This window comes from Diadema antillarum, unplaced genomic scaffold (assembly GCF_040938485.1).
Source record: "Diadema antillarum isolate AM-2024a unplaced genomic scaffold, OU_Dant_1.0 seq00000728_RagTag, whole genome shotgun sequence".
Classification (NCBI taxonomy): Eukaryota; Metazoa; Echinodermata; class Echinoidea; order Diadematoida; family Diadematidae; genus Diadema; species Diadema antillarum.
Window position 1 is genome coordinate 426,585 of NW_027271630.1, and position 143,985 is coordinate 570,569.

Genomic DNA, 143,985 nt, shown 5'->3' on the forward strand with positions numbered 1-143,985 from the left:
TATACGGGAACCAAAATGACAAGCTGTGTGCAAGACGCCATATGAAATGCTCAACAAAGATTCCCGCACGATCTTCTAGGGACTCCATTTCTTGCCAATGTTTTTTCCGTATACAGAAAGTGGGAATGTATAGCCAAACGAACATCGATAACAGCAAATGACGTCAGGGGATCTATATAATTTTGCACATCAAATACATTCAAAGAACGTTGACTTTTCTGTCAAAAATGTTTTTTCATTACTACGTACGTGCTGTTGATGGTATCATTAATGTTATTGTAATCATTATCACTCCATCATGGCTATTATCGTTTTCCTCGTCAACGGTATCTATATCATTACATTTTCCCCTCTGATATTTATCATGACTTTTTAACCCACATACAATAGTGGAAATTTTCATTTACAAAAGAAAAAGAAAACTTGCCGTAAAGATTAACAAGAATAATAAGCCATTACAATATGCGATTTTATGCATTTCTCTGCAGTCACATTCTGTAGCATCGGGATTGTTAACCGAACGAAAACACACAAGTTTATGCTAACATAAACTCAACGGAAAATGCATTTTCAGCCAGACAGGACATGTAGAGAGAGAGAGAGAGAGAGAGAGAGAGAGAGAGAGAGAGAGAGAGCGAGAGAAGGGGGGGGGGGGAGAACGTCAATTATTATCATGAGAAGCATTGGGGGGGGGGGGGAGGTAAGAATGACGTTGCATTCTATGAGAATGGTTACCATCATACAAGGTTAATGGCCACAGGTGGGTCATCACATCTTACCTAAAATGGGTGTAGTATAATGTAAGAGTCTGGCAATGGATAATTAGACCAGTGAGTTTAATGTTTGTTAATGATAAGGATAAGACTTGTCCAACCGCCGTCTGATAATCCGGAAAATGCGCCACTTGTTGTAAATCCACTGTAACTTCCGGCAGCGCCAAGGAGCTTAAAGGGCGACTTCGAGCCTGATAGCAAATTTATGAGTATGCTTGTTACATGAAGATAACAGCATCTTTAATAGCTACATGAAGCGGAGAAAGGGTGAATGATAGGATCAAGATAACCAAATTCTTTCTCGATTTTCTTTTATGTTTTGAAAATGGGTAAAATATACGAATTTTATCATTTATGATGATAATGATTAACTAATAAGTTATTTCATTTCTTATCATACACTTTGAAAATCCGGGAGTAAAATTTCTGATCTAAGTACTTTGTAGGTTCTTATTGTTCAAATGTTGCGTAGAGGTTTACAACTCTCATCAGTCAAATACAAAGATGTAATCATTGCAACTATATTCATCGGTGTTTTGTTCTTTTTTAAATATGTGTGTGTGTAAATTCTCGTCAGTTTGGGTCAGCAATCTGCTTAACTAACATATCATTAATTACAGAGTTCTGGTTGGAAAAGATTGGTGTCATACTACATGGTCGGCTTTTCTAAATGGATTTAAGATTCGTTACATAAGTCCCCCATAAACCTCTCATTACAGAAAAATCACCTACACGAGAAAACAACAAGCAAACCTATACTATATATCGTCAGCACCTCATCACATACACTTAGCACTCTGGAGCTCAATATTCACCAAGACGAGACTGTGCTAGAAATGATTCCTAGCTACTTAATTCGTCTCTTCAATTTCTTCCTCGTTTCAGTCATACACAGCTATTAAAACAATTATGATAGGCCTAACATCCGAGCACACACTGTCGATACAAACTTTAAGGCTTTTTATAAATCATGTATGGAGTATTGCACAGGAAATATTGTACTTCGGAGTGAATGCAGAACTGACATTCGCTAATAGAAAACTGATAATGGAATGTTGTCTCACGATACATACCTTCCTATACTCAATTCATACTGTGTGAAAAGGTGGAACACAACCAACACCACATTAAAGGCCTCATTAATTTCTCTCTACATATCTGCTATGAATAACCTAAGTTCTTTTTCTTTTGCATTTCAATTTTTAAATTACAATCATAAAATGCAAATGCAAATGCAAAACTGTTAGCTTATGAAGTTTCGGAGCGGGGTTGGAAAGGGAAGAAGAAATAACACAGACAAATTGAGAGAGATGCTGGAGCTGGTAAACTCTCCACTAAACCTTTAAACCTTTAAACGGATACACTTAAGCGCCCGTCTGGATTCAGAACCACTGCTATCCATCACATCCGATCACACCGCCTACGCGTATACGGTGCACTTCGACCTTCTATAGTCTGATTCCGGGGGAACTAATGGTAACTGCGGCAGCTGACGGTCTATTTGGTCTGCTCGTCACCGGCGCCTTATACCAATGTCATCATCATTACTCTGTAATCAGTACACTGTAATCAGTACAAAATGTCAAGTTCGTTTCCCCTCGTGACTTTTCCGTAATGTCTTTTAACCGACAGCTGGAGAAATTGTTTGCATGACTTAAATAAAAACAAACAGCTGAGATAAAGATCATCGGAACAGTACTCTGATAAACCAGATTGCCAATGAGGCAGAGAAAAAACAATTATTTGAATATATTAATGACAAAACAAAATAACGACCAACCACACGAAAAGTAAACCAAAATCAGTGGGGATTGTAGACATTGTGGGCAATTTGACTTTGTGTCTTCTATTCTGTTATGTTATCACAGTTCAGCTGTTGTCCCCCCCCCCCACCTTTTTTTATATAAAGGCTCGGAAGGATAATTAATATCAATATTGCTTGTTACATTTGAAGTTATGGAACAAGTAAGAATATCGCTTTTTTATTAGTGTTTGCCAATACATTTCTCTTGATAATATCATGAGAATACACAAGCCATTATTTTGCTATCTGGATGTAACCACTCGATTCACTGCCGAAAATTTTGTCATCGCCCGTAAGCGCTATCCACCTTCACTTTACTACACACGTGGAACAAGCGGTGACAAATACGATGATTTAGGCATTCACATTAAAATGTTCCTGGATATCTATGCTTTGTTTTTTGCTTTTATGACACAAAATTGTCCAAATATCCAACCAAAAAATGCGCCCCGATCGTTAAATCGACATTCTAAAAAGGTGAAAGCATACTATATAGTGTACCAGAAAAAGGGATACATTTGTGGCGATAATGATTACTGGCCATTTCATATATTTCCAGTTCCTTTTGATTTTCCTTTGTTTTCAGAGGCATACCGTTAATCTACTGACAATCTCTAATGACAAGTCATTGCACTAAGCAACCAAGTGAATGACCCTCAATGACAAATGGACAAAAAGAAGAACTAGTAGATACATCCATGCAAAGTCATGCACTGGGACATCAAGGCGCCTTTGATAAACCCAAATAAGACGACTTACATGTTGACCTAATTATTGTCTTTCGTGGCACAAGTTCCGTGGTAGATAAAGAACATCTCAACTTCAAGTATTAACGATATCGTGAAACATGATTAATCATTTTGTCTAAATGATATTATATTTCCTCCGTCAGCTGTGAAGCGCATTGATGTTAATATGTAGGCACCTATACATCTTTGTTGATATCTTTATCTTAGCCTTAATGTTGTCCTTCACGAAGAGAGAGAAACAAATTGCACGCAAAAGGTGCATAGAGAATTTGTATATACATGTACAAAGCATACTCTTCGGAGTTAATCAAATTCCGGGTATGTCACCACCCCCCCCCCCCCCCCCCCCCCGTCAAGCGGAAATATAGCAAAGATTTCAGACCTTATTACTGATTGTGATCACAATGATCATATAATTACGGCAAACATTGTTTATTAGTGGTTACAACCGAAAGATGACCATGGGAAGCTCTGAGCGTAATTATGCTATAAACTCACCGGTACACTAAGGGAAAATCTGTGTTGAAGGAGAAAGAAACATCGCTCTTATCGTTAGATAGGATATAAAACCGCGAGACAAGGAAATGACTACAGAATTGATGATCAAACTCCTTTTCCGTTCATACAATCAATGAAATTACAGAACACAGGGGGAGGGTGGGAACTGCCAGATTTTACGCAAAATAATAGATTCTCAGAGACGAAGTGTTGATACAGATGTGATGAACACATGTACTTCATGGTCAACTATAGTGTCACACATGCACACGCAAACTTCAGAGATGCGTTCAAATATTTCAGTGGTACCAGCACGCGTCCCTGTACTCCAAAAGCCTAGGGTGGTGCAGCACCCCTCCATTTCCGGCTCCCAGGGCCTGATTCGATAGACGTCGTAAACACACGATCTGTTTCCCGCATGTGGTGAATAGCTCAAAGGCAGTATTTCCTGCTAGGTGTGGTATATGCTGCACCATTACCAAGTTTTGTAATCCACTAATTAGCATCTGTTTTCTATTCTCTGCAATGCGCATTTAATATATGTTCATAGTATAAGCTTTCATCTCTTCCACATTTCATTCTGATTGGTCATTTCTTTCATCTTTCTCACAAAACGGGGTCTAAAGACATGATTTGAACTATTAAACAAGACAGTAAAAAAAAAATAGAAATGTCACGACGGCGTGTATAGTATGCCTCCGCCATAATGCATGGTTCTCCCAATAGGTCTACAGAATGTCTTGACAATGTGTGACGACAGTTTCACATAATATAATTGGCAACAATGAAAATGACACGTTTTTCTGAAATGTGCTGCGTGTTATTCTCCTTGAACAAGGTTTCATTAATAGATGTAAGACTAAATTGTTTAAGAGAACTGGTATTCCGGGAGTTGAGCACTTTCACTTGAATTGACCTCTGAACCTTGCTCCTTGACCCCACGACGACCCACAATTCTTCGAACAACCACTCATTGATTAACACCTATTTCATGGCAATACTTTGAGATAATGTTAAAATAGGCCTAAGGGGAAAATTCTGACATTTGAACATTTGCGCTTGACCTCAACCCCACGGCCAAAATCAAAAATCTTTCCCTACAGAATCACTGTGCAGCAATACATGGTCTGCCATCTGTCCTCTGCAGCGGGACCTTCGGGTGGTAAAAGTCCCCGCCCACCCCCCCCCCCCCCCCCCCAACTCGTCCAACTCGATGTAACACATTACAATCTCGAGCTTGCCGCACTGAAAATTATGGCGGAATTTTTAATCAAATAACTCCATAAAGACTATTTGTTTGGCAATATACCGAGATGATTCAGATGATTCCTACAATTATATTCCTATTGCACATCCCTAGGTCAGGTTATGGCTAGAAATCACATTTCGTCTACCCGAGATTTTGCCCCCCCCCCCCCCGAAAAAAATAAATATATGAAGTGTTGCCGGATTATGTGAGTGTTTTCGGGTTGTCCGTCCGTCCGTAATCAATTTTGTGGATAGCGTAACTAGAAGACCGTTTGACGATCCAAATGAAACCTGGTATGTATGTTTGAGTGGACAAATTTGTGTCTACCACATTTTGTGTGCACACGCTGAAGGTCAAAGGTCAAAGGACAAAGTAAAATTATCAAAATTTCACTATTTCCCCATATCTATGCAATGCCTGAAGATATTTTCTTGACACTTGGTGTATACATGTAGGCATACATGTATTACCTGATAAGGATTCTCTATCATAGGGAAAGGTTTGTGCCATGGGTCAAAGGTCAAATGAAAATGCTAAATTTCACTCAATGTTTCATCATGAAACTTTAGCACATATACTTGTACTGCCTGGCAGTGATTTCCCTGGGACCATTTGGGGTCATGGGGTCAACGGTCAGGGGATTAAAGGGATGGTAAATGTAAATGGCAGAGGTAAGGATTCAGCTTATAACAATTCGCAAGATATTTAGAAAATACTCTCTACAATTCTTACAGGGAATTGAAAGTTTATTTGATGAAAATCGTGAGATATCAAAAAAGGAAGGAAGACAAATTAGATCCGAATAGAAGTTGTAGCCTGTCGCATTTTGTTAGGATCTTTTTCTTTTTTTTTTGTGTGGATATCTCAGCCACTTCAAGATCAATTTTCATTAAATAAACTGTGAATTCCTCATGTTCTTTCGCACTTTGTAAGAGGTAGACCCCTATCTCATTATCTCACAAGCACACACACACAAACACACACACACACACACACACACACACACACACACACACACAAAGTTGGAAACCTGCAGCCCTGTCTAAACCAAAACTGTACCACCCCTTTAAATGCTTAACTTCTGAAATTTCACTTTTCCACACCTGGGAGATAACTCATTGCTTTACGTAAAGCTAAATAACAAGGGTCAAAGTCCAAGTCAAAATCTTCAAATCCTCGAATAATTGCTCTCTTTAAACAATATCGCCATATAGTAAACACTCGACACATTTATGACAAACATTACTATCATTTAATTTTTTTTCACCACTCGTGTGAAACTATAGTCACATATTGTCAAGACGTACTACAGACCTACAGGGAGCGCCATGCATTACGGTGGAGGCGTAACAGTTGCAATAGCGACATTTCGAATTTTTCTTAAATGGTATGAACAATACATGTATTTGCATAAAGACACAATTGGACATGCGACCAAGCTTTATACACGTCTTGCACCACGTCTCTATCATGTGGATCAGGGAGACGTTTCATGGCGTATCTAAAGGGCTCTGTTCGGCAAAAATGCATCCATGAATTTTCTCTAGACCATTAATGCGTAGGGGAGAGTGGGGCGAGTTGGGACGCGGGTCAAGTGGAACACGTTTCTGAATCAAAAACTATTCAACCAATCAGCGATTGGCTTATATCTACAATAAGCCCCTAGCAACCATACATCATACTAAGAAAGCCATGCAGTTCGGCAAATTCTAAGTATGTATAAATTGCAATTGAAAATTTTCCCCAAAATATGATATATATATATATTTTAAATCAGGTTGATTAACCTGTTGTCTTTGTACATGTATTCATGATTTCAATGGCACAATTGAAGCTGGTGGTGAGCCTTATTAATATGCAACTAATATCACTTGTTTTTGACAAATGCCTGCATGGTTACTGAGCAGTCTTACATATTTATGTATATGCCATGTGAGGGACAGTTGGGACAACGTGTCCCATACATTATGTCCCTCATAATAGCATTACATGTTAAAAAGTTGAGATTTTCAAACATGTTGTTCAAACTTGTTTTGTTGAAATAAAGATCATTTTAAAGCATGTTTGACTGTTTTCATTACCAATGTTTCATTACGCCTTCCAACTTTGACATTTCCGACATTTCTATAGGATGTCACACTTTACCAACACCGTCCCACTTCTCCCTTGCCGTTGTCCCACTTTACCCACGGGTGGGTCAACTTCTCCCCCCAAATAAGTTTTTTTTTTCTTTTCATTAACTGCAGAAAATTGAGAACAGTGCCACCCCCAGTTTATAGCTCTTTATGTAACCTACCATATGAACCTTCATGCAAGCCCGAAAGGAAATGTAATCCCCTCTTCTATAAAAAGATAGAAGAAGAAAATCGGCGAACTTGAAATAATGTCCCACTTCTCCCCGCTCCCCCCTGAATGCTTATATGTGGATACACTCTAAATCAAGATCCCTATACATGAAGTGTTCCTTTCCAAAAAAGGTACAAATTTCATTTTCGATGGTAAGGAGAACTAGAAATGTTACCATGGCGACTGGTATGCATCCGCCATAATGGTTCTCCTATAGTACAATATAATGTCTTGACATTGTGTGATGCCAGTTTCACATAAATGGCAAAATATTTAAGATTACATGTTTGTCACAAATGTGTTGAATGTGTACTTTCCTTGAACTAGGTTTAATCGGATTAATAACAATATTGTCTATGAGTGCATGCATTTGAGGATTTTTACTTGATTTTTTAATCGTTTATAAGTCTATGCATTGAGAGATTTTCAAGTTATGGAAAAAAGTGTAATTTCAGTATCAAATAGTAAAACATTAGCATTTCAATCTGGCCTTTGACCGTATAACCCTAAAATTCCCAAGAGAATCACTGTCGGGTAGAAGAAGCATAAATATGTACTACGTTTCATGATGATACCTTGAGTCACTGTTGAGATATAGAGGAAGAACTGATATTTAGCACTTTCACTTGACCTTTGACCATTTGGCAAGAAACTTACAAGAAAATCTCTGTTGGGTAATACATGTATACATTAAGTTTCAAGAAAAATCTGACAGGCATTGCATAAATATGAGGGGAAAAGTTAAATTTTGAGGAGTTGACCTTGACCTTTGATCCACGACCCCAAAATTCCCTAGATAATAACTGCCAGTCAGTACATGCATACATATTAAGTTCCATAAAGATACCTTGAACCATTTGTGAGATATAAAGAAAAAAGTGAAATTTAAACAATTTCAGTAGACCTTTGACCTTTGACCACATGACCCGAAATTCTATTTGGAGATTTGACCTTTGTCCTTGAGCACGTGCATCCAAAAGTTGATAGGCCAAACTTCACCCACTCATACATATACATGCCAAGTTTCATTAGGACACCTCCATGAGTCTTTTTTTTTAGTAACGCTTTTCACAAAATTGATTACGGACCGAGGGATGGACAACCTGAAAACATAATGCCTCCGGCGACACTTCGTGGCGGAGGCGGAGGCATTAAACATGGATTTTAATTTCACATCTGTCTGCGCCTCCTCATGTAATAAACTCATGTCCCATAATAGCATCCCAAAAAAGGGACAGAGAGAGGGTGACTCGGTTTGATTGATTTTTTTTTCTTTTTTTTTCGTAGATTTAGCACCTTGTGGAAGAAAAACTTTTGCAAAGTGATGTACAACATGTAAATGCTGGTTTAGTGACTAGTTTCTGTGATTTAGTGCATTTTTCTTGGATGATTTGATAATGATATTACATGTATGAATTTACACATTTCTTCCAATTCTCCAAAGAATTTGTGTGCTAAGCAATGAAACATTTCAGTCAATAGTCAAGTACTAGTAATACGTGTATGTGGGTCATCTGGAAAGTTAAACAAGCAGGAAAGCAAGTCAGTTCGGCCTTACTCTGGGGTCAAAGTCAGGTTAACCATACAAGCTTCTGATTGCATCCTTCTTGATTTAGCACCTTTTGGAACAAAACTCAATTTTCATAGCCTGATATTCATATGTATATACATGTATATATATATGTATATATATATATATATAGAGAGAGAGAGAGTGAGTGCGAGAAGGGGTCCCGACCATGTATAGCACCAGTATAGCTCCTTCATTATTTATTCAGTGCGAGAAGAAGAGCATTCGTGGACGTAGCAAGTGATCAACGTATGTGTTTATTGCCGAGCTTGGAAGTTTGGTCTTGTTACGACCTTCATCAGGGCTAGACATGAAATAATACATTTTTTTTTTGTTCACAACCCCTGCCTGTGACCTTTGACCTTGTGGTGACCATCAACTCCAAAAGGTACACCTACCATCCAGGTTTGGTCACAAATAGACTTACGGATCAAAAGTTATGGTCCATAATCAAAATGCACCCTAAAAACTCAACATTGGGCCCTAAAAGTTCATTGACCTCGGTCTGTGACCTTTAACCTTGTGGTGACCATTAACCCCCCCAAGGTACATCTACCATCCAAGTTTGGTCACAAATAGACTTACGGATCAAAAGTTATGGTCCATAATCAAAACACGCCCTAAAAACTTAATATTGGGCCCTAAAAGTTCATTGACCCTGCCTGTGACCTTTGACCTTGTGGTGACCATCAACTCCCCGAGGGACATCTACCACCCAAGTTTAGTCACAAACGGACTTATGGATCAAAAGTTATGGTTCATAATCAAAACTCACCCTAAAAACTCAACATTGGGCCCTAAAAGTTCATTGACCTCGGTCTGTGACTTTTGACCTTGTGGTGACCATCAACTCCCCAAGGTACATCTACCATCCAAGTTTGGTCACAAATGGACTTACGGATCAAAAGTTATGGTCCATAATCAAAACGCGCCCTAAAAACTTAACATTGGGCCCTAAAAGTTCATTGACCCCTGCCTGTGACCTTTTACCCTGTGGTGACCATCAATTCCCGGAGGGACATCTACCACCCAAGTTTAGTCACAAACGGACTTATGGATCAAAAGTTATGACCCATAATCAAAGCATGCCCTTCAAACTTAACATTGCCCTAAAAACTTAACATTCGGTCCTAAAAGTTCATTGACCCTGGTCTGTGACCTTTTACCTTGTGGTGACCATTAACTCCCCAAGGTACATCTACCATCCAAGTTTGGTCACAAATAGACTTACACAATTGTATACACGATTGTAATGAGGGTATACAACAAAAACGCCAATTTGATATATATATAATATGCTGCCTCATGCTGCATTATTGTTTGATATGATTACATTCTTATGAAATGTATTTAATAATATGAAATTAATAATGTATACTATTACAGCATCCTGTTATATAACTATGGATTCATTGATGACATAGCCATTATGGACTCACGTTAGTTACACTTTGTATATCTATATTGTTACAAGTGCAGCCATACGAGTGGGTCATTTTTGTATCATTTCACGTCCAGTCCTGATGAAGGTCTTAACAAGACCACAAGCTCGGCAATAAACACATACGTTGATCACTAGCTACGTCCACGAATGCTCTTCTCTCGCACTATAAGAATCTCGATGGATGTGCAGTCAAACCTGCCTATCAAAGCGGCCACCTGTATATAGCGGCCACAGAAAATTCCCCTTCGGAGAGAACCCCTGTTAAAGACCCTATTAGCAGCCATCTGTCTAACGCGGCCACAAATTTTGTTTCCCATGGTAGATTTTAACCTGTCTATACCGGCCGCAGACCCATATGGAGTCATAGCCGAGCTGATAATTCAGCATGCTTTTCTGCTTTGTCACTGTGGCAGTCATTCATGGGCATCGTTCAGTGATCGCCACCACTACAGTACATACAGCTTCACCATTCACACAGTCATAATGATGCACTAGTGTAAAGCTTTCTTCACTACTGTACAATTGCTACTGTCCAACAACTTGATAAACATCGGCATTGTTCAATGCATGAAACACATGTGTGCATACGTATACACATACGTATACATACATGACAGTGCGTTCATCATCCCTGACGAAGGGGGATGACCCCGAAAATTATGATTTTTAATTAAAATCAAGATTGGCATTCCTCTGTTGTGACATTATATATACAATGTATAGTGCGAGAGAGTAACGTTCGCCTCAGTCTAATTTCTTTCAGTATATTATATACTTTCATAAAGTATATAATCTATATATATATATATATATATATAATTCACGTATTGGCTCCAATTTAACAAAGAATAAACCGGTAATGCAATATTTCGCCAATATAGAGTTTATTGAGCAACTCAAATTTTCGGTGGCTTCGATCCACCTTCTTCAGGAGTCTTGACGCGGAATGTCAATGTCAAAACATAAATTGAACATTAAGAGCGCGCACTCATATACACAGAATTGGTTGCTATGAGAGTGCGTACCCTTTACAATGATGTTGCCATGTAGACGCAATGTAGTCAAGGCACCCCACGCATAAGGAGGAGGACATTGACAAGTACTGTCTAATGTGTGCAAAATGCCCTCACGCTGTCTATATTGGTGAGACCAGCACCAAATTCCGGATGCGCTTTAATAATCATTATTCGTCCATCCTGAAAAATCGGAACGACCTCCCTCACGCTGTCTATATTGGTGAGACCAGCACCAAATTCCGGATGCGCTTTAATAATCATTATTCGTCCATTCTGAAAAATCGGAACGACCTCCCCGTTGCCAAACACTTCAACCTCCCCGGCCACTCACTGACGGATGTCAGAGTGTGCATTTTCGGAGGAGGTTACACATCAGCAGAGGAAAGAAAACTCACCGAGTTACGAGTAATCGTAAAGAGTAAGAGCTTTCAAGGTGAAGGGTTGAACAGGGATTTATCCATTTTAAATGGTTACTCATTCTTCCGTTAAAGAGAAGAATATGTCATGTCGAGGATTATAAGATAATTAATTGATAACTGTTTCACTACCACTGGTGTTTAGAGAAATTAGTGGGTTATTCTGTCTGACATGTCTGAGATTATGATGAATTAAAGCGAATATTATGATTTCATGTCTCCATCTTAATAATCAATTTACTCTTACTTTGTATTATTTTCTATAGATGGATTCACACTGTCATCCTAATACTCATTTGTATGATACAATCAATTTCACACTTGTATGTTCAAATCTGTTTAGATTTCAGTGAGACACTGAACTGTTTCTTAACAGGAATTACTATATCGACTTCTTCCTACCGATGATTATTGTATTCTGAGTCATTTAATTGTTTGAGCGCTATTCAACCTATTTTTGTAACTTATGATTACATGTGTCGATATCACAACATGAAACAATTTAATTGCTGGAGCGCTCTTTAACTTATTTTTGTAACCTATGGTACGTTGATGAGTACATAGTATGTCGCTATCATAACTTGTGTTAATACAAAGTAATTGAACACCATTGTTACGTAATAAGCTTGTCAATGTCCTCCTCCTTATGCGTGGGGTGCCTTGACTACATTGCATCTACATGGCAACATCATTGTAAAGGGTACACACTCTCATAGCAACCAATTCTGTGTATATGAGTGCGCGCTCTTAATGTTCAATTTATGTTTTGACATTGACATTCCGCGTCAAGACTCCTGAAGAAGGTGGATGGAAGCCACCGAAAATTTGAGTTGCTCAATAAACTCTATATTGGCGAAATATTGCATTACCGGTTTATTCTTCGCTATACATATATATATATATATATATATATATATATATATGTTGATAAGGTAGTCCACGTGTTGGCAAGATAAAAAGATAAGTAACAAAGCTGCAACAAAGTTCATGCTGTAAACCGTTGGTGAATACAGCATGAACTTTGTTGCAGCTTTGTTACTTATATATATATATATATATATATATATATATATATATATATATATATATATATAAAGGCATTTAACATTCCATGCCCAAGACCTGGGTTTGATTCCTGGTGAAGACCAATTTTTCAACCTGTGTTTTTTCAAAAAAAAAAAAGGAGGAACATAAAATGGGATAACAATTCTAAGCTATGCACCATCTTCTCCTTTACCATATCTCATTATTTATTTATTTAGAGAGAGAGAGAGAGAGAAAGAGAGAGAGAGAGAGATCTGGGGTTGACAAGACCTTGTATTTCAATACACAAAAGACACCTCCTTACTCAGTTTGGAATACTAAGAATACCGATTGAAATTTCACAACAGAGCAATTGTCAATGCAATCCAAACTGCTTCCATTGCACTTGACAATGTAGCAAAATTGAAAGTTTTTTTCACTCTTCTAATAATTTGTTGTTGTTGGTTTTTTGGTTTTTTTTTTTTTGGGGGGGGGGGGGGGGTGGGGGAGGGAATGAGGTCTTGTCACTAGAGGGACAACATAAAATCTATTTCAAGTTACTAGTATCCTTTAATTCCATAATTGTCATTGGTATATGTGACAATAACTGTATTTTATGGTTGCAGGGCTAATACAAATAACAAACACACAAATGGAAAAAAAAACAGACACGAATCACACTGACCATTTTCTTTTTTGGCTTTTTTTTTTCAATTTATTCTAAGCCCATGAAAGCCATCTGAGAAGTGAATAGTACATTTTTGTATGTTAACACCAAAAAAGTAGAAAACACCCACACATTGTCTACAGTCACTGCCAAAATAACCTCTCTTTTTTTGCATTCACATTTGAACAATTCATACATTCTCACTGAATACTGCTGTTTTACTTTTCACAAGAACTTCTTGGTATTAAAAAAAAATACAAATGTATCAACAGAAAGAACTGAGCTAATTCCTTGCACTTAATCGCAGCATTAATTTTCATTATGAAATCATTTTCTGACCAAATTGATGTCATCTTCTCTTAATACTTTCAAGAGCTACAAACCTTGAACTTCACATGCTACAGATACAGTGATGTGTGTTAATCATAGTACACGTAACTCCAAGATACACATTAAAAAAACAAACATGTATGTCATGAATGAGAGAAAATTTACAAGATCCAACTTAATGGATCTAAAATAACGGGTATCTGAACTACATGGATGCCCTAAAATCAAATGTTCTTTTTTTGTTTTTCAGTGACACACTCTCACACACACATACAAGATTAAATTACATATTGTGTTAAAAAAGTGAAAAAGTTAAAAGCTTGGAAGTTTGTGCAAGTCTCCTATGCAAAGCACAGCCTAAAAACTGAGACATCATATCACTGCAATGGTTCACTGATATCTGAACCTTTCCCTCTTTGTGGCATGTAAATACATGAGTGTCTATGTCACCAAGGTACATAGGCACCTGAACACACTCTGGAAAGTGCCACATCATGTAACAGCAGCAAATTAAAACCACACTCTTCACCAAGACATGCTCATCTGCTTTTCTATATCACAAGACCTTCTGTCAATTCCTTTTACACATGTAAAACTTGAAATAAAATTATGCAGTGTTTTCACAGAACAAGTACAAAAAGTTGGTAAAGACACAAATTGTGCAAATGACATTTTTTTTTTCTTTTGTGTGTGTGTGAAGATAACTAAAATTTAAACACATGGACAGGGCTGTATTCATAACCATCCCCAGAATCACGGAGGGTGCTGGGAGCATAGGGAGATATTTATATGTTACATGTACCTCAGAAAGCGACAGATAATAATTATGAAATAAGAATAGCTCTGATATTCACTCATGATAATGTGTGGAGACATCAAAGACACAAACATTTCATCCTATCATACATTTTAAAAAGGATTACGAAACAACCAACTATTTTACAACCTTAACCAATCATATTTGCTCTTCAGAATTTGATTCTACTTGGATTTGAATTAACATAAATAATGTTAGAATTCCTGAGAAATTACTGTTAATACCTCAACAAACAATCCTCTAAAATATGTGCCTTTGGAGAAAGGGTGAGGACAAGAGTTTTGAAGTATTTTTTTTAACCATACATCCCTCCATTTTCAACAGGTCAGCAGACAGACTTGACTAAAAGAGAGCAGATTCACAGAAATGTTGATGGTGGTATGCTTTATGCCAACCTTGCAAATGAGTTTTGTGAGAGAATATCATATTTAATGAGAGTAAAAAACTTCTGCTCAGTTTTGAACTTTTTTTCCAGTTTTTTTTTTTTCTTATTTTTTTTTATCCCGTCGACAACTTCATCTTTGATGTCCGATTGTACTAGTCTGCATCTGCCTTTCATGCAATTGGACATCTGAAGCTGGCATCTGAAATGGCCAACTTGACGAAAGCACTGAGTTTGACCACCAGGACATTCTGGTCAAGGATGATTTTCTTCCTCCGAGGATCTACGTCCAGGAACGTATTGGGGCCATTCGCAAAGATGACGTAGCGTTGCTCTGTACCAGATAAATAGTGTAAGAGATTTATTTATCACCTGTTTAAAACCATACCCAAATCTGGGTATCAAAAAAGTGGACTTGCAATGAATGCTTACAACTTACAGTCTGCAGTTATGAAGTATGTAATAAGCATTGAGATAACGCAGGATAAAGATAATGCCATAAATAGGTCGTCATAAGATTCACTGAGTCTATTTAAAAATAGTATATATTTAGAAAACTCCGGGCGCAAAAGAAAGTGGTATAGTTTGCTCACCTTCATCTACAGAATTAAAATACAGTATAGACATAATACCTCAGCGTCATCCCAAAATACAAAAATCAAAACAGAACTAAATGAAACATAATCTGTTTCCATTCACCTTTGTGACTGACTTTCAGTATGTGTGTATCTAAAAAAAAAAATTATCTTTGTTTGAATCATAATATGCCATCCATTAAAGAAAGACAGATAGAAAAAAAAGAGTTTGAAATGTTGACAAATAGTTCGGACTCACCTGTTTCAAAGAAAGGGGTACATTGGTCCGCCATCTCAAATTTGGTGATGTCTCTGGATTGAGCGTGTGGATTTTCATTGTACTTGAGGTCATTCAAAACTCTTGCTCGTCCATCAGGTCTTACCTTCACAAGGAAGACTGCAATGTAAATGAGAGAGATGATGGGAAAAATATAGTAGGTTGACATATATCAATTAAAACTGGTGACTGAAACGAAAGAATAATGAAAAATGACAGCTGGTCCTGAGGACTTTGTTATAACAGAAGTTGACAGTATGGTAACTGTTTCTAGTTGATAACATTTGCATCATTACATTGTACATTGTACAGTATATAGCACCGTCATATGTTGTATCTAGATGGAAAAAGAGGCATCACAATTGTTAGGAAAACATTTTAAATACCATACAAAAAATATCACTGAAGGTGATTAATACCCCCGCCCCGTGACGACAGTCTTACCCAAGGAATGATCTTTCCTTGATCTTCTGCCATTGAAATGCCGTAACCATGGCAATGCAGCTTCCGACACGTCCGAAAAATATGTCTTGCACATCTTCCCACCAAGACTATTGTGTGTGCCACATTTCATAAGCTTTTGTCAAAAACTGAGGGAGTAGTTCAATCCACAAGATCTTTCCTTGATCTTCCGCCATTAATATGCCGTTACCATGGCAACGCAGCTTCCGACATGTCCAAAAATATGTCTTGCACATCTTCCCACCAAGACCAATGTGTGTGCCACATTTCATGAGCTTCAGTCGAATACAGAGGAAGTAGTTCAATCCGCAAGATCTTTCCTTGATCTTCTGCCATTTATATGCCGTTACCATGGCAACGCAGCTTCCGACACGTCCGAAAAATATGTCTTCCACATCTTCCCACCAAGATCAAGGTGTGTGCCACATTTCATAAGCTTTGGTCAAAAAACTGAGGAAGTAGTTAAATCCGCAAGATCTTTCCTTGATCTTCTGCCATTAATATGCCGTTACCATGGCAGCGTACTTTCGGGTACTGTCAAAAAATGCGTCTTGCACATCTACAACCAAAGGCACACATCTGTACCAAGTTTCATGGAAATTGGGCAAAAACTGAGGAAGTAGTTTGCAACACAAAATGTTCCATCATTTTGGCTCATAATATGTGAGCTGTTACCATGGCAACATACTTTTTGTCACTGTCAAGAAATGTGTCATGCTGACCTATATCCTAAGACAAACATTCAATATGAATTCCATGAGAATTGGAAGAACACTGATGAAGCAGTTTTGCCATGAAGCATTTTGCCCTATATTTTACCAATAACATGCCGTTACCATGGCAACGCACTTTTTGCCACTGCGGAAATATGTGTCTTGCACATTAACATATTCAGATGAACATCTGTACCTAATTTCATAAAAATTGATCAAAAACTGTGGGAGGAGTTCGCGACGCAAGATTTGTACCCATTTTTGCCCATAATATGCCGTTACCATGGCAACGTACTTTTGGGTACTCTCAAAAAATATGTCTTGCACATCTACAACCCAAGGCACACATCTGTGCCAAGTTTTATGGGAATCGGTTGAAAACTGAGGAAGTAGTTCGCGACGCAAGATTTGCAACGGACCGACCGCCCGACCGACCGCCCGACCGTCCGCTGATTCCTATATACCCCCTTCAAACTTCGTTTGGCGGGGGTATAATTAAGAAAGAACGGATCCACTAGTGCCCTCTTTGGTAGAATGTGGGCACTCATTCATGACCACCCATACACTCAAGCACTCAAAGACACTAAGGTGAGCATTGCATGCTGAACTCACTGTGATCTGATCCGCACACTTTCTTCTCCATGTCCCCTGGTATAGCCTCAGAATAGATTGGGCATGCTGTGGTCATGGGGAAACAGAAGAAAAACACATAAACACGAAGACTTGTCATATGTTTTAAACAACAACAAAAGCAATCAACACCTATATACAGTAAGACAGTTACACCTGAACAAATACTTATATGGGATCTATTGCCCTATGGCAAAAAAAAAAAAAAAATAGTGATTATATTAGCTGAAGGCTACATGAGATTGCTACCTCAGAAAATAAAACATAACATACTTCCAGTGACTAGGCAACATCTCTCACTGATTTGAGAAGTCTGACCGCCATTTTGAACTACGTGTATTCTAATCTACGGGCAGTTTGCAACTTTTAATAATATTCACGCTACATCTTCTTGCATGCACATTCACATTCATTGATGTCTTTTCACTTACTGATCCATATTTTTGTTACTTCACACCCTGCATGAATATGATAATGAGTTGATGAACCCACAACCATGTATTTCTATTGACTGCTACATGTCAGTGTAATCGAGAATAACCAAGAACTCACAACCATATATTTCCAATGACTGTTACATGTTAATAATAACCCTCCCCTTCAAAAAATAAAAGCAAAGCAAAGCAAAAGAAAAGAAAAGAAAAGAAAACAAACAGAGGATTTAAAGTTAGATGCAGGATATATGTCTGTCCCTGTATTGGGATTGTGAGATTTGACTTACGACTGAGAGTGCACATCTGCTCCATGACTGAGGGGAGGCAGACAGATCCCCCACAGCCAGAGTTTTCACAGCACATCTCCCCTGAAGCACAGTCCTCATTGGTAGAGCAAGCTGCCCCACAGGTCTCTGCTGCTTCAGTAGCAGCAGGGCACACGGGTACAGAGACACCGCTTGCCGGCAGGGGAGTTGGCTTGGGTGGGAAGAGGTCAGGATAAGGCTGGGCTAAAGCATTGGAAAGAAAATGAAAAGCAATAACAGCAAAAGCAACAAAACAAGGCAAGTGCCAAATTGTGTTTCGCCCATTCGCGTATAAGAAATTAATGTTAATCTAATTCCCGGAAATTCATTGACCCACCTATGACCTTTGACCTGGTGGTGACCTTCAACTCCCCAAGGGACATTTACCATCCAAGTTTGGTCCCAAATGGACAAAGGGATAAAAAGTTAAGAGCCATAATCGAAATGCGCCGTAAAAACATTGGGCCCTAAAACTTTGTTGACCCCTGTCTGTGACCTTTGAACTTGTGGTGATCACCCACTCCCCAAGGGAAATCTACCATCCAAGTTTAGTCACAAACGGACCTATGGATCAAAAGTTATGACCCATAACAGAAACGTGCCATAAAAACTTAACATTGGGTTCTAAAAGTTCGTTGACCCCTGCTTGTGACTTTTGACCTTGTGGTGACCATCTACTCCCCAAGGAACATCAACCATCCAAGTTTAGTCACAAATGGAGTTATGGATCAAAAGTTATGACCCATAATAGAAACGCACCATAAAAACTTAACATTGGGCCCTAAAGTTCATTGACCCCTGCCTGTGAGCTTTGACCTTGAGGTGACCTTCATATATGGTAAAATGTGAAACTTTGTATGACCCCTCTTCCCTCGAAGTTTGATTGCAATTGAAGCCCAGAGTAAAGAGTTATTGAAGTTTTTGTAGCGTTACGGACAGAGGACGGACGGACGGATGGACGACAGACGGACAGACGCCGCAGGAGATCCCTTTAATCTCCCCTCACCTCCGGTGGGCTCGACACAAAATAAGGATAAAAATGACAATATATTTTTGATTGCTGAAGGTCAATTAAAACTATTTTTTGGCAAAATAAAACCCAAAAGCATCCCATGTTTGTATTAGGATGCTTATTCTTGCGGTCGGCTACATGTCACTTCCGGTTGACTGGAGTGAAAACAAACAGCTTGCAAGCGCTAAGCCTGCATAATGCGCATACTGCATGCTGTGCATGTGCGACGCGTATGATTTATGTGCAACTCTACGCAGACATGGGGACTGTTTTTCATTATTCATTTTGTCATTTGTGCCATCATTCATGAGATACATGCATCATGTCTTGCCAGCAATATTCTAATAAACTGGATCCTGTCGATCGATCGGTCCCGGTATTTTGCCAAGTTGAAGGCAGTCGGACTGGACCTGTGCCCGTATGAAATCGCGGCAGGACTCTGGATCAACGACCCGACAAAATGGCCAGATGTGCAGTAGAACCTCTTTGAGTAGGCCCTACCCCGATATCTACGCTTACTTAGTACCTCATAGAAATTCAGGTAGGTCTACAGGCCTAACGTTAGTACTGTAGTAGGCTTAGGGTAGGGCCTAATTTAGGGTAGGCCTAGGGACTAATCCTGCCGCCCGCACAGCTACAGTAATACAGCTTGCGCTAGCGCTATGCTCGCGGGGCGCCCCGGCAGAAAACACGTACAGCATTACCACTCCAGGCTCACGCGACTGTTTGTTTTCACTCCACCGCTATCTATGACCCCGTGACACGCAAAATACCCGGATGTCCGACCATGAGAATACATGAAAATACTGCACTTTACAATTAAACTTTACATTACAAATATAATAATGAAACAAAAGATAATGATTTTGCAGTACATATTACTTATGTTAAGCAAAGACTGCAGTGTGGCCTATTGCATCTCAACACCTCATTTTCCATAGAATTTATTCAACATAGTGAAATACCTTTATCAGGAAACTTTGAAAATAGATCAGGATTTTGGGAGATGAACTAAAGAGTTTAGGGCTTCAGCTTGAACTTTTTAAAAAAACAAATATACTACTAGTGATGTACATACTTAAAATGGATGAAGTGAGGATGACATACCCTGACACAGCTCCCATTCACATGTATATAACTCTCAACTTCCTTTTCCTCTTTTGACATGATGTCAAGAGTAGGTCATACCCTTTGCAGCACATTATCACAGTTATGAAAGGAAAAAGGGGTTACACTTGTTAAATCACTGACCAAAATTCTACTTAACTAATAAACAAGAGATTCAGGTCATATCTCATCCCTGCAGTGTGATAAGATACTTACGAACTGGGAAATCTGGGTAGTGGCAAACATGGCCGCATGAATTAGGGCAGCACTTGCGCTCTCCTGGACAGTCGTAATCACTGCTGCACTCTTCGACACAGGTCGAAGCTGAATCCTCCAATTGGAATGGACACCTGCCAATCTTTGGAGGACACTGGAACACTGTCATGTGGGAGGTAAGACAAAGGAGAAATAGAACCATAAGATTTTTTTTTTTTTGTAGGTCATGTACAGAACTTCATTGAAAAACAGAATTGAGAAATATACTGCTATGTAAATTAAAGTACAAGCTGTTTCTTTTCTAACCATAGACAACATTTTTAAAAGAGTGAGGTAATATGCATAGCTGGACATAGTCATTCTAGGATTAGTACGTAAATGATCAACATGAAATTGATTAGGTAAATACAATCATATTCATGCTACTAACAAAGCTGCTGAAAATGACACAAAAGATATCATACTGAAAGAAACAACGGAACAGTCACAGGCAAATCCCTGGACAACACAAAGCAATGTGCTTTGATACCATGGCAAAGTCACTGTGAGTGACAAGATACGGGCTCGTTTCATTGAGACATGCAATTTTCCCTACTACACAGATAGATAGCAACTGTGCTTCATGTGATGCATTTGGTTTGGGTTTTGCCTTGGGTTCTATATTTCGGTGCTGTGGCTTTTTCATCAGCAATCTTCAATTATTAACTACAGCATGTGGCAATGTGAAGAAATAAGAAAAAAAAAGAAGAAGATTTCTCTGAGCTGAAAAGTATTCTTGCAGATAAAATTCTATACAATGGAAATATAATTTGTACTGCCGCAAAAACAAACAAACAAACAAACAAACAAACAAAACCCAAGGAAAATTCTCAGAAATAAATTCATCAAAAGATCAGGATCTTTCATGAGAAAATGGTACAAAATGTACAGTATTTTATGTACCATTGTGAACTGAAAGTGATAGTGACTAGGTTTAAAGGAAATATTGTGTAACAGTGCAGTATGGTCTTCTGACGTAAGTGATTTATGCTACATCTGTATGTGTGTTAGCAAGGATTGCAGCAAACCTTCAGAACATGGATGCATACACATTTTGTAGTATTGTTCCACAAAATCAGGGCAATTTTAAGGCTTTTTAACTGCAAGGAATGCATGAGGCAACGGGTAAGCTAAGTCACAAATTCAAAAGATCGGGATGGTGTACATGTGTATGAAACCTGATAGTGTTCATGAACCATTGCCATCAGTAAACGCTCAAAATACAATGGGTAAACAAAGGATGAAATTCATAACTTTTCTTTTCAATTCTATCATAGGTTTACAGCTTTTTTCCCTGGTACATATTTTATCGTAATACATGTATAACCAGAGACTCACAGGATGGGTCATTATGTACAACCAGAGACTCACAAGGGTAATCAAAGTGGATCAAAATGACAACTTTTCCCTTTAACACAATTCTATCACAGGTTTGTACCTTTTCCCCTTGCACATATTTTATCGCACTACATGTACAACCAGTGACCCACATCTAACACATTTCCCTGAATGCCTCATTACAAAAGTTTCCTTTTGACTATACCATCTCAGCATATCAACCTCACGGATGGTTGCACAGTCATGCTGTAAAACAGATTAAGACTTCATAGCAAGAGTGAGACTAGGATTTGACTTTCTTGTACACTGCATTCCCAGGGGTGACACAATTGTATGCCAACTCTCAAAAGGAAAACACCTTGCACTATCCAGAAAATTTGGGCTTTCTTAATATCAGATCAGCAAAAATTTTGCCCTTAAAGGTTTAGTCTATATTAGAAGTTCACCCAGTTCAACTGTGTTACTACTACTAGATTAAATATCACACTATCCTCATGAATTTGCCACTCAGTCCTTTTACCAGTTTGGAGCTGGTGCTGTTTGGAAAAATAACAGTTATCCCTTTAATAGTAAATTTTTACCACTGATAATGATTAGTTTGATAAGAGTCTGCTAGTGCGAGAGTTTAATCACAGACATCATGTTTCCATAACTGATAAGTGTCACCACAACCGTGTCATCTGGAGATGGCTAATATCAACCTTTAATGGGTCAATAGGAAGTCCACCTGCGAGGGCAGCATTCAAAGTCTTATTTATCAACGGATGTGGCCCACCTTCTCACTGCAGCCACCCGCTTCCCACTCCAATCCCAGTTTCTATTCCCACCCACACTTCTTTCAAGAGTTCAGAAATGAGGGCCAGCACACAAACACACACACACATTACTCTAAAGCAAGTGAAAAGAGGTAGAATCATTATGAAACACAGGTGTCACTAAAAGGTCGAGCCTTTGCCTGTTTTCTGGCCCACTGATGAGAGTACATTGAAGAGATGTTACAAAGTGTGCAAACACTTCACATTACTGAATGTGGAGGTGATTTCAGATATCACAAGTTAAGACTCAATGGTGCAAACTCCAGTTGGGGTGGCATTAATAACGTCTTGGTTCTTTGCTTTGAGAACAATGGACAGTTGAAAGCTGATAACTTTGTCACACTTTAAATCGGTCAGATGTACAAGTACAATACACAAGAAAGGAGTGAGATCTAAATTGTAGTATTATGCACACAGTACATAACTTGTAGACATGGCTAACACATGAAGCAGTACTAATGAAATAGTAAGACACACAGCATCATTAATAATGTTAGTCTTACATCATCAGCCCAAGAAAAAATATACAAGAAACAAAACTGGGACAAGAACAACTATAAGTTGACCTAATCAAAATACCAGCTGTGCGCGCTCCCTGGTCCAGGCACGTGCCCTGCCAGATTCACCTTTATCTTTCCTTTGTCTATTTCTGAGAGCACCGGTACATGTATCTACTACAGGTTTGGCTTTGCTGATCACTTTGCTCGTCAATAATAATAATAATAATAATAACAATAATAATAATAATAAAAATCAGTAAGCATACAATATTCGCTCTTGTTTGACGTGGGATTTGCTGTGGTATGTTGGATAAGACTCCGGACTCCTAAACAAGAGGTCTTAGGTTTACATCCAGATGAAACAATTAATTTTTTCTTCTTCTTTTTTTACCACAAGTGTATCTCAGCAAATTCTGTCTCACACCATAAAACATATTTATAACAAGCCCTGGGTCTGGGATTTTCTTTCAATGCTCTCATCAAGTTTTTTAACCCTATCCCCCCCAAAAAAAAAAAAAAAACAAAACAAAACAAACAAAACAAAAAACACCAACAACACCAAAACACATGCGCACACACACACACACACACACATTCATTAACCTATTGAGGACAGACTGATTTTGCGATAACACACATTTTAAATAGACCTTTCCCGAGTATTCTTGGGACTCGTCTTCAGCAGGTTAAATGACATTAAATGTGCATTTTTGCATTTCCACTCCTCCCTGAACAAAGGAAAAGGGATTCTAAAACTGGTGAAATTACGCATAATTCCACAACCAAAAGCAATAAACAAGGTACATTCTTCAGTCTACATCATGTACCAATTACCAACATGTGTACTTAATTTTTTCCTCCTTTTTTTGCCTCTGGAATCACAAACTCCTCTTCTGCAAAATGTACTGACTGATGTTTACGTTCTTATTTCTCCATCACCAACAGACATTAAAACACACAAAAGTAAAGATCTGGGATATAACTTAGGATGAGAGAGGAGCTGTAAAAGAGAATCTCTCCAAGGGGAAAATGAAACACACATATACATGAATACATGGGAAAAAATGGGATGTCCTCTACAGACTGCTAGCTTCAATAGGGCACAACTCTAAACAGTGGAAGTTGGAATGTTGGCAGATAATCTACTATTTTTTTCCTGAAAGCTCTATTTATTTGATTTGTCATTGTCTTGGTCTGTTTCCTTCCCCTCTCGTGGCTGAGCAGTTGAGTTCTTTCAGCCCTCTTTGCAACCATGTTACGTTTCCTTTTCTGCCAAATACTTTAGGGGAGGGTCTCTTGTGCGGGGGGAGTGCCACTACAGATGCTACTAATATTTGACTGGCCTAGTTCTATCTAGCAAAAAGTACATATGAGTACAATGTACATTGCAAATAGCTGCTCCTGTGCTCTAGTCTCATCTCAACACCCAACATACACAGTAAAGTGAAATGGATGCAAGCATTATTTTTACCATATTGCCAAATAAAGCTCCTGTCTGGTATGCCCAACAACCCTTCACAGAAAAATATTAGTTGATTGACGACAGAAATTTCTGACTGCCAATTCCTTTCTGTCACGACATAAATTTTCATGAGGCAGTGGGGAACAGAAGAGAACATAAGGTAGTTTCAGAAGTGTTGTAAAGTTTTAAAAAAATACATCAAAGTCTGAGTAAAGGATAAACAACAACAACAACAAAAATGCCTCTAGCAACTTTAGGATGTACCCACAAAACTAGAGCACTTGCATGGGGGACCTGTTCGAGCACATGTATCCTTGAACCCATCCCCCATATCCCATCTGGATGACTTTTGGTTTTTTTTTGGTCAAAATGTTGCACAATATGGCAACTATCACAGGTTACAATAAAATCTGATGAGAAATGAGGCTGGTATAGCACATACAAAAAATATGGCATGTCACCCTATAAAAGTAAGAACAATGAGAACGCTGTCAATAAAAACCTTTGCTGTACAAACAATGACTCCCATTAAACCTCCATAGCAAGTTTGACTAAAATCTGACAATACATGTGGTTGATAGAGCACAAACAGTTGTACAAGAAATGTGACATGGCATCCAAGTCAGTGTGGGCACCATCACCACAAGCTGTAGTGTCCTACAGGTACAGGCATTTGTACGAATAACCACCTGTACACCGCCTTAGAAAGTCTGATAAAATCCGACGAGATAAGAAGCTGGAATAGCACATACAAGAAATATGATGTGGCATCCTTTAAATACATGCATCAACACCTAGCTTGCTGTCCTGAAGCCTTTGTAACACATGTGTGACCACTGAAATGGATTAGTGGTGTAACTCCAGACTGACATAATTTGTGAGAAGGAATATAACCAGATTGTCACTAAACCCAAATGAGACAGCTTTACATAACCCTTATCAAATATCTCTGTCACTTTCCTTCTGTCAAAGCAAATGTTTCCCTGTCATTAATTATTCAATGAGGTTTAAGAGTGCAAGGAGCAAGGTCATGCTTTGAATAATAGCAGTTAAGGTGAGTTAGTAAACTCTTCACACAATGTAGTGTGACCATGGAACAGTTCTTATAATAGCTTAGCTTATCTCACAAGGACTTCAGTGCCTGGACCGAAGACAATTACATCAAAGCACAATAATCCCCCCCCCCCCCCCCCATCAGAGTCTTCAACAAATATGAGCAGTGGAGTAGGAATGTAACGAACTGCGGCCAGTAGCCACACTTGTCTGGATACTATCATCTTCCCTAGGTGATTGACCACTACATTCTGACAAAAGTATTTATACTTCTATGAAGTTAACTGTATTTCTGTCCTAACAAAAATAAAAATTACTTTTAGACTGGATTTTCAAAGTAAAGGTACAGCTGAAAATGACTTGTAATAAAAAAAAAGATAAATGAATAAATTATTAAATTTTTAGTCTGGGTGCCAAGTAAGATTCTGGGCCTAACCTTGTTTTACAGTCCATCTGATGTTTTTTAAATGGTTTTGTCCTATTTTCAGGATGCTGAATCCAAATAAAGATGATACAACACTTGCATGTTTGAGGGTTTTGAGATATTCACAATGGCCGCCATAATGACTGCCAATTCCTATATATTTCCTCATAAATGGTGTAAACTTAGACACAATAATAAATTTTCACCGCATTTCAAGTGTGCTGAATCCGAATGAGGATGATGTAACTTTTGCATTCGTGAGCATTCTAGATATTACAGATGGCTGCCAAAAATTTACATTTTTGTGTATTTCCTTTTAGATGATGAAAAGTTGTAAAGATTTGAAGGTCAAGGATGCTGAATCAGAATATGGATATGGCAACTCTTGTATCCCTGAGGGTTTTGAGATATCCAAAATGGCTACCAAAAATTGAAAAGTACCAAAAGTTGAAAAAAATGTATTTCTGTATAAATTGTACAAAGTTCAGGAAAACTTGATGGGCTTACCCTATTTCGAGGGTGTTGAATCCAAATCTGGTTGATGCAGCTCTTACTGTATATCAGTCAGGATATTGTCATATCCAAGATGGTTGCCAAAAATTGATATTCCAATTTAAGCATTTTCTTACACAAAATGTAAATGGTAAAACAATCAATACAAAAATGATGGTGTTAGCTTTCCTTTGAGGGTGCTAAATCCAAATCTGGTTGATGCAACTCTTGAATCCTTGAGGTTTCTGAGATATTCAAGGTTTATTTACATTCATTTTGGCTGCCATCTTGAATACATGTATCTCAATGATGAAAGACTTGCATCAACCAGATTGGGATTCAGCACCCTTGAAATACAGTGGAGGGTAAAATCATCAAATTATTTCCAATTCATTCACATTTTACAAGGAAATACCTATTTCAAAATTCAAATTTTTGGTGGCCATTTTGAATATCTCAAAAACCTCTAAAGATGAAAGAGTTGCTTCCTCCAGATTTGGATTCAGCACCCCAAAATAGGTTAGAACATCAATTTTTTCAAAGTTTTTACCATTGCAAAGGAAATATACAGAATGTAAATTTCTGGTAACAATCTTGAATATATGTATCTTACTATCCTCAAGAATGCAAAAGTTGCATCCTCCAGATTTTTATTCAGCACACTCAAAATACAGTGAAACTTCATTTTTGTGTCCAATTTTCAACCATTTTATGAGGAAATAAAGGAATTTCAGATTTGGGCGACCACTTTGGTAATATCTTGTGATCCTAGAAAAAAAAAATGGCTCATTGTTCTGTCTACAGATAAACAAATAATGGCACAGGGCAAACCAGTCTTATCATTGAGCTTCTGTCACCTTGAGGTGCCATTTGGTTGAAATTCAGTGTGTACAGGTACAATTGTAGGTGGAGACTCCCCTAGACCACTTTGAGGACTGTGGGAGGAAAAATGGATCACTTACCATTTGCAGGGGCAAAAGAAGTTTGTTTTGTCTTGTTTTTTATTTTTTTTTAGATTGATGTTGGAAGTATGGTATTACGATACAATATTTATGGAAATGAAGAGGGTTTGTAGGAAGTTATTTTTTTCTTTTCTTTTTTCCTTCAGGCTGACTGAAAAAGGGAAATCCAAAATCATGTAAAAGTTATGCATGTAATATATTCAGAGGGATACCTTTATCTGGAGTAAGAGACAGACCTTTTCAGCTGCCTTTTAATAACTAGATCTAGACAAGATTTGAAGGGTTTGCAAGATTGGGGTTCTGCATTGATACAAACATTAAATATTCCTGTTGTCAGTTCAGAGGTTTCACAAAACTGAACTATTCTTTGATCAATATAGCCATATAAGCAACAGATCAGTTTATTCACATACCGGTACCTCTACTAGTAATGGGGTAATATACACCAGGGCTTTTAAGAATGGCCACTATCACTTATTTGGCCTAGCAATGAGCATGATGAGCGTATTCGTGTAAAATGTTTGCAGCAATGTCATGTAAAAATACAGCCTATTTTGACAACAATTTGACTTCAAGCATGTCTCCTTCCCTCACCTCAAATTCCATTCTAATGAGCAAAAATCACACCCCCGCCCCCAAAATATATATGATTATATAAACTATATATATATGATTCGGCACGCCGTACACCAGGGTACCGTTGTAACCCGGGGTACCGCGTTGTATAGCGCCATCTCATGCCCATTATTTATAATGTGTATCCGAATTCAGATACGCCGATTCTGAATTCGGATACGGCAAAGTCGTCGCAATGATCTAGCACCATAGGTGTTTTTCGAAGTACACTTGCATGCATTAATTGATGCATAATCACAAATAAGAAAACATTTTTGTGCATGATAATACTAAAATATTTTGACACATTTTTTGGTAAGCCAGGGTACAGCGCTGAAAAAAAAAATTAATTCAACAAAATGGTGAATTTCATTTGGTACCCCAAGGTACCAAATATTGCATCATATATATGAATTAGCATATCCATCATGGAACCCTGTCAAATTTTGGCAAAACTTTCAACTCTCTGATATTCATAAGCTCTAACAGCATCATTTGCTATACACAAGCACACAACAAAAAATCCATCATAATGTTTATTCCACAGCACAATTCAGGTTTATAGAGAGAGAGAATTCATAAGTCAACAGACACTCTCACCTGCCTTACACATACACTGTGAAACACCTTAATCATTCTAGTCATCCTGGGAGGAAGTAGTCTTCACTATCAAACCTGATGTTGAATGTTTCTTGAAATAACACAAAAATGTCCTCACAAAAATACCCAAAGTAAAGAAAATTACTGTGAAATAAGCAGAATACATTCTTTCTCTTTCAAAACAAACACCCTCTCTCAGACTGCACTGATAGTGACATAGTTGCAAAATGCTCCATGATAAATTAATTCAAAAAATGACAAGAAAAAAATTTATAGCACCCATCAAAAATGTTTCTAAGCACTTGACAATAAAGCAATGATCATTGAAAAATAACAAAAGAAATACAACATAAAAATTAATCACAAGTTGAAAGTACCCATGAAATTACATAACCAGTGGTATCATTCTTCAAATACAGCTGTAGGTGTCTTGGAGGCTTTTTGAAAGCCTATGGGGGTGGATTCTTGAATATGAGTAGGGAGATTGTTCCAGAGAAGGGGGCATTAACAAGAAGAGTATGATCATCACATGGGTTGAGGGTACAGGGACCACTTGAAAGCTGTGCTCCATGATGATGATTTGAGATTCAAGCATAAATTAAGATAAACATAGCGAACAACAAAGAAAGGCCAAAACAAGCAAACAAGAACTAACCTTCTGCTGCAAGTACTGCATTGGTCACTTGGGTGGCACTGATTTCTACTGCATTTTGACAAAACAAAAAGAAGTGGGATGACTCATCTTTCAGAAAATCAGGCAGTGTTAATCATTTTGTTTGATAGACTTAAACAAATTGTTACAACTTTCTGATTCAAAGTGACAAAAAATTATAAGTAAATTTATGATAAAGTACAATGTATATTAGAAGACATCCATAATTTGTCCACAAAGATTACTTAGAAACCACATATTACTACAAATTGTACATGTAATATTTTGTGGAGAGTTATAAAGATAAATAAATAAAGCCCTCAACTCGCTACCAACAAATTTACTCCAATGGTTGTACACAGACAAGACATCTTTATGGCACCAGCTCAAATGAGAAAAACTTTCTGTTTTCAAACAAAGAAATACAAAACTTCTTTATTAAACCATGTGTTTAATCTACTCTATGATGTTTCCTTTCTGTTTAGTACAACAGCAATTTGCCAATATTGCTCTTAGCAGTATTCAAAAACATGACTGATTTTAGAATGATGTGTGCCATTATGCTATCATCTCAATATTACATTCAACATCCCCCCAAGTAATTCTTATAAAGGATAGATATTTCATACCAACATGTTAAGAAAGAAAAATTGAAAGATAGACAGACTAAGATGGATAGGAGAGATAAGAAAAAAGAAGATTGAAGAAGAAGAGATAATGGGAGAGAGTATCTGACACAGAAAGAACAGGGCATGGAATACGAGAGAGAAGGAAGAACTCACGGTTTGGACAATCCTCAACGGAGACACAGACATCAGAGTCTTGGTCAAGGAGGATAGTGCCCTCTGGACAGAAGCAGCCTGGCTGACACATGGCAATGCACAAGAGATCAGGTGGCGAGTTGCACGTCAGTTCGCATGATGGACCACAAGCCTGGAACTCTTTGCCTCCTGTGCAGTCTCCTGAGTGGTGTAAACAAACAGAAAAAAGGGTACTGGTTACAAATCTGCACACGTCTTGCGTGGTTCTCATCTCAATAAGACTCAGGTTTTTGTCTAGTTGTGAGGCTATCAAATAATCAAATCTGTCACAACAAAAATATATACGGTGATAGTTGCTACTTGACACACGTCTGTCAAGAATAACTCTGGATAGGTAAGAGATACTCTGGGTAGAAGATACACTACAGGAAATTTTGGGAAAATTTTCATTGCATCTACCAAAAAACAAAAATAAAAACAAAACTACATTCGTGTAGAAGTATCACTGAAGGTGATTAATACCTCCGCTCCCGCAGCTCACATTCCTATGAAAAACAATTGAACCTGGGTTTGATAAAAGGTCACATACATGTACATTGTATGTGAGTGTGTGTGTCTGTCTGTGTGCATATAATGTGTAGTACCTTGTGAGTACCTGGTGGGTTTGACTGCTTCACAATTGTGGAAGTAGTTCACTCCATTAGATTTAAAGAAAATACACAGTTACCACATCAGTTAAAAACACAGAGTGTCTTGCATATCTGTTAGTTATGGATAGAATGTGTTGGCAGAACATCCAATTTCAGCTAACTTTGACAATCCTTTATTGTTGTTGCTATGGTGATCTATATCCTTTTTTTTTTGTCCAATTCATTGTAGAGCTAGCATGGTTTGGCAAGCTTAAGTACTTTGGAGCCTCTTTTATTAGTAAAACATTTCCAGAGTGTGTCAATTTCCCCTAATTTTCATGTAGGTTTATTTTTGAGAGTCCATTTCATTTGCTTTATACAGCTGTACATCATTTTAAAGCTTACAGTCTTATATTCCAGAATCTGCCTTTCACTAAAAATTTGTGTCTGGTGACTTTTTGTTCATTTGTGATAAAGGGCCACATTCTATTCAAATGGTACCCTCCAAATGAAAGGAAATTGCTGCAGTATCATACAAAAAGAAGACATAACTGTCACAGCATTTACAAAAAGAAGACCAAAACGTCAAAACAGACTCTACATGGTCCAAACCCCACGGAGATCTACTAATAAACAAACTTGGAAGCACACTCACTAATGTACATATATTGTATTTACTCTGAGCACTTCTGATTCTACATAAGATTTATTCTTTTTTAACCAAAATTCATTATTTTGGGGCTCTTATATCCATTTCTGCAAATACGTATTCTGTCATCATGTTTGGAGACAAAAGTGATCATGAGCTTTCAAAAACAAGATGACAATAAAAACATCAATCAACCTACTCACAGCACTATTCTACTTAAATCACTTCTGGTCCATGGGTTGAAGATTTGTAAAGATTCCTTAAAAACTGTGGGAGAGGGCATAGAACCCATTACAGCAAATTTGAGCCAAATTTGATGAAAATCTGTCATGGACTTTCAAAAAGAAGCAGAAAATGTAGAAGTTCAGGACAACAAAATAATACATTTTGCACAACGGATGCAGAACATTGAACTATATCAACAGCTCACTTCAGTGTTTAGCTCAGGTGAACTAAATTGGTGCATATACCAGTGGACAAAATAAATCGACACCTACACATGTGTACAGCAAAAACAAGACAAGCAAAAAAATGAGATATTATTTTGTTGATGCTGTTACTTTCATCAAAACATCAGTAAGCTAACTATGAACAAAACAGAAGAAACAAGGAAAGAAGATGAAGTGTTCTTGAATGATACCTTCGATGTTTGGACAGTCCTGCAACATGACGCACTCATCTCCATTCTTCACCAGGCCTGGAGGACAGAAGCATCCTGACACACACTGTGATGTACAAATCTGTGGGTCTGGGTCCTCACAGGTGGCTTCACACGATGTCCCACAAAGATGGAACTCCTGGCCCGCTGGACACTCCGCTGTTGGAAGAGAAATAGAACAGACAAAATTTTCCTAATTCTTTCTGCCCAAAAGAAGGTGTTCAAACTTATCATGACATAGTGATATGGATCTTAAAAGGACTGTACAGTATTGGTTGAGGTGAGGATTCAGCTTGTTACGTTTTGTGAGATATCTAGTTTCTGCTAAGGCAAGGTGCACAGCGCAGCTGGAAGTTTATGACAGAACAAAAGGCTTCTACAATGTATATTGGGAAATCAGGCGACTTTCAGCACGCAAACATATGGGTGGAAACCACTGATCGCTGTGGTAGAATAAGATCAGTGATGGAAATAAGCTGCATGCTTGGCGGAGGTCTGCACTCTTACAGCGCTTCTCTGGTTTGATCAAGCATTAGTAGAATTATCCCTCGGTAGAATTATCTTTCTTGTGTAAGTTTTGAGCAGTCCAAAACATACTTGGCTTCACCTGATGTGTTTCCAACTATGCTATAGTTACTATCAGAAAGTAAATATGTTACAAATTCCTTTTTCATTTGAAGCAGAAAAAAAAAGTATCAAGATTTGTTAGTCATTTCCAGAAATGAACAACTGATGAAACTTTTGAATAACTTTTAAAAATCAAAATGAGCTACAGTGAAAGAAAGTCAATTTTTTCCTTGATTGTGAAAGACTCCTCATCTGGTTCCCATTATAATATATTCCCTGTTAAAACATATGTTCAACCACATCTCTCATATCTATTTTCCTTTTTGTACAACAATTTGGCAATATTCTTAATAGTTTTCAATAATCATGAATGGTTCTGAAATTAAAACACTTCCATCAAGTAATGCTGTCAAACTCAAGTCTGACATCCTCCCACACAAAAAAGAAACTGGAGAAAAACTTTTGCTTTCATCAGTATCATCATAATCACTCTCCTCATTACTGTCAAACATAAGTACAGTAGGTCTGTATGCAGTTACCCAGTCTGTACTAAAGCATGCAAAAGAAAAAAACTTACGAGTGGAGCATTCATCCTGCGGGACACATTTATCCCCATCGAGATAAAGGTCGTCTGGGCAGCCACACCCTTCCTCACATCCACCACAGGTCTGGGAGATCTGGTTACACACCCGACAGACTGGTCGGCAGTTGTAAGGGACTAGTGGGCTGTTGCTTCCACAGGCTGCATCCAATATGAACCATACACAAGGCAGTCTGAATGACACTTACTCCAAGTTGCTACTTCTTCAAATTCATTACCTCTTGATTGGGGGTGTCATAACAGATCACATATCAGATATATCAAAACAATATTTGATTAAATATGACAAAAGTAACTTGCAATGAGACCACAGAGATACATGGCCATTTAATCCACCATATGACACAACATAGAAGACAGGGTCCTATGGATCATTTGATGTCAAGTCAGCTTAGTCAATCAAATGAATGCAAATTTCAAAAGATCTCTGTCATGATGGACATGTGATGAGCAAAGTTGGAGAGAAAGTGCCATGTTTTCCTATGATGGAAATTTAGGACAAATCTTTGATAATTTTCTGTCAAATTACCAATACCATATAATAATAATAATAATAACAATAATTGACAGTGCTTATATAGCGCATAACACATAGTGATAATGTCCCTATGCGCTCAAAAAAATGAAAAGATTGTAACAAGAACATATAATTCCAATTACAGTGATGGTACCGAGCTTCATTTTGCTTACACTGTAAACAAATGCGTTTTCAAGGCAGACTTGAATCTATTTATATCAGTGATTTGTCTCAATTTCTGAGGTAAATTATTCCATAAGACAGGGGCATTACATGCAAATGTTCGTTTTCCGCAAAATTAGGTTCTTCTGTTTGGAATAACAAACAAATCTTTACTTTTTGATCGTAGATTTCTTTCTGGTGTGTAGAATTGAAGTAGCTCCCTTAGATAATGTGGAGCAAACATATAGAAACATTCAAATGCTAATAACAGTATCTTATACTGAATCCGATTTTTCACTGGAAGCCAGTGTAAGCTTCTTAAAACTGGTGAAATTTGTTCATGTTTCTTGATTTTGGATACCACTCGTGCAGCAGAGTTTTGTATTGATTGTAATCTGCGTATATGTTTGCCCGGTAATCCATAAAGTAAACCATTAGAAAAGTCAAGGTGGCACATGACAAAAGCATGAACTAGTTGTTCTGCGATGTGTTTGTCAATGAACTCGCGAATTTTTCCAATTTTATAAAGTGCGAATGAAGCAGAGCGACATTTTTGCGACACAAAATTTTCCATGAGTAATTTATCATCCAATATCACACCCAAATTTCTGCAAGTGTGTGCTGCATGGATTGTAGTACCGTCAAAATCAAGAGACTGTATATATTATTGTTCTGGCATGATTTCACACAAGTAGTTACAGAAACTTAAACTTAATTGAAAAACTAGAAGGGAACCACACTTAATATTCAATCATCATGAAATGCAAGTTAAATACTTGAGAGAAAGGAACTGCTAGTGACGTTTTCACTGTACTACGGCATTTGGTGATTTATTGATTGGTTTGGGCATATGAGTGCGTTTGAGCAAAATGTGCGAAATTGGCAAGCCGTCAAATGAGACGGATGTGAAAACGTGTCACATAGAGAGTTAAAAAACTGACTATATATCTTCCTAAATTATCAAGAAAATTAGAAATGTCGCTATGGCAACTGGTATGCCTCCGCCATAATGCATGATACTCCTAATAGGTCTAGATAGTACATGTGGACAATGTGTGATTACATTTTAACAAAATTGGCAAAATATTAAAATGACAAGTTTGTCACAAATGCGTTGAATGTTCACCTTCCTTGACCTGTAGGTTTAATTGGATGAATAGGAGAGCATGTATTTGGGATTTAAAAACTTTAACTTGACTTTGACCCATTCATACGTTTATGCATTGAGTAATTTTCAAGGTATGGAGAAAAAGTGCAATTTCTGTATTGAATAGTAAATTGTTACCATTTTCATCTGGCCTTTCATCTTAAAATTCATAAGATAATCACTGTCAGGCAGAACATGCATAAATATGTAGTACGTTTCAAGATAACTTGAGCCATTTCCGAGATATGGAGGAAAAACTTAGTTCCGCACTTTCACTTGATCTTTGACCTTTTGACCTTTGAGGCAAAAACAAAAGAGAAAAAAAATTCCAGAAAATCTCTATTATGTTATACATGCATACACCAAGTGCAAAAAAAAAAAATCCTGCTGGCATTGCATAAACGTGACGAAAATAGTAAAATTTTGAAGTGTTGCCCTTGACCTTTGACCCCATGAACCCTAAATTCTCTACATAATCACTGCCTGTCAGTACATGTATATATACTATGTTCCATGAAGATACCTCGAACAATTTCCAAGGTACAGAGAAAAAAGGTGAAGTTTTAATATTTTCACTTGACCTTTTGACCTTTGACCTCATGACCCAAACTTTCACCAGAGAATCTCAATTGGGTAATACATGTATACACTAAGTTTCAAGAAAATATCTTCAGGCATTGCATAGATATGGTGGAAATAGTGGAATTTTATGTATTCAACCTTGACCTTTGACCTTGAGCATGTGCACCCAAAAGTTGATAGGCACAACTTCACCCCCTAATACACATACATGCCAAGTTTCATTAGGATACCTCAAAAGGTTTTGATAGTTACCATGTGCACAAAACTCATTACAGACGGACGGAAGGACGGACGGACGGACAACCCGAAAACATAATGCCTCCGGCACCACTTCGTGGCGGAGGCATAATAAAACAAGAAAGACAGATAATGAGATAGACAGACAAAAATATATGTAAACTAGAGAGGGGCCGTCAAAGGCGGCAGACCCACACCTTGTACAAAGTCGGGGTAAACATACTGTGCATTCGGTCATCTACCAGAATTCGGTCACTTAATTGCCAGTGTCCTTTATCACCAGCCAGTGCGTTCTACCAAAGATCGTACACTGAAGTGTACGATCTTTGGTTCTACAGTCACATCACACGCAAATCACATCATTTCACATACGGTAACACTCATTCACCACAGGAAAGTCCTTTAGTCTCCTCCAAAAATCCATCGAAAATCCCAAATTCCACCGTCAAAAGTGCAGATTCGGAACTTTTCCAAGCGCGCGCGAATTAAGTCCAGTTTTAAGAGTATTGTCTACGCGACGGGTCGCCGAAAAAACGCTAAAAATCGAGAAATACGCCGTTTTCTTGCGGGATATTTTGCTTATAGCAAGCCGAGAGTGTGTTGATATCAAAGGTCGTATATGAGTGTACGATCTTTGATGGTATCCACAAAAGCGCAAAAGAAAAACAAAATTTACGTACCCCCTAGGCAATTACCCCTATGATTAGTGTCTACGGGAATTATTCAATGCAAGGGTTAAATGCAAATGTCTACTGCACCAGTATTCGGCCACCAACGAGCGCCGCAACGTCCCCGATGTTATTTTGCACCAACAGGGTAGAGCGCGATGCATTTTCAGTGGCCTTGCACACGCATTGACATTGAGCGCGCATATTGTGCAGTGTGACTGCGACCAAGCAAATGCTCCTCCAACGAAAAAAACAATCAATTTTAATTTAAAAAATCATCAAAATACGGGCCAGTTTGTGACGACGGAGAACGAACTTTCATAAATCCAGAAGGACATAGTCCTTCAAATAGGCCTAAACGTAAATTTCGGAATTCTTACGAACATTTGAGCAGCGAAGTCCGATCGTTTGGGAGTTTATGTTTTCGTATGGTAGCGGAAAATCGCAAAGTGAGAAACGGGAAATTTTCGGAGTGGTCACTATACCATGGGGTCAAAACTTAAAGGTCGCACAGAATTTGCAATGGTCAACCGATCTAATCGATTCTTTCCTGTCATTATCCAGACATCCCCTGAACATTTCGTGCAAATCCGTTTACCCGTTCTCTTGTTATCTTGTACACAAACAAACAAACAAACAAACAAACAAACACACAAACAAACAAACAAAAACAAACAAACAAACAAACAAACAAACAAACAAACAAACAAACATACGGAACCCTTTACATAACCCCCTGCCGATTTTCATCGGCGTGGGTAATAAATAAATAGATAGATAGACAGACAGAACGACAGGTATGAAAAGAAAGCTGTGGTGGAAGAGAGAAAGTTTGACAAAGATAGCACAAGAGAAAGAAAGAAAGAAAGAAAGAAAGAAAGAAAGAAAAAGAGATGGAGGAACTCACGGTTTGGACAATCCTCAACGGGGACACAGACATCAGAGTCTTGGTCAAGGAGGATAGTGCCCTCTGGACAGAAGCAGCCTGGCTGACACATTGCAATACACAAGAGATCAACTGGCGAGCTGCACGTCTGTTCACATGCTGGACCACAAGCCTGGAACTCTTTGCCTCCTGTGCAGTTTGCTGGAGTGACATGGACCAAAAAAAAAAGCATTTGTAACAAATCTGCACAAGTCTTGTGCAGTTCTCATGATTCTGATATGACTTGCGTTCTAAACCTGCAAAAAGAAATAAATTGGTATGAGTGAATAAGGACAGGTGGTGGATGCATCACAGCAAATTGTTGGAAAATGTTCATCAAATCAATGTCCAAACTTACATTAAAGTAAACCAAAACCCAAAGAGGAATGTGGATTGAGTGAATGTAGCAACATTAATAGAAAACATCAGTGAAAGTTTGAGAAAAATCGTACAATGGATGCAAAAGTTATGCATTTCTAAAGTTTCAGTGTTGGAACCAATGGATGAGGAGACTACTAGAGGTTATAGTGTCATGTGTGGACAAAAATATGAAGAAGATAGAAAGGCGGTTCCACAAAAATTCACTTTTTCATAAAAATTATATATTCCATCAATTTGATACTGACATATGTTGAAAGTGACATATATTGAGGGTAGAAATTATGCCTCCTGCTTTCTGTACGCAGTTCTTCCAAGTGCTCTATCAAGATGCTACAAAAGTTATTTTTTAGTGGAATTTCCTTTGTAATTCCTTTATATTGTTGTCCACACAAGACATTATAACCTCTAGTAGTCTCCTCATCCAGCAGTTCCAACACCAAACCTTCAAAAATTCGTTACTTTTGCATCGATTCTCCAATTTTCCTCAAACTTTTGCTGATGTGTTCTATTAATGTTGTTGCTTTCACTCAATCCACAATTCTCTTTGGGTTTGGTTTCCTGCAAGGGATCACATTCAAGTTTTACAAGGATGAGATGTATATGTAATTGATTAAAAAGTTTGTTTGTTTATGACATGAAGTAATGGACTATAATCTGACATCCTCAAACTAAAGAAATGAAAAAGCAAGAAGTCAGCTTTTAGTTTGCTGTTGCTTTTATTTTCACAAAAAACATCTGTAACGTAAATACATTTGTATGAAGAAGACAGAAAAAAGAATCAACGGCAATAGAGACAAGAGTTCTTGAATGATACCTTCTTGGACGTTTGGACAGTCCTCCAACATGATGCATTCATCTCCATTCTTGACCTGGCCTTCTTCACAGAAGCATCCTGATATACACTGGAATGTACAAAACTGGGGATCTGGGTTCTCACATGAAGGTTCACAAGCAGTACCACACTCCATGTACCTCTGGCCTGCTGGGCAGTCAACTGTCGGGAGAGAGAAGTACACTCAAAATATGACAATTGACCCTGAACTAATGGTAAATTTTTCAACGTAGGAAAACTGTCCACTGATTCCACAATTTACTTCTGAGATGTGGGGGAGGCTTGGTGCAGGCATTATTTTCTGCTACAGGGAGCCTCTACGGAAACTCTTGCAGATATGGCCACATATCTTGCTGAATGGGTTGTTGCTTCAGATTTGATTTTTACAATCAAATCTCTAAAAAAAAAAAAATTTCTATAACCCTAACTTACCGGGGGGGGGGGGGGCATAATGGCCCCCCCTCGACAAATTCCGCGACCATTCCGCCGCGCACATTTTTTTGACCGCGCCACTCGCTGACTTTTTACTTTCAAGTCTCGCGCAACTTTTGAGACCAAATTTGTCGCGAACGGGCATACCGTTCTGAAGCCACGCCCCTTCAAAAAAATTTTCGTCCACCCCAAAATTGCTCAAAAACGTGATTTTGTGTACAAAGTCAATACAAATTGTATATTTTCAATTAATTCATATAAAGATTCATATTTTTAATTTTAATGGCTGAAATAAATTTATTTTAGTATAATCATGCTTCTAAAGATGTGTATGACAACTTCTGCTAAAAAAAACAACAAAAACAAATGTTCGAAAAAACAAAGAAATACATTTTAAAAATGATAAAACAATAAAAAACACAAGAAATTAATTTTGATACTGAATCTTTTTCTTACGTACAAATGTTCGGAATGTCACTAGGAATATTTACACAACAAAAATCAGCATTCCATAAGCTTTAATAAGCCAATCACAGACGAAAATGAGGTTTTTTTGCATATATTTGCATAATGAATTAATATAAAATAAAAAATGGAAATTTTTTGAAAATCTAATGCAAAATTTTGCGGCGATCGCGCGATCAACGGGCCGAGATCTGAAGGGGGGCCATAATGCCCCCCCCCCCCCCCCCCAGGAATTCAAGCTTGCTAAATAGCGCAGGTAAGTTAGGTTTAAGTAGGCCCTTACAAACTCTTGGCATCCTGTTCACTGATCTTGACCACTGGCATTACTAACTGACTTTTAAAAAACTTTTTCCGTACACAGGAAACATGGCATATAGTATGCTATTTCTCTCTCGTATATGTACATGTACCACACAAAAGAATAAAGAGATTTAACCCTAAAAAGACGAGGGGGTGGGGGGGGGGGGCTTTTTGGGCCTCCTCAACATTTTTCACGATAAATCTGTAACATAAAAATCTTGCGCTGCGATGTTTCATGACTTTTTCCTCTGAAGTCTTGCGCAACTTTTGAGACAAAAATTTGTGACGCCCGGGTACGCAGATTTGAAGTTATGCGATACTTCGTAAGTGCATGTCAGACCCGAAATTGCTAAAAAATGTGATTTCTAGTACAAATCCAAGAATGTAAATTTTGTTTCTAGCAAAAATACATAAATGTATCATTATTTTACTTACTGATTAAAATCAATTACTTTCATGTTGTTTATGGGTCAGAATATTGCCATGGATGATTTCAATAAAAAATCAATAAAAAATGCAAAAACAAAGAAATATATAAGACGTTTTTAAAACAATAAAATACATAAGGAAAAATTTTTGATCCCCTTTTTTTTTATGTACATGGTGTACATTCAATAAGAATCCTAAAAAAAGTACCTAGCCCCCCAAATTAGCAGTTTTAGACCTTTATTTACAGATTTACAGCCATTTTTTATCTTATGCATAATTAGCATAATCAATTTATTAGAAATAAATTTTAATAATTGTCGAAGCATGCCAATTTTCCTTGCAATCATGCAGTCAACGGCCAAGATGTTGGGGGGGGGGGGGACCGAATTAGCCCCTCCTGTCTCCCTAGGTATCAAAATAGCCCATAAACAAACATAAACAAAGTGCACTGATTTCTTACGAGGGCAATTGGACGTCCCCTCCTAGACGTCCCTTCAATTTCGATTCCAGTCTCACTGTCCACACACCAACAGTATCCTGTACCTCCCATGGCACTGGATCGGGGCATACTTGCCCTCCTCTGTACACTCGGGCACAAACTCTCCAATCAGAATACCATCTGCTTTCACTTCTTCCAGCAGGACTGGACAAGGCTTGATGGCTACAGGTGTAGCTGAAATTGATCCAATTAAAAATCAAATATCATAAACTATCAAGAAAGAACAGACAGATTGAAAAACACATACATGTACAAGCTGTAGAAGGATACAAAGTGATGAGTACACTGAATAAATGAGAAAATAAATACACAAAAGAAGAAACAATGCAACAGTGAGAATTCTGCATGTGACAGATTTGTCACAAATGTGCTGAATGTTCACTTTCCTTGAACTAGGTTTAATTGGATGAATGGCTAAATGGTCTAGGAGTGCATGTATTCTGGGGATTCAAGGATTTTTACTTGACTTTTGACCCTTTCATAAGTTTATGCATTGAGTAATTCTTAAGAAATGGAGAAAAGTGTAATTTCAGTATTCAATGGTAAAACATCAGCATTTAAACCTGGTCTTTGACCCTTGACCTTATGACCCTAAAGTTCCCAAGAGAATCACTGTCAGGTAGAACATGCATGTTGTATGTACCTAGTTTCATGATGATACCTTGAATTCATTTCGAGATGTGGAGGAAGAAGTGAAATTTAGCACTTTCACTTGACCTCTGACCTTTTGAACTTTAACCAATTGGCAAGAAACCTTCCCACAGAATCTCTATTGGGTAATATATGCACATATTATATATATCAAGTTTAGAGAAAAAATACTGCAGGCATTGACTAGATGTAAGGGAAGTTGTGACATTTAGAGGAGTTGACCTTGACTTTCGACCCCTGCCCTTTTACCCGTGGCCCCCAAATTCCCTAGGTAATCACTTGCCAGTCAGAACATGCATACCATACTAAGTTTCGAGAAGAAATTGTGAAATGTAAATATTTTCACTTGACCCTTTGATTTCCTGACCCGAAACTCTCTCTGGAGAATCTTTACCTTGGGCATACACTGTGTTTCAAGAAATTACTATCGGGGCACTTGCATGGATATGGGGGAAATAGTGAAATTTTGAGCTTTTGACCTTGACCTTTGACCTTGACATGTGCATCTGACAGTCCATTGGCACAACTTTGCCCACTCATACATATACATGCCAAGTTTCATTAGGATACAGTACCTCAAACAATTTTGTAGTTATGCTGTCCACAAAATTGATTACAGATTGAAGGACATACGGATGTACGGACGGACCAACCCCCAAAATATAACGCCTCTGGCACTCCTTTGTGGAAGAGCATAAAACCCAATTGTAAACTAAATACATTTAGAATGAAGAAGACAGAATAAACAATCCACGGCACATAGCGAACATGACGAGTCTTGAATGCCTCACCCTTCAAGGACGTTTGGACAGTCCTCAAACATGATGCATTCATCTCCATTCTTAACCATGCCTTCTTCACAGAAGCATCCTGATATACACTGGAATGTACAAAACTGGGGATCTGGGTTCTCACAGCCGAAGGTTCACAAGCAGTACCACACTCCATGTACCTCTGGCCTGCCGGGCAGTCGACTGTCGGGAGAGAGAAGTACACTCAAAATATGACAATTGACCCTGAAGCTAATGGTGGATTTCTCTCATGCATCGCAAGTCAAGATAAGACTGGAAATGTCACTATGGCGACTGGTATGCCTCCGCCATAATGCATGGTTCTCATTACACATTGTAGGTCGATGTGTGGTCAATGGGTGGTGAGTTTCACATAATCGGTAAAATAGTAAAATGACAGGTTTGTCACAAATGTGTTGAATATTCACTTTCCTTGAACTAGGTTTAATTGGATGAATGGCTATATTGTTAAGAGTGCAGGTATTTGGGGATTTGAGGATTTATACTTGACTTTTGAACCTTTTATAAGTTTGTGCATTGAGTAGTTTTCAAGGTATGGAGGAGTATAATTTCAGTTTTAAATAGTATTTTTTTTTTTGTTTTTAACCCAGCCTTTGACCCTTGACGTCTGACCCCATGACCCTGAAATGCCCAAGAGGATCACTGTCAGGTAGAACTACCATAAATATGTACTAAGTTTCATGATGATGCCTTGAGCCACCTTTCGAGATATGGAGGAAGAAGTCAAAGTTAGCACTTTCTCTTGACCTTCGACATTTTGGCTAGAAACTTCTCAGAGAATTTCTACTGAGTAATACATGTATATAGGTATAAAGTTTCAAGAAACAATTTGGCAGGTCTTGCAGTAAATATGAGGAAATAGTGAAAATCTTGAGGAGTTGACTTTGACCCCCTGACCCTTGACCTATAACCCCCCAAATTCCCTAGACCAATCACTGCCAGTCAGGACATGCATATGAACTACGTTCCCTGAATATACCTTGAACCATTTGCACAAATATGGAGGAAAAGGGTGAAATCTTTAACATTTTCACTTGAACTTTGACCTCATGACCTGAGACTTTCTCTGGATAATCTTTATTTGGTAGTACAGGCAGGGTGATACGGTGCAATTAACTCACCATAAGCATTACACCTTGAAGCCCTCATATGCATAAAGTAGACAGCTTGTGTACGCAAACCACACAGGGAAGTGTTGCTGGACAATCGCAATATTGGTTACCGCTCAAAAGCCATCAAATGATTAAATCTATACAGCAAATTGAAGAAGAAACTATTCTCTAACTTGCAATGTTACTTATTTTGGGTTTCGTTGAGGATAAACCTATGCAAATAATGTCAAAACTTAGCTTCCAAAACAGAAAATTTAGTCACAAAACAAGTGTTATTTCTTCACATTTTCTTTCATTGCTCCAAAATAAAACTTTGGTATATGACTTATGGTAGTATATCAATACTGTCTTTCAAATATCTTTTCGGTATCATTTGGCGCACGGATATGTCCACAAAAAAATTGAGATCACTGTCACTTGTGACCCACATAAAATCCATAGCGTAAGCAGTACGCAGTCCGATGTATCGGTTTTCGTGCTGCATGAAACAGTAGAAGCACATTGCAGGGTTCCTCTCTTGCCCACTCACCACCCTGTGAACCGAAAACCGAAACCTGTCGCATTGCGCCGAACCTGACACTGCTGATTGGCTAAGCATGCACTGACCCAATAGAGAACGCATATGCAGGAGGATGATCTAGTTGTGCATGTGCAGTATTTTCTCTTAAATTTGGTTGTCTTTTTGCTCTTATTTTCACCTAACTACTAATTGCTCCAACATGAAACTTCGCAGGTAGTGAGTCTCAGGTATACAGACTAGCAATATGTTAATCAAATGCATATTCATGCAGGAACAGACTTATGTTCAGAAAATCTCATAACCCTTTCCCACGGTCGACTCAAACAGAAAAACACACATACGGTATCTTGAAAGATACATCAGCACTTTCGCCCAAAAATCCTATGAAGGATGATGTATCCATGTGTGTGAAGTTTCAAGGAATTTGGTGGTAAAATAAGGGAGACACTAGGAGGTGAACTTTCAAGATTTTTTTTGTCCTTCCCTCCGCACAATACTTAATGACAGTTACGAATTCAAAAGCTTTGGCCTCTTATCAGTGAGTTAATTGCACCATATCGCCGGGGCTGTATACACTAAGTTTCACAAAAATACCTGCAGGCATTGCATAGGAAAGAGGGATAGAGTAAAATATTGTGCATTTGACCTTGACCTTTGACCTTGAGTTTGTGCGCCCAAAAAATGATAGGTACAACTTTGCCCACTCATACATATACATGCCAGGTTTCATTAGGATGCTCAAACAGTATTTTAGTTAAGCTGTCCACGAAAGTGATTACAGATGGAAAGACGGATGGACGGACAGACAACTTGAAAACAAAATGCCTCCAGCGATACTTCGTGGCAGAGGTATAAAAACTGTCAACTGATTTAACAATTTACTTCTGAGATGTGAGGAAGGATTGGTGCAAGCATTATTTTCTGCTACAGAAAGGCTCTACACAAACTCTTGCAGATGTGGTCACATATCTTGCTGAATGGGTTGTTGCTTCAGATTTTTACACCAACTCAGTTTTTGTTATTATTTCCTTTAGGTAGGCCCTTATACTTTCTTGGCAACCTGTTCACTGATCTTGACCACTGGCATTACTGACTGACTGACCTTTTTAAAAAAAATACTTTTTCTGTACACAGGAAACATTGCATACAATACGTGTATGCCATTTCTCTCTTGTATATGTACGTGTATCACACGAAAGCATACAGAGATTTACCACAAAGTTCAATAAATTGAATATTTCTTGAGGGAAAAGGTCAACATGAAATGATTCCTTACGAGGGCAGATTGGTCGTCCCCTACTAGACGTCCCTTCAATCTCGATTCCAGTCTCAATGTCCACACACCAACAGTATCCTGTACTCCCATGGCACTGGATCGGGGCATACTTGCCCTCCTCTGTACACTCGGGCACAAACTCTCCAATCAGAATACCATCTGCTTTCACTTCTTCCAGCAGGACTGGACAAGGCTTGATGGCTACAGGTGTAGCTGAAATTGATCAATTAACAATCAAATATCATAAGTGATCAAGAAAAAACAGATAGATTAAGAAAAAAAAACACATACATGTAGATGGATAGACAAAGAGTTGAATAAATGAATAAATGAGAAAATAAGTACACCAATGAAGAAAACAAGAGACCCGCGGGTCACGCGCTCACCCGAGTATCGCAATTTCCTCTTCCATGCATTCTTGCACACTTTTACCTGAGAACAGGTCTGCATATGGATCCCCCCCTCCCCCCCTCTCAACTCGGGGGGGGGGGGGGGGGGGGGGCAGCCCTGGATCTGCAATTAACAAACTTGGAACTAAAGTCATCAATGTACAAACTCATGATATTAACTTTGCTTTATCATTTCTGGTTCTAGAGCAGAAGATTTTAAATATTCCTTAATGTGGGGGGAGGGGTGGGCCCCCTAGGGGCCCCCCAAGAGGGACATGGTGCCCATTTGAAGGAATTGAGATTCTATCCCGCTAGGGATGCTACCTGCTAAGTTTGGTCAAAATTCATCATGAGGTTTTCAAGAAGAAGATGAACATGTACAATTCAGGCTCCATTACAACTGTAGGACTTCTTCCCATCCCTCTCCTGGATCCCCAAGGGGGGGGGGGGGGGGGGGCACCCCTGATTCCGCCATGAACAAACTTGAAACTATGTGTGTCATCAATGTACTAACTCATAGTATCATCCAAGCCCTATCACTTCTGGTTCTAGAGAAGATTTTTAAAGGTTCCTTAATTTTAGGGGGTTTGGGCCCCCTGGGGACGCCCCAGGTAGGCCATGGTGCCCATTTGAACAAATTGAGATCCTGTCCCCCTAGGGATGCTAACTACCAAGTTTGGTGAAAATCAGACATGGCGATCTCAAAGTGAAGATGAAAATGTACAATTTAGGCCCCATTAGAACCCCTCCCCACCCCCCTCCCCTGGGTCCCAAGGGGGGCACCCCTGATTCCCCCATGAACAAACTTGAAACTACAGTCTTCAATGTACTTACTCATAGTATCATTTAAGCCCTATCACTTCTGGTTCTAGAGAAGAAGATTTTTAAAGATTCCTTAATTTTAGGGTGTTTGGGTCCCCCTGGGCCCCCCCCCCCCCCAGGTGGGCCATGGTGCCCATTTGAACAAATTGAGATCCTATCCCCCTAGGGATGCTACCTGCCAAGTTTGGTGAAAATCGGTTATGGGGTTCTCAAGAAGAAGATGAAAATGTAAAAAGTTTACGCACGACGGACAACGCACGACGGACGACGCACGACGGACGCCGGACGAAGAGCGATCGCAATAGCTCACTTGAGCCCTTGGCTCAGGTGAGCTAAAAAGCAACTTAAATAGCGAGAATTCATTCAAGACAACAATGACAAATTACACCTTTACCAAATTTGAGTGTCACACGTTGGAACAATGAATATCACATGTAGGAACAATGAATGTCTCACTGAATGGATATCAACTGTCAATAAAAACGCTCAAATAAATAGGCTAGCCTGTACGAATGCATGTTTGTGCTTATGGTTTCTTCTGACATTTTATAGTCCATAACCTGCAACATGGCCACCTCTCTGATAACTTGCACACTTCTACAAAGGCCAACCCACACAGTCCATTTATTCTCTATTCATATTGAGCACATACAGTAGCTGGCTGCAACAAACCATGTCTTGAATACAAAGAGAGAAAAATGAACTGTGTGGGTTGTTCTTGTGGGAGTGACCAAGTTTTCTCAAACAGTTTTCTACAAGGGTAGAAGAAACCCTAAACACAAACTTGCAGTCATGCAGGGTGGCCTGTTAAGTTTACCACAAATTTTGACAGATCTCATCCATTCAGTGAGACATTCATTGTTTCTTCACAATAACACTTAAACTTGGAAAAAGTACAATTTGTCATTGTTATCTTTAAGGTTCATGTGCTCAGTCGTGCATGACATATGTCAACATAATCAGGAATCAATGGAACGAGGAAGAGTTCCCTTCCCTTACCACCAACATTGGGCTCTCCATAGCTGACAATTATGAAATAGTACAACATTGTAGCTCTCCAAAGTTGGACTATCCTTTTTTTTTTCTTGTCTTTTTCTTTTTGATATGCACTGTTTTTGCATATGCTGTAATGGTGAAATGATCCATTCACACATCTACTGAGGATCACAAAGATAACATTGATAAAAATACAAAGAAGGATGATAGAAGAGGTCATAGCTCACGTGGAGGGGGAGGACATTCATCCAAGCTGGCCACACAGTCTCCTGAGCCAGGTAATCTAACCATACCATCGGGACAGAAGCATCCTTGAACACACATGGCAACACAGGCCTCAGGCTTTGGTTCCCAGCAGGTTGGCTCACAATTAGTCCCACAGGTTTTGTAGACCAGATCACCCAGACATTCAGCCGGCAGTGTATAGGTCGGTGGGTCAATTAGCACTATTCCTGGATCTTCAATAGCTAGGATCAGGTTTAGATGAAGAACAGATAACATAGATTAGTGAACCTCATTTCACAGTTTAGTTCTCATCTTGAAGTAAAATAAAACAAGCAAAACAAACCGAGTGCTTGGGCAATCTGAAAATGTCTTTGTGTGATCTGAGCCAACTTGAGTAATGTTCAGTTTTCAGGGACAAAAACAGGCAAAATACTTCATGATTAGTCATCCATACAGGTAGTTCCACCTATAGCACTGTACTCTGTATTTTGTTAGGTCAAAACATCTTGATATGCTAAGATCTCATGTATCTACTTGTATACAAAACTAAAAAATGCATGAAGACAGGCTTGGTATTGATACTTAATCCCCCCCCCCCCCCAAACAACAAAGACAAAATGAATATCATAAAAAAAAACTTACGAATGCATTTCTTCACACCATCAGCAAACTTCTTTCCCTCTGGACACTGGTTGAGAACTACAGCATGGATAGATAGCATTACAACAATTATACATAACACTTTCATCACGGTGCACGATTAACTAGAAATGTCGCTATGGCGACTGGCATGCCTCCGCCATAATGCATGATTCTCCTAATAGGTCTATAGTACAAGTGGACAATGTGTGATTACATTTTCACAAAATTGGCAAAATATTAAAATGACAAGTTTGTCACAGATGTGTTGAATGTTGACCTTCCTTGACCTAGTTTTGATTGGATGAATAGGAGAGCATGTATATGCGGATTTAAGGACTTTAACTTGACTTCGACCAATTCATTTAAAGTTTATGCATTAAGTAATTTTCAAGGTAGGGAGAAAGAGTGCAATTTCTGTATTGAATACTAAATTGTTATCATTTTCATCTGGCCTTTGACCCTAAGATTCATAAGATAATCACTGTCAGGCAGAACATGCATAACAGTAGTAAGTTTCAAGATAACTTGAGCCACTTCCGAGATATGGAGGAAAAAGCTAGTTCAGCACTTTCACTTGATCTTTGACCTTTTGATCTTTGAGGAAAAAAAAAGAAAAAAAAAAACCTTTCCAGAGAATCTCTATTAGGATATACTGTACATGCATACACCAAGTGTGAAAAAAAAAAATCCTGCTGGCATTGCATAAATATGAGGGAAATAATTAAATTTTGAAGTGTTGCCTTTGATCTTTGACCCCTGACCTTTGACCCTATCAACCCTAAATTCTCTAGATAATCACTGCCAGTCAGTACATGTACACTGTATATATACTATGTTCCATGAAGATACCTTGAACAATTTCCAAGGTACGGAGAAAAAAGTGAAGTTTTCATATCTTTACTTGACCTTTTGACCTTTGACCTCATGACCCCAAATTTTCACTAGAGAATCTAAGTTGGGTAATACATGTATACACTAAGTTTCAAGAAAATATCTTCAGGCATTGCATAGATATGGTGGAAATATTGACATTTTACATATTTGACCTTGACCTTTTGACCTTTGACCTTGAACATGTGCACCCAAAAGTTGATAGGCACAACTTCACTCCCTAATACACATACATGCCAAGTTTCATGAGGATACCTCTTAAGGTATTTCAGTTATGCTGTCCACAAAATTTATTACAGACGGACGGAAGAACGGACGGACAACCTGAAAACATAATGGCTCCGGCACCACTTCGTGGGGGAGGCATAAAAAACAAGAGACCTGCGGGTCTAGCGCTCGCCTGAGTATCGCAAGTTCACCTTTCACGCAGTCACTAATCTAAATTATTCACAGCTCTACCAAAATTTGACCAGGCATTCTCAAGTAGAAGATGAAAATGTACAATAGGGGCCCAATTTTTTTAAGATTCCTCATTTGGGGGGATTGGGGCCCCCTGGGGCCCTCTGATTGGGGCATGGTGCCCATTTCTATAAATCGAGATCCTGACCCCTAGGGATGCTACCTGCCAAGTTTGACGAAAATACACCATGAGGTTTTCGGGAAGAAGATGAAAATGTACAATTCAGGCCCCCATTTGGACCTTCCCAACCAACCAACCCCCCCCCCCCCCCCCCCCGCCCCAAGAGGGGCACCCCTGGATCTCCTATGAACAAACTTGAAACTAGGTACTCACTCATAGTATTATCTTAGCTCTATAACTTTTGATTCGAGTGAAGATTTTTAAAGATTCCTTCAGTTTGGGGGTTTGGGCCCCCCTGGGGGCCCCCTGGGTGGGACATGGTGCCCATTTTAAGAAATTGAGATCATAACCCCCTAGGGATGCTACCTGCCAAGTTTGATGAAAATGGGTCAAGGGGTTCTCAAGAAGAAGATGAAAATGTACAATTTAGGCCCAATTAGAACCCCTCCCCACCCCCCTCCCCTGGGTCCCAAGGGGGGCACCCCTGATTCTGCCATGAACAAACTTGAAACTACAGTCATCAATGTACTAACTCATAGTATTAACTTAGCTCTATCACTTCTGGTTCTAGAGAAGAAGATTTTTACAGATTCCTTAATTTTTGGGGGTTTGGGCCCCCTGGGTGGGGCATGGTGCCCATTTTAAGAAATTGAGTTCCTAACCCCCTAGGGATGCTACCTGCCAAGTTTGATGAAAATCGGTCATGGAGTTCTCAAGAAGAAGATGAAAATGTACAATTTAGGCCCAATTAGAACCCCTCCCCACCCCCCTCCCCTGGGTCCCAAGGGGGGCACCCCTGATTCTGCCATGAACAAACTTGAAACTACAGTCATCAATGTACTAACTCATAGTATTAACTTAGCTCTATCACTTCTGGTTCTAGAGAAGAAGATTTTTCACAGATTCCTTAATTTTGGGGCATTTGGCCCCCCTGGGGGCCCCCTGGGTGGGACATGGTGCCCATTTTAACAAATTGAATTTCTAACCCCCTAGGGATGTGTACCTGCCAAGTTTGGTGAAAATGGGTCAAGGAGTTCTCAAGAAGAAGATGAAAATGTACAATTTAGGCCCAATTAGAACCCCTCCCCACCCCCCTCCCCTGGGTCCCAAGGGGGGCACCCCTGATTCTGCCATGAACAAACTTGAAACTACAGTCATCAATGTACTAACTCATAGTATTAACTTAGCTCTATCACTTCTGGTTCTAGAGAAGAAGATTTTTACAGATTCCTTAATTTTGGGGGGTTTGGGCCCCCTGGGGGCCCCCTGGGTGGGGCATGGTGCCCATTTTAAGAAATTGAGTTCCTAACCCCCTAGGGATGCTACCTGCCAAGTTTGATGAAAATCGGTCATGGAGTTCTCAAGAAGAAGATGAAAATGTACAATTTAGGCCCCATTAGAACCCCTCCCCATCCCCCTCCCCTGGGTCCCAAGGGGGGCACCCCTGATTCTGCCATGAACAAACTTGAAACTACAGTCATCAATGTACTAGCTCATAGTATTAACTTAGCTCTATCACTTCTGGTTCTAGAGAAGAAGATTTTTTACAGATTCCTTAATTTTGGGGGGTTTGGGCCCCCTGGGGGCCCCCTGGGTGGTGCATGATGCCCATTTTAACAAATTGAGTTCCTAACCCCCTAGGGATGTTACCTGCCAAGTATGATGAAAAACGGTCTTGGGGTTTTCAAGAAGAAGATGAAAATGTAAAAAGTTACGCATGACGCACGACGGACGAGGGACGACGCACAACGGACGCCGCACGAAGGGCGATTGCAATAGCTCACTTGAGCCTTTGGCTCAGGTGAGCTAAAAATAGGAATCTGGCATTTCTGGAATTTTACAAATTTATATGTATGTCATATGTAGGGCCCTATGTCACTAAAGCCCCCATTTCACTGACATCTGAGGCTCATCTGATCCACAAAATGCGACACTTTTGCCTTTCCCGTGAGTTTTGATGAAATCTTTATCGGACAAGCTCCAGAAACTTGCAAAAAGACTCACCAAGGGTAATACCAATACCAATACCAGAAGAGCACCATTACCAAGGTTCAAGGTTAACTAGTTCAATGACTTTTAATTTTGGAAACTAAACACGCTGTCATAGGATGTAGGCTGGACACGCCCGACAGATGCACAATGCAAGTCTAAAACACAATGGTTTGATCCCACACATATCCAACACTAACTGGCATGCGCTGGCGAACTAAGCTCTGAGTGTACAACTCTAGGACCTTCATCATACGATCTTACCTCACTGAATCATGCCTGATATGTTTCACACTGACCTGACAGTCAACCAGTGCAAGTTGTATCATCAGACTGGTATTCTATACCCCTTGCAAGTGGCCAGAAGCAAAAGCTGTGTTTCCAACGATTGACAGATGAGTAAAAAATTTTCAGGGGTATAGGCTACAATCAATGTGCCTAAATGACAATTATCTCAGCCCCCAATTATACCGTAACAGACTGAAGGTACATGTACGATAGATGATAATGACAGAAAGCCATCACATTGAAAGTTTATCAAGTCATTCCCTCTTGCCATATGAAAACTCTTGAATACATTCTATACTATGATCCAAGTATATATCCCTAAACAATTTGTATGTCTGTGAGCAATGAACTTGCCTCTATGCTGCACATTGTAATGATATTGACAAACATTGTTCTTTATACCTTGTTTTCTTTGCTCTCTTCTGACAAACTTTAAAAAAATTGCCTTCAACACCTTTTACAGGCATGGAGACATGACAGACTGGGTAACATACACTATGACAACAAACACAAACTTAGACAAATTCAAAAATGTGCTGTGTGGAAAGCTGTTTGCTGATCAAAAACAATGATCCTCATGGACAAGGTGATACTAAGGGTTGCCAAGCATGTAGCATTACAACAGCAGCTGGCACTCTTGAGTGATTGCTTTCTTTTGTGGTGATCTTCTCTGGTTGTCTTGGTGGTTGAGGGGTCATGGGTAAACCTATGAACCCCCTCCCTCACGTTGACATTTCCCGCCATGATTCCGTAATGCGCAAAGATTTTGCCGCGCCATTTCATGCCTGTTTTCATTGTAAGTCTCCTGCATATTTTGAGACCAAATTTGTGACATTCAGGAACACCATTTTAAAGTTATGTAATGTTCTACATGTATGCATGTCAACCCAAAACACCTCAACAACTTTCGCAAAAGCAATAACAAATTTAAGGTTAAAAAAAAGAATCAAATACACCGTGTACATAAGAAATTATCAAAACAATAAAAAACAACAACAAATTTATTTTGAATGTGCTATTTTTATGCCAAAAATATTTTGATCCGTCTTGAGGAATTCTGACACAAATATTTAGCAATCCTTCAGTCTTTTGAATGGAGTCAGGAGGCAAACATCTGATTTCATGCATAAATTTCCATAATTAATTTACTAAAACTAGAAAATCAATACTTCTCTATTGTATGACCACATACATGTAATCTTGTAGTTGACATTGGGCTCTATGTTCTGGTAAAATTTTGCAGTGATGACACCATCAGTGGCCAAGATCTGAAGGGGGGGAGGGGAGGGGGTCAAAATGACATCCCGACATCCCCATATTTACCACCTTTGGTGAATGACTCATCTTCAACTTTACATGATTCAATGTAGCATACTCACGTGAGGGGTCCACAGGGATTGGAGGACCAGTCTTAAAGGCTGTGACCAATGGGAAAACAATAAAAACATGGACAGTTTAAAAACAATTTTTGTCGTGTTAAGTATCTGACACTAAATGATATCAATGACATTTTTTTTTTCTCCAAAATGAGGATATGTTTGACAGTAAAAACGGCGTGTTGGAAAGAACATCAGAATGGATGCACATCACACAAATTCCAGAAGCTTATACCAAGGTTAATATCAGTTCATTTTCATTTCAACAAATGAAATATAAGTACATGATTTTGCACTTCACAGAACCTGCCAACACAGTACATGTATCTATCATTCAATTGCAATTTCGCACAAGCATCAGGGATGAATGTTTCTGCCTCATGGCTTGAATCTGTCACGTCTGCTTGTGTAATTTTGGAAGATAACAAAATCATCAAGAAAAATTGATCAGATTGTAAATCTTGTTTTTCCAAAGTAACATGAAGTAGGCAAAAACAAGCTATAGAACACACATACACAGTTACATAAATGAAAGATATTACTCATGATTACTGCTAGGTTTGAATTTTCTTAACCTAACAGTACAGAGTAAGAAGAACTGAATATTCAAAATCAAGTGATCAAATCCATATTGGTCACAGAAGAATTCATATTTACAAATTCAGCGACGGCAAAATTTTGAAAAGAATTATCAACATATATCTGTGGCTGCACACAGTTATACCTCCTCTCTGTTGGGGGATACTACCTGGTGTAAATTGCAAAGGCAGTCCACAAGGGAAGCACTGCTTACTGTATCTCAGAAAAAAAAATCAGTTGAATTCCAGGGGGTTACACTTACATGTACAGTCTGGCTCCTCTCCTTGCACCTCTGTGCCCTGGATGACGATACCAGTACGGGGATCGGCACACCAGCATTGGTTGACACTGGTGTGGCATTGTACAACAGAATACAATCCGTCTGGGGTACACTGGGGCACAAATTGGTTATCGTTCCCTTCTGACAATTTCTTCTCCCGTTCGTGCTGACATGGTCTTGCATCTGAGTCATTAGGGAGAATAGTGTGTGAAAGCAAGAAAAAAACTTGATGGGCATTTCCACTTGAGATGAATACATCTATGGTTGTACTGGTTGCAACTTACGCAATAAAACATCAATACATACCATACTGACATATTCTACTTGTGAAATTAAACATTTACAGTAGTACATTTCTTCCAAGCAATACTTAATTTTTGAAACTATTGGAACATTGCAGAGATTCACCCACACTTTTTCCCATACAGATTCAAGTCCAAGTCCAATGATTCACTTGTGTGTGGTATAAATCAGACATCATAACATTGAGAATGAAAGGAAAGCACAGCCTAAGAAGTCTAAAGGGCCAAATAACTAAAATTGTGCAAAATATCACATGTTACAAAAGAAGCAAGGACAAGTTGCATGGGGCTGTCTCATAAGCTTGCCTCCTTTTTACTCAGCCTTGCCTGGGCCAATCAACATTGCGTGTCAATAGAGCCATCAAGTCCCTCAAAACTCAATGCTGTCATTTGGTGCTGCCTCTTAAAAGTCTTATGAATATAGGCCTACAATTATTTATCATTTGTAGATGAAACAAAAACCTAACTTTAGTGCTTCACAATAGCTGTAAGATGGGAGTGAAGGACAGAAGCAACCAATGTAAAAATGTTAATATTCAAATCAATGTTGAGTGTTTTAAATATACAAAATGTGAAGAATAATTATAACAAAATTGTTTGTAGAATAAACTGGCTACAGTTATGGCTAAATATCTAATATTTCTTCAATACAGGAAATACATTTAAGTTCACATTTGTCAAGTGAACAGCACAGGGATGAGATGACAATTTCTGCAGCCAAATTGCCCCAGGACTTGCCGAGGTCAAGGAAAAACTTGTTCTCACAGTCAAGAATTTGAAGGTGTTCCCCTTATCACTTACCGTTACCACACTCGTTGGGTTGCACACATGTGTCGCTACCCTCTGCAGATAGAATGGTGTCCCCATCACACACACACTGTGGGACACACATCTTGATACATGGCCGTTGCTCAGGGTAGTCACAGCTGAGTGGGCAGGCCGTCCCGCACGGCTCAGGGTGCTGACCCGGTGGGCATAATAGCCCTGTGCATTGGGGTTGCAACAGATCAAGTCACCAAAGACTGAAATCATTTATGAATTTAAATCAAGCTGCCAACATTCAAATATCAAAATAAGGGATGTTCCAGTGTGCAATCAGGGAGATACTTGTGCATCTCCGGCATTTCAGAGGGCTAAAATAGTGTCCCAAGTCAGAGAGCCTGTATATTCTCCTGTCAGGACATCAAGAAATACTGAAATATAATTCAATAGGAAGCATCTTGTCGAATAAGGGAAATGTAGTAACAGCTCTGACAAGGAAACACTAAATACATTTTCTAGCAAAACATTAACAAACGCTCTTGTTCAATTTCCAAAATAGTCTCCATACATAACTACAGTATAAGAAATAAAATTAATATTGCCCATGCATCTGCTGTCCAGGTAAAACATGCACTCCCTGTGTGTATCCATTGTAAGTATATCTCCCATGTTGGCTAAAGTCTCTTCATGTATGACTGTGCACACTAAGATTAATCACAGGAAATGATAGTTAGTAATATTTCCTTTGTACATAAACATTATCTTTTTGTTCATTTTTAAAGGTGTCAGAAATACATGCATCCTTTAATGCAGTCTCAGCCATATATGAACACATACCATTGTTACCACCTTCTTCAGCATCACATTCATTTGGGGCCACACATCGGTCACTGCGGTCAGCAGCCAGGATTTTGCCATCGGTACAAAAGCACCCAGAAACACACTGCCGTGTGCATGGTCTTTGCTTCGGCTGGTCACAACTCAATGGACAGGCTGTGCCACAGGAGTCATATTCCATGCCCTCTGGACAACGGCTCTCCAGAGGACCCGGTGGTCCTGGGTATGAAAAAAACAACAACAATAAAAACAAGAAAACAAAGAAATAAGCCATACACTAGCTAGCATATTATTGGATCATCTTGGAAGTTCCAGCTTCTTGTGCACTGCTATAAACAACATGTATATCTGAATAGCAATAAAATGTCTGATGTACTTCAATAGTCTGCATTATAGTGACAATGCAGTACAATGAGGATTCAACACTAAGCTTATCAACATTTCCCATCCTTCCAGGATCTCAAAAGTTACAATCTATGCCATCCACCTGGATATAACACAGATCTCAATGCTTCGTTTTCAGTCTATATGGATAGCTTCGTACATTGGGGAAAGCCATAGTCAGGCATTTCGGTTGCCATGCTCACAATATTTCAGCATTTAAATGTGTTAGTTCATCAGCTTTGCTCTATAAAAGGAGGAGTCTAGTCTATTATCCCATATCAAAGATTGCCAATACAGACTGTACATCGTGTAATGCTAACATCTGAAAGATCGATATCAAGTTTCTCTACCTTCTACACTGTATCTCCAAGAGATGATACGACTGTACAAACATGACATAGACTTTATATGACACCTAGATAGATGCTTGTCATTTGATTGGTTGTTTGCCATTGATCATTCATCCCTTTTTTGCTATTACGTCATCACTTGTGCAATTGTGGCTTCATTTACTGTGCAATCTTGGATCCATATGATTTGCTCAATTGCGCGCAAGCCGAGACCTCCGCACACTACGCATGTACACGTAAAACGCTTGTATTTGCAGTGTGTATGCGACAGCACGCTAGCATAAAAGCACTCAGTGAGCACACTCTCCATCTAGATGCTGCACACTCTCTCGTTTGTGAATTCATAAAACATCACATGACAAGGATCTATTTTAGGTGTTATATACTCAAAACGTTAAATAAATGTTTTTTATTCAGGCAATGGACAGAATATTTCACTCGGAGAAAGAGGAAATTATTGGTCAATTCAACAGGGCTGCGCCGCATTGAATGGATCATTTGATCTTTCACCTCATGAAATATTCTGTCCATTGCACTCATAAACATTTATTTGTATAATAGTTCTGAATAAAATGCAAACTCGGATGAAGCTTACCAGGGATGATTGATGGGGTGCAGTGGTAGCCACAGCTGCTGACACAGCACTTCTCTGTGTCCGAGCACTGTCCATCATGGGTACACAATTGGTTTTCACAGAAGCCTGCAGCCTCTACAGATGGACATTGTCCAGCATGGATGGGAGGTGGTGGAGGTGGTGGCTCTGGAGTTAAAAGGAAAGAGAGGTGCCACAAAATTCCTCAGAGCTCAGCCTTGACTGAGGTTTGTAAGACTGCCCCTTTAAATATCATGCACCATGGCTTGGAGGGTTTACATGTTGACAACACACTCCCCTGTATGGTAGACAATGAACTTAGTGCAGAATGATGTAAAGGGTCTTGAAAAGTGAAAAAGTGAAAAATACATTGTAGGTATAAATCTGGGCACAACTCTCATGTCATAAGACTAAATGGTGTAACACTCAGATGAAGAGAGTCACTGCAGGTCTGTAGCCAACATGCAATAGTCATGCCTGAAGAGTAGAGGGATGGAATGCTTGGGGTGTGCTCCCCACCCTCCTCCTGAGAGGTACTGACCCTTATGTATAGCCGGTGTGCAGTGATACCCACAGATACTCCCACAACACTTCTCAGTGAGGGCGCATTCGCTGTCATGGCTGCAGAAGGGGCTCAGGCAGTGCCCCACTGCAGACGCTGTGGGACACTCACCGACATGGAATGGAGGATTTACTGGGAAGAGGGGAAGGTCTGAATGACAGGTGCAGGGGGAAGAAAATGTACATGGTAGCTGAAGGTGAGGTACAGACTACATGATGCGTCTTGGTCCCTTTAGAAATTATAGTGGATTAACAACTTACATCTGGATTCTTCTTTTGTTTGTTTGTTTTTCTAGAACTATATTTGACAGTCCTGATGAGGTTTGCTGAGAATCTTTCTTCAGGAGACTTGTTACAAGAACTCACAAGAATTTTCTTTCCCTCTCTTTTTTACGAACCCACTTACAAAAAAACATATGTACAAATGTATGTACAGTAACCTCTCAAACTGAATTTACACAGCTCATTTTGCCACACACCGAGTACCACAAATTCTATATAAAGTACTTGTTGTCATGGGCCCTGTTTCATAAAACTTGTCATCAGTGATAACTGCCACATTTCTATGACAAATTTGCTCTATAAAGCCAATCAGATGTAAGGATTTCAGTAGCTTGTCACATCTATGACACTGATGACAAGTTTTACGAAACGGGCCCCAGATGAGTGTTTGGAAAAACAACAACATAATAATAATAATAATGGAATTTTTACAGCGCATATAGCAAATGAATGTTCCCTATGTGCTTTACAAAAATAATAATAATGGAAACATGAATCAAAGTCTGTTAACCTATTGAGGACAAACTGATTCTGCTATTACATGCTATTCCCAGACACCCGCCTGAGTATATTTGAGACTACAGCTATAATCTTCAATGGGTTAGAAGGACTAACCCATTGAAAACAAAAAAACAAAACATATAAACAAGCAAACAAACAAACAAACAAACAAACAAACAAACAAAACGATAGAGATTTGATCTCTGGGAGATGACATGTTACCAGTTAAACCCAGAACAAACAAATTATGCCAGAACATCACAAAGTAAAACAAAAAAGAAGCATTTTCAAGTGAACTCGAAAATGTTTTGTTTCTGGACCCTTTCTTGTAGAGTTATGAAGTTAATTTTCCTAAAATTAAGTATTGATACTAAATATTAGGGTACAAAAATTTTATGGTCTACAAGAAAAAGCCCAGAAACAAATTTACAAGTTCACTTGAAAATGCAGCCATTTTTATATACTGTTGATAGGAGAATTCAAAATTAGCAGAATTCGAATTGTGTATGAAAGTGAACAAAAGATCTCATATGAAAAAAACAAACAAACATTGCAGCTACGTAGGTGTAGCAGTAGCCATGATATTTCAACATTAGCATGAATGCAATGTTGTAATGAGTATGCCGAGTCTCAGCTTATTCTGAAAACCCCTTTATAATGTTTTCATCATGGTGATAAAAATATCTCCTTTTTGTTTCATGGACAATACAGAATGACCCAGTTCACTTAACCCTAAAGGGCCCGGGCTTTTTTGGCTATGCTCAGACCGGGGGGAGGAATGGATTCACGCCAAATATTTCGCGAGGTTTTTATCTTCGCAAATTTATCGCGAGTCAGGTGCTGTTCGCGAAACCAAAGTCACGCGAAAATATTAACTCTGATCCCGATGTGGATGTGATGTACGCATGTACATTTCTCCATTCAGTACAGGACTCCGCGATCGCGAATTTAACCACTCGCGAAATATATGGCGTATTCAGTACATGCACCAATCTTCTGATTACTGGACGGCATCATGTCCACTAGACGAGAATCGCCAGACAGCCACTGCTGGTTCTTATCCCTTATAGTAGCATGGTAGTGCATATTTTTTTTTCCCCCGAATTATTCTTGCTTTGCATTGTTTCTCTCTCAGAAAGCGCGGTCAGACTGGCAAAAGATCGCAAAGTTTAAGATCGCGATCTTTAAAACCCAACGTTTTGCCAGTGTGACCGGAAACTTCCCGCAAAACTTCCAACTCCAACAAGGGATATTTCCCTCACGCCCGGCACACTTCTTGTTCTGTTTGCGGGCGGTGTCTCTGAAGCGCGAGGCCATTGCCATGTACAGATGTGCATTGTTACGTCACAATCACTAAAGGCGTCTTCCTTGTGCACACGTACCAATGACCTAAACTAACTTCTCGATCTTTTGCCAGACTGACCACGCCTAAACAGATAGAGCACCATTCCACTCACCTGTCAGGACTGCAGTGGAGCAGCGCAAGCCACAGGAACTCACACAACACTTCTGGTCTGCAGGACAGTCCATGTCTGCCATGCACAGTGTTCCATCACAGTTTGCTGGGCCATCCTTTGGGCAGGTACCAAAGTGATTTTTGGGTGGAATAACCATTGGAGGCTCTGAGACGAAGGAGTGAAAAAGGGAGGGTGGGATAAAGGTCACACCTGCAATTTGTACACTGTACATTTCCTTTACCTGTTGAGGATGGACTGATTTTGCTACAACATGCATTTCCCATAGACACCTGCCGAGTATAATCCGGACTCGTCTTAAATGGGTTACTGAAATTATGCTATTAAAAAGTAAAATACCAAATAAATAGAGCAACAACATCTGTTTCATCAGTTTCAGATATACTTGTAGATGATATTGGAAGTATATGTCTATCATTGCCAATTCCCCTACAAATGCAGGGTCCCAAGGTTATATATGCAGGCAAGCATTAAATTTCAGTATACCCAACTGTGCCTGTGTGAAGTGTGTACATACAATAATGTATATGTATGCATGAACTAATGTTAATGTGCATTTTGGAATGGGTAGCAGAAATCCTGCAATCTCATTGGTCGAGAGTTGTGTGTTGATTTTTACCGGCAGCATGCTACCTCACAGGGGACAGCCACTGTAAGCATATTATTGCCCACTTGTCGCAAGAGTTCGCCCACTAACGCAAGTCCTCCTGCACTTAGTAATAGACGCCTCCTGGCTAAAAAAACATGCATCCTATCATCACTGGATATGCAATTTTGAAGGAATAAATGCATGGTTTTTGTTTATGGCAAGCTAAAGAAATTTACCCAATAAATTCACCATTGGGTAACATATTCAAGAAATAAATTTCTGGCAAGAAAATTGTCCCCTATTCTAGATAATAGATGACGAGCATGTCTTTTCGTGCATCAGTAGGAATAGTGTGCATGCAGTAACTGTGAAATTGAGCCTAAACACACTAGGCATCTCTTTCTAAGTTGAGATTTCCATAGTTACCTTATGCACACAATTCTGACTGACACTATAAGACCTGTGTGTCAAATTTGCCTAATGTTAGTGATGAATACCTATTTGAAGATCAGTGGAGGGCAGTTGCCAGGTGAAGTCAGTCATACACTTGTATTGTACATGTGTAGATCATGCAGAAATGTATATTACACACTCTGGCCACAGTGGAAGTTGAATCTACAACTTGTATAATTTTCACGTATATTGATGAAGCATATGCCTTCTTCTGTGTACATCCATCCATACATAATACATATGACACAACTTGAACAATTTCCCTCTAGAGGTTACTCATTGTGTCTCTGCAGGTCAATATTTGAAATTTGAATAATTAAATCTAATTTTCATGGCCATTAGAATCTCTCAAAGGGTTAAAGAGGTCTCAATATGGCATGCAGAAATGCAAGGAAGACAGTGGACTTACGAATTTGGAGGGCAGGCATACAGTATTTACTCCCAGAGTCACAGCCTGAGCAGCATTTCTGATCTCCAGCACAGTCAGAGTCACTCCTGCAGGCAACGCCCCCACATTGTGGTCCTGCACCCATCTGTGAAGGGCACATACCAACGTGAGGCTCCCCAGTACCCTCACCAGGTCCAAGAGGATCTGACCATGCATTGGCAGGGTATACAGAAACAGATAGCATGATAACACATGAATATAGGAATAGCCTGTCAAAACTAGAACATTAAGTCAATTTTTCCAAACTCTCTTTGTGAGACCATTGAAGGACAAAAAATGAAGTGCCAAATCTTTAGAAGACAGCATAAATGGTCCAACAGGAAAACATAATCAGTACTGGACATATACATGTACAAAGTAAGAAGCAACAACTCCAATCAATATCTAGAGTTGTTATCTGCTGAATAAACTTCACTTGTCTCAGAAGCTAAAGGAGTTACATGAAATCTTCTTCTTTCCTAGAGCATAGTTTAAATATGTCTTTGAATGAAAAAAAAAAAAGATACTTGGGCCACTCTACATATAAGAAAGTAATGACTTCAGTTAAATCTAAACACACTAACAGTATCAACATGATTAATGGCTTAACATGTCAAAACAACATCTCTCAGGATTATTTCTTCAGAAAACAACCACAGATAAAAATTGACTAAAATTATGTTTTTCAATGTCTACTAGAAAAATTATCTGTGCTACTTCTTTTCATTTGTTTTGCTCTTTTTTTTTTTCTTTTTTTTTTTTTTTGGGGGGGGGGGGGGGGGGGGGGGGTCACTTCCAGACATTTTGAAGATGCAAAATGAGAGACTAAGAGTGAATTCTTTTTCTTCCTTTTCTTTTTAACCCTTTCCGTGACCTGGTGACCTGCATATTAAGTCTGTTGGCACTGTAGAACTCAATATGGAACGTGTTAAATGTGAGTGTGTGTGTGTGTGTGTGTATGTGTGTGTTTCTCTCTCTCTTTCTCTCTCTTAGCACAGCTCTACTCACCTGTTGGGATGGGTGGAATAATTGGAGGCTCTGAGACAAAGGAATGAAAAAGGGAAGATGGGAGAAAGGTTACCTCTATTCCAACATAAAAAGATATATTTTCTTGATGAATTAATGCTCAGAAATCAAATTACACTCAGAATCAACATCTGTTTCACATTTTTAGTCAGGGTTGATTGGGAATTAAACACAAACATGTATAGGATCTTCATATGTCTATTCTTGGCAATTCCTCTAGAAATTCAAGGTCTCAAGGTTACACACACAGGCAAGCATCAAATTTCTGTCTGCCTCACTGTGCATCGTCATATTTGATGAAAACCTAATTGACGAATAGTCAAGGGCTCATACAGCTGTATACAGTACATTGTATAATGTAGACATGTGCTTTGTATGATTGAATGAAAACACAGTGATGACTGATAGAACTAACAAGTGAAGATCAGACTTGGGATTGCACTACCTGGAAACTTTGCCATAGGTAATAAATGGACGTCTGGTATAAGAAAGTGGACAAACGTGGTGTATACCCAATTTTTGTTCATGTTCATGCCTGACATACAATGTACAGCCTGTATGTGCAGTAAATGCCACACTTGTCCTGTGTATTCACAACACGAACAATCTTCTTTTCAAAATTAGTAATTGAATGATTAGTCTTGAATAATGAATGGTTAAATTTGACTTCCATGGTCACTAGAATATCTCTCAAAGGGTTACGGAGGCCTCGGATCAATATGGCATGCATACATGCAAGGAAGACAGTGGACTTACGAATTTGGAGGGCAGGCATACAATATTTACTCCCAGAGTCACAGCCTGAGCAGCATTTCTGATTTCCAGCACAGTCAGAGTCACTCCTGCAGGCAAAGCCCCCACATTGTGGTCCTGCACCCATCTGTGAAGGGCACATACCAACGTGAGGCTCCCCAGTACCCTCACCAGGTCCAAGAGGATCTGACCATGCATTGGCAGAGTATACAGAAACAGATAGCATGAAAACACATGAATATAGGAATAGCCTGTCAAAACTAGAACATTAAGTCAATTTTTCCAAACTCTCTTTGTGAGACCATTGAAGGACAAAAAATGAAGTACCAAATCTTTAGAAGCCAGCATAAATGGTCCAACAGGAAAACATAATCAGTACTGGACAAATACATGTAAGAAGCAACAACTCCAATCAATATCTAGAGTTGTTATTTCCTGAATAAACTTCACTTGTCTCGGAAGGAAAGAAGTTACATGAAATCTTTAATTTCCTAGAGCATGGTTGAAATATGTCTTTTAATGAACTAGAAATGTCGCTATGGTGACTGGTATACCTCCACCATAATGCATGGTTCTCCTAATAGGTCTATAGTACATTTTGTGTTGAATGTTCACTTTATTTGAGCTAGGTTTAATTAGATGAATGGCTATAATGTCTAAGAGTCCAGGCATTTGGGGATATATGATACTTTTGACCCTTTTCTAAATTTAAGGAAGAAGTGAAATTGAGCACTTTCACTTGACCTTTGAACTTCTGACAAGAAACTTCCCTGAGAATCTCTATTGGGGAACACATGCATACATGTACACTAATGTTTCAACAAAAATCATGCAGGCGCTGCATAGATGGAAGAGGGAAATAGTGACATTTTGATGAGTTGACCTTGACCTTTGACAAATGGCCTTTGACCATGACCCCTAAATTCCCTACATGATCACTGTCAATTAGTACATGCATACACAGTTGTATGTACTAAGTTTCATGAAGATAACTTGAAAGCTTTGCAAGATATGGAGAAAATAGTGACATTTTAACATTTTCACTTGACCTTTGACCTCTGTCCTCATGACCCAAAACTCTCTCAGGTGAATCTTTATTTGGTAGTACACGTATACACTAAGTTTCAAAAAAATACCTTTAGGCATTGCACAGATATGGGGGAAATGGTGAGATTTTGAGCAGTTGACCTTGATCTTTTGATCTTTGACCTTGTGACCTTACGCATGTGCATGCAAAAGCTGGTAGGCACAACTTCACCCACTCATACATACACATGTCAAGTTTCATTAGGATACCTCAAAGCATTTATTAGTTACGCTCTCCACAAAAATTGATTATGGATGGAAGGACAGACAAAACGACGGACGGACCGATGGACAGAAAACCCTAAAACATAATGCTTCTGGCGACACTTCATGGTGGAGGCATTAAAAAAAAAAAAAAAGATACTTGGGCCACTCTAAACATAAGAAAGTAATGAATTCAATTAAATCTACATGCACTCACAGTATCAACATGATTGAGTTATGGCGTAACATGTCAAAACAACATATCTAAGGATTATTTTATCTGAAAACATCCACAGATGAAAATTGAAACCATTTTTTTCCAGGTTTACCAAGAAAATAGTCTGTGATACAATGTACTTGTTAACGCTTTGTTTGCTTTTTGGGGGGTCACGTCCAGACATTCTTAAGATGCACAATGAGAAACTGAGAGTGAATTCTTTTTCTTCCTTTTTTTTTTGAATGTCAGTGAGTGTGTGTCTCTGTGTGTCTCTGTGTGTGTGTGTGTTTCTCTCTCTCTTTCTCTCTCTTAGCACAGCTCTACTCACCTGTTGGGATGGGTAGAATAACTAGAGGCTCTGAAACAAAAGAGTGAAAAAGAGAAGATGGGAGAAAGGTTACCTCTATTCCAACACAAAAAAAAGAAAACATATTTCCTTGATGAAGTAACACTCAGAAAATAAAATACACTGGGAATCAACATCTGTTTTTTTTTTTGTAATTTTTGTACATGTTCATGCTTGACATACTGTATGTACAGTACATTCACTTGTACTGCATATTCACAACATGAACAATCTTCTTTTCAAGATTAGTCATTGAGTGATTAGTCGTGCAATATGAATGGTTAAATTTGACTCTCCATGGTCACTAGAATATCTCCAAAGGGTAAAAGAGGTCTCAATCTAGCATGCAAACACACAAGGAAGATAGTGGACTTACGAATTTGGAGGGCAGGCATACAAACATCACTCCCCAAGCAGCCTGAGCAGCATCTCTCGGATCCGTCGCAGTCAGAGTCAGTCTTGCAGACAGCGCCCCCACAAAGTGGTGTTGCACCTATCTGTGAAGGGCACATACCAACATGTCCTTCAAGGTCTCCTGGCTCCCCAAGAGGTTCTGACCAAACATGGGCAAGGTGTAAAGAAACAGGGAACATGAAATTACATAAATTACAGCAACAACCTCTCAAAACCACAACATTAAGTCAATTCTTCCAAACTAGCTTTCTCTGTGAGACTATTGAAGGATAAACAAGGAAGTGCCAAAATGTGTCTCGCCCATTCGCGTAGAGGAAATTAATATTTTTCTAAATTCCAGAAGTTCATTGACCCCACCTATGACCTTTGACCTTGTTACAATTGTGGTGACCTTCAACTCCCCAAGGGACATTTACCAGTCAAGTTTGGTCACAAATGGACATATGGATCAAAAGTGATGAGCCATAATTGAAACACACTGTAAAAACTTAATATTGGGCCCTAAAAGTTTGACCCAAGTATGTGACCTTTGACCTTGTGGTGACCTTAAACTCCCCAAGGGACATCTACTATCAAAGTTTGGTAACAAACAGATATACAATGTATACATCAAAAGTTATGAGCCACAAGCAAAATGCGCCGTAAAAAACTTAACATTGGGCATAACTTAACATAGTAAAAGCATGAAAGGTTTCTTACGAGCACTATGCAGTTTAAGTGATGGCAAAACATGATCAAACAGCATACATATCTGTGGAAGTCTTATCAACTACTCTTAGTAAAAATGTTGCAGCAGTTTGAAAGCAACCAAAATCTCAAGTCAGCATCTTCTGTGATTAAAGAACAATTGATTTCTGGAGTTGTTATTGCTAAATAAACGTCACTTGCCTCTGAAGGTAAGTTACGGTACATGTTTTCTCGAGCACTGTTAAAGCCCTTATAGGTCTATATTTATTTAAAGAATAAGATGTTTGTGTCACTCTACACATACAACAATGCAATGACTATGAATAAAGTTACACACATTCATAGCATCAAAACAATTCTGCCAATTTGTCAGTCAATAATTTTGTAGTTTAGGTCAGATTTTGCAAGAAGCAATTCTCAGCTTTATCTTGATAATAGCTCATTGAATATTTGGCATTCTCAACCAGCTGAAATTAATCAAATTATCAATCCCTTATGAATACTACTTTTGAATGAACAATGTTTAAAGTTTGGTGTGCAGTCTACATCAGCCACTAGCAAGGAATTACAGGATTATGTGGAGACTTAGTAAGGTACTCTACTTTATCTAATATTTTGAATTTATACTTTTTTCCATTTTTATGAACATTTTCAAGTCACAGCAGAAATGCTGATTATCAATTTAGTTTATGTGGACTTGTCATGGCCCTTATTGCAACAACAGCAAAATAAAGAAGAGAACAAAGAAGTCAGACTGAAAAAAAAAAATAACTGAGTCAACAAATATCACATAAAGCACCTAAAAGGCCTCTAACCCTACGTTCAAATTCAAGGATTACTTCTTCTTTTTCAGGTTTACCAAGAAATTGACCTCTCCTACTTCCTTTTTTCAAAAGTTTAGAAGTTATGTCCAAACATTTTGAAGATGCACAGTGAGAGATTCCCACAGAAAAAAAAGGAAATTGATTGACAATATGCTTAGGATAGAATTTGCATTCTGATAGGACATACAGTACACATGTACATGTACAATGTACAATTCCGTCCAACAAAAGTTATCTTGACTATATTTCCATATTCTCTTGCACTCTCTCTTCTATCTCTCTCTCCCTCCTCACTTTCTCTTTCTCTGTCTACCTTTCTCTCTCCTCTCCTTCTCTCTCTCTCCCTCTGCCTGTGCATCTCTCACTCTTTCTCTCTCTCTCTCTTGACTGGCAGCAATCTTTCTTCACAGAGTTTGACCTTTAGCCTGAAGAGGTAAGGGGTGGGGTGGGGAATTAGCGCGAGACATTGGAGAGGCAGTGTGAGCCAGCAGGTCCCATCCAATTACTTCATGACCTATACCACAAACAGCAGGAGGTGGAGGTTAAATATAGTTTCCATGGCAATACTTGGTTGACTAACAGACTCCAAAAAAAACCAAAAATCCATACTTTCTGGCAGTAATGTATACTGCAAAGACAGTTTAGAATAAAACCCTTGAAGCCTTTGTTTGATTGGGATATGAAAGATATGATAAAAAACAAAAATGAAATCAGGAGAGAGGAAACAACATGCATACTCTCAGTTGGTAAGACTGTACGTACATGTTGTGCCTAACCAAACTATTTAATTCAATTTAATTAAATTCATTTAATTCAATTTAATTCAATTCATTCAATTTATTTCCACAAATCTGATAAAAAAGACAGTTACAACGTGTACATGTACATTGTACATCACAGCATACATTGAGGCAAATGAGAAATATACAAAACATAAGCCATATATCAAGAGAAGTAGAGGAATCAAGAGGCTTAGAGCAGCTATGTACAGTGTATACAACCATCATACATCGTATGTATACCCAAATATTTTGTGAAGTTTTTTTTTTTTTGGTGAATTTAAAGACACAGGAATATATTGACTCTGATCCTGATACAAAAGGTAAATGCACACATACATTTTTTCCTGTTCAGCACTGTACTCCACGATCGCGAATTTAACCACTTACAAAATCGAGAAGTCCCGAATCGCAAAAATTTCAAACTCGCTATATAGGGCGTATACAGTAATCTGAAAGTGGTACGTACAGTTTGTTTAATACATGTATAGAGTGAACAAACAGGATGTATCACCAAGTGGAGTTATGGAATGCTTTGAGTCCCACAAGCTGTAAGGAAGATATCAGGTGCTGCTACATTTGAGGTTACAGTGGGGACTTGCAAAAGTTGAGGGAATAAAACTCTCCAGTGAAAACACAAGCTACTACAGAATGTGTGTGGAATGAAAATGAATTAGGGATATCATGCATTCAGTTACCTGGCTCCAGGTTGGGTAGAACAACAGGCACACAGGACTTTCCACAGCTTCTCTGGCAGCACTTGTCTGTTCCATCACAATCTTCATCGCCACGGCAGGGCTGAGAACAGATGCTTACATCTCCTTCTTCTGCCGGACATTCACCTGGTTTAATTCCTAGATGAGAAAAATATCCTCGTAAACTACTTTGATTTAATCAATTCCAGCAAAATGGAAAATTTGGTACAAATCTCATTGCAAATTATGTAAATCATTAATTTAATCTACTACTTGTTATTACAATTGGACAGGTACAAGTGTGCCATGCAGTATATAACAACTCTTGAAGGAATTACAGTTTGTTATATCTTATTGGGTCAGTGAATCAAACATAATCTGAACAGTGGAGCGAGGAAAATAAAAGCAGGTATACTACTCTCTAATATACAGTGATTACCGGAGGATATACAATATATTTAACATGGACAACACAACAATAAGTAGAAAACTATGTTTTAACCATGAAATTTCTTGATTTCCATTTGTTTCTTATGGTGGAGAAAATATCCTTCACTGGATCTAACATGCAGAATGCAAAAATTAATTCTTCTTGACATTAAAGGACAAGTTCACCTTCATGTACATTGAGTGAATGCAACAATATTAGTAGAACACATCAGTGAAAGTTAGAGGAAAATCCGACAATCCATTCAAAAGTTATGAATTTTTGAAGTATCTGCGCATTTACTGCTGGATGAGAAGACTACTACAGTGTGTGATGTCACATGCGTACAACGATATAGTGAAAATAAAAAGAGAATTTCACAAAATTTCACTTTTTGAATAAAGTGCACATTTCTTGGACTTGTTACTGATGTATGTTAAGGATAATATTATTCCCCTTGCCTTCTGAAAGAGAGAAGTCGAGTGTTCTTTTGTTATGCGAGAAAAGTGAAAATAAGGTTAATTTTCTTTATACTTTCTTTATACCGTTGTACTCATGTGACATCACAAGCTACAGTAGTCTTTTCATCCAGCCATGACTGAGCAGAAACTTTAAAAATTCATAACTTTTGAATGGATTGTCGGATTTTCATCAAACATTCACTGATGTGTTCTACTAATATTGTTGCATTCACTCAACCCACATGTCTATGAAGGTGAACGTGTCCTTTAAACATACTGTATCTTTTAAGTACATTGTAAATCAAAGATAAAATTTAAGAAATTTTCAGTGCTTAATATTTTCAGTCTTCCCAGATACATCAGTTGATTAAATAAAAAACTAGTCAAAACCCTGACCCTCAAAAGTCCATGGTTGCTAGAATGAGAAATATCTTATCTCCAGCAGTCTTCATATTTGTTATGCTCTGATATGATGCATTGCTTTTAATAATCTTTACACACATACAGTCTGTATTTGCATTTGCAACTAAATGAAATCATGTCAAAAGCAAATTTACTTGGCAGTGAATCTCTCCAAAAGGTGTGCGTTTAAACATCTGTAATCACTTTGATCACAGTGGTCTACTTTGGTTAAACATGAGCTCATCTCTGTGTGTAAACAGTAGGCCTAACAGAGTGCACAATGTCAAATTTACTTGGAAGGGAAACTGATGTTGCTATTATTTTGGCTGCTGAGTAGACTCAGTAAAAATATTGACAGATTTTTTTTTTTCACTTGGACAGACAAGTCAAAGTACAGCTGGAGCAAAGTACAGGACATGTCTGACAGCACACCAAACATGGAATCTGCTTTATCCAGATAATACCGGAGAAAGGGCCACACATTCATAATAGACCCAGGAGGTTCCTACTCCTTACCCTTGCACATACAACTTATAGAATACTTATGAACTGTTTTTGAGAAATGTCTGATCACCAGCAAGTCTTCATATTTGTTGTGCTTTGATATGATGCATTGCTCTACATATCTTGTCTAAACACATTTGCATCTGTTTCTCATTTGCCCGATAATGAAAGGTGATTGCTTTCATTACTATCATTTCTGTGATCAACTGAAACCAAACTGTGCCAATCTAGAACCCATAGGAACACCTCCTCTTTTTGTATTTCATTTTCCTTTTTGTCTTCTTGCAGATATTCCCTTTCTTCTGTTGATGATTCTTCATAAATTTTCTTGGAAATTCCTTCTGTAGTACAGATTTTATAAACAAAGCATCAACTATCTGATTCGGCATGTGACATATTCTGTTGCTATCATCTGCATGTAGGGAAGAGCAAAACTTCGAGATTACACTCTCTCATATTTAAATGAAAATCACATAAAGAAATTCCTTGGTGGTATATTGATATAATCTCCACAAATCAGGGCAGTTGTTTCAAGGCACTGTTCTCCCCAGCACTGTCATGGCAATAAACATGCCACAGCAGACTTACCTCCATGATCTATGATGTCATCATCACCATCAAACTCATCAGGACCTATAACATGGACAGATTGACAATAAACAGTTGTCAATGTAAGAGCACTTAAATACTTCATGCTGAGTCTAACAGTGATCATGCTAAAATTCCTTATAATTTGGCTTTCAAAGCTTTAAGGAATATTCAGTCCCACCCAAGGCAAAATAATGCGCTTGCTGTAACAGCAACCATCAATTTGGCAGTGTATGCACAAACACTGTAAATTTTGCTTACAAAATCTTTGGACTTGTATGAGCTGGAAATACAAAATGCATGATGAATCATTTTCAGTAAACAACATATGCTGGTTGCTATTCATGCACACAATGAACAACATAAAACACTGAATTCAGATCACTGCAGAAAATATCAAGCCAAGTTGCCTTGCAACTCACACTGGAGATGCAAGTACAATTGTTTACAATTTGCAAATCAAAATTACATTAAGAACAAAAATTAACAGATTTGTCTAATAATGGAATTAGCCACAATGATCTCCTATGCATGATACACTTTGTTATGTGCAGCATACATGTAAACCCAATAATTCATTTGTGATACCGGTACACATACCACTCGTCTGCAGTCATGCTGTCTTGTACACATGGTTTATACATCAATGTTTATCTATGTTCTCTAGTTTCAATCACCCAAAGAGTCTTTTATGATCATACTTCTTGAATACATGATAGAAGATGCATCAGTGATGAAGCAATAAAGCAGTGACATGAATTTAAAATTTGTTTGTTTGTTTGTTTGTTCATTTCCATCTGAGAAGATGGCTGGATAGCCCATATTCAGCTACACTAAGCTGGTCTTCCATGGGGTTCAGTTGGATGTGAGGTGGGACCACTTCACCGGGTTAAACACCCTGCTCTGTGCGATGAATGAATGAAGCGGGATCTTTTAAAACTGGGCTAAGCAAGGCCAAAGGCGAAATTTTCGACAACAATGTTGAGTGCTAACCACTGTATGGACTTCTAAATTACCATGGTATGCCTTACAACGTGTGTCAAACATATAAAGATCAGTGAGGTGAAATTCATTCTCAACCACCTGAATTCAGTCAACAACAAATTTTGTGGCAAGTATACAGAGTACACTATGTACTAAACATATGGCAGACCTGTCTATAGACAGCAGTCATTTTGTCTAATCTTTGTACACCTGTATACAGTACCTCAAATCACAAACCATTCTATTTTCCCCTAGGAATACCTTCTCCAGTCGTAACTATCTTGGTGACTTCATGCCCTGCAGTTGACTGGGAATGTGCTTCAGGCGTGAGTGTGGTTTGGAGACCTAGTGAAGGTCCCTGTGTGGCTGGGTAATCTGTGTGTGAGTCATTCAAGGTGGTTTCTGGATCCAAATCTTCAGCATATCCTGGACTTGATACTGGCTCTTGATTGTAGGGTTGGTTTGTAGTCCCAATTTTTTGGGTACTGCTGTCTGCATCACTTGTTCCTCGATGTGTGTTTGGTGGTCCTGATTGACTCTCTTTGGTTCTGTGCACATGCGGACTTGATGCTGTTGCAGTTGGGACTACAGACTCTGTATTATTTGAACTTGGTGTTTCTGGGCTGTCTTTAGAAGTACTGTGATTTGAAACTGGCAAGGTTTCTGTAATTGCACTAGTTTGTAGATTCGTAACTGTTTGCTGAGTGCTGACATGTCCAATGTCTGCTTCTTGATTACCCTCCTCAGTTGGGATAGTGCCTTCAAGGAGTGTAGGTTCTATGGTTTGTTCAAGAAGGCTCTCTTGATCTGCCAGTGCCTCAGTACCTGTTCCAATTGAAACTGTCTTCTGAACATCCTGAGGGTCTATCACTTCTTCTGTAATAATTTGGAATGAAGTTATTCCAGTTTTAAAGCTCTCATCATCATTGGGTCTTGTGGTAATAAATGTTGGATCTAGGGTTGTAAATACGGCAGTGAGGTCAAAGTCTGTGGCTGGAGCTTGAGTGGTTGGTGTTCCAAACTCTGTGACCTGAACAGATTGGGGTTCTGAGCCTGTCTCCTGAGCATTTTGAAGGTTAGACCCTGTTTTCCCATTGGACGGTGTTGGTGTTGGTGTTGTTCCCTGACTCCTTGTTTGATTTGATGACACATCTTGAAGTAAAGGCTGAGTTGACCCTGTTTCCTGAACATCCACTTCAGTTGCAGTTAGGGGTGATGTTCCAGCAGATGTTTGGTAGTTAGACCCTGAATGGTGAGTTCTGGTTTGTGCTGTACTTGCTTTAGTAGTATAGTGCTCTACAGAAGTTTCTGTTGTACTATCCAGATCTCTTTCAGATGGTTGGAGACTAGTAGGTTCGGGACTTGATTCTTGGACACTTCCAGGCTCCAAGGAAGAGGCTGTTCCTGGATTTGCTGCAGTCTGGTTGGCATTTCCTAGACTTTCTGATTCCAAGGGGTCTGTGCGACTCCCTATTTGAATACTTCTTGCTGTTGTCTGCTTCACTTGGGTACTTGCAGTAACTGTCTGCAGATAGCTTGCTCCTGTTGTTGCGATTGGCAATTCTGTTGATGTTGTCATGCCTAAAAGACTACTAAGAGTTACATTCTGGAAGTCACCAATTTGTCCACTGAGGCTTTCATTGTGCTGTGCCTCTATCTGTCCATCAGTACTCTCTATGCCTCCTTCACTGGGTTGATCGGTGCTCTGTACTGTAGAACCTCCACCTTCCTCCTCACTAAAACTTTCCGGTGGTTCTGTCCAAATGAGAGATTAGACACTTTACATATATTCACATGACATTAGCACTTCAATGCTAATTTAGAATTCAGCTCTTTAAATGCTGGAACATGGAACATACTCACTATGGTATCTGCAAAATGTCTGCTTAGTGCCTGTTACTTGCACTTAAAATGACTTGGTCCTTGCATGCAGGCTACACACAGATTCCTTGTTCTTTTTACAGAAAAGCAGTTTCATATCTCCTGTCTAGATGAGAATGCTTTATTTCGATTTCTTCTTACCTGAAATAATCTCGCATTTTGCCAACAAAAATGTGCACCATCTCTATACCGGCATACACTGTATCATCACATTCACTTCACTTTCACTGAGCATCAACTACACATAGAATCACTGCACACACACACACACACACACACACACACACACACACACACACAAAGTGATCTCGTCGGAAACTAGAAAAACACTCCGAGTTTGAATAGCAGAGACCTCTGAAAAGCGGCTCATTTCTACTCACACACACAGGCTGAAAATTACTCAATTTCAAGTCTTATGCTTACGTCATCAGCTTCCAGCTGCGCTGGACCTAGCCCGAGCAGAGCATAGTGCTTTAATTTTTTTAGTGGCATGAGAACAAGTATATATATATATATATATATATATATATATATATATATACATATATATATATATATATACATGTACATCATGCAAACCTCAAATATGCAGTTTGAACTCCCAAGTTCATTGACCCTATCTTCCAAATCTACAAAATCTTTGCAAAAATCATTAACATTCCTTGATCATGATCAAAATTTAAAAATCTGTTCCTTGTGTCATTATTGCCTTTTCCTGCAATATTCATCCAAATTGATTCACAACATTTTGATTATTTTGCACATAGACAAACAAACACTGATGAAAACATAACCTCCTTGGTGGAGATACTCATACATCCTCTTCAGGTTCAAGAGCAACAACCTGCAAGAAAGTTTAGTACACAGACACATTGTGCTTGCAGCTCACATTTTCCACAGACTATTTACTGATTATGGACCATACAAGGATGATGAAGATATCACATTACACATATCATTATATTATCAAAGAAATATACCCACTAACATATGAACTTCACCTAAGTATCATAGTCATACGTATGTTTTCATAAGAAGGAAAAAAAAATCCCATTTAAGACCACATAACACAGAGAAAGGAGCTCTTCTATGATTGAATGTGCTATACTCAGTATGCAGCACAACACATGCATCAATAACTTTGATTCTTTAGGAAACAATCGAAGGCATTAACATTGTGGGTACCTGAGACAGTGCTGCATCTCCACTACCATCACTACCTTAAATCTGTGCATCATCTGTTTTATAAAATGGGTCTATGAACTTAATATCAGCTGGTAAAACTTTGAATTTCAATACAACGAAAGTGCAGACGATTGTGTGAATCAGAGTGATTGTTTGGGAGCAGATGGCTGCACTGAGAACTCTGTAATCTGCCAGAGCATAACACACATCTGGACTGCTTTTTGCTGTGTGACGCACTTTTTGCACTTCCTTGCATATTAGTGAAAAAGTACAGACAGCATGTTTAACTCATATCATATCAGCACTTTTGATTGGCTACAATGTACATTGAACTTCAACCAACTTTCCAAGCACAATTATGACACAAACTAAACTGATATCATGCAAATAGAAATACATTTTCTTCCTTAATACTTTGACATAAAGATTATCTTTAGTTGAAGATTGTAAACTAATTCAGCTATATGATGTCCAATACAACAATTGGAACAAACACTTCCACTATGATGCTCGCTACATGTAATTTAATAAATTTGTACCCACCAAACAAATGAATTAGCAAATATGCATTCCAGATCAAATCCCTTAAATGGTGTCTATTCTTGTGAAAAAAAATAGATAAAACAAAAATGAAAGAAAATATGACAAACATATAAATCTTTGACTCTAGAAAATATATCTGCTTCTCCATACAAGCAAGCTACAATGTATGACAAAATATAGAAGGGAAGGTAAATATTGCTGTGAGGGCAAACAAACAGAGAGGTGGAAGGGATAGTGGTAGCAAACACATGCTGCCCCACATCACCATACAATGTTGTACATCACCAGTATGAGCAGAGAGTGATGCATATGGGGCAGGTGAGGGGTCAGATCCCACGACCCCTCAAGACTCTTTCAGTCATCAAAGATAACCTCCCTTCAACTTGACAATGATGAAATACATGTACATGTAGTCAATCCTACAGGTTGTATGTTTTTGTTTTTGTTTTTTCAACTTGCGCAAAATGGTCAAATATGCTGGGCAACCTGTGCTAAAACCATCCCACACGTCACCAGAAAAAATGTACAGACTTTAAAATCCAAGTACAAGTTTTTCATTTTGTGATATTTTGCAAAAACACAATGCTCAACATAAAAGACATCAACATTTTTGTCCCCTGACTTACTAACTCTTACTCCTGAAGCTACAGGTGAAAAAAAAAAATTAGTTGCAGTGTGCATTGCAAATGGAAAATTAATTCTCCCCATTTGTTGTGACATTTTTAACAGAGAGAATGAATCTATTAATCCTCTTATAATCAGAGATTCACCAACAGGTGCATTTATCAACTCACTTCAGGTGCAGAATACCGGTTTCCAGACATTTTTCAGGGAGTTTTGGGAAGTTAATAAATACAACCAACATCATACATGTGTCCTTAATAGAGTAATGGACTGTAATCAGAGGATTTCTAATGACAACTGCATGTTTATTTGTACAACTCAGTGATTACAGTAATAATAGGGGTATCTATAATGCCCTTCACCACTCAATCTGAGTGCTCAAAGGGCATGAAAAGTCTGTCACACAGCATAAAAGAGAAAAAGAAATAGAGAAAAGGAAGCAAACATTCTCAAATTGAGAGTGAACAATAAGTGTCAAACAAGTGTTGAGTTTGGCATCTAAACAATGTAATTGTATTTCAGTGGAAATTTTTGCACATTTTGCCTGACCATAAACTAGCACGAAAATAAGAGCATGTAGGCCTACCAGTCCACTACAGCTGAATGTATGTAATGTTGTAATTCTGAGGAATTAAAAACATGGGAAATACATCTTACCCAGGCCAGCTGGGCATGAAAAATTAACTCACTGTAAAATATTCACTTTCGCAGTATTTGGCACAAAACAAGCACTTGATTTCCTCACTATATTTGTCGTATGTGAAGGTTCCAGCTTTCATCTCAAACATCGGCTTGCTTTCTATCATCACAATACAGTCTGTAGGGTTAGCAATATTTGCAATAACAGCTGTAATAATATACAGTTAATTTCAAACTATATTGCAGGCCTATTTATTTATGTCATACATGATGTGGAATTTCAATATTCACATCTAATCTACAGCTGTAAGTTGTCATACATTGTACAACAGAGTTTGGTCAACTTTTCAGAAGACAAAAGGCAAAAATCCCCCGCCCTTTCACAAATTGTTTTGATGTCAAAATTGCCAAAGATATTTATAATTCCTGAAGAGGAATATACATGCAGTGTAAACACTACTTATTATATTATTTCTTTAAAAATCTGCCCACTGTTCAGGTTTCACAAATGCATGAGTCTGGAAAAAAAAAAAGATATCACAAAAGAAAAAAAAAATGTTTATTAGGCTGTGCTGGGTCTTATTAGGCTGTGCTGGGTCTTCCAGGAACATTTGCATATATTTTTTCATGAAAAGAACAGTCCACCTTCTGGTGCTCAGAGTTGCAAATTTCTGAAGTACAAATGTGTGTATAACACCATGTTCCTTAGCTGTGTGTTGGGGCTTTTGGTCAGATGCTACATTGTGCGACTCTTGTAGATTTGAGGGGACACAGAATTTCAAGCTTTAATCTGCGAATGGCAGAAATTTGCATATAACGCATACAATCTAATGTCGGCATTGCCACTGCGAAAGCTTCCTAATTATGCATGGTGTCATAAAAACAAAACTGCAGTTGGCAGAAAATGATGGAAATTCTTTGAATCTCACACTGCAAGAGGAAATTACGTTAACTCAAAGTCTCACCATCTTCTAAGTGTGAAATACATTTCTCTAAAAAGTAACACTACTTACCTTGGGCATGAACAAGAAGCAAAGACGCCACAAGTATGATCCCTATCCGAGCAGAAAACATTCTCGGATCGATACTCTAAAACACCTCAGAAGTCAGTGATATGAGACAGCCCCCCAAGAAGCTATGAGGAAGGGCTGAAAGCTTAGTTAGTATTGACAACAGAGAGACAGTCCCATCAAAGCCCATGCGAAGTTGTGCTCCTCTGTACTTGGCCAACTTTGTTCTCAGTTACAATCCCATTTGCTGGAACAGGATTTGCAGCAGACTCTTTATATATGCCAGCCAGCCAGCCAGCAACAATCTACTGGTAGCTCTACCTGTGGTTAATGGACAACCAAGCTCCAATCACTGAGCTGAGCAAAGATAGTCAGACAAACAGACAGACCAGAGACCAAAGGCTAGTGGTAGACTGCTTTGTCAGACTTGACTGGAACAATAACAGCAGGGTGTCAGGTGCGGAGGTGGGAGGGAGGATGTGGTTTACGAATAGACGATTGTTGTGTACAGACTTAAAGACTGACTGAAAGAGGTGTGGCCAATTACACACAGACACAGACACATATACACATTAGTTTCACATTTACAATTAGATAACAAGTTTCTTAGACCCTCGGAAAGGGAGTATTTTAACCCATCAAAGACTAAGCACAGTTGTTGAACTTGCAAGAAACAAAGTAGCCTGAGATGATAAGACTATTCTCCATGTGGTGACAGACTTTTAGACTGATGCTGATTGGGCGAAGGCTGTCTTCTTTGTTTACCCTCCCCTCGTTGACACTCCTACTTTATCTTTTGTTTGTGGCCACTAGCTGACCTTTGTGGACCCTGAAAGATGTGGGGGACCAGACTGCTTGGATAAACGATGCTTATTGTTTCTCATCACAGCCAAGTCCCTCTTTCTTCTCCTCTTGCTTTGGTTCTTAGAAATTATAAGGAGCTAGTCACCATTGGAGACTGCTCATTGTTCGACACCATGACCAGTCCAGTTCAAGCTATCTCCAATATGGGCAGAGCAGGGATTACTGCTCCCTTCCAAAACTTCTTTTTTCCAAAGAGTTCAACGACTTCCTTTGTATCCATGTTTCTTTTATACTCATTGCTTGGTCTACTCAAGGAAGGGGTGTAATTCTTCTCTCAAACTTGACCATCAAACCTTTACTTACTCTTTAAGACACTGCACTGCTGCAATCTTCAAAAATCTCCCTAATGGCATTTCTTTGTACTTCCATCCCACAATATTGATACACCAAGGCATTTGCCTAAAGGGGGTTCTGCATGTCATACAAAAGAAAACAGGCTCTTGCTGGTGCTAAATCATTTGCAAAACCTATAACATCTAATGTCAAAGCATCCTAAACATTTCTGTTATCAACATAGTTACTTGAAATTATGCATATGCTATGAGAAAAATCACATTTCTGATGAGATGTCTGTAAATAGATATATGCAAATAGTAGATCAAAAATTGTAAAACAAACTACAACACAGACATAAGTCCCAAATTATGCTGCAGGTTGTATCAAAGTAACTAATGGAGCTCTATAATGCGATTCAATTACATCTCACTATCACATATAGATGTTAACTTTCCACAAAAATTAACTTTTCTAGCATAATGAAAGGGCACTTGACTAACCGCTTTCAGAAAGCAGTGGGGGAATAATTGCTACACTTAACATATGTCAGTATCAAGTTGATGGAATGTGTAATTTTCATGAAAAATGATTTTTTTTTTTCAAATTCCCTTCACATTTTCTTTATATTCTGGTCCTCACATACATCATAACCTCAAGTAGTCTCCTCATCCAGTGGTTCCAAAACCAATACTTAGAAAATTCATAACTTTTGCAACGATTGTCTGATTTTCCTCAAACTTTCACTGATGTGTTCTACTAATGTTGCTACTTTCATTCAATCCACATTGCTCTTTGGGTTTAGGTTCCCTTTACGATGGAGTGACGATGACATCACCCACTGGTTTGCACACAAAATAAAGAAATAACTGCTTGCTAAATGTATGCGCAAGTCAATGCAAACCGTTTACTTCTAAAAGTTATCATTATTACAACAAAATGATAGTTTGCTGGAAAAGGGATATCTTAAGGGATTTACAGATTTATTTATTTATTTATTTAGGGATTTATTTCGAAGGGATATATTATAATTTTGATTTCACAGACCAAATTTAGTGAGAATATGGGAGACAAGTTAGGTGATGACCTCATCTCTTTGTCTTAATGGTATATCATATGGTTGCAATCAATATCTGTTTTCTTATGAATATATACAAAAATTGAAATTCCCACTACTTTTCTAATTTTGATGATATAATTAATCTGATTTTAATTCTATTCACCATCAGTCAAGTTAAATATAGGATGGAATTGTGATATAATGTTCACTTTCTCCATATTAATGGTGTCATCAGATTTACTGTTTCACATGAATCGCAGGCAATGAAGCTTTAGTGGCGAGCACAAAGGGCAAATAGACAGAAAAGGTGTGGTCAGACTGGCAAAAGATACATAGAAAAGTTTAAGATCCCGAAGTTTTGGCTATTAATGGATCGCGCGCAAGAAAGAGTGTGCCGTCCAATGGCTAGTGATCATGACATAACAATGCACAACTGTACATGACAATGGCCTCACACTTCAGAGGCACCGCCCGCAAACAGATCAAGAAGTTTCGTGGGAAGTTTGCAGTCACACTGGCAAAACTTCGAGATCTAAAGATTGCAATCTTAAACTTCTTGATCTTTTGCCAGTCTGACTGTGCCTAAAGAGATACAGAAGAGACAGCTGAGGAAGTGTATGGAAGAAGAGAGCTGAAAAGAGAGGAAAGAGTACAGTACACTGAGAAATAGGACAGACAGAGAAGAGGAGAAAATGAGAGAATGAAATTAGGATGCACCAAGGGAAAAGATGACAAAATAGAGCATCACATTGATTTATTGGTCACATTTGTGAACAGCCATCTTAACCCTAATCAGGCTGGGCTTTTTTGGCTATGCTATATCGGGGGGGGGGGGGGGGGGGGGGGGGGGGGGGGGGGGGGGGCGGATTCCGCCCCCCCTTCAGATCTCGCCTATGGAACGCGCGATCGCGCCGAAAATCGGCACACGTGACGCCTGCGACGTATTCTATCAAAATGTATGGTTGATTTCTCCGAAAAATTTTTCTTATATTTTATATTAATTAATTATTGTAATTTATGCATAAAATCAGTTTTGGGCTCTAAATCACTTATCAATGCTCCAATTAAGCTAATTTCTTTTTTAAGATGTTTCTTGTATCATTCTTCTGAGACATAGGATAAAAAAAAATCTGTATCGAAATTAATTTCTTATGTATTTTATTGTTTTTTAATTTCTTATGTATTTCCTTGTTTTTTTACCTTTTGTTTTTGTTTGTTTTTGGCCAAAATTTGTCACAGACATTTTTTGAAGCATTATTATGCTAAAATAAATTAATTTCGGCCATTCTAAGTGAAGATATGAATTTTTATGTGAATTAATAGAAAAAACACAATTTGCATTGGATTTGTACACAAAATCACGTTTTGGAGCAATTTTGGGGTTGACAAATTTTTTTCGAACGGGCGTCGCGTCAAAACGGTACGCGCAGGCGCAACAATTTGGGTCTCAAAAGTTGCGCGATACTTGAAAGAAAAAAGTCATGAAACATCGCGGCGGGAGCTTATCGCGTTGCGAAGATATTGCGCGAAACGTCGAGGGGGGGCGGATTCCGCCCCCCCCCCCCCAGCCTGATTAGGGTTAATACATCATGACCTTTCACCTTAAGCCACACTAGCTTCAAGAATAATACATTTCAAGGAAGTGGCATGAGAATTGTCAAATAAATCTAAGCAAAACTTGGAAGCTTTCCTGTGTCAGACAATACATCTTGTAATTAAATCAGCTTGATACGAAAATTTGCAAGGTATGCACAGGAAGGCAATTTCCTGGTTTCAAAACCAAGCAGACCTCAACAATTATCTTTTTTACTTCACAACATAGATTACAAAATAGTCTAACAATAACAAACAAGAGCCTTCTCATTCTTTAAAACTCAACTGAAATTGATTTTGCTCTGACATCACAGCAGCTTCCTGGAAAAGGATATGACGTGAACACATGGCCACGAAAACGAATGTGATTGGAAAAAAAGCCATAAAGCAGATCGGTTACACGATCTCCACACTAACACTGAGTGTGCTGATAACAAGTTTATCAGACTTCAAGCCTTAACAACTTATTTGGTTGTATTAAAGCCAATCAGTCTCCTCACAGATATCACACTATGTGCGTAGGTTGAGATGTTACCCCAAGCATAAGGTAAATTTCTTTCCGGCATTTCTTTGTTTGTCAGCAGTATTACTCACTAAGATAAAGACAGATTTTCTTGAAATTTTCAGGAGAGGTACGCTGTACAAATGTATGTTGTGGTAACAAGTCAGAAAGATTAGTTTATGATGGTGATAAGAATCATGCTCGGTGAATTTCTTCATTTGTAATGAAAAATATAGTTGTCTGGTATTGTGGACTCTATGGCTTTGGTTGAGGTTTGTGCTATCAGAGTGCTTACTCATTTTCTACTTCATTTATTTTCTTCTTTCAAAATCAATTTTCACTGAGCTATGAACTCCATTGCTACTTTAAACATTTGATAATCTTATACATCCAGGGCTGAAGAGTCAAGTGGTACTTCTTGTTTATATTCATGATTGTGGTTGCCTATTAATACAAGAGATCTGGGGGTCACACGCTCACCTGAGTATCGCAATTCCACCTTCCATGCATTCTTGCACACTCTTACCTGAGAACATTGGAAATTTAGGTCTGCATATGGATCCCCCCCCCCCTCAACTCCAGGGTGGGGTGGGGGGGGGGGGGGGGGGCGGGCAGGCAGCCCTGGATCTGCAATGAACAAACTTGGAACTAAAGTCATCAATGTACAAACTCATGGTATTAACTTTGCTTTATCATTTCTGGTTCTAGAGTAGAAGATTTTAAACATTCCTTAATGTGGGGAGGGGGGGGGGGGGGGGTCCCTAGGGGCCCCCAAGAGGGACATGGTGCCCATTTGAAGGAATTGAGATTCTATCCCCCTAGGGATGCTACCTGCTAAGTTTGGTCAAAATTCATCATGAGGTTTTCAAGAAGAAGATGAACATGTACAATTCAGGCCCCATTACAACTGTAGTGTAGACTTCTCTCCATCCCCTCCCCTGGGTCCCAAGGGGGGGGGGGGTACCCCTGATTCCGCCAATCCCATGAACAAACTTGAAACTACAGTCATCAATGTACTAACTCATAGTGTTATCTAAGCCCTATCACTTCTGGTTCTAGAAGATTTTTAAAGATTCCTTAATTTTAGGGGGTTTGGGCCCCCCTGGGGGCCCCCAAGGTGGGCCATGGTGCCCATTTGAACAAATTGAGATCCTATCCCCCTAGGGATGCTACCTACCAAGTTTGGTGAAAATCAGACATGGGGATCTCAAAGTGAAGATGAAAATGTACAATTTAGGCCCCATTAGGACCCCTCCCCACCCCCCTCCCCTGGGTCCCAAGGGGGGGGGGGGCACCCCTGATTCCCCCACGAACAAACTTGAAACTATACCATCATCAATGTACTTACTCATAGTATCAACTAAGCCCTATCACTTCTGGTTCTAGAGAAGATTTTTAAAGATTCCTTAATTTTAGGGTGTTTGGGCCCCCTGGGGCCCCCCAGGTGGGCCATGGTGCACATTTGAACAAATTGAGATCCTATCCCCCTGGGATGCTACCTGCCAAGTTTGGTGAAAATCGGTCATGGGGTTCTCAAGAAGAAGATGAAAATGTAAAAAATTTGCGCACGACGGACGACGCACACCTGGACGCTGGACGAAGAGCGATCGCAATAAACCATTCATTTGCAGAAGCTCTACACTTTACTTATACCTTTGTATACTTTTTCATCACCATTTACTAATCCATACAAAATTAACCTAGCTATAAAGCTATCTTGACCAGTTCATCAGGACAGCCAATGTAACACAAAAAAGATTTACTGAGAATTATGAGTAATCTCTAATAATTGATAATTAATTTTAAGACATCTGTGCCAGTCGACAAAGAAAGCAATCAAGTGTGCCTGCCAATCAGTGGAAAAAGCGCAATGAAGGTCATTTTCAATGGTAGAACATATTCATAATAAAATACATATAATTCCTTATAGTAAAATCAGAGACTCCAACCCTAAAGCACCTTCTGATCTGGAGATTCTCCCACCTGAAACCCCTAGCAAACGGGAGACTCCAAGTTGATGTGTGTGAAGCGCAAAGTTCCTAGGGTTCTAGATGTTCTCTGGTGCTATCTAAGGCTTATTTTTTCAACATACGATAGAAATAAGTAAGAAATCCTCTCCAACGGGAGACAAAGAGCCAGGGCGGGAGAAATTAAATCTCAAGCGGGAGAACGGGAGATTTTGCAAAAATGAGTTTTCGGCGGGAGATCTCCCTTCGAAAACGGGAGAGTTGGAGTCTCTGTAAAATGTGATACACAGTGGTTGACAATAGCTGTTACTGCACCTCTAGTCATTATATGAATCAGTAATACATGACTTTCAATGAAATCATTTCATGATACTAAAAAAAAAAATCAAACAGATTATATACCAAGTAAAAGTAAAAACTAAATTTGAAGATCACATGTTTCCACTTAGGGCATACCTAGCTCTGCTGACAAGAGGAACCTCTGCCCAGTTCACATGAAATAGTCATTGACATTGTGATAACAATGTGAACATCTTATCAAATTATCAGCTTCCCATCTCCCATTCTCAGTAAACCTAAAATTCAGCAGCAAGCAAAGCAGTTTAAATATCTGATCTGTGCATGGCTAAAGAATGATCAAGGCATGATCCTGGATACCATCACCCATGGCCTAGAAGATGGTGAATCAACATATCTTTTTTTTTTTTTTTTTGGTGCCATTCACACACACATTGCAAGGTTTTAAACAAGATCAAGTTGTTGAAAAAGTGATATTTGATGATGTTTTTTATTGTGTCATCACAAACAAAAATCACTGGGTTTGCATCTCATTGCAAAAAGCAATATTTGAACACAATATATGAATGAGCCTCCCATTGCACTAGGAGTTCGTATATGTTGCTTGGATTTTTTGCTTATTTTTTTTTTTTTTTTTTTTTTAGCATGATAGTCTTATTTACCAACTGGCACCAGAAGGACGAGTCAAGTGTCTGATTAGACTCTTGACATTAAACCTTGATGACTGTTATACAGACTTTAGATGAGATAAGTGAAAAAGTTCTGTAAACTTCAGATCCATTGTTAAGTACATACAAAGGGGCGCTTGTGTGTTTATCATGGCCTTACAGATGACAGTAGTGCTGTCTGTTCAAATGTGTATCTGAGATATCAAGGCAACATCCATTACAGTGGATGGATAATCTTTCACTTAATGTGTTACAGTTGAAAACAGAAACACATGTAAACTGTTTACAATCACTGGATTTTAGTAAACAATTCCATCATTTTTTAGATATCATGGCACTTTCCATGATACTGTTTGACTATTACAGATGATTAGAGACTATGATATGATACAGGCACCGTTGATCAGGAATTATCAATATTTTGACTCACCTAAAGCAAACTACTAACCATGCACTCTTGGCAATTTCACTTTTTGGGGCAGAAATGTAATCATTATTTACAATGATCTACATATAAATGTCAAAACATGTGCTATCTGATGAAAAAATCAAAATCAAGAAACATGCTTTCCACCAAAGGGTCACATGGTCCTTTGATGAATAGAGTTTGTTTACAGGTAGCTGCATGGAGATGTGGTTCCCTAGTTGCTCCTGCAACAATTGCTCCCATGCAATATCTGCAAGCTATTAAAACCAAACATAAAACATACCCACAGACATAGCTCTAGCCTTAATCCTAATCCTCATATCAAAATAAACCTAAACCCTAACCCTAATCCTAATCCTCACATTAAACTAAATCTAAAACCCTGTAGTTATCATAACCCTAACCCTAAGTCTAAGTCCTTGGAGAAAATAAGACAGGAGCATTAAGATATTGTTGCTGGAGCAAATCGTCGCTGGGGTGAAAAGACCTTGTATCTGTAATTTTGGGTGAAAATGACTTTTTTCAATTAAAATGGTTAAATAATGGGTTAAGTGATGTCTTGGCCATATCCCAACTGTCTTACTCCAAAAATGAAGCCACCACAGCATGTCAACGGAAAGGCTATCCCGTTCGGTACAGTGCTTTAGCTGCCATGTTCTTTTGGCTCTCCTGAACATTTGACATTTTGTATATGGATACGCGGTCTTGTCACCCCAGCGACGAAATATTATGTCACCGAAGATGTAACTGGTGGCTTGATAGTGTTGAATATACACTTGATAAAACTGCTTTAACCCCTAGACCTTTTCCTCATTTTTTTTTAACCATAAATCACGGAGAACTAAATCACAAAAGATTTTAAGGAGGTGAAAAACCCCAAGCATTGTTCTGTGGGAAAAGGGATGTATTCTGAGGAATGAGTACAACTAAAGCACACTCAAAGACACAAACATCATATATATATATATATATATATATATATATATATATATATATATAGTACAGACAAGGCATTGCTGGCAAAGCAAACTCATCAAGGCTATTTTGCATTCTAGGGACATATTAAACATGAGTTTGCCATCATTTATCCTTGATCAGCTGGTGTGGAATGCCTTCTCATCTGATATCGTTCACTGGAATAGATTTACATTGTGCCATTCAATGTCATATTACCTATGACACACGATTGTTCCTGTTGTTAGGCATTGCATAAAATCAGGCAGGGTCAAAGGTTGTACAATGTACAATGAGCCAAACTGTTCAGATCTACAAGCGTGTACATTTTTACCACAAAGTTTAGCCTGTATTATGAAATCCAGTTATATGGCATAAATCTTGCACCAATACGCTTTATAAATGAAGTTAAGCCACTTTGTACATTTTTGGCAAAAGAAATTTCTTTCTTTATTCTTGCACAATCTGACATGTTTAAACATTGTAGATATAGTCCCACATAAACCGCAAAATATGCAACAGAATATGCACATTAAAAGGCACTCTACAAGCACTAACACACACAGAAAGTACTAAACTACATGTAGATTGTAGCTCGCTTGCTCTCTATTCTGGCAAGTATTATTGTAATGGATAGGCCAATATATATTAACCTGTTGAGAACAGGCTGACTTTGCTACAGCACCTATTTCTCATAGATGTTTGTCTGAGTATATTCATGACTCGTCCTCAACTGTTATAATAATAATATTATAATACTAATATATGTATTAGTTATTTCATTATAATTATTACTATTGTCATTATCTTGTGCGATCTTGTTAAATTCAGAAGAAAAAAAAAAAACCCATGGAGTTGCATTACATTTACCTTGTAAATCTAAGATATGAATATCAACAGCATATCTAATGTCAAGAGTACAGACTCAGTAGTTCTAGTCTAGAGTCTATGTGTACTGGGTGCCATTTTCTTCTAACTAGGCGTAAACCGTGATTGCCGTTGACTATTTTATGGATTTAGATTTTATTTTAAAGAATCACTCAGTTTTCATCTTCATTAGTTGAACTGTCGAACCATTATCGCTCATCGATCATCAATGCGTAGGTATTTAGTTAGTGCAACGTTACTTACACACAGTTTTCTATTGGCAGCACGTTCGGACAATGATGCCAATTTCATTTTGCATATCTGGAAATATTCCCCACAAATTTTATCTAAATAAAAAGTTTTTGAAGAGATTCCTTTTAAAAATTAATAAATATTGTCTAACATGTGTATTTCAGCCCCATATTGCAATTTTACTATTAAAAATAACAGTTTTTGCAGTACTTCGTGTGAGATTTCATCAGTAAATTGACGTGTGTAGTTCGTTTTTGCTAAAGTCGGAGGTTGGCACCTGTGACGTATGCCAAATTGTGTGGATCGTTCCTTGGCTTGCTCGTTTTCATTTTTTTCAAAAAATCATTACAGGCTTATCCTGGGTTTTAGAATCCTCTCTTTCCAGTTGTAGGCATCAAAAAATGTAGACTAGAATTATCAGATGTTTAGAAAATGTCAGTACAGGTTTCTTTTAAGTCACATATCATCGCATAAATGATCAAATAATCTCTCTCCCACTGCATTCTTAAAACTTGTTCTGAGTGAATTTCCTCTTCACTAGCCATACCATATCTTGCAGTTGAAATAATTTATGTTCTTATTCTTATTCTTATGTAACACTAATGCGTCATGATAGGCTAAGAATCTATCAACTTTATGTGAATCAAATGGGGGGGGGGGGTGGATGCAACTTTAAAATAAGCAAAAATTTACAGAGGTTAGCTGACATGAAACCAGATGTTGAAGGAAGCATGTAGGACGGAAATCAGGTGATTACACGGATGTCTGTCACTCGCCAAGCTTGAATACATTTCTATAAGCTGGTTCACTCTGAAATTAAAGACCCTGTAGTGTGGGGATTCATTAAGTGGAGGACTGTGTGCAGCTTTACCACTGATCTCAGTGTAAAGGGGCTGATTTCACTGAGCACGCAAACAATTTGCACAGGACGGGAATGTCGAAAAAACAGCAAATATGCTCTGACAATGGAGCCAAAAACCATTCTCATGCAGTTTGTGCAAAGTTTGTACATATTCTACGTACATGTAAATGTCATGTGTACCATTGCTAAAGAATGAGCAGTTACATACATGAAGAACATCCGACCTGAATGCAAACACTGTAAATTTTCCAATAATCATGGAAGAAATGTTTCCAACAAGAGTTGCTACATGTAGCTGTCTTGAGTTCAATTTTTCTCTTTCCTGTATTTCTCCTTTCTCTCCCTTTCATTTTTCTGTTGTGTGTGAGCCATCGTCTTTCTGATGACCTACATGTATATCTCCAAAGCATTCTGATAAATTGAAGTAATCATCATTCAGACTGTTGGAACTTTGCTCTGCTTTTGAGAGGTCTATACATGATGAAGACAATTTGCTGCCTTTCTCTGTCATTTCACCATATCCATTGCCAAAACAATTCCAGTAAGATATTTAATTGAGACAAGGTTAAATATTTTTTCAGGTCAATTCAAAATGAACTAGAAATATCACTTAAGGTGATTAATACCCCCGCCCCGTGACGACAGTCTTACCCAAGGAATGATCTTTCCTTGATCTTCTGCCATTTAAATGCCGTTACCATGGCAACGCAGCTTCCGACACGTCCAAAAAATATGTCTTGCACATCTTCCCACCAAGACTATTGTGTGTGCCACATTTCATAAGCTTTTGTCAAAAACTGAGGAAGTAGTTCAATCCGCAAGATCTTTCCTTGATCTTCTGCCATTTATATGCCGTTACCATGGCAAAGCAGCTTCCGACACGTCCGAAAAATATGTCTTCCACATCTTCCCACCAAGATCAAGGTGTGTGCCACATTTCATAAGCTTTGGTAAAAAAACTGAGGAAGTAGTTAAATCCGCAAGAGCTTTCCTTGATCTTCTGCCATTAATATGCCGTTACCATGGCAACGTACTTTCGGGTACTGTCAAAAAATGCGTCTTGCACATCTACAACCAAAGGCACACATCTGTACCAAGTTTCATGGAAATTGGGCAAGGAGTAGGAAGTAGGAAGTAGTTTGCAACACAAAATTTTCCATCATTTTGGCTCATAATATGTGAGCTGTTACCATGGCAACATACTTTTTGTCACTGTCAAGAAATGTGTCATGCTGACCTATATCCTAAGACAAACATTCAATATGAATTCCATGAGAATTGGAAGAACACTGATGAAGCAGTTTTGCCATGAAGCATTTTGCCCTATATTTTACCAATAACATGCCGTTACCATGGCAACGCACTCTTTGCCACTGCGGAAATATGTGTCTTGCACATTAACATATTCAGATGAACATCTGTACCTAATTTCATAAAAATTGATCAAAAACTGTGGGAGGAGTTCGCGACGCAAGATTTGTACCCATTTTTGCCCATAATATGCCGTTACCATGGCAACGTACTTTTGGGTACTGTCAAAAAATACGTCTTGCACATCTACAACCCAAGGCACACATCTGTGGCAAGTTTTATGGGAAACGGTTGAAAACTGAGGAAGTAGTTCGCGACGCAAGATTTGCAACGGACCGACCGCCCGACCGTCCGCTGATTCCTATATACCCCCTTATGCGGGTACATACTCCCTTAAAGGGGAAATCCAGTCCAAATATAAGTTAGTCTGATAAAAAAGAGTAAAGTCTCAGGAGTTCAATGGTAAAAATTTGACTGAAATCGGATGAAAAATAAGGACAATATGACATTCTGAATTTTTCTTATATTTCTGCAAAGCAGTTCTTGTACAGTGGATATGAATAGTACAAATGAGTGAGCTAACCATGTTATAACCTCAGAATTTTCCATTGATCTTGTACAAAAAAAAAAAGACGGAAATTAAATTTTTCTGTCATTGAAGTCAGAAACATGTTATTCATGGCTGATTAACTTCAGAATAGTGATCAGTTGGATATCCCAGGATTTGAGCCTCTGGCATAATTGCGTTTGAATGAAAAACTGAACATTTCAGAATTGTATGTACAAACTGTATGGCAAATTGTGACTGTTCAAGCACTATTTCCTGAAAAATTAGAGAAACTTCAAAATGTCATAACTTCCTTATTTTTCACCCGATTTCGACTTGTAATATTATACTCTTTCTTATTAGACTAACTCATATTTGGACTGAATTTCCCCTTTTACGTGATATCACTGACGAGGAAGGATAAAAAGCTGGCACCAATTATAGAGTAAAAAGTGGTTACACAGATAACCTCTATATATCTTTTTACAGAAACATTCATGGACTTCAAAATAATGTCAGGCACATATTAAGTATTAACTTAAAAATAGCCAATTCAAATGAGAACAATTCAAAGTAATTAAAAGGAACTACTAAACTGTAGCATCACACCTGGCACAAGTCAGCCTATCTATTTAATGTGGTCAAACATGAGCTCGTAATACATTGATACCATGATGTGCACAAATCAGTAAGTTTTGAATAAAATATCAACAGCCACAGATGCTCCTGGTTTCTTTGTTTCAAGGCAAATATATTTCACAAGTACATGCACTCTTGTGAACTAAGATCCAGAAGTTTGCCACACTGAAAGCAGTCTACAAGTCTAGACAAGACATTTTGGCCATGAGTAGAGTCACGTTGACGTTGCTGATATCACATGCCAAAAAGAGACTTCCTCTGTTTTGTTTTTTCATCATGAGCAGACGTAATGTTTATCATTCTAAACTACTTGGTCATGTTTCCTGTTTTTCAAGGATAAATACAAAAATTGTAGCAATCATCTGTTTATTCTTTGGAACAGGGCCCTCTGGTTGAACAGTGTCAACACTGAAGAGGCTACCCTGGATAAAGAAGACCAAGGTTTATTATATCATTATAACTAACACTAAAAAGAATTGTCTCAGCCCAAATGGCAAGCAGGGAAATATGCACTGATTGGTCAAAAGTTTGTTGAAGTCATATAAATGACAGGAAATTTGAAGTTTAAATATATCTGCAAGGTTTAATATCACTGCTTTTAATCTTGCATTAAAGCTATTTAAGCAGCAATTGATGGGTCAAATTTGACTGTACTGAAGAAATTGTAATGGGAAGTTGAGCATCATTAAAATATCAGCAAATAGATATTAAGCCATCTGATGTAAAGCTCAAGGGAGCAAGTTTGATCATGAAATTGTCCAATGTGCACAGAAATCCTAGCTTATATTCACTGATTTCACTATTCACTAGCTTCTAAACAATCATATCTCCATTTCTCTCTTTAAATATCGCCAAGGACACTGTGGTTTTCTTCACTCTTCCTGCCAGACTTAGGAGGCTATTCCTCACAAAATTTGAAATACATACACTTACACGAACTCTCTCTCTCTCTGTTATACATACATACATACATACATACATACATACATACATACATACATATGTATACAGACTGAATATATATATAAAACCCCAGCTGTCCATGTTCAGCTGCGAAATCGATCACTGGACCCTGTTTTATGAAGAGTTAAAATTGATTATATAGTTGATTTCAACTGTAAGTCTATGGCAGCCTGTGTGGAAAGGAAATTTAAAATTGATTTTATCTTTTGATAAAATGGGGCACTGATCAGGTTTTATTGTCCACACACAGTAAGAGAATAGGTGTCTCTGAAGGCAATCTTTAGTATCCAGAGCTGCCAACCTTTGGAAGCACAAATTAGTACTCAGCAGCTCCAAAATTCGTATTTTTCCACCAGAATTCGTATTTTTTTCACTCTCCCTCTCTTTGCTATTCTGAATTAAACCCGTCGACTTATGAGGCCTACAGGCTCTAAACATAACGTTATGACACATGCCGAAGCATCGAGCTGGTCACCAGCACGATAAAGATGCCAAACTACGCAATGTTCAGCGTTGATTGATTGCTTTCTCCCAATGAATGTGTACAAGTGCAAGTACACCTGTATGTAACTCCAAAAACTTGCTGGGCTGATTATGGAAGCTTCCACTATCTAGCAGGGGACGGGGAATGCTTTCATCTTCTCGTAAGAGAGCTTCTGTGTGAGCGGATGCAAAACTCTGTTCTGTGTTTCCAATTACTGTTTCCAATTAAAACATAATCATGCGTTGTTTTCAGGCTTTTTTCTTTTTATTGGATTTTAAACATCAGTATTTTCCGAAGTATTCCAATTTATTTTCCCCTGACTGGAATCGGAAAGTCTGCTACAACGATGATCGCAAAATGCCGCGCTGTGTGTGGAAGCGCCGATGTGCAAACACGTGGCTTCACTTTCAAGTTTGAATGCGCCATGTGCTCCTGCCTATATAGAGGTTACTGCAAGTTCGATGGATCGAATGCGCCATAGCTGAGCTGAGCTGAATGGCTTGTTTACGGTAAACATGCAGTTTACGTTCGATACGAAGAAATCATTACGTCTTTTACGAGGGAAAGACACACAAAACAAACAAACAAACAAAATACACCCACGAACGAATGTTGATAGCCAAAACTTTAAAAAGTATTAAGCAGTTTTGATGAGCGTGAACTGAAATTAATTGTCATTACACGTTGTATTTTGCTGTCTAACCAGGTGATGACTGCATCTCATTGGACCTACGCGTAGTGAATTTGTCTGGGCATACGAGACCTTTCATGTATTTCTGTGATTGCATATTTGATTGACTGAATAATCAATCCTTTTTTTTTATTCAGGGAATATTAGATATTCGATCAAGTACGCTATAATCGACTGTTCGATGTTTCCTACTATGCGCCAAAAGAAAGGCTATAGAAATAGAATCATGATATCTTTGCAATGATTCCTTGAATTCAACTAATGAGCTGGTTCTTCGATCGATATTTCCAGGATATTTACACGCTGTTTATTCCAGTGCGCGCATTCTTTCTTCTGGCACGCACCTGGGTGTGGCACCTGCTTTTGTGGAAATTTCCACAAGGGAGAGGGGTGGGGTGTCAAGTTTCTTCGAGCCGTGGAGACTGCATACACAATCTCTTTGCTTTTATTTATTGTCATTCGTGTTTCCCCTTATTCTTTGCTGATATTGGACATTTAGATTTAACTTTACGAAGGTTACTATAGCACGTGGTTCTTTTTGTTGTGAGGTGTATGTAATTTCTTTTTTTTTATCATTCTTGAGAGGGGAAAGAAGAGTAAGGGGGAAAGAAGAGTAAGAGGGAAAGGGAAATAAAACAAACGTCACGTACGCTCAGCATTCACAGGAAGCCGTCTTTTTACACCAGTCACCAGCATAGTTATCATCATCACCATCAGACATCACTCAAGATCATTTTAGCCTTTTCCTATCAACTGCATTAAGAAACACGCATAATCCCTCGAGATAAATGCCTAGGAAAATAAATAACAAATACAAAGTATCAACACCTCCCAACAACACAAACATTTAGAAAATACAACAAACAGCACATCGAAGCGGCTGGGATCAAACTCCGTCGCTTCGATTCGAAAAAGTATTGCAGCGAAGCGGAGAAATCGCCGTTACGAAAATAACAGTGCGAGACACTTAAGAGAATTTTACGTTTAAATACTTCAAAGTATAAAGGGAACGGATAAAGTGATATAAAATGGAAGAAATCGTACCAAACGAGGTGTGAGAAACGACAGAAATAAAACGAAGTTCAGTAGTAAGCTTGGGCCCTAGGCTAGCAAAAGTTTGCAGCACCGAAAGCTACGCGAAAATAAATACACATTGGAAACTCGGTATTGCGACGAGATCCTTGGGATCAAGTCAATAAACGATACAAAACAAAGGAAATTAATTCATTTCGACCGGAAAATAGTTTGTTATAAGTATTCTGTTCTATGAGATCTCCTTTAATAGGCCTAGAAATACATCGAGTTTCAATGATACTCGGGAAGGAAAGTTTGAACGCTTTTCACCTGCACATACTAGTAGACAGTAGTACTGCAGTGCACATCAATACACGAACAGAAACTCACCTCTTCCTTGCAGAAAATGATGCAATAACGTTATAAAAAAAACACACAACACTCTCAAAATCATTTCGTACTTGGGAGGCAAGGAACAAGCGGATGAAGACGAAGAGAAAAAGAAGCAGACATTGCACAACGGAACGCTTTCTACCCCGCCTCAAAACGAAATAGGGTACTGTAGTGGCAGCTGGCTACAGTGTGTAGCTACTGCAGTATACTCACGCTCCCCAGCCGGCCACACATGGGGATACCACGGCGATCCATGCAAACATCCAGGGTCCGTAGGCGGCAGGGATTCACGCGCGAAGTTCTGTTCGGTGTACACAGTACGCAAGCAGCGATATGCGTGTGCGCACACTTTTCTATTCAGCGCTTTCCACATACGGTGCGTACGCGTTGCATCGATATCCCAGCTGAGTAAAGATAACATGGCACATGCGACGTGCGTTTGCCATTTTTTTTCCCATTATTTTTTCCCACTGTGAATTCGTAGTTTCTAAGGACGTTTTCGTATTTTCGTATTCCCTTCGATTTTTCGGAACAAATACAAATTTTTCGGAACGGTTGGCAGCTCTGAGTATCACACAAGAACAATATGTCAGCAGTATACACTGTAAATAATGCCTAAAAAACTGCTTGAATCATGTGAAATAAATCACGTTGGGTCACATGTTTGGCAGCTTGTAGTGACATGGTTTGATGAGCAGATGTTCCCCCTCAAAAGTGTTGGGTGTTTCTTTGTGTGTGTGTGTAGCATATGTACCTTAACCCATTAAACCCCAGAAAACAAATTTTGTATGCATTTTGGTGCTATATATTTTTAGTATCTTTTCAATTCTTTGTTACTGCAACATAAGTAACAGTTATCTTTCATTAACCTCATTCTGCTCATTTACAGTTCTGTATTTTACTACTGTAATAAATAATAATCAATAGCCTCCCAATTGCTGACTGTGCAAATGGTTTCAAATAGCAACACAAAAGATTAAAGTATACTTTCCCCTCTGAAAATCAGCAATTCTTGTATTTCTTTTATTTTGTGTGTATCTTTAAGAATCTTACAAAATTTTCTCTTTTATTTCTCTAATAACAAACAAACAAAACAACAACAGCAGCAACAATAAAAAAACTTAGCTAAATACAACTCATTAATGTATTTACTCAAAGCATTTCTGGTTTTATAGAATAAGATTTCCCCCCCCCCCCCCAAGTTATGAATCTCTGTTTTGCATTAAAAAAAAAAATCATCCTGGCAATAACACCTGCACAGTTTGGTGATAAATTTGACCTGCATTTTCAAAAAGATGACAAAAATGTAAAAATTGGCCCCCAAATTGGTCCATCCCCCATGGGCCCCAATCGGGGCCACCACTTGACCTGAAACGAACAAACTTGATACTTTAGATGAGCTACAAAGGGTTGGGGTTGGGAATCTAAATTCCTGCCTTCATGATTAATCTTGTTTTTTAACACTTTAATACTCGATAATGTGATTTTGATTACACATGTTCCCACAGTCATGCTGTCATCTATTTTTTTTTAGTATCCCCTCCCCCCCCCCCTGCAGAATGACAGAAAATATTGTATGCTTATACAATGTATGTCATATAATTCATGGGATTTTATTTTAGCGAACTTCATGAGTCACATATGTTGATGATACTGCCGATCACCATTAGCATTGATACAAAGATTACCGAAGTTGAGCTGTCATCAAGAGTTAAGTGCGTAGGTGTTGCTAAGTAACGTTGCCTCTGTTGTCTTCTCTGCGAATCGCGCAGTCTGTAGTAATGCCAGGGTGCGTGCATATGTGCTTGTTATTATGACATCACAAAAGAAGTTTGCTAAAGCTGTCATCCCCTCAGCCGAATCGTGAGCCGAACTGTGATCAGACCACTGACTACAGTGGATCGGACTTCTTCGGACTAGGGGAAGTGGGCCAAAGCATAAGCGCTAAAGAGGAGTCGATAGCGTAGGTCTCTATAGGAAACTTGCACCGTGCACCCGCGTACGCATTTGACTAAAACACCGCCTGGGACCATGCACCTTTAACTTTGAAGACACAGACAAGAGAATAATTAACATAGTAAATAATTTATAGCATCTTGAGTATTATCTCGTGTTCCATTATCTGATATCATGAATATCATGCCATACAAAGGTGATCTCGTGAAAGATACATTACACTTCATCCCAGACAGACACAATGTATGGGGGCCATATGAGGCCACTTACACTCACTATGAGTGTGACATGATGTCCCATCTATCTTCTGTAATGTCAGCTGCTACACTTTCCTTCCAGTCTACCTACCTAAAAGAGATAATGATTAAATGAGTCTGGCTCCACTAGATCATGTACCAGTGACACTTCAATCACATAGTAAACATTCAAGTAAAAATCCCGTCACTGGGGCACACCTAAATTTACTGCTGTTTTCACCATTCATTACCATTTTTCATTGCAATCACTCAAGAAAACATTAGCCGAGTATTCAAAGCAGAAACGAAGATGCATAAGTTGGTGTAACTCGATAACAGCTGCAATCGATATCTTTGTATCCATCCAGGGTAGCCTCAGTGATCTACCAGAGCCTAGAGGGCCCTATCATTACTATTACCCATGCACTGCCAGGCACACACTTTCACACCTGGGTCAAGAGTCTACATTATGGATCCATACAACGCTGTGTCCATGGATGTAAGCATATGGTTAGCACAGTACAGGTTTCATCCAAATTGGAGATAATAAAAAAAGTTTTGAAGCTTGAAGGTTTCACATGTTCTCCTGAAACAGTGATACTGAGTGTCACAATCTGTAATGCAAACTTGTACATGATGTGATGTTGTCACATATCAAATTCTCCCTTGGGTCCATACATTCATAAACACTACAGAAATCATGTTTTTGACACTAATTTTAGCAGTCAGATGCCCCGACCTGTAAGAGTAACTAGTGATAAATCATTGAATATCTGCAATACTGTGTTTTATAGCAGTTGGAGGACATGGCCCCTAACAGTACAAGTATTGGTAGTAGTATGAAGAGTTGTGTTCAATTGTGTCATACATGGTGTTATATTTGCTGCATAGTCACCCATCACAACAAACATACTTGCTAGATTTTCTTGGATAACCAAAAGTCTTTAATCTCATATCAATTCATTGCATAATGCACTTCCAAAAGTTTATCGCACAAATGAGGAAAACAATGCTAAAAGTATTGAAAGCAATTAAAAAAGGGAAAGAAAAAGATGTTCAATTCATTTCAGCTAACAATCAAAGCATAGACAGAAATCAAGTTTCAAAGACATTTCAACTTGACAGCATTTGAAAAAGTATTTGAACCTGAGATCTATATCAATATCTGTGATGTCTATACTGTATATGATCATGCATCACAAAACCAACAACAAGTACAAGTAGCTCGCTCTAATTTTATGTGAGGACTCAAAATACACCCAGATAAAATGGGTCAACCTAGTCAATCTTGAGTTTTTCATATTTTCTAAAGGAGCTGCCATTCTTCTTCTACATTATTCTATAGTTTGGGATTATTAACTAATTAGAAATGGTGTTTCAGCCCTTTTTTTTTTTAAAGACACTTTTTTTTTGTAGAATGGGGCATGTGGTTTGCCTCAGAGGCCCCTTCATATTTCACTATTTCACTTTCAACACTGATAACTTTTGAAAGGATGATGCTACTGCTTGAAAGCTGACATTAGTCATGGATAGAATGTGTTGATAAAGCATGCTCAATGCCAGCCTAATCTAACAATCCCTTCATTGTTGTTGCTATGGAGTTTGACATCCTGTTTTCCCCCATCCCTTACACAGAGCATGGCTTGCTACGGTATTAGAGTAAGCACTTGAATAGACACTTCAAAGCCTTTTATCTCAGTACAAACTTTTCCAGAGTGTGTGCTTTCTTTTCAATATTTAGAATCTAAGGTTAGGAGAGTCCACATGAACTGAGTTATGCTCACTTTAAAGCTTAAAGTCTACTCTCTCAGAATCTGCACTTAAAATAGTAAAAATCCATGTGTGGCAACTTTTTGTTCATCTTGTAATGCAGGGTCAGATAAATATCTTTTCAAATGAAAGCCTCCCTATGGCGATACGTCTTATGAAGAATTTCTGATGAAGGGAAAGGCAGAGATTGGTCAGATACTCATTCATTTCATTTCCAGAATAGAAATCATGTAAACAATGTTTAATCATCAAGACCTGTTACAGGTAGGTAAGTTTTTAGAAATATCCTATGAATCATATTGATCCAACACCAGCATATTTACTATGATGCATGATGACTCAGTTGGAAAGATGTCACATGTATGTCAAGTACATGTAAACAAAAAGACATTCATTTTTGCTGTTTGTCTGTCACACATCAATTGTTTTATTGCATTTGATTCATGATTTACTCATATGTTTACTCCAAATATTATTTGCCGATATCAACATAATTCCTCTGCCCTCACTCTAAAAAGATAAGATAGCATAATCAAAGCCTGATAAGAATTTTGTCTGCATTGTGCAAACAACTTCCCACACTGTGATATTTAGAGTAAACACCTTTGAAATTCCTCTTCATTAGTCATTTACATGTAGCTTTGGTGATATGCTATACAAACATCATATCTTCTAAGAGAGGAGTCATATCAATGAGAAGGAAAGTTGAAACTATTCAGTAGATGACTACAGTTGACCTTTCCTACAAGAAGGGTGTTCTAAGAAACCACTCTATTATCAAAGTCTACATACACACACACAGTGATATTCCTTCTTCTTGATAGTGAAATTGATTGATGCTGTCATGTTTCTGTGAAATGATTGAATCACCAAATATTGATATTCATCATCAAAATATACAGACCAAATATTATCAAAGGAAAGACAGGAACACAAGGAGGCACAAAGCTAAATGAAGGGTAGAAACTGACTGTAACTTCAGGATGATGAAATCCATTTACTGCTTTACTTTGGGGGAAACAAAATCTGTGCCAGAGCACACCAGGTACATACACGGTACAGCTTGGCAGTCAACATTTCCAATACTATATACAGTATCTCTGAATAATGGAAATTGAAGTTAATGTAGTCACTACTGTACAATGCCATATAGCAGGTCTAATTTTTCACAAATCGGGGCTTCCAATGGCAATTCTTGGGACTCATGAGACAATGAGAGAGAAACATCTCATAGTATACAAATAATGAATGTTTATGAGTGCAATGGACAGAATATTTCATGAGGTGAAAGATGAAATGATCCATTCAACGAGGTGCAGCCGAGTTGAATGGATCAAACATTTCATCTTTCACCGAATGAAATATTCTGTCCATTGCACAAATGAAAAACATTTATTATTTGTTTTATATAACGCCTGAAAGAGATCCTTGTCCTTTCATGTTTTATTTATTTAGAAACAATAGAGAATCTGAGATCGCGAGAGTGCTCACTCAGCGCCTTACGCTAGGTAGCGCGCTGTCGCATACACTGCAAAACACAAGCGTATACGCGTAGTATGCCGGGCTCTCAGTGAGCGTGCAATGGAGCAAATCGTATGGATCCAAAATTGCACAGTAAATGGAACCACAATTGCAGGGATGATGACGTCATAGTGAAATGGGCCGAATAATCAATGTCAAACAACCAATCATATAAAAAGGATCTCTTCAGGCGTTATATAATGTTTCATAGTATGGAATGAATCAATCCAATGGCGCCAGGTCTGACATGATGTGTGCGCATACACACGCGCACACACACACACACACACACACACACAAAGCAACCACGCAACATGAAATGAAGGAGTGACTAAACATAAATGGCACGCACACAATCAGTATTTCTATGGTAATGAACTGCAGAAATCAATGTCAAATAAACTATGTGTCTTCATTGGATAATACTGAGGATGTAACTGTAATACTAGGAGATAAAGATCTCTTGTAAATTGCATTCAGTTTTCATACAGGACACTGTGTATCATATGTGACCCTGCATCACACAACCAACAAAAAGTCGCCAGACATGGATTTTCAGTTAAGAGCAGATTCTGAAAGAGCAGGCTCTAAGCTTTAAAGTGATGTATAACTCAAAACAAATGGACGCTCCTAACCTAGCTAAATACTGGAAAGAAAGCACGCACTCCAGAAAATGGTGAACTAAGAAAAAAAGCTCTGAAGTACACAGGGTCTTTTCAAGCACTTAATCTTTACCAAACCGCGCTAGCTGTGCGATGAGTGGGACAAAACGAACAGGATGTAAACCACCGGAGCAACAACAATGAAAGGATGATCAGATTAAGCTGAAATTAAGCATGCTTTATTAACACATTCTGTCCATGATTAAGGCCAATTTTCAAGCAGTAGCATCATCTTTTCTAAAGTTACTAGAGTTAAAAGTGACAAAAGTGTTTACAGGGTTCTAAAGAAATAGAAAGGGGACTCATTTAAGACATACCTAATCACACTATTCTACAAAAAAATTAAAAAAAAACAGTGTTAAAGACTGCTAAAAATACAATTTCTTGTTCATTCTATGATCCCAAACTCTAGCATAATGTAGAAGAAGACTTGCTCTTTCAGAAAAAAAAAAAGAAAAACTCAAGATTGGCTAGATTGACCCATTTCACCTAATTTCAGTCCTCACGCAAAATCAATGTGTGCGACTTTTTGTTCATTCTTCGATGCACCTGTAGTCACATATACTATACTTTAACTGGACAAAAAGTTGTCCACTATCATGTGCTACTGTACCAATAGTTAAGCATTTATAAGTAATACACGTAGCTGTAATTTTTCATTTCATATCAGCTGGTGCCTTGATGAAGCTCTCCAAAGACAATTCTCAACACCATTCAGTTATCCTATCATTAAAATCTCTCACTTGAAACAAATTTTCACTATGAATCAAAGTGGGCCATTTTTCCAATCAAACTAAATATTAAATGATATGTAAACTTGTTTGTCCTAAAAATGTAGGTGCCACACGCACACACACACACACACAAAGAATCTCTTGTTGATTTGTTCTCTTTCGACACATCATATAACAGTCATTACAATGAATCTCCAAGCGGGTATACGACTTGTCAATATTTGAGTTCAGTGTCCCACTGAATTGAGGTCAAGATAAAGATGGCATGCAACACAGCATTTCAAAGTGAGTGGGGTCCTTTAAGCCCAGAGCTCAAGTAGAATCAGCATGCAGGTGTACAAGGTGAATCAAATGTCCATGCAAATGAAATTTGATTTCATTATCATGTCATGTGTTCTATTTCCACAACTTGTAATGGGGTATATCATCTTGGAGCATATGGAAAAAAAAAACTGAACTATTTTCAAAGATGCATTCACTCAAAATTTTTAGACAATATTATGCAACAGAGAATACATCTGAATTCAAACCTTTAATTCCTGAATATCTAGCATTAACGATTCAAGAAATTTATAAAATCTAGGGTCCAAATGAATGAAAGCAGGGGAATATGAAGTCAAACTCCATATTACTGAGATAACACTGAAGTGCAATTCCAAGACCATATGTGACCGTGCACCTCAAAACAAACATAAAGTCGCACACACTGATTTTGCGTGAGGACTGAAAATAAGTGAAATGGGTCAACCTAGCCGAACTTGACTTTTTCATATTTTCTGAAAGAGCGGGTCTTCTTTTACATTATGCTAAAATTTGGTATCATAAAAAGGGCAGGAAAGTGTGTTTTTTTTTAGTAGTTTATCTGGAACATTTTTGGTAGAATAGTGTGATTAGGTGTGTCTTTAGAATCCCTTTTTCATTTCTGAAAAACCTTGTCCACACTCTTCACTTTCAACTCTAATAACTTTTCAAAGGATAGTGCTACTGCTTTGAAAGTTGGCATTAATTATGGACAGAATGTGTTAATGAGGCATGCTTAATTTCTGTTTAATCTAATAATCTCTTCATTGTTGTTACTCTGGTGGTTTACTTCCTGTTTTTTGTCCCATTCATCGCACAGCCAGCACGGTTTGGTAAAGATTAAGCGCTTGAACAGACACTGTACTTCAGAGACTCTTTTCTCAGTTCACACTTTTCCTGAGTTTGTGCTTTCTTTCCAATATTTGAATAGGTTAGGAGAGTCCATTTGATTTGAGTTATACATCATTTTAAAGCTTAAAGTCTGCTCTTTCAGAATATAGTCTTAACTAAAAATTCATGTCTGGCGACTTTTTGTTTGTTTTGAGGTGCAGGGTCACATATTACAACTAAAGGCCATGTCACACCTTTCCGGGCAAGCCTTGTGTGCGACTTGCAAAGAACAATTTTGACTACCTGGAGGTCCCCGTAGATGATCCGCACATGACAGTACCTAGCATGTATCTCAACCGTAGTTGCCTGGAGGTGCGCACGCATATTTTTTTACCCGCAACGGTGTTTAGGTCCTGTCACACCTTTCCGGGCAAGCTACTCGGGCTTGTTACGTGTAGGGATTTTCTAGCATACCGGACATTCCTGAGGGTGGAAAAGGATTTGTGTGAGTCAGCACATGTGTCTTACTTGCTGGACGCGTTATACTTGCGAGTATACTGTGTGACCTTTGTACCAGTCGCGTGGGGGCTGACAACTCAGTGAAGGAATTCCTCTAATGGAATGGGTGAAATCCCACAGAATTTCATTATCTTGGCTGCAAACGAGACTGCGAAGTACCTGCGTGGGAGTTGCATGGGAAATGCTGCAGCTAAGGGCCTCCTACTGGCATTCTGCGTGGACCTCTACGGGCATTCCCGCGACTCACCCGGAAAAAGTTTTGGTCATGCTCAAAACTTGGCTGCGGTTAAATCGGACTTGCGTGAGCACCTCCTGGCAACTACGCACTAGATACTGTCAGGTGCGGATCAACTGTGGAGAGCTCCAGGGAGTAAATTTGTTTCCCCGCAAGTCAAGCCGCAAAACTTCCCCCGTACATACCGTACAGCATGAATGAAAATTGCAAGCATTCTTGTTCGCCTGCTGAAAATCTTCAACGTGCTGGAAACTACCTCCTCGCCACAAGCCCGCGTAGCTTGCCCGGAATGGTGTAACACGGCCTTTACAATATTGCAGTGTAATATGAGAATTATAAATGTAAACAAGAATAGGGGAAGATGTTCCATAAATGAGTTAGCACAGCTAGAACTACAAAATTTTTCCATGACATTTTAGAAATGTGATATTTTCATCCTGGTTTGTCATTATAAATTTACAAATGGAACTTATAGCTGGCATTGATCATCGACATCTCTTCCTTGCTGCCCATGAAGCCTGCTCATTGCTCAGCATAGCAAGAGAAGCTTTCAAAACTAAAAGATTACCACTAATCATACTTCCAACCATTGTTGCATGATATGATTAAATGCATTGAGTTATTTATGGACTTTCATGATGAAACTGCTTAGGAAAATCAATTGCAAGTTTGATAGAATTGAAACCTGTTATCCATATGGTAAACACCACTCATCAAATTAAATCTTGACACAGCATGCAGTCTTCTGCCACCACTCAAACATGGTATTTTCTCTCATCATCCACACTGGCAAATTGAACACTCAAGAAACACAGCTCACACACAAACACAGAAAAACACAACTACAGACACATACATGTAGAGACCATGTGTACAGAAATGATGCACAGTTTTGAAAAGCTGGATATGCTTATTAAGAAACCTAATCACAACACTTAACAACTCATCAATCTAACATTTAAAGCAAATAAAGGAATTGATTTTTTTAATCCATTTAAAATATTTTTGGAGTGATTTATGGGAATGTGCCATGTTCAATACCAAAAACAAGTAATCAGACTTTTTAGTACACATTGCAATCAGAAATGACAAGACTACGACTAGATTAAATTGAATCAAATTCAAACATTGATATGTTGAGGATTGAGCTTGTTAAATATTAATCTATATGCTTCTTTCTGATTATCAAGTCTGCAATTTGCAATGATATGAATGTTGCCATAGTATACACAGTCTAATACCTATCTCATACACTTGTAAATATCTAAAATTATCAATGAGGCTGCTTTATATCTATTATGTCAGCATGACATCCTTCTGCAGTGTCAAGTGGGTCCTGTGGAGACTCCATCAATTCTCCAATTTTGACAAAAGCAAACAAAGTAGAAAAGATATAGGCCTGAATGAAGAGTATGACAGGAATCTGAGGCACACTAACTGAATTATCACCTCTGAGATCAGTGATAGGTTTTGACATTATAATTAAAGTGGCACAGTGAGACTACATGCTGGAATCCAGTCATCTGTGCAACAGGAGCAAGATGCACATTCATGCTCAATTTTCACTGCATCAATCTTCAAAGGCAAGCATGTACAAATATGACAGTCACAAAAAGCCACCGCAAAAGGATGTCATTGGCTGACTTTGCACGTATCATGCAAAATATCATTCAGCCACTCTTTGTGAACACTTTCACATCAAGGTTAGATGAAGATTCCATTGACTTACCGGGGATGCAGTAGCCATCGTGGTCCATGATGTAACCCTCTACACAGAAGCATTGGTAGGAGCCCTCATCATTCTGACAGACATACTGAGGACCACCACATGGCTCCTCCTCCACTTCACACTCATTGATATCTACAGGAAAAGGCAAGGATGATTATAGTGATGATGATGACAATTCTACTACACTTGTACTTCTGCTTCTCATACTATGTAATACCATCTTTACTATAATGCTAACAATAACAATGAAAGCAACAATGAGAATGAGAACGAGGACAAAAAAAGAAGAAGAATATCTACGGTGATGATGATGATGATAATGTTTAAATTGGGTGTTTGTCTGGTCTGTTTGTTTTTTAATGCAATACCATTCCTCCACTGTACTTTGGTAAAAACACTCAATAAAGTATGAATTACAAGTACATGAAGGTTTCTCAAAAAACAGGAACTTACAAAATGCTTGACTTTAAAGGGACTGTACAGTACTGGTTGGGGTGGGGATTCATGTTTTGAACATTCTTAAGTGAGATAATGAGAAACCTCATATGAAATATGAAAGAGCATGTAATTTTAAGAAGTATTCAACGTTTCTTTGATGAAAATTGGTTTTCAAATGGCTGAGATATCGAAAAAAGTGATAATAATAAAAGGCGACATGCCACAACTTTATTAGGATCTCTTTGTTTCACCTTGTTTTTGGATATCTCAGCCATTTCAAAACCGATTTTCATCAAATAAACTTTTGATACCCCTTAGAATTGCATGCTCCTTGACATCTCATAGAGTGGTTTCTGAATATCTCGCAAAATGTTAAAAGCTAAATCCTCACCTCGACCAGAACTGTACACACCCTTTAAACTTTAAATAGTAAAAAGAATAACGAAATGAATTAGACACATTCTGGTCTCCTTCATGGCCACTTCAGTTTGCACAAACACCGTAAAACAAAAGTAATTTGATTATTTCCATCTTTTTTCTTTTTTTTTTTTCTTTTAAACAAACCTGTGCACTGATTGTTTGAATCTCTCTGGTATCCCTCTGCACAGTTACAGTCAAAGCCGTTGATCCTGTTCACACAGACTTCTCCCTCAGGACAAGGGTTCTGGGCACACTCGTCAATATCTGGAGAATTAAGACATCACATTGAGGTTATTTTTTTGCAAATATCTGAATGAAATCAATCAACCTTGGGTCACTTTGGTGTTTTTTTTCCTCTATCTAATCACAAAACTTACAGCTAAATACTATATGCTCACTTTATATCAGTGGTGGACAGATAACAACCCAGCATCTTCACCCCATGTGATTATACATACATGCTTTGTAGCTAATATGACCTCTGTATATTTTGTACACCTTTTTCTCTTATATGAAAATCAAAAGCCATCTCTGGCAAACTCGACAAAGTTCCCCCCCCCCCAATATTGTCTAAAGAAAACAGCGGGGTCAAGATGTGCAAAATATTTGACAAAGTCATTGGACTGTTGCTAGGATCTTCTTCAAAGTTCATTAGAGTGACGGTGGTATAGTTTATCCATCAAAAGAATGAAGCAGCAGACAATCACCTTGTAGCTCTATGAACCATATGTCAGGGGTTGTTGATTTTTAAGGTTACTTTACTTTGTAGTCAGTATGAAAATGCTGCGCTCATGATTAGAAATATGCACGAAACAGAAAAAAACTAGACTAGAAATGTCGCTAAGGTGACTGGTATGCCTCCGTCATAATGCATGATTCTCCTAATAGGTCTATAGTACATGTGGACAATGTGTGATTTACCATTTTCATCTGGCCTTTGACCCTAAAATTCATAGGATAATCACTGTCAGGCAGAACATGCATAAATATGTAGAAAGTTTCAAGATAACTTGAGCCATTTCTGAGATAAGGAGGAAAAAGTTAGTTCAGCACTTTCCCTTGATCTTTGACCTTTTGACCTTTGAGGCAAAAAAAAAAAGACAAAAAAAATGTTTCCAGAGAATCCCTATTAGGTTATACACTTGTATACATACACCCAGTGTTAAAAAAAAAATAATCCTGCTGGTATTGCATAAATATGAGGGGAATAGTAAAATGTTGAAGTGTTGCCCTTGACCTTTGACCCCTGACCTTTGACCCCATGAACCCTAAATTCTCTAGATAATCACTGCCAGTCAGTACATGTATATATACTATGTTCCATGAAGATACCTTGAACAATTTCCAAGTTACGGAGAAAAAAGTGAAGTTTTAATATTGTTACTTGACCTTTTGAGCTTTGAGCTTTGACCTCATGACCCCAAACTTTCACCAGAGAATCTTAATTGGGTAATACATGTATACACTAAGTTTTAAAAAAATATCTTCAGGCATTGCATAGATATGATGGAAATAGTGAAATTTTACATATTTGACCTTGACCTTTTGACCTTTGACCTTGAGCATGTGCACCCAAAAATCGATAGGCACAACTTCACCCCCTAATACACATACATGCCAAGTTTCATTAGGATACCTCAAAAGGTTTTTTAGTTACACTGTCCACAAAATTCATTACGGACGGAAGGACGGACGGACGGACAGACGACCTCACGGTGATATACTTGTGTGTCTACCCCTTTGTTCTCCCTTTTGTTAAAATAGACACACAAGCAAAAATTTTAGCCAAACAAGCCTGACGGAATAAAGGCCATCTATTGTGCACTATTGTTCTCCTAGCCACACAAGCATACTCTTGTTAGCACGGAAAGACGGACGGACGGACGGACGGATGGACAACCCGAAAACATAATGCCTCCGGCACCACTTCGTGGCGGAGGCATAAAAAACAACCAACACTCTATCCCACAAAAGATTTAACCCCAAAAGTGTCTCTTCCGGCACAACATGATTTTTATATGAAAGAATGTGTTGTTGTTTTTACCTCATTCCCCGCATGCCTAAGATGAAATGCATGATCTGTTAAACTTCACACACTTGAACAGTTAAATAACTGAGATATGAAACTGTCAACTCCTGCTGGCTAAGCAGCCACATAGTAAAAGGGCTGCAAAGGATGATGGAAATATCGCGGTGGAAAAAACCGGTGGAAAAAAAGGCATTTTGCATGTTGTAGAATCAAAATCTCTCTTAACATATGAAATGATCGTGAACTATTAAAGAGAGAGAATATATAAGACTTCATAAATCACAGGACATGGAATTAGCATGTGTTAGTTCCATGTGACATTTAAGCTGTCAAAAACTTGAAACTCACCAATACACTGTAGATCTGCAGTCAGTTGACGCCCTGGTGGACAGACCACTGGCTCACAAGTGTGGCCAAAGGGTGTGTTCCTACACCTCGCTCCAACAGGACATGGATTGCTGATACACTCATTGATTGCTGAGATAGAAAATAGATGAAGAGACAGATACATTGAGAGCTAGATGTAACAACACACATTCATATAGAGACATTCACACATTACTTTGAACTTTTAATTTGTCTGTTTTGCAGTAGGACTATTGAGAATTATGTCATATCATATTATCATCAAAATATGTTGCTCAAAAAAACAATACTGGTTCTTTTTTTCATAAAGAGTGCAATTCACTGCTTTCTTCCTCACCTCTACATTGTATGTGTACATGCTTCACAAATAATATCAAACCAAAAGTACAAAGGCTGCTCTAACTCTTTTAGCATCTGAACTGCCCACAGCCTCTGTTACAAGTGTGTGTGTGTCTGTGGGTGTGTTCTTGCAAACAGGTGTAATTGGGGATATTGATGAGTTTCACTCTGGGCGACCTAGGATGTTTCACTGGGCATACGCCCATTTGTTCAGAGTATCTCAGAACAAATGAAAGAGCGCCCTCTCAAGGCCTAAGAGTTCATAAGAGAAGAATGCATGTAACACGAAAATACATCATTAAGCAAAAAGTTCATTCTTTTTGTTTGGGACATCTGTAAGTAGTTTAAGTGCACCAGTTGAATTACCCTTTTGCTACAAAATGTGCGACCCCCTCTAAAAATAGCTCATGAGGTACGCTTTCTCCAAAGCGGGCTCAAATGCTCCAAATCTGGCACAGTTCAGTTTGCTGTGGTTCGCTTTAGAGTGCTCCAAAACACCCATAAAGACAGTCTGGCCACTGACTCACATGTGCATCCACCATTGATCCATTCCTCTCCAGGTCCACAAAGGATGAAATTTACTGAAGGGTCTGGGAGACCTTTAAGAGGCAAACAAAACATGAACAAATAAGTATATGTACACAATGTACATCAGGACTGACAATTTAATTTTCACCCAAAATACACATAAAACAAGGCAAGAAACACTGTAATTATCACAAGTTTCATTACTTTCTGAACCAAAGACAAAACATGTAATTATACAACTCTCTGGGTTAGAACAATGAAATAATCATCATATTCTCAAAATCCACTGCCTCACAAACACTTTGATAAATAACTTTGATAATTCCATTGGGGATTTCTTCTCTTTCTCACCTATGGTGTTTAGACTGTGACATATGATGTTAGACTTTAGAATTCATTCTTGACCTTCTGTTCAATCACAACTTATAGAATCTGTCAAATTTCTAGCACTGATGTTGTAATCTCATATAGTATAAGACTGATGCTTTCATTATCACGGCTAATGCAGAGAATTCATGCCATGCTAAAAATGAACATAAATTCTAACAAAGTAGATCAACTAACGTTGATGGCAGCATGAGGTAACTTACGGATGCATGTATTTGCCGGACCCTTGCGGAACCCTGGCTTGCAACCAATGCAGAGATGGCCAGTATCTGTGTCAATACAATTCTGACCATCCAAGCATGGACTGCTGGCACAACCATTGATAGCTGAAACATCAGAAAAATCACACCATTTTAAGTCTCGTCTGGTATATTATTGCATTCTGTCGACCTCTTATGACTCTGGACTGATTACAGCAGTACACTGATCAGTAGAACAACATTATCACCTCCACTCCACATCAAAACTTAAGCTAGAGACATTAGCAAAATCACTACAAACTCACACAGAAGCAAAGCTTTGGAATAATGTATGTGGCACTCATTCTGCAGAGTCTTTACAGTGGCAAATTCTGGAATTTAAATATTACCTCTTCAGACAAAAATGTAATGAATCTTGTTTGTATGTTTGGAAATTCTAACTACCTTTTTGAAAAGAAATAAAATGTATTTATCTCTTCTATGCTGTGGTTCTTGTTTATGCACATATTCTCACTCATAAAATGATTTTCATTAATACAAGACCCCAACTCTCAAAAAATAATATTACATGTCCTGATATGCAAAATAACACCCGCACAAATTAAATGGCATTCTTACAACAGCTTGTCCCTCATGAACAGCATCATTTACCACATATATTCTCACATGGTATCCAAATCTTGAACAATTTAAGTTACATTCAGGGGAAACTTTTCAGCCTATCTAAGCTGTAGATAACAATGTACAGTTTGTAATCTCCTGCTTGATAAATTCATCTCCTGATGGATCATAACTTAATCCACCCACTTCTTTGCCTTTGCTAACTTGGAAATTTCACAGTGATTTGTTCTGTGACTAGCTACAATCTGTATGAGACTTATGGGATCTTTCAAAAGAATGCATGAACACATTGCTCTCATTACTGTTGACAAATATGTCATTCATGTTCACAAACACAGTAAATTGACACTAAAAAATGTCACAGTGATTTGTTCTGTGAATAGCTATAATCTGTACGAGACTTAAGGGATCTTTCAAAAGAATGCAAGTTCACTTTGCTCTAAATACTGTGGGCAAATATGTCATTCATGTTCACAAACAGAGTAATTTGACACTAAAAATATAGTCATTAATTAATGTATCTTATTAAAGCTCAAATCTTGACAACTTACGAACACATCGCAAGAGGCGATCCACAAACTTTTGACCAGCAGGGCAAAGGATAAACACTGAGTAAGGAGAAAAAAGAAGTCAAGACAATCATTTACATGTAAATATATCAAAAATAAGTTAGGAATATTCATTTTGACTAGAAAGCAAAGTGGGTAAAGTAACAGATTTTAAGATAAAGATAACTAGATATATCGCTACGGCGACTGATATGCCTCCGCCATAATGCATGGTTCTCCTAATAGATCTATAGTACAATGTCTTGACAATGTGTGATGACAGTTTCACACAATTGGCAAAATATTAAAATGACAGGTTTGACACAAATGTGCTGAATGTTCACTTTCCTAGAGCTAGGTTCAATTGGATGAATGATTAAAATGTAAGAGTGCAGGTATTTGGGGAACTGATGATTTTACTTGACTTTTGACCCTTTTATAAGTTTATGCCTTGAGTAATTTTCAAGGTATTGAGAAAAAGTATAATTTCAGTATGAAATGGGAAAATAGCATTATCTAAACCTGGCCTTTGACCTTTGACCTCACAGTTCCAAAGAGAATCACTGTTAGGTTGAACATGCATAAATATGTAAGTTTCATGATGATACCTTGAGTTACATTGTACTTTTGAGATATGGAGGAAAAAGTGCAATTCAGCACTTTCCCTTGACCTTTGACCTTTTGACCTTTTGGCAAGAAACTTCCCACAGAATATATATTGGGTAATACATGTATACATCAAGTAAAAAAAGAAAAAAAAAACCTTCAGGCATTGCATAAATATAAGGAAAGTAGTGATATTTTGAGGAGTTTACCTTGACCTTTGACCCCCTGACCTTTGAACCATGACCCCCAACTTCCCTAGATAATCACTGCCCATTGGAACAAGCATATATACTAAGTTCCATGAAGATACCTTGAACCATTTGCGAGATATGGAGAAAAACATGAATTTTCAATGTTTTTTTTCACATAATAACCTGTGACCTTTGACCTTTGACTCCGTGACCCTAAAATCCAAAGTATTATCCCCCCAGGATATACCCTCATACCAAGTTTGATGTAAAACCACCACACGGTTCTTGAGATATCGACAAAAACAAAACGGGACGGACGTACGTACGGACGGACGGACGGACAGACGGACGTACGTACGGACGGATGGACGACCCGAAAACATAATGCCTCTGGCCACTTCGTTGGCGAGGCATAAAAATCAGCATGGAGTAAAGGTAAACTTTGTCTTCAATTTTAACTGTGAAAATCAGTGCACAAAGAGATATCATTACTGCAATATACTGTTATCAATACTGCTTCTGCTAATACCAAAAATACAACTTTAACCAATCCTCACACCATTGGCATCATCACTGTCATCAAACCAAGTTTATAAGGCTTATAGAAGTTACTGCTATATATTGTAATAAGATATTATGATCATATAATCATCAACACCATCTTACTGTCATCAAAATTGCATCCATCAAGCTTAAGGATACGACATGTTATAAAATGGGTTCAAGAATGTAGCCAATTGGAAGTGCTGAAATGAGTCACGTGTGCTTGTATTAATTTCTCACTAACATCCACAGCCGACGTCATGTTTGCACTAGCAGTGCGCACTCAATCAGTTGTTACAAGTGCATCGCGTGCTACTATACGTGCTGTCAATCCTGTAAACAATTTCTAGTTCGGGCTGCCGGCCGGCCTTTCTTGTGTGCATAACATGTGTGGCGTACGTATACTCTTATACGTACAGTACTTTCTATGTGTGGGATTTCCGAGTGCGACGTGCGTAAATGTTTGGGATGAACATCTTCGGACATCTTGATCCACAAAGGTACGTGAAAAATGCTGTTAGTTTTCGACCCATTTTATAAAACAAATGATGCACAGGATTATTTCGTGGCGTTAGTGGAGATGCAGCTCACTCTCGGGTATTTACAATGTAGTGCAACATGCACTCGGCTTCGCCTCATGTATGTTTCACAATTGTAAATACCCTCGAGTATGCTACATCTCCACTAACGCACTCTATCCTGTGCATCATTTGTATAATAAGACATTCATATTGATGATGATGATTAAATACAACTGACAAAAATCAGCAACATCACAATCGTTGCTCCTGCTGTGCCAATACTTTCTGCAGCACGAGCATCACCAAAGCAATCAGTGTCACTACAGGACTTTCACTGACTTTTCTGAAAACTGCTGATCTGGATGCTGTCTGTTTCACGAAATTAAGTGGCACAAATGATATGGTAATCTAAATGGGATAATGGTAATTATGTGATAATGGTTAAGAATGTGATAATTCAATAATATGATAGTGGTCAACTTGATATTGCCAAAATTGGAAAATTAATGTTTGGTAAAACATCATGAGTCTTTGATGGCAAAGGGTCATTTGTAATCCGTCAAGCCCAACAGGGCATGAAGAATCAAATACACAGCATAACTGCAAAGAACACAGACTTCATCTCACAAAATATACAACTAAATAGGGCTTAATACAGAGAATACAAAAACTAAAAGGAGTACAGCTCACCATCTGATGGTCCTAAATTCCTGGCAGGTGAAATGGGATTCAATTCTGGATTTTCCTCATTCCCATTTACATTCCCTCCATCTATTCCCTCTGAATCTTCAATGTCAACGACATCCGGTCCCTCCTCTGGGGTTTCGGGTGGTTGGAAGATGACCAGGCCATCCACGCTGCGGAGAGCGGCGAGAATGAACGGTAGAGGGTGCATGCCATCTTTACTACTCTCATCCTCCTCTCCTGGCTCTCCAGGAACGGTGAAGAGAACCGACGGATTCCAGGAAGGTGGGCTCCTTTCACAGTCGATGTTGTACTGTTTCTTAACATTGACGGCTAGAGACAACACAAAAACAACGTTTTAGAAAAATCTCAAAATCTTGGTTACAGATTTTAGTAGTATAGTAACTATCAACATTTTCTAGCATTGGAAGCACTCTCAGAAAAGTGTTGCTGCCAGGTATGTCAGAATAGTAACTTTTATATAAATGATAAAAAATGATAATCACCTGAATGGATATGACTAAACACAGAAATACATGAACATACAGGTTTGTATCATGAATGCCCTTTTCTTCAATAAGGATCATGTCTCCTCATGATGCTTTAACTTCATATGACTCGGGGCCTTTTTATATGTACCGAGTTTGCTTAATTTAATACACAATTACAAACACAATTGCCTCTCTCTCATATCTTCAATCTCTCTTTATTATCCGGAATATTCCCCACCCCACTCAAGATCGCAAAAGTTATTCCTGTGTATAAAAAAGATGATTCTTCATGTATTAGTAATCACAGACCCATTTCTTTGTTACCTAGTATTTCTAAAATATTGGAAAGAATCATATACAATTATAGATTAGAAAATTACCTGACCAAACACAATATTCTGCATCCTGATCAGTATGGATTCAGGAAATCACATTCAACTGACTTGGCACTAGCTCAATTATATGATAGAGTATCAAATGCTTTAGCTGACCAAAAGCATGTTGTAGGTGTTTTCATGGACTTGAGCAAAGCATTTTATACTCTTTACCGTTCCATTTTATTGTCAAAGTTACACTATTACGGCATAAGAGGAACTGCTCTCAAGCTGTTCGCAAGTTATTTATGCGATAGAAAGTAATGTTTTGATTCCTGTAATTCTAAAATAGTGTTGATGGAATGTGGCGTACTGCAAGGGTCAGTATTAGGGCCATTGTTATTTTTATTGTATATTATTTACCCAATGCTTCTAATATATTACAATACATAATTTTTGCTGATGATACAAATGTATTTCTCTCCAACTCAGATTTTTGGTGTCTTATTAGATCATTAAATGTTGAATTATCCAAACTGTCTCAGTGGTTTAAAAGTAATGCTTTATCTTTGAATTTACATAAAACGAATTATATTCATTTCAAACATCCGAGGAATAGTGATTTTGAATGTTATTTGAAAATAGATGGTATTTCTCTTGAGAAGAAATCATCTACTAACTTCCTTGGGATTATAATTAATGAAAATCTGAGTTGGAAAGACCATGTGAAATATATTGCATAACACATGTACTGTAATTATGTCACAAATGTATTTGTAATCAAAATTGTTGAAATTGTAGAAACTAGCCATAATGAGTATCATATTTGTATATATTATGTTTGATTATGTTGATAAAAAAAATTGTAAATGATGCCATACGGAGAATAAATAAATCAAATCAAATCAATTACGATTCGAATCATTGTTCATTTACACTACAGGAATTGTTACTTCACGGATTCTGTTATTCTGAATTTCAGAGCGAGGAGGAGAGGTTGGGCGTCTTGCCAAGTTCCCGTCAATCACTCTTGAGCCTTCTTTCTGCAGGAGTGATTGGAAGGTCACAGTAACTCCCCAAAACACGATTGTAGTTAACTCACACGCTAGTTTCATCGCTTATTTCTGGTGAGACGTGATTAAAAACACCAGCGAACATTCATTTGCGGCACGTCATTGTAATGAAGTTTCAAATCTTCCTCTGCAATTCCAGTTTGCATTCACACCGAAAGTTTGCTTAATTTGAAACACGATTCTAGTTTGCTCAACCTCTTGGGGACAAGTCCCGAGTATACTCGGGAAGGTGTCTATGGGAAATGCATATTGTAGCAAAATGAAACCATCCTCAACTGGTTACTTACAATCATGTTTCGAATTAAGCAATCTTGGTATGTGTGAATGCTCGGTGAGACACAGTGACACAGGAAGACACTGAGACAGGACATTATATGATTAATGGCATTGTGACACATTCCTCCTGTATGAATTCTAGTGGTCGAGTTACCAGTGCATTCTCTCCTGTACAGTAACATTGGGTTCTTGTGTGAGAGTCATTGAGAGTCCTATGTATCATTCAAAAGGTTTCTTTGCCGAAGTGTGTTATTACTAATTACTGACAGGGACTTCGACGGCTTACAACAGCTAAAATTGCTTTTCGAAATTCAAAACAGTAACTACCTACTGTAAATCAATCCTAAAGTTCCTGTTTTGTTTGTGGACAGCATATAATCGTGTCTTGTGCAGTATTTCATGTTAATATGCCATCTCTCTGCATCCTAAAAACTTCACAGTGACTGTCTTTTATAGAGTAAGGCAGAAACAAAAAATGAATTCTAATCTTTAATCTTACCCTTATCGTAGTAGTCATAGACTTCCACAATGCCTGGTTTAGCATCCTTAACAGTCATCTCCTTGGTAACAGAGAACACCAGGCAGGTGTCTTCACTGGTCAGCTGTTAGATAAAGAACGCAAAGTGTGCTACAAAATGTTATGTATTAACATCTATACATACACCTTGAACTTTAAAGCCTTTGATAAGTTTAAAAAGCTGTGAGAAAAAGTATGACACAGCTTCATATATTCTTCAGTAACTTGGAAACAAAGCATTATCAAATTTTCCACTGTCAAGAATACACAACCAAGCCTTATGATCATTCCAATTGTTGGGAATAATCAGTTTATTTTTCCAAAAATCATTGTGTTTGTTTCATTATGGTAAGCTTCTCTATACTGTATTACCACTTGTTCAATATACTTGTGAAGATGAAGATTAGGCATGGCTTAGGGTTAGGATTAGTAAATATCACATGTACATGTGAGTACTTCAAACAGTTGGTCTGCATTGATCTGCGAAGTGATTTGACGTGGACATTCGAAAAGAATGATTTCAAATCATCACAAAATCTGATGAAAAGCTTCCCTCATTGTACAACTCCATTAATGTGAATGTTAATGGTTAATGCAAATTTAAAGCACTTGAATATATGTAGCATATACAAATGTACTTGAGTAGAGTAATGTATGTCACTGACTCTCACCTCATTAAAGTAAAAGAAGATATTCTTGCCATCAACCTCATAGCGCTGCAAGGGTTTGTGTTGCTTTTGGAGCAGCCGGAGAGATTCCTTGTCGGGATAGTAACCCGACACCATCTTGGCTGCAATTATCACCATGTTAGATTCATTATCACTGCCTGTGTACCTGAGATACAACGAATACCAATAAAAAGAAATTAGCTCACTTAGAGTTTTTAAATCAAACAACATCTTTTTACACCTGCATACAACTGTAATCAAATACTACACAAATCAGTTATTAAAATATACTGCAGAGAAAATAAATAGTCATTCTACATTCACAAAAAAAACTGCAGAAGTTATAAAAGGTATTTCCATGTAAAATCAACATGCAACCTGGGATGATGCACTCATTTTTATATCATTGCAACTGAATGCTCACAACAGACATCGAAATGAATACATATTTAACCATGTGATATTTTTACTCTAAATCATTGCATGTTTTTAATACTAAACTGCACAGCCTTTTTTCCATTCCTCTGGACTGCCTTGAGGTAAATGATTCTCACATAAAAACTCAAAGAAGTTCAGAACTCCTCAAATAATGATGATTTTCTGTACACACATAATACTTTCACACATATAATACATGCCCCTACAAATTAGTTTCTAGCTCTGCTGATGCAAATTAAACATATGTGGGCAGACATTTTAAATCTGTTTACTACACATATGTTTAGTGGTCAGAACTGTCACCCTTCACTGTTTTGCTGTTGATGTGACAAAATGAAAGGCTTTATCAAATGAATCATGCACTGGATAAAATTCTCTGAGAAAGATGTCTACATGAACACACAGATCTTGTCTAACCTGGAGCATATCTTGATGAAGTAATTCAAACACTTGTCTTTCTTTGAGGGCCGGTAGGCTTCCAGAATTGTGACATCCAGCTCAAATCCAGCATCCTCAGGGGTCTCTGGAATCTCATTGTGAACAGTGGCAACCTGTAAAGACATGGATTAATTGAAAGAGTTAGAATTCAATAATTTGAATAATGTCTGATATATTGTTATTATTGTAGGAAAGTTGCTATACAAACGTCACAATGTATGCACATGTATGTACATGACAGTGAACTAGTTTCAGCATTATTGCGCAAACCCATCACGGTTCAGCTGATATACCAGCTCATCAACCACTACAAAGAAAACTTCTAATAACAACATTTATGACATGTAAAGCATTCAATTATGCAGCAAAGTCATGGATATAAAGAGGCTCATGAAAGCTTTATAATGAAGATGATGGAAATCATTAAAGTGCATTACATATCCATGTGGCAATATCACATACAAACATTTGAAGGAGTCCACTCCTTTTGTTTGCAAAATGTATATATCATTCAAGTAGTTAAGCTCTAATAATAACATGTATACCTCATGTTCCCTATATCTTTGGGGACTTAAAACAATAAACGATTATGCATGAGGGAGTGCAGAGGCAGCTGTTATAGTAATCTAGAAATCACACCTGGAAGAGAGCGCATCCAGTTCCCGAAGCCTGCAGTGTGACCAGGGCAGGGAGAATCTGAAGGGGATGTTCCTGTAGGACCAGGCTGTTTAAGGCATTGATGGTGAAGGCATGTGTCTCTACATTACCGGCTCTCTCAGGACTGACAGCAGTCACAGTCGCCTTGATGTTAATGGCATCGCTGTATGCTATCTTGGCAAACTCGGCTAATGCCTGCAGTGCCACCACTGTATCCTACGAGATGGGAGAAAGATGTGGAGCTGGTGTCACTTTAAGAAGTGTTGACGATCAATAGAGTCTTCACAAATTTTAATAGAAACCGAGCTTATGAATATTAAGCTATTACAGGGGGAACAATTAACTCATGACATTCTCATTTTCCATTTGCAAACTAAAAGAGGAGATAAAACAAACCATCTGTGCATTTCATTACACTAAAGCTACAAAATCACTGTTCTAACATGGGCAAAATTAAAACATTTTTGCTTTACAGGGACTTTCTAACCATTCCTTCCATACAGTACTGTATTTGAGGTGCATGACTACATAATGTATATATACAGCTGATGAGTTACTAAGAAGCTCTTCTTGGTCTCACCTGGGTAGAGGAGAATCCTCCATCACTGTTCCTCTGTAAGACAATCCACCTTGCCATTGGGTTGCCAAGCTTCAGAGCATGGGACACATTCTTGGCCCCAGTGATATGAGCAAGAAGAATGTATGCCGTTATCTCGATGTCCATACTGGCTGCCTGGTGGGAGTAAACATGGTCATTGGACGTGGCTGCCTGTCGTTTGTTAGACTGCCAGTACTTCAGACCATCTGGGTATAAATCAGAGGTACAGATTGGATTGGAAAATAAGAACATTTCACCTGTTGCAGACGGGAACCTGGTGGCCTGCGTATTAAGTCCATGGACATTTCATAATTCAGTACAGAATGGGTTAACACATTGTAATTGGTGATTTGAGAGACAGTTCAGAAGCAGTGACACTACAAACTAAGCAGCCTTTAAATATGCATCTGGTTTAGTAGCAGAATGCTTTACTGTTGCTGTTGTTACTCTTTTGTCATAATATCTAATTTCAAAATTTGATAGTTTTGATAATCTATTCATCATACAAGTTTATCCACTTTGTCAACAAAAAGTTGCTAAAATTATGTAAGCAGGAAGAGATATGACTTTTGATGGAAGGTCAGGTCATCTATCCTATTTTCAGTCACAAAACTGCCTGAAACTGTAGTTGACAGTGAAATCCTGCACACTGCAGCAGTAATCATGTTCTGTTCTGCACAGCAGAGTTCTGTACAAGAATTTTCTGTCCATTTTCTGCATTGTTAAGTCTGTCAGTTTTTGTATCTATTCAATTTTCAATGTAAGATGCTTTTCTCATCCCCAAGATTAACAACATGATTATACCAACATTCTAGATAACTCCCTTCTACATTCCAAATTAACCACACGCTTAGGCCAATGTGTCTCCAAAATTATCTCTCTGCATTCAGTTTTGATCAATGAAGCATTTTCCATATCAATACGAGAGACTAAAAGCAACAAGCTCTCCCACAAACAATCAAAGAAAGATCAACAGAATTGATCAAAAGCAACAGGCACTCAAACACAAAATTGAATAAAGTTTACTAAAAGTGCCAGAAAGCATCACCTACTCTCCAACTCCTAATTAAAATCAAGTTTGGCTTGTCTAATTACCCACCCTCACTGACAGCTTGTGATTCTAACTTCTCCAAGACAGTATCTTTATGGACGCTTTCTGCCAGGGTGAGGGCATAGGCCAGCTGGGCCAAGGCGTATGTGTCCTCCATTTCCTCAATCTCCCTGGTTACACAGCGAACTGCATCCTGGATCATGGGATCCTACAGATGAGGATGTCAATCACACAAACATTATAAAGTGGTGAAATGTGCATACTGTGAAGCATGCATGGGGAAGACTATCTTCAAAAAAAGGGGGGGGGGGACAAGAAGAAATAAGAGTGACTTTCGTATCAGAACTCTTTTTATACACTAAATATGAATTCCAATAATATTCATGCCACATGATTTTGAGAAAATTTAAATAAAGGGTGTGAAAACATGTCTTGGATTTTTTGAGAAAACGATAAAAATGTAGCAAGTTTATGCAAGACGCACAACAGATGACGCACAATGGATAATGAATGACCACAATCAGCGTGTTTCTACACAGAATCCGATACAATTGGAATTTTGTTAACGCGTAATTGAATACGCGCTAACACAGACCTGAGTTGTTTCCATAGAAAGTGTATAATCGGTTAGAATCTGATTCTACGCCTGTATGCAGTAGTGAGCGGATGTCTGAAAAGTTGACTTAGTGCATTGTGGGTAAATAAACATTCATCATGACAGCTGGTATGACTGCCGATCGAGGGTTTTGCAGTCTAGCTTAGCACTGTGTCTGATGACGCACGATGACTCCATAAGAGTTAAAACACCCTTAAAAACTACTTCATCAACATCTTAATCTTTGGAAAGCTTATATCTACAATGCCTCTGAATCATGACTATGAGTTTATGACACCAGACACGAAATTCCAGAATGTGACCTCTATCTTAACCCGTTGATGACGCACTGATTTTGCTATAACACATATTCCACAAAGATATCTGCCCGAGAACACTCGGAACTAGTCTTCAATTGGTTAAAGCCTCAAACTTCATTTGACCAAAAATGAAATCAGATAATTTCATTATGTTTGTCATATTCAGATTGTATCCACTATCCCCCCAGTTTTATGAAATATTGTTGAATAAAATTATTCCTCACTCTCAATACTATCATTGTTGTTGATATTGTCATCAATGTTAGTGCAATTATCAGCATTGTTAAAGTCCACAGAATTCACTGCAGAGATTTGGGTCACAAGAGCCGTGATCACACTTTATGTATAGTTTGCTTCCCAATAACTTCAAGAAGAGCATGTGGTCACACTATACACAAAACTATACATACTTTCAGTGACAGGAAACTACAGGTACCTGTAGTCTTGGTCTCTTGTAGGAAAACAATGCCAACAAGCAACATTGTACAAAAGTATGCACAATGTGCGTAAACAACAAGAATGGATCGATTATGGTGTCACAAACTTCTTGGAAGTTTCAGCCGGATGCAGTCACATTGCACAAAACTACACATAGAATCTTGCAACGTGTATGCAGGAGGTATCGTGGGATGTTTCGCTGGTAGCTTATCGAGAAGGTTGCAGTCACGCTGCCCAAACTGTACGAAGCAAAATACCCTGTTGTGAAACTATGTGTAGTTTTGTGGAGCATAACTGCACCTAAGGAGACAGTTCAAACATTGAAGTTGACCCACAGATGGCAGATGGACATTCACCGGCCCTCTCGCTGAATTCCTGGGCCAAGTTAGATAACAACAAACATACTGGTCCAGCGCTGACCCTAAAGATCTTCAGATTTATTTTTGGTACTGTATAGTTCTGTACAATTAATGTACTTACACTTCTAGTGAGCCCTGATTCCAGCATGGTAAGGAGGATGTAGGTTGTTAGAGTCTGCTCACTGTCTACTCCACCCTGCAGTCACCATGCAAACATACAAAAAAAAAAGAAGAAATATAATATATATATATATATATATATATATATATATACATGAAAAGTAAGGCATGTTGTATTAAATAATCACATGTTTATAGACTGCTATTACAGTATATCACTTCAGACAAGAGAACACTACGAAAAAGTGGAATATATTCTATCCATACAATTAATAATCACAAGCAAGACCAAATGAGCATGCAGTTTTTCTAATCGACTGGCTGGCATCAGTGAGTGTCATCGCAAAAGACTATATTTGCTTTATCATTATTTCAAATACAACATCTTTTGACACATGTATGCTCCCACACATATCTCACTTATTCCTCAGAGAAAGGTCCATCAACACTTGACACATCATTTCACGCACATTCAAAGGCTCTAAAATCGACTCATGTACTAAAAATGTTCCACTGACAAACAGTTCCAGTCCATGATTTGTTACATCATGTGGATAAAACAGGATGGAAAGAGGAGTACATCAAGACCATCATAACATGTCAAATTACAAAGCACTCATTTTGGAGGCCACATCATGATAATACCAGAAACTCCAACTCTCTCGCTTTTCGACGGGAGATCTCCCGCCAAAAGCCCATTTTTGCAAAATCTCCTGTTCTCCCGCCTGAGATTTAATTTCTCCCGCTTGAAATGATTTCTTACTTAGTGTCATCGTATGTTAAAAAATATGCCTTAGATAACATGAAATAGCATCTAGAACCCTAAAGCTGGACCCCGCCACAAGAAATTTTGCGCTTCGCGCACGTCAAGTTCGAGTCTCCTGTTTGCTAGGGGTTTCAGGCGGGAGAACCTCCAGATCAGAAGGTGCTTGGGGTTGGAGTCTTTGTAATACAGACAAGATTTTTCTCCAAACAAGAACACATCTCAGTGGCAGATCTAGAGGGGGGCGCACCAGGCGTGCGCCCCCTCTTTATTTTTTATTAAATCAAATGAAGTAAAAAGAAAAAAATAGGGAGGTGGTGCGTGTGCCGCCCTTTAATTTTGCAAAGACGCCTCCCCTTTAGAGAATTCCTGGATCTGCCCCTGCTTCTTACCTTCATCCCCTTGTGAATGACCCTCCCTCTGGACTGAAAACACCCCGTCTCCTGGTCTTGGAGTCTCTTCAGCCACGAGATGCTAACATCCAGGTCATCCTCATCTATGAAGATGTATTCTGCCGCCTGGGCAAAGGAGCGCACCACAAAGGCAGTCAGCCAGGTGCTTCCCTCTTCATCGTTCTCACCAAACGCCGAGTAAGAGCCGTCCCTGTGCCGGTAGTTCAGCTCCCGTTGGTATCCTCGCTTCATGTTGAAACTGTGATGTCATAAACATGACTTCATGAACACTGGAAGAGCCTACTGTAGCTGCATAACCAGTAATAACTAATTATATGCAACTGAAGGAGAACTGACCACATTTATATTCAAAACCTGCATCACTTCAGTGATCCCTTGCATTAATTTTCAAGTTGATGTCTATCCTTCAGGCTTATGTCAGGTTTGTGTATAGCTTCTAACCATACGAGCATTGAGAATTAAGGGGTTTCTAGGAAGAACACCATACTGCAGATTTTCATATTTCATTTGGTAAGAGCACTGGTTAACAAACCAGAGGTCTTAGGCTAGAATCTCGACAGAATCTTTTTTTTTTTTTGCTCATTTTTCTATTAATGAAAGAAATTGACACTTGAAATTTTCTTTGCAATAATGAACACTTCATTTTCCAATTTATATTTATTTCAGAGAACCAAGATCCATGATCAAAAAGTAATCTATACAGCTTTTAGTATATTAGTGATACACACTCTCCTAGCATAATGCACTAAAAACTGCTTTTCCACATATTTTCATTGCCCAGGGTACAGTACTAAAAAAGAGAGAAATAATTCCACAAAACTGCGGCATTTGGGAAATTCTATCTAATTAGGTAGTGTAACCCATGGTACAAAAAACAGTATCAAACATACAATCACTCAAGTTTGTTTCAGAGATGATGATATGGCTTTAGAATCACACCTTGCTTTGTTTTCAATGGAGGGAGTGAGTTGATTGGTGGTGATGAGGTAACTCAGGGCAACAATGTTGGGAACAAAGCCAAGCATATTTTGTTCTCCACAGCCTGTTGGTAGCTGGATGAGATGGTCTAAGTTAGACAGGCTGGGTCCCATCATGTCTCCTGGAAAGACATAAAGACAACAGAAGACAACCAAGGAGACAATCATAACAACAGTATCTACAGTGTGCAATGTACTCAAGGAAACATGCAAACAAAAACGTACAAACACAAATGAATGAGTTTTGCACTTTTATGTGGAAAATCAGAAAGATTGTTTGAAGGAATGAGTTTTCAATGTACATATTTTTGAAAGAAGTGAGCCATAGATTGGACAGGTGATACTAAGTAAAATATGTTTGTTTGTTGGTGTTGTTTTTTTGACAAGAATTAGGATGTGGAGCACTGCAGGAAGAGAGTACATCAGAAAACACGGAGAATGTTGATCAAATTTTGGATATCATTCTATTAAAAACCCATACAAAGCTTGTAAATCCTCTGAAATAAACTAAATATCCTCTGTTAACATGTTTTGTGCAGTACAGGAACAGATATGAAGTAGCCCAGTTCCTGATGAGCATTTGGCATGTTAAAGGGGGGCGCACCGGGCACGCACCCCTCTTTATTTTTATTTTTTGTTAAAACAAAAGAAACAAAAAGAAAAAATGGGGGGGGGGGGCATGCACCCCCTTTAATTTTGTAAAGGCGTCTCCTCATTACAGAATTCCTGGATCTGCCCCTGCATACACATACAGAAGGTGAACACCATCTCTTCCTTCTTCTTGAAAGAGTTTCCATGAAATAAACTGCAAATATTTCATTAAATCTTGAAGCTAGAGTTTGCCAATTGTATCATCACGGATAGATTAAAAAAAAATCATGTGTCTAGGAAAAATGAAGAATCTGGAAATGCAATCACGTACAGAAATCTCCCGAATTCATAGTCATAAATCTGAGCCATGGAGTATATTACACTGCTCAGAATAAATCTGAACTGTCTGCTCATCCATGTAGCCCTCTTATGGCAACAGGAAGCATGTGACAGGTTGCAAAATTGGAGATATTAATAGGTTTACATTGCACTTGGCATGTTCTGCTTAGACACAAAGTTTTGAGCAGAAACACTAAACCTAATAAGATATTATACACCTACATCAAGATGTCATCGCTTTGCACTAATATCCTTGTAATTAACATACATTTATGGTTATTCATGTTTTAAAGAAAAACCAACAATTTTTCATGTCACTTACTCCCTTTTGCCATGGTGAGTTAGTGTGGAATCACTGAAGGCCTCACACATGACATACCCATTTATATTTCAACTGAGAATAACTGTAGCCAAAGTGTACCTCACCTGTCATGGATACCTTTCCTCTGGCAGACCCTTCCACTCTGTTGGCTGGCAGAGTGATGTTAAACATCTTCAAGTTGCCACCTTCCTCTACATCAACATCGAAGAAGAATGTACAAGAATCCACCACCACATAACATAAATGACATACACTGTAGTTAATGTAACATTTAAGGTTACACATACTCAAACCAGCCATCCCACATTAAATCAAACATGCACTCCGTTTCATAATTCTTACCATTAAGTCGCAGTACACGTTATGTTGAATCTGAAGGAATACAGGCATGATAACGTGCTGAATTTATTGGCCATAGCTATATCCCCTTCTCAATGCCTTCAGAGCATGTTACACAGAGTTATCATGTGTCTATCCATTGGTGAGTAGCAGCAGAGTGCATTCATGCTCAACACTAATCAAACTGCCTTATCATTCTTTAAAGCTGAATGTGAACTATCCTGCATCAGTATTTTGATCTTAATGCCATACTATCAAGAATGACGTAAAAAGCTACGAAAATTAAATTTTCTTTGACAGTAGATCCTGCCGAATAGTACTGTACATATCATGATTGCTTGATAAGTAATGCATGTCTATGGATCACACAACCTACAAATATCTACATTTCAACAGACGTAGGATTGAAATCTCTTCACATGTCCCGAGTCATTGGTCACATAATCATTTTCCTCTTGACCTCAGTATTCTCTTATTAGAGTAGAGAAGAAAGGCCAGTATACTTTTGTACCTCTAAAATGAATGAAAACAGTGAATGATTCAAACACAAGAGGAACACAATACACAGTGAGTAGTACTTCTTTGTTTCTGTACATGGCTTTCATGACTCTAATATCTCTTTATCTTCCCATGTGCAGTCTACATTTATAATGCCTACATAAAAACTACACTGTGGGTAGCACTATTAATTCTACATGCTGCATAGGACTACTAGAGTAAGATTAAACTCTCCAATGTATTGGTACATAGAAAAGGTGGGAAGTAAATGAGGAAAGCATCATGTGGTGACTTGGGAAGCTGAACTGATTCTCCACCAATATCCCTCTCTCTCTCACAATTTGCTGCCTTTCTGATGTAGCTGATGCCCCTTTACAAAGATCTTTCACAACTCATCGGTTTCATCTGCCAAAGAGAAAGATAAAGAAAGAATCTTTTACCAACATGGGGGAAAAAATCTTACAACCATAATCTTTGCCCTCATTAACATCACGAGGAAAATTATTGTGTCCAAAGAAAAAATGAGATCTAATATGTTTGTAAAGAAGCACATGATTATATTAACTTACTTTAAAATACATGTCTCGGTCTCTCACTTGTTTCCACAAATGACTAGGGAAGTTTTTTATCATACATATACTGTAGCTAGTGATATACAAGAATTACAGGAGTTCAGTATCGGTATATACAATATACAAGCGATTTGGGCCTTGTGGGAAAAGCGCACTATAAATAATTAGTAATAGTAATAGTAATACATGTATGATAATTCCCTACAGACTTTAACCACAATAGAAAAAGAACCACCCCCCCCCCCCCAAATTGAAATGTTACACATTGCTATACAGTACACTTTCTTAAAACAGCACACATTACAGTTCACATGATGTGTAGTGTAACTTTCTTTAATTACAATCTTCTGTACTAAAACAAATATTTTTTTTTCTTTCATTAAAACAAATTTAATCAAGTGGCATAAATATGGCATAATTAACTGCAGGACAAGATTTTCTAAATCATTTTTTGGTGTATCACATTTAATATTTAACATATATGATACGAGGTACATGTACACTGTTTGGCTTCAGTGAAGACATATGTACTGCACTTCCAAATGCAATGTTAGTTATGGACTTGATCAATAGTTACATGCATGATGATTTTATTATCAATTAGTCCATTAAGTAACACTAGTAAATACATACAAAGTCGGCCAGTACATATAAACAAGTTATGATGTGACGACACAGGCTGGATGCATGAAGGAAGAAACCAAAGTACCAAACCATTGTTATAACATAATATGACCAGTGACACAAGACATCCAATGTATTCTAACACAATGTGCATATCAAAACAAAATGTGAAGCTTTACTGCCCAAGAACAAGAGATGACACGTGACTTACAGATGCAATAAAGTCAATCATTGCAACAAGCTTGATAGTTTTCTGTATCTCATGCTGAATGTATCAGGTTGTATATACAGTGATTTCAGAGCTGGTAGATATCATCTTTTTGTTATCCACCTCAATCCATTAAAACACCACTCAAAACTGGTATCAGCTCAACACATCTCCCTCCTACCCCCCCCCCCCCAAAAAAAAATAAAATAAAATATAACAACAAAATCGCATGGGAAATGTGTGCATTCCTTTAATTGTTCAATATGTCTATTGCATAAAATCATCCTTTATTGCATCTGTAAATAAAACAAATACAAGAAGGCATGCATAATTTTGTGTATAACCACATACACAAAGAAAAGCTTCAATAGTTCAAGACAGAAAAGAATTATCTGTGTTGTGTCTAATGACCCAATTCCTATCTAAAAATAAGTCATTAGATATTGATAATCTATACTATGATAACTTTAAAAGAGAGTCCAGACAATTGTTGAAGAACAAACTTTGAATTTGCAAATGCATGATATGCATCTTTAAAATATAAGATTTTTAGCAAAATATATTCAGAATTAAAAAAAAAAATCAAATTTTCCAGAATACTGTGTAAATACAAAGACTGTATTTACATGTACATTAAAAAAAATATATGTATATCACTCATTTCACTGTCTGTGTGTATATTACATCACACATTACAGGATCCTGACATATTTTCCTGTCAATGACATCTAGCATGATAAACTTAACTGAACCTGATAGAGAAATTGAAGGTGTGCTCTCCATCCACAATTATTTGGTTTTTATAACATGCTTTTCAGGCCATTCATAATACACAGATTCCACATATTAATATGATATTTGCATGGCAGTCATACACAACATTCCAACATGGCTAAAATGAAGAAAATGTATCTTACCTTATTACTCAACAGCCATCCTCACAGCATTTAATACTGAACTCTAAACTGCACCTACAGTTAGCTCACACACAAAACAGGTAAATAATACTACCCTGGTTATCTCTATTTTGGAAATTCATGAGCTTCCCCAAGTGATTTCTGCCTAATACTCAGTTAGATTGAAAGGGAAGACACAAAAATATTTCTTTTCCAAAATAATCAACACTTAATCTGACTTAGCATGTGATATCATTTCAGATCAATTCAAACAAATAACATAGAATGACAAAGATTAAACAGCGACATTTTGAGAAGCAGAGGATATTTTGCAGGTAACTTTGGAAACAAGGACATTTTGTGGTCTGCCACATTTACACATAACATTTAGCAGGGAGAGTTTGGGAGGCAAGCATAAACTTTGGGGGTGCACACAGACACAAATACAACGAAGACACTTTTTTCTCAAGTTAAACATGTGAACAACAACGCAATGTAGTCTTAGACACACTGAGAAACACACAGAGAAACACACACACACAAGCAATGGCTTTTAATTCAGTGGAATCACATCTTCATGTAAGCTTTAGGCAGTTGGTTTGGAGAGCAGTAACCATTATATATTGAGTTATAACATTTGCATAGTTGTGGTAGTAAAGAAGAAATTGCACATGAAGTATTTCCTTCAAATTTAAAATTAGCCCTTAAACTTTTATCTTTATTAAATGTCCTTTTCATCAAATAAAAACAAATATGAATGGCTTTTTTACCTTTTTGTGGACATTGTTCTCAAGTTGATACATGTATGTACATGTATTGTAAAAGTATAAATCCATATGTTTGGTGATCACATAACCAAATTATCACTTAAGTTTAATATTTCATACATCTCACAGTATAGGTGTTTATCATTTGTGTCTCAGAGTTTGAGACACACTTTGAATCCATGGACTAGCTTTATCAGACAATCCACAGCAACGTCTAGCGGTATGAACTGGCTGATGGCGTGGTGCCAAAGCTGTGAATCCACTGAATTCACAGCCTCCTCATCAAATGTCAACATGCCATTTCCCTTTATTCACCAACAGACTTATTTCATGACACATACCATTAAATGTGCATACATATGACATAACAACACCACTCAGTCACACAATATATAAGAGTGATCGTATCTATACAATGCCGTCAAATAAAACTCAGTGAAGTAATAAAAGAGTGAAAATAATCTTAAATATTGCAAACAGTCTCCACAGAATCCTGATAAAGTTACCAGTGCAAAAAGTCTCATATAAATCTTAATAGAGATGTATAACATTGTCACATTTTATTTCCACATACAACCACACTAACTTATGAAAACTGTGTCTTTAAGCTTAGAATACAGTCAAGCACTTATCACAAGTCACTTCACAACACCACTTGAATAAGTGCTTCATTAACACAGGAGAAAATTTAAATTACTTATAATCTCTGAAATTAAGTAGTAAAGATCAACATTTGGATATACTTGGAACATCTCTCTTTCACGCAAATCATCTTATTTACCTAGTTTTATTCTGCTGCTTCATTGTTTGTAACTTTATCAGGATAAGGTGGTGACAAATGACAAAGGAATCATAACAACTCTCTAAATAAGCACATAGCATCATCAAAATATGAATGCTCACATTGCCTGAATCATTAGAAACATTGTAATTTTACTCTAAATATTATGCAAGGGTTCAATGCAATAAAACAAATATGACAACTCAATGAGAATTCAGAGAACAACATTAAAAAGGAACACAATGGTCAAACTGCAAATATTTTTAGAAAATAAATAGGAAAATTCAAATTTGATTAGATAACTTGAAACAAAAATCTCAGATTTCCTTTAATTCTAATTAACCCACATACCTTCAGGACAGAAGTAGCAATTCTGAGTTACTGCAACCTCAGCACCCTCTGCCTATGAATAAAAGAACCATAAGAGGAAATGAAAGGATACTATGTGTATGACTACAATGACAATACAAACAAGGAAAAGTAGAAATTACGCGGTGCGTAACATATGTCCCCGCCGGAAGTAGCATTTTGTAACAAAATGTGCAATATAGGTAAAAAATCAAGGTCAAAGGTCAAAGAAGTCAAAGGTCAAAATTCTGTGTAGAAGTTTTGAAGCCCTCACCTAGTGCCATCACATAAAGCAAATGGAATCGAAATTGGGTTAGAAATGGCGAAGGAGTAGCATTTTGTAGCCAATGTACAATATAGGTCAAAAATCAAGGTCAAAGGTCAAAGAAGACAAAGGTCAAAATTCTGTGCAGAAGTTTTGAAGCCCTCACCTAGTGCTATCACATAAAGCAAACGGAATCGAAATCGGGTTAGAAATGGCGAAGGAGTAGCATTCTGTAGCAAAATGCACAATATAGGTCGAAAATCAAGGTCAAAGGTCAAAGAGGTCAAAGGTCAAAATTCTGTGTAGAAGTTTTGAAGCCCTCACCTAGTGCCATCATATAAAGCAAACGGAATCGAAATCGGGTTAAAAATGGCGAAGGAGTAGCATTTCGTAGCAAAATGTACAATATGGGTCAAAAATCAAGGTCAAAGGTCAAAATTCTGTGTAGAAGTTTTGAAGCCCTCACATAGTGCCATCACATAAAGCAAACGGAATCGAAATCGGGTTAGAAATGGCGAAGGAGTAGCATTTTGTAGCAAAATGTACAATATAGGTCAAAAAATCAAGGTCAAAGGTCAAAGAAGTCAAAGGTCAAAATTCTGTGTAGAAGTTTTGAAGCCCTCACCTAGTGCCATCACATAAAGCAAACGGAATCGAAATCGAGTTAGAAATGGCGAAGGAGTAGCATTTTGTAGCAAAATGTACAATATAGGTCAAAGGTCAAGGTCAAAGGTCACGACTGAAATTCTGTGTAGAAGTTTCAAAGCTCCCATGTAGTGCTATCATATAAAGCAAACAGAATCAAAATTGGCTCATAAATGACAGAGAAGTAGCAAATTGAAGATTTTGATCACACACGGACGCACACACGGACACACGGACGGACGGACGGACGGACGGACGGACACACGGACGGACGGACGGACACACGGACACACACACGTACGGAGCCCGTTTCATAGTCCCCTGCTCGAACTCGTTCGGCGGGGACAATAATATCTGAACATTTTCTCATAAAGCTACCAAATGATAAGAAATTAACATACTTTTTGTAGTCAGATAAACATGAAATATATTTAGTTTCTGATCCATGCTTGTAATTGTGTAACTAAGAGCTGCCATTGTGCTGTATACCGGTAATAATATGATGATATGCACAGGGTGGTCCACAACTTGAAATTTTAGCATGTTGGAAGCTCAGAATCTGAGAATATTGCAGAAATTGAATATGCGCGGAGCGCACACGATGAGTACATAGTACGCAATATTTTGCTGCTTATCTCTCTTTGTGCTGCTTACATTCAATGTTCTCTCTCGTGTTTTGCACACAAATATCTAAAGTATCTGGTAGTTTGATGTTTCTTATGTTATGCACATGTTTTGCACATTTTTGAATACTTTTACTTTAAGCTTGTTGCAAATTCTTGAGGATGTTGCATAGCATGTTGCTGGCTTTTTAGGATGTTGCACAAGAATTTTAGCATGTTGCAGCGACATGCTAAAACCCCTCGTGGACCACCCTGTATGCATATCTTCAACATCTAACATGCATTATGAGAAGACGACAAAGTGAATTCAGCAGAATTCCAAAGAGCAATAGAGAAGAAGCTGCAGTTTAAAAATACGAGACAGCAAAATACATTGTACTTTTATAAAGGTACGGATTAATCTTCACATAATGCAGCTCCTTGCAGGTGTTGAAGTTGGTAAAAATGTTGGATTAGTGAAATAAATGGTGCACTGGTATTTTGAAGACAAAGAGTCTAAGAAGCTCGTCATGCTGTGACATCAAATCATAGAGAGAAATGTTTGCAATTTTGATCTGCTGTACCCTTGTTTGTTTTTGTTTTTCTTCAACTGACTGCATTGCAAAGGTTTCAGCATCGTCAGCGTGTTCAGAATCTGCACAAGTTTTAAATTGATCCTTGATATTTTTGGACACGATGGACCTTGACATAACTTTTCTTGCAAACCATCAGATCATAGCATTTTGACTCTCTCTCTCCTACTTTCAGTATCAATATACTTTTAATATCAGTACCTAACCATAAGCAATTCATGTGGGTCACTGCGAAGAGCATCTATGGACAAGATTTCAAATCAACCAATCTGAGAGCAGAGAGGATGACTAACCTCAACAAGAAGTTCTTTGTAAATGACATCCCTGGCACCAATGATGCCGCTGACCAGTTCGTTGCCACAGAGTGCATCTCCATCAGTTACGGATAGGCCAAGGGCTGTGAAGGTAAGGTGTCAAATGGAAATTGATTACATGGTGCTGAACAGTCATACTTGATTTATTTAAACTCATGTATTATTGCATCAGTTTGTTTTTGTTGTATCTGATTGACAAACTGCCCTTCAACTTACATGTAAAAAAGGCACTGAATATTCAGTGTTTCAGTAGTAGCCATGATAAAAACAAACAAAAAACAAACAAACAAACATGGGCATACATACTTGGGTTGGACTTGAAAGGATTAGAACCAGCACTGGTTGCCAGACAGAAGCTCAGTAGTCTAGCGGATATGACATCCATCCAGTAATCAATAGATCCTTGTTTCGTGTCCAACCAGAGCAAGCATGCCAATGATTACTTGTCATGGCTACTAATAAAACACTGAATACTCTGTGCTTTATTAGCATTGTAAAATAGCTGGGAAGTCCTGATTCACACAAAAAAATAAGACTTGCTAAATATATGGCATATACGGTATTTAGAGTGACCCAAGACTGTTACCTTCCAGAGCGATGTTGCCGAGGGTCCTGGGGATGATGCGGAACTCCACAGACTGAGACTGGGATCCACCGACACACACTTTCTGTCTGCTGCGACTCCTCCTTGCCATTCTGAAGTCATTTGTCCTCTCTAGAGTCACTTCCACCTGGATGATTTGACACCATAGGAATGATATCATTAGGATAGTTTGTGTAATACACTGAGCACCAAGTTTAATTGGATACAGAGCTTCATTAACAGACATTACTTCTATCATGATTATCACATTTAGAAAGGGTATGTGACATCACTACAAAGGAAAAACCGAAAATGGTAATTTAGTATATGAAAATGCAAAGATGTTTCCATCCATAGCTCACCACCAGACTCTCTGTCAAATAGTTGAAGACAGTCACTCTGACTGGAACGACCTCACCCCTGACCACAGAGTAAGGAAGGGTATAGGAGAGGAAGAATGGCTGGAAGGCGCGAAGCTTGGTGGGGGGTGACACGCCCACTCCGTACTCTGGTGAGGTGCAGAAACCACTCCCAATCCACTCAGTGACGGTGTCTGGGACCTCCATACTGATTGAAGTCTCACCAGTGACAGAACTGAGATATAAAGTATGATACCATTGACATAATACATAGTATGCAACAACAATGGCTAAGGTCTGAATCATGAGGTTGAAGGTAAAGAATGCATATTTCATAGACAAAGGCATCAACAAAAGAGTTTGGTTTAATGCTCGAAGGCACAATGACATGCATAACCTATCATTAAAATCACCCTAACTAACAAAGGAAATGACAAATATATCTTTTTTGAATCACAGCACTTCTACTGTGGTCCATTCTAGTATCAAGAGTTTGCTTCACCTTTGTCAAATAGCTCTAGTTTACGACGAAAGTGCCTGTTTTAACAGGAATTTTGCTTCAAGTTGGTGTGTGCCAAACTGGAGATCAGAGATAACTTAGAAGTAAGCTTTATCCCGAATAGGTGGATCCACATCAAGTGTCAGCTTTAAAGGGATCGTACAGTTTTGGTTAAGACCTAATGTCAGGTTTCTAACTTTTTTTGATGAGATAATGAGAAACCTCTTATGAAATATGAAAGAGCATGTGATTCCATGAGGAATTCAACGTATATTTGATGAAAATTGGTTTTAAAATTGCCAAGATACCTAAAACAGAGCGATTCTAATAAAGTATCGACCCAAATTTTATTACGATCGCTTTGTTTTACTTTGTTTTTGGATGTTTCAGTCATTCCAAACCCGATTTTCATTGAATAAACTTTGAATTCCTCTTAAAATGGTATGGTCTGCACTATTTCACAAGTGTTTTCTTGGTACCTCGCAAAAAGTTAAAAGCCCAATTCTCCTCCCAACCAATACTGTACCATCCCTTTAAGTATTCTACAGATGATAAAAACTAAGGTCTTGGACTCACTCAGTCCTTCGCAGGTCCCAGAGCCATGTTTCTGGGAAGTAGGACCTGATCCTTGGTGCCGTCTCCAGGGCATTGCTGGGTATCTCCACCTGCTCTTGGGCATCATCCAAGTCAACATCCACCTTGTTTCTTTGGAGCAGAGGTACAGCGATGGGATCCTCTGCTGTCTCCTCTGCCATATCTAGGGATGGACAAATTAAAGAGTGGTATGACTGCTTTCCTTTCACTCATACAGAAATGTCTGTGCACAGAGATAGGGCATAAGGTTTCATGTGGTCAGTATTGGATGTTCCCTAGCTCCCCAGCATTACTCACATAAACTCATGGATATTCTGAATTGTAGAGCTGGGGCACAAGTGAAAACATTTTATGTTGCAGGATCACCACACATACTAAATAGAGGCAGCTCACTTATGACTCATAACAGCTTCAATGGATGCTCTTAATAGCATATCTGAACATATAATTCTGAATGCAGATTATAATAAATATTCAAGTTGCTAAGTGATGTTGTTACAGTATGTCTTCCTGGATACAGACACAAGTCTTTCCTTTCATCTTCTCAAACTAAGTTTGGCCCTTTTTTTGTGTGTGTTTCTATCTCACTGGCAAGACCATACTCAGGCACACCACAATTTCACGCAATGTAACATGGCAGCATGCATCGCTGTGATACATCCACACTACAGTACAAAACAATTGTCACTGTATTGTGATAAAATCCAATATACTACTCAAGCAATGAAATAGAAAACACATTTGAAGGGAGGGAAAAAGTTGAAAGAGAGGACAATGCAACATTAAGGCTGAGGCTAATTTGACTTACCACCACCTTGGGTCATTGAAGCCATGCCAACACATGGACTGGTCTCAACGTCCATGTTAGTGATGTAAATCAATCCCATATCCTGTTATCACACCAGCATAAAAGAATATTAACAAAATCAATAGAAGACCAGCTTACTTCACAGAAAGACAGTATAATACATAAGAAAGAATTAAAACATTTCAACATGAAGCTATTCCCCTCCTCTACTGTTCTACAGTGGCACATAAAAATTAAACCTTTAAATAAGTGAGCACACATTTTGGGAGATGAGAAGTCATAGAGGTGCAGAGGAAGTCTTTACATCAATGTAAAACTTCAACTAATCAAGCACCTTTTACCATCTGCATTTTTCTAATGCTGTGGACACTTAAAATACATCTGCCAATATCATGAAATTTACATTTCCTCCCCGAGTGCTGTAACACAGCAAACACATATAGGGGTAGAGAGAAAGACAGATTAGCAGCAGATACATAAACAAGAAAACAGCAAATATCATTATTTAAGTGACTTTCAATTATTGTTCATTGAGCAAAAATCTCAAAAAGTAGCAAGTTAAAAGTCTATAGGGTTTTGAACATCATAAATGAACTTGGAATTTACACATAGGTATTGTGCACAATAAAATTGCTAATAAGTATTGGTATTTCATGTAAAGTTCAATTTTATCTTCCCGATATTCAAAAATTCAAAAATACAAGTACACTGTATGCCTAATTAATGTATCTTTATCTTTCAATTATAGCACGGTGAGATAAAAACTGACCTTGAATGCCCTGGAGGAATCTTGGTACCTTGCCCCGTATCCAGGGAGGAAGATGCCTCTCTTCTTACGGCCCAGGGGAAAGAATTGTGGGTACTCATCTTCCTCTGGCTCACACCGTGTACTAGGCTCCAGGTAGCCTCCTGTAGAGGACAGCTGATAGCGGTCTAGGGAGGAGAAGATCTGAAAGTACAGAGGAAGCAAAATAGACACTTATGTCTTTATACCAGATTCTATATCAGTACAAAGGGCTAATTACTAATAACACAAAAATCACGTACGGTATTGCCACGACTGCCACTCAGTGAATTAATGCTGAAATCATCAACACATGTGGCCTGCTTGGGCATTCCCACTAGTGGAGATACACAGTATATCAAAGTTGGACCAGACAAACATATGGGGCTCAAAAACAAAATATTGCATTGCAATTTGAGCACAGACATGGTGTGATCTTTCTAGTACTGCTTTTACTTACTCTTTATCACTGTTGCAAAAGTAAGTTGGTTTTTCTTTCTTTTCTTTCTTCCCTCCCCCCCCCCCCCCCTTGACATACAGGTCGGCTTCATGACAGAATAAGGAGAAAGCAGTCTCAACTCTTTGGGTGAATAATGAGATATCAACTAGTCAGATGTAAGTCATGTGTACTGTGTACCTGGCTTGGTGGAAGTTTTGTTGAAGCTGGAATTTCTTGCATATTGCTAGTGATTTCCTGGGCATAATGCGTCATGTTACTACACTGTCACTGATATGTTCATCTTGGACCAACAAAGAGAGACAATACCAGAGAGATAATGACCACGCCTACCTTGTCACCCTTGAGTTGGTTGTCACCACCTAAGATGTGGACACTCCTGTCTACCACACCCACGGCACATAGGGAGCCAGGAGAGGCACGGATGGTGATCTCTGTCTCCGCCCCTGGCATCCGCTCCTCATCACTGAACGAGATGTCCACCTTGAAGACAAAAATCCAGTGGATTTAATCATCACATATAATGTAAACATCATGTTCTGGTGAAGATTCCTGTCCAGTGAAAGTAATCTTTAAATCATATACGGCAATGCTGTACACTGGCAATGATTCAAAGGTCCCTGACCAGTAAAATCACTGTCGGACCAGTAACTTTTTTCAGGAATGGACCAGTAAAAAAAAAAGAGTAACTGGGTACCTACTGGTGCACAAGACCAGTCGGACCAGTAGCAAAAAAAAAAAATGGTTAGTGTGCAGTCCTGCATACGGGATGATCAGAATACACAAACTCTAAACTTGAAACTTGAAACTTGTCACTGGATCTTTTCAACAACTTATTATTTCCTAAAATCTGCAAATTTTCCACCTTCTATCTCCAAAGATGTCAGAATTTTGCCATGCTGCTTCCTTCCTCTTTCCCCTCTTATCCTTTTTACGCATTTTATCCCATTTCTGATTGCTTGCTGACAGTAAAGGGTTTGATTTGATATGCATTTGACTTCGTGAATTATTGAAGAATACTGCCTCCTTCAGAATAAATATTACATGTGATTATATAGTGTAAATAAATCACTGCTTTGTAAAGAAGACAATGAAATTTCATAAGGAAAAGACCTAGGCATACAGTCAAAAAATAAAATATAATCCCCATGGCCCAAACAAAATGCACTGTATTGTAATCAGTATCCTATGCTTTCTCTTTTTTTTTCACTTATTGTGTTCTCTTTAGCTTAAAAAGAAATAAACTTTGAGTCAATTACTATACAAAATTTTACATACATTTCCCAGTTAGTAAAGTGATGCATTTAAATTCTATTGCAAAACACTTTGATTTCTGTACAATTCAAGTTTGCAATTCTTAACAAAACTTTTGCATAGACGAAAGCACATCTACATGTATGTCAATTTCTAACTCTCAAGGTATTTCCTATCCATTGAACAGATAAGTGACTATCTGCTGCTTGATCATGGGAAGAAATTTCTCCACCCTAGTCTTATTCACCTCATTCTCAAACTTCTTTTGCACCCTGAAAGCAATGCTGTCTGCGACAATCTCTCCATCAAGTGTGATGTAATAGGCCAAAATCCTCGTCTCGGGCACCATGTCTGATGAAACGCGGAACTTGAGCTCTCGTGAGTAGAGGTCTCCAGGCTCCACGATCACCACAGGAGGATCGGTGGGAGGAACAAAACTGAAGTCAGATGAAAACGAGGACCCGCCCAGTACTGATGGAAGAAGACATGGATTTTAAAGAAAAAAATAATAAAGGAATGGATTTTCCAATGTTGACAGTGACAGTAGCAGTTAGTCAAGACTCTTTATAAAGCTACATTAGTCATACATTTGTAGCTATCACAAGATAGAATGGTGACATAGCTACTAGTTCAAAGGGCATACATTTTGTAGAAAGAGGATACATGCTGCATCATATCTTTTTTTGTACCACATGAAGATATTTCCCTATCTCCTTGTGATGTCATTCTATTGAAATACTGTAAAACGAGGAATTTTCGCGTGCACTTTAATTTCGCGAATTTCGCGAGCGCCAAGATTCGCGAAATTAAAATGCACGCGAAAGTCCTTGTTTACACTATTATGCATTGAACGTCAGTGGCACTTCGCGAAAATTTCATGCCACGAAAAAGGCTGCCGGTACCAATTCGCAAAAAATTCATGCCGCGAATATATCATGTTTTACAGTACTTTGCTACCTTCATGTGAATTTTTCTAACATTTGTATAAAAAACAGGCACTGAACATCTACTTTTTGTTTTTCCTTTAAATGCAATAAATCAACAGAAATAGACAGCTAAGCCTGCAGGATTATTCTGAGTGCTATACCAGCATCATAATACATTTTGAGGAACATATGGGAACCTTATCACTATCCTCTGGGAAGACTGCATTCAATTTGTGTTTGCTTGTTTGTTTGTTTTGTTTTTGTTTTGTTGTTTGTTTGTTGTTGTTTTTTTTTGGGGGGGGGGCAATGCAGAAATATTTTTGCATGTAAACACTGATAAATTCTGAACCTCCATGCTTTGAACTTTTCCTTTATGAAGAAGTCACTGTGAAAAATCTGAGATATTTTTGAAGAAGTATTATTATATTATAGTATTAAATTACAGAAAAATTAATTCATATTTGCTTGATTCATGACCTCTTTGGGATGAGTCTACATACTATCTAATTGATGGTATGAGGGCAAGTTTGGCAAAAACATTGATTGGGTATTCAAAATAACGACATCACTACTTGAATTAATGGATTTTTGGGAGTAATTTCACTTTGATAATTTGTTGTGAGAAAGGCTAGCTACATATATCATCAGTAGAATTATTTGGCCAATGTGACAGACAACTGTCTTCAGGAGGTGAATTGACATACGCTTTTGTTGGTAAGCAAGCAAATAAACAGCACACACAGAGTAAAGCTCTAGAGGAGGGATATAAGCAAGAGTAAATACAATATCATTCCAATTTACATGCAATGCAAATCAGAAAGGTTTTCCATCAATGTTATAAGGTTCAGCACTATCATTGAATATATTCATACTAGCATTATACAGAAAAAGCGCATAGTATTCAGTTTTTGCTACACCTAGTTATTCTGTTCAAATGATATCTGTTAGCAATAAAGTTTGTACACAAAGTAGAAAGTAGTGGGGGGGGGGGGGAGGCAGCCAGATTACAGAATAGGGAGAGGCAGAGAGAAACACATGCTGTTGGGAGATAGAAAAAGCAAAAGAATACCAGTAGACAGATGTAGACAGGGGTACAAGTATACATGTTTGTATATGACTACTCTACCACACAACAAATAGATAACAAAGATATGTTACTTGATATTCTATTAAAACCCGAACAGGTATGAGAGCTTCTGATTACAACAAATTAGACAAGTATACAATACATGGGGTAAATATGATGATTGACTGGGGGCTCTCCTCTTCAACCTTTGGATGATGAACAATTGCTATAATGCAGTTCCTTTCATGTTTGAAGCATTTCCTTTTTAGTGATGGGCAACACTGACAAATGATGCTTGATTGGCACTTGGGAACAAATAGATTAAAAAAAAAACCAATTTCTTTAAATGCAGAATTCCTTTCTCACTTTTTAAGTAATAAGGCTGCAGATTAGCCCCTCTGTACAAAAAAAAAGGAAAAACCTACCCCACAATAAGAGCAACAGTAACAAAGAAATCCCCTCCATCTCTAAGAATTGTAACTTAAGAAAAAATAATCATGTGCACACAGCGATGAACAAAATGGTGAAGTTTATCTCTATTTTTTTTCTTTTTTTTTTCTTTTTTTTTTTGGGGCGGGGTGCCTACACATGTAGCTGTTGCCATGGGGTATGTAATTAGCAAAAGTTACAAGTTTTGTCTGGTACTGCATAACATGAGTCAAGAAATGGACTGCATATTTTGATTACAAGACATTTCCTATTGGACCATTCCTTACAAGAATGTGGTATACCAGGTTCCCAAAGTATGTAGACAAGAGTGTCTGCATTCGTGGCCTAAATTCGTGCTTATTTGTGTATTTTCCCCCTTTTTTATGCTGACCAGAAAAATGACTTTGATCAAAAGATTAGAGTTTCTCCTATCAATATCTGTTTGTTTTTTTCCTGTATCAAAACTGCTTGCATTTTTTACTAAGGTACCTTTTCAAATGTAGTAGCGCACTTGTTTTGCTATAAAACTCATATGCGACCGGCGACAACAGTTTCAGGCAAAAGTCAGGAATTTTGAAAATGGATTTTTTTCATTGAATCACATTGCCTTTTTCATTGAATCACATTGCCCATTTCCTTAGCTTTGGATTAATATAAAACACTTGTATTCTCCAGTAGCGTAAGTGGTCATACAAAACGAAATATACATTGTAATGCACTTTTTAATTTGTTAGCCTGACAAAAATGCAAGAAAATGGGCTTTGAAGGTTCACCTCTGCTCAAAGACAAAGAGTGGCGATGCGAAGTGAAAATCACCCATCTGTACAATAGTGCCAATCGAGATTATGCTCCGCCTCTAGCAACCAGTGCCTTCTGACTGGCTCACAGAGAGAGTCTAATTTCCCAGGCACCTTCCTCGGAACTCAGCGCATGGAGCTGAAACACAATGCGTTTCGCTCCGGGTTCGTTTACCGGTACGTCTTTCAAGATGGCGGATACGATAATTACAAGCTCACTGGTGTACGTGTGTATTGTGCACATATTACCTAATGGCACCCACACGCCATGCCCCTGTGCACAGGTAACAGGAGCGAGTGACGCATTCATATCCACATCTTTACAAATCATGTTTTCTGTGGTTGATTTCTTTTTTCATCATGGTGACCCTTTCTAATGCAGAAAAAAAATGCTAGAGCTGGCAAGGGTCACGCTTCCTGTTTTGTTTTTCAAGCCGTGCAAGTGTTGCATTGTGTGCGGTGGTTTTTATTGTATTGATAAAACAAACAAACACAACTACTTAGTAGTTCGGTGCAATTTTGATGTTTAATATTTGAATATTGGTCATTTAATATGACTGCTCTTTCCCTCTCCTCTGCTGTCTTTTTGTGTTAACCTGCTGTCATATTTGATACTTCAAGTACGTATCCTACACAGTTTCGAGAATATTGTAAGTTTTCTTTTTACATGATTACGTCATTTTGCTGTAATTGACAAGTGAGTTTCCGATCACATGTTTCACGATTTGTATGGTGATTTGCGACTCTGATGCGTTCAAACCATGTTCCGTATCGTATTTTTTTTCACGTCGGAAGTCAGTGCTGCCTATAGTGCTGCTATTTACTTTTGTTTCACTTCCGTTGTTGAACACTGCAGTAGAAAAGCTTGGATAGAAAGCCGAACGAAGAGCATACTTGTACACTACACAGCAAGCATATCTATTGTAGCAACAACAATGGAGCATGCATGTGTGCACAAAACATTCCTGTAACGCTGCGAGACATGTCTCCGAAAGCCGAACTATGTAAATGCATGCAACGCACTAGCCAATCACACGCAAGACGCCATGCCGCAGCAATACTGGGCATATTGGCATGGCATTCGAAAGAAGATTGAAACTGACGAGTGCGATCCAACATAGGGAGATTAAAATTCCTTTTTCGATAGGAAAATCTTAATCGTATGCAATGAAATTTAGTGTAAATGTAGAAAACATATGGGTTATTCCACGTCAAATCATCCAATTTTCAGACAACTTGTCACCCAACCCCCTACAATTTTTGTGACAAGCATTGGATGATTTGAAATGGATTGACCTATATATCAAAGATTCTATTTCTACAAAAACCCCAAATCGACAAAAATAATGGTCAAAATCTTTGTACCCAGCCTTGGAGGGAATTTGCTCTTGCAATTTTTGCCTGAAACCGTTGTCGCGGGTCACATATGAAGACGTACGCAGCAGTCAAGGATGAGCTCACCAGATTATGACTTTCGTTGACCACATTCTGGTACCCTTAACGTAGTACACAACATAAGAGTCCAACGCATGCTCTATTCAAAGCTTACGTCTAATGACATTTTGCATTGTTCATTGTTTTGGGGTTTTTTTTAAAGTAAATGCTGGTATAGATAAAGAGTGGATATGACTTTTCATCACGCTCAGAGGGGCTAGAGTGTATACAGGGAGCAGAGTATAGTTCACTTTGCAATTGTAAATGAACACAAATATTAGCATAAATGACAATTGCAACTAATTTCAGCAATTTATCATACATGCAGAAGATGAGAAAATAAATCACATAAAGGTGACAAGCTTTCCATTAAATCTTTACTCTCAAGACAGTACTTTCAACAACACAAACACGATTACAAGAACACAATGCTGTACATAAGCATGGCATTTTTTTGTGTGTATATTTGAGCATTTTCTATCTACAGCAGTGACAAGAGGCAAGCAACCTTGCTAGAAAGAATTGACTGTATTACCCAAACTCAACGGAATTGAGACAAATTGCAAAGAACCATCTTCACCAATCCCTGTGAAAAAATTACAGGAACAAGAAGAATGACAGACTTAATGTGGTACAAAATACACACAAAACTGGAGCATACAATGTACATAGATGTGTGGGCTTAGACGAGTAAATACATGTGGATGATAATGATGAAAGGAAATGATGTCTAGAAACAGTAAAGAAATAGAGAGGAGGAAAAGAGAAGAATGAGACAGGTGTTATACATGCTGGGCTGAAAACGGTGGTCAT

At 38.2% G+C, this 143,985-nt stretch overlaps 3 protein-coding genes across 3 annotated transcripts; all 3 read right to left on the reverse strand.

Moving 5' to 3' along the window:
* Positions 1–13,594: 13,594 nt before the first annotated feature.
* On the reverse strand, positions 13,595–41,199 carry LOC139738179 (zonadhesin-like). The gene is made up of 12 exons (XM_071648839.1): positions 41,170–41,199; positions 39,066–39,245; positions 37,853–38,032; positions 33,609–33,773; positions 32,447–32,623; positions 30,550–30,729; positions 29,771–29,818; positions 20,816–20,977; positions 18,463–18,684; positions 17,724–17,789; positions 15,919–16,056; positions 13,595–15,418 (listed from the first exon to the last, which is right to left on the reverse strand). Exons 2-12 carry the CDS (start codon positions 39,217–39,219, stop codon positions 15,258–15,260), a joined length of 1,653 nt encoding a protein of 550 aa, XP_071504940.1. The 5' UTR covers positions 39,220–39,245; positions 41,170–41,199; the 3' UTR covers positions 13,595–15,257.
* A 22-nt stretch (positions 41,200–41,221) lies between these two features.
* On the reverse strand, positions 41,222–78,751 carry LOC139738185 (uncharacterized). The gene is made up of 19 exons (XM_071648843.1): positions 78,434–78,751; positions 71,565–71,609; positions 69,186–69,341; positions 66,160–66,336; positions 65,766–65,795; positions 63,934–64,116; positions 63,160–63,189; positions 62,134–62,316; positions 60,665–60,829; positions 57,867–58,031; positions 56,538–56,756; positions 55,740–55,922; positions 54,619–54,819; positions 53,781–53,819; positions 48,654–48,710; positions 48,014–48,253; positions 45,580–45,792; positions 42,651–42,833; positions 41,222–41,382 (listed from the first exon to the last, which is right to left on the reverse strand). The coding sequence occupies exons 1-19, from the start codon at positions 78,492–78,494 to the stop codon at positions 41,222–41,224; spliced, it is 2,691 nt and encodes an 896-aa protein (XP_071504944.1). The 5' UTR covers positions 78,495–78,751.
* Positions 78,752–105,492: 26,741 nt separating this feature from the next.
* LOC139738186 (pregnancy zone protein-like) lies at positions 105,493–143,753 on the reverse strand. The gene is made up of 27 exons (XM_071648845.1): positions 143,708–143,753; positions 138,768–138,991; positions 137,600–137,749; positions 136,795–136,974; positions 136,026–136,107; positions 135,200–135,380; positions 134,128–134,359; positions 133,769–133,913; positions 133,162–133,265; positions 130,767–130,818; positions 125,835–126,032; positions 124,441–124,600; positions 123,481–123,739; positions 122,327–122,401; positions 120,542–120,701; positions 119,425–119,648; positions 118,827–119,060; positions 118,167–118,300; positions 117,315–117,477; positions 116,626–116,728; positions 113,979–114,305; positions 111,431–111,487; positions 110,262–110,384; positions 109,671–109,742; positions 108,787–108,915; positions 106,554–106,673; positions 105,493–105,683 (listed from the first exon to the last, which is right to left on the reverse strand). Exons 2-27 carry the CDS (start codon positions 138,867–138,869, stop codon positions 105,493–105,495), a joined length of 3,957 nt encoding a protein of 1,318 aa, XP_071504946.1. The 5' UTR covers positions 138,870–138,991; positions 143,708–143,753.
* Positions 143,754–143,985: the final 232 nt, after the last annotated feature.

What these genes read in the sequence shown, in the direction of transcription:
- LOC139738179 (XM_071648839.1), bottom strand. Translation starts at nt 39,219, where the DNA reads ATGGAGTGTGGTACTGCTTGTGAACCTTCATGTGAGAACCCAGATCCC. An exon ending in GCAGGATGAATGCTCCACTC is followed by an intron (nt 32,624 to 33,608) that starts GTAAGTTTTTTT and finishes CTCTTCCAACAG; the next exon opens with CGGAGTGTCCAGCGGGCCAG. An exon ending in GCAGATGTGCACTCTCAGTC is followed by an intron (nt 17,790 to 18,462) that starts GTAAGTCAAATC and finishes CCATGACCACAG; the next exon opens with CATGCCCAATCTATTCTGAG.
- LOC139738185 (XM_071648843.1), bottom strand. Translation starts at nt 78,494, where the DNA reads ATGTTTTCTGCTCGGATAGGGATCATACTTGTGGCGTCTTTGCTTCTT. An exon ending in TGAAGAAGGTGGTAACAATG is followed by an intron (nt 55,923 to 56,537) that starts GTATGTGTTCAT and finishes CCCAATGCACAG; the next exon opens with GGCTATTATGCCCACCGGGT. An exon ending in AATCCCTGTGGACCCCTCAC is followed by an intron (nt 48,711 to 53,780) that starts GTGAGTATGCTA and finishes TCCATGCTGTAG; the next exon opens with TTCTCAACCAGTGTCCAGAG.
- LOC139738186 (XM_071648845.1), bottom strand. Translation starts at nt 138,869, where the DNA reads ATGGTGCCCGAGACGAGGATTTTGGCCTATTACATCACACTTGATGGA. An exon ending in AAAAGAAGTTTGAGAATGAG is followed by an intron (nt 137,750 to 138,767) that starts GTGAATAAGACT and finishes TTTGTCTTCAAG; the next exon opens with GTGGACATCTCGTTCAGTGA. An exon ending in ATTTGACAGAGAGTCTGGTG is followed by an intron (nt 133,914 to 134,127) that starts GTGAGCTATGGA and finishes CAAATCATCCAG; the next exon opens with GTGGAAGTGACTCTAGAGAG.